Source organism: Sebastes umbrosus, chromosome 20 (genome assembly GCF_015220745.1).
Source record: "Sebastes umbrosus isolate fSebUmb1 chromosome 20, fSebUmb1.pri, whole genome shotgun sequence".
Lineage (NCBI taxonomy): Eukaryota > Metazoa > Chordata > Actinopteri > Perciformes > Sebastidae > Sebastes > Sebastes umbrosus.
In genome coordinates, this window is record NC_051288.1 from 12123068 (window position 1) to 12243407 (window position 120340).

A 120340-nucleotide genomic window follows, 5' to 3' on the forward strand; every position below is an offset into this window, starting at 1 on the left:
TTTAAAGGACAATGAGGAGGAGGAGGAGGAGGAGGAGGGAGGAAGAGGTGGAGAACAAGACTTGGCACGGCTAATTGGCTAGACCAAATGTTAACTATGTCAACATACCCCACAATTATCTTTTCGCTGCCTGTGAATTGTATCGTGCATTGTTTCTGTAACGTTTTAATTTGCAGGCTCTTAATAACTTGGCAAAGTTAAGAAATTACGAAATAATAACCAAGTAGAATCAATTTAGTTGGAAATTATAGTACAGGAATTGATAATGACAAGAATAAGCTATTGGTAGGGCTGAAAGTAATGATTATTTTCGATTGATTGATTTCGACGATTTCATTATCGACAAATCTGCCAATTATTTTCTAGATTAATCATTTGGTCTATAAAATGTCCATCCCAGTTTCTCAAAGTCCAGGGTGATGTCTTTAAATGTCTTGTTTTGTCAGTCCAAAACCCAAAGATATTCAGTTTAATATGGTTTAAAACAGAAAAGCAGCAAATCTCCATATTTGAGAGGCTGAAAACAGCATTTTTGCATGAAAAATTACTTTAAAGATTAATCAATTATCAAAATAGTTGGCGGTTATTTGTCTGGACTGATCGTTGCTCCAATAGTATAGCAGTAGTAGTAGTATAGTATGCCATACAAATGGGATTTAGTATGCCATAAATGTCATTGTATAGTATATCATAAAAAATCATACAAAATGTCAGAGTATTGTATGTCAGAAAAAATTAAAAAAGTAATAATATAGTTTGTCGAAAAAAGTTCATAGTATAGTATGACGAATAAAGTCACAGTATGGTAGGCAAAAAAAAAAGTCATAATATAGTATGTTGTAAAAAGTCATAGTAGTGTTGGAGCCATAATGAACTATGAGCTAGTATATGGTTAAAACTTGGGAGAAAGGTGATAAATGTATGAAAGTAAACGTGTATATGGTCCATGTGGGTTCAGCGCTGCTGCAGCAACAGGTTGTTTAATTAATTAATTAAGGCAGATTGATGACACCTGGTGTACACCTGATGAGACGAGGAGAGGAGCAGGAGACCGCAAAGTAAGAAAATATACCGCTGAAATATTAATTAGGTTAAGCTTTTGTTATGTTCAGTGATTCTAGTCAAAAGCTTTTGTTAATAAACTACCTATATTCACTTAATTGCTTATTTTTTTTGGATTGCGTGTCGTCAACCCAGCTCAAACTGTGACTTACTGCATCGGAGAAGAGAGACACAGCCGGACCGGACAGGTTGGACTGATCGTGAGTAAATTAACGAATTTTATACAATATTAATGGAGGGTCAGATGTTCGATGAAAAAAACCCAACTGGAATAATTAATGTTTAAAGAAAATGCAAAGTAAAGTTCTGGTGATCTGGGCTGAATGTGGAAGGAGTAGCCATAGTGTAAATGAATTTGTTTGTGCTGCAAAGGAAATGCAGTATGAGACGCAGATAAACAAACAACAACAAACATGACTGACAAACCTGAGACCTCTGCTGAGGCAGAAGCATGGAATATGTCGGAAAAAAGTAATGACAAAGCCACAGTATAGTGGCCTATGTCAAAAAAAAAGGAAGAGTCATTGTATAGTAGGCATGCTGTAGACACTATTAATAGGAATGTGGTCTACATGATGGCCTCTTGAAGTTCTACAACCTAAATGACACCCTTTTCCTGTGCTGCATTCCTGTTCGTACGTTTGTTAGAGTGCAATGCCTCTCACTTTAATTATCATAAAAAAAAAAAAGAAAAAGTCATAAAAAGGTCATAGTATAGTTTGTCGAAAAATGTCATGAAAAAAAATAAATAATATTATAGTATGTAGAGAAAAATGTCATGGAAAAAAAGTCATAGCATGTCGAAAAATGGCATGAAAAAAGGTCATAGCATGTCGAAAAACATAGTATGTTGTATTATGGGTTAATGGGTCACTGTTTTATGAGCTACTACAACCCTAACCCTAGCCTTTTTATGTCAGTTTAATTTTATTCTATTGTCATATTCTACTGAAATGGCCTGGAGTTTCCCCTCTTTGCTTCTATACTCTTTGAAAGGGATAATGTACAGCGAGCCGGTCATTGTTGTGAAAGAAACCCCGACAGAGCGATGCCGCGTGTCGTGCATCGCCCTGAAGGGGATTCTTTCCCAACAATGGCCAGCTTGCTGTACATTATCCCGCTTATTACAGGACTACTTACTTAAGAAATCAATAATTTGACACAAAAACGGTCCACCAGAGTCCGACATCAGAACTGCGCCCATAGCAACGGTCTGTTATACATAGCAACGATCAGCCTATAAAGAAATAACAGAACGTAGAACGCCGTGATTGACCAATCAGAAATAAGTATTCGACAAAGCCGTGTAATAAGGTTCACTAACACATGGATGTGTGGAAAAAAAGACTCCAAGATTTCCAAACACTTCATTTATTTGACGATATACATTCAAATGAAAATAAAAAATATTCATATATATTTCATATAGAGCTAGTGAGCAAGGTACAAGTTTAAAACAAAACACAGAAGTCTTCCGTGTGGCATATATATATATACAAGGCGTGGTTTGAATACTATACAGTGTGTATCCATAGCTGCACAGGTTTCATGGATGTTTATATTCTTCACTCAGTTGAGGCACGACTAGATTTTAGTGGGAGGTCAGGGATTGGGCCAAGTGCTTCAAGACTGCGGCTTACAGTAAAACATTTCAATCTCAACACCTAAACAGTAGGACTTGCAAAGCAAAGCTTATTAGTGTTAAGAGTTCCACACTAAAGCATAAAGTAGGAAAACGAGGCAACATGATCATTTTGCAATTCAAATGATACTGTACAGTCATGCAAAGTCCTAAATAGTTCCGTTTTTTTTCTGAGATGATATTCTCACACCAAAGTCAAAACTGAGCAAACACAAATCCAGGTTTTAGGAAACTTTAAAAAAAGAAAAAAGAAAATCCAGTATCACTAACAAGTCACGATTGTTCACTAAATTTGACAGAAGTCAGGATGTTTGGTAGCACTGCAATAATTGACTTGAAGTCACTACACCAATTTGAGACAAATAAAAAAAAAAGCTTCCTCAAGTAGTCAAGTGATAAGTGCAATCCCGCCCCTCTTTTCCCCCTTCACACACAGACACTCCATTTTATAAAACTCTCATACGTAAGCAAGTTAAGCATCACATTGTTTTCCACTATCAATCAAACCGTAGTTATAGTACAGCAGATGCCCCAACAATCAATAGCAAACCACACTCGTACATATATCCAGTAGTTATGTACAACAGAACTGGTGCGACAATAAACACATTAAAAATTATTAGATATAGAAACTGTAACAATAATAAAATACAGCAGATACTTAATTCATATTGGGAAATATATATTATTCATACTGTGTATTGCTGTCTGTTTTGGCATTTTGGAGGATCAATAAAAATGCTGTCGTGTATCCCTCTCGCAGTTTATTTGACACATCTCCATATTGGACAGATTATACATCTATGGATATTTTTTTTTTAAAGAAACCGTACACAGGATTGATTCAGTAAAATGTTTTTCCATTAATTAAAAAAGAAATTTAACAAAAATATGACAACTTATCTGAGGCATGGAAGCAGCAGGTCGGGGTTGAGAATTGACCTTGATAGATTTTTTTCCATTTCCTATAAGAGTCTTCAGCTGATGCTGGCACGGCCGTAGCAATCTGACCAAAACCCGTCGAAAGAGAAACTTCAGATTCTTGATATTCAAATCTTTTTGGAATCTTTTGCCTCAAAAAGCTTCATCCGCTCCTGCACAGTTAGTCCCTCTTTCAGGCTCTGTTAAAGAAAAAGAAAATCATTTATTGTTCGTAGATGATAAGGGTACATGTAGGCAGAGAAGAGTGTTAGAAAAGCAAAAACACACACATCACAAAACAGGAACAATTTGTCTCCTCTGGACGACAAGGTGAGATTTACAAGAAACATGGTTATGCTGGAATATGATCATGCCACATAAAGAGAACGTATGTGAGCGCACAGACAAATTAAAAACTCACAATCAGACAAAACATGACATTTACAGAAAGGGTTTTTACATCAACACAGCAAAACAATGTTGGAACATGTGAGATATGTTCCATTAAAAAAAAAAAAAGAGCGTTCTCATTCCGCTATGTAATGATCTGAGATCGTTCATGAGCAACACTGATATTTACAAGCTACTATTGCAGACCCAAACTACTTACAGTTCTGCATGTCAGCTTATTGTAAATTTGGGGGCCAATACATGGGTGACATTGTTAAAGGAACAGTGTGTAGCATTTTGGGGGATCTATTGGCAGAAATGGAATATAATATTAATAAGTTCTTTAGTGTTTTCGTTACCTTAGAACCTTCTACAGTAGCCCAGAACGGACAAACCAAACATCGGCTCTAGAAAGGGCAATTTGCATTTTCGCGTCGGCCACCGTAGTTCTCCAACGCGCTTGACACACGGGAGAAGTTTCAACTGGTTGCAATATGCAACCTTACTGCTAGATGCTGCCAAATCCTACACACTGCACCTTTAAATATTAAATATGAGTTCGCTGAAACATTACATCATTAGGTGTTTTTGAAGAACAGCAAGCACGGCTCTGTCCAAAGAAAACAAAGTCTGCCTACCTGCACCTCTAAAGCTCACTAATTAACACGTTCTTACACTTTGATAGATAACGTGTTAATTGGTGAGTTTTAGAGGGGCTGTTGGGCACATTTTTTTTTTTTACTTAGCCTGGCTACAGCTGCTTCCCTTTTTCCAGTATTTATGCTATGCTAAGCTAACCGCCTGCTAGCTGTAGCCTCATATTTACCGTACAGGTGTGAGAGTGGTATCAATTTCCTCATCTAAAACTTGGCAAAAATGTGAATACGTGTTGTTCCCAAAATGTCCAATGTACAGGGGAGGAATGAAACCAGAAAGGCTTTTAGACAAAGTTTGCAAATCATCGCTTCCAAGCACTGCTAATGTTCACGCCTGTGATATCTAACTGAGGGTTGGACACTACAATCAGCTTTGGTGGGATCATGCGAGGGTGTTAAGAGCATGCTTTGCTCTACATCATGCTATACCTACAGCACATCTTGGGGCGGGGGTTCGGGGGGGTAATCACCCCACAATGGGAGTGTCAGCTATCCCATGAGACCTGTTCAATGACAGACTGACGGACAGAACAGACAGATGACAAACTTACAGGACGATAGACCTTCAGTAAAAACGTCCCGACCGACCAACTGTGGAACACACTTCTACAGTATGTGATGGCTGAGTTGCAATGATTAACAGTGATAAAGTCTGTACGACAAAAACTTCCAACATCACATCACACGGCAAACTGAGATGGTAGCTTTAGAGTGCAGAGATTTTACTCCGTCTGTATGTTTGAATTTGAGACAAAATGCTGTAATTAGGGAAAGAAAAAATATTAAACTTGACACTCACCTTTGACCTTAGGCCTCTTGATAGCTTGGAGGTTGATGATCGTTCTTTTTTCAGGAAATCTGGATTACTTTTTGATTTCATTATATCTAAAAACACAATAAAGTTGTGCCATTATTATCATTATCCCAAAGTGGCATAATAGTTAAGTAGTAAAGTTAAAGATTTCTGATCCAGTAAACAATAGGGATGTACCGATCCCATACTGGCCAAAATCACTGAATCGGATAGGATGGAAGGAAGGGTAAGTAGTTAACCAACGTAGTATGATTTATAATACACAATACGTTTGTTTTCATCATAATTGTGGGTGCCGTTTTTTTTATTTTTACACATGACTTTACGTTACGGCATTGGTCCAAAACGAACTAAAACAGTAACTGACTCTTTTTACTATAGGTGAAAACTCGCAAAAACACTTTACAGAGAGAAAGACGGACAGACAGCAGCAGAGGATGGGGAGGTAAACAGTGCATGCACTAAACTGCATTAACTGTATCTGAAAATTGTGTGAGTGAAATGAAACCCTTTTAATATTTCAATAAACTAATGTTAACATACAGTGGTGGAAGAAGTACTCAAATCTCTACTTACTAAGTAAAAGTAGTAATACTACAGTGTAAAATACTGTCACAAGTAAAAGTCCTGCATTCAAAATATTACTCTAGTAAATGCACAAAAGTATAACTATCAACATATACTTAAAGTACCAAAAGTAAAAGTACTCGTTATGCAGAATGGCCCATTTCAGAATAATATATATTATATTAGTGGATTATAATAATTGATGCATTAATGTGTTCATCACTTTAATGTTGCAGCTGGTAAAGGTGGAGCTAATTTTAATTACTTTATATGCTGAGTTTAATCTATAATACATAATGTATTAGTTGATTATATTTTGTATTAATAATCTGAATCTGCAAAGTAACTAAAGTTATTACATTTATTAAACATTAAATATTTAAGAGATGAGCAAAGACGGTATCTGTATTAGACATGAAAAAGTGCTATCAAGCCAGCTCGAGCTGTTTGTAATATGTATATCATTGTAATTTACACTTTAAAAAGGGGTTTACATTTCCCGATCAACAGTGACAAAACTGGTTGTCATTACAGTGTATGACTCCTGACTGGCTTCATTACGTACAAAACTTTAGAGATGTTGGGTGTAAATAATGATTAAATGAACATCTACCGTATCCAGATGTGACCGATCCGTCGACCGTCCTCTCGCCTAAAGCTTCGGTTGCAATGAGCAGCTTCTCCTTCAGTTTGCCGATGTCGCAGTCGGCCTTCGCTTTTACAATGCTGAGCTCCGTATAGATGACCTTATATTTGTCTGTGGCATATTTCTTGTCCTGTTGAAATGAAATCAATGACTCTCAGTTTTTCAAATGTTGTTATAAGACGTTAAGAAATGTCTGTATGTATGTATGTAGGTTCAATAAATGGTTTGCAATTAATGAAGATTGGCTTTGCTTACCCTTAAAGCAGACTGCAGTTCATCTTTCAAAGAGTGGATTTCCTGTTTAAGATACTGGATCTCGGACTCCTTAATTCGTAGCAACACCTACAAGATGGGGTGAAACACTCGTAAAATTTAAGACCAAATGCTTAATGTGTGTGTGTGTGTGTGTGTGTGTGTTTGCTTGCACATACCTCCAGTTCATACACATCTTTGCCCTGCGTAAGAGGTGACAGCGCTGTTTCACCACTCCAACAGGAGCGCATCCGGGTGATCTCTGTAGTCAGTCGGTTATTTAATTCCTATTGGACAGAATAAAGTTATGTTTCAACCCGTGGAAAGAAATGTTTTTGTATGTACATGAGCATGTGTGTGTGTGCATTCAAACCTGGTTGTGAGCGTTCAGCTCCTGGTTCTCTCTCTGACACTGCCTGAGGGCCTGCCTCTCGGCCTCCAGTGCCTGAGCCAGGTGAGCGTTCTCCAGACATTTCTGAGAGTACTGCTCTGACAGCACCTCCAATTCCCTGTGGATGGACTGCAGCTCCTCCCTGGACAGTCAGATCACCACAATATCACCTTGAATTCTCATCTGATGTTTACTAAACCAGCCTAGAAGTGAGTGGAGCCTTTCATCATGCGATAGTGATTTTCCCAAAAAAGTTGCTCCAGTTAAATCAGCCACAGACGAGCTGACAAGACCGAGTTCTTACACTAGTCATTACTGCAACATAGAGTTAAATAGGGAGTCTCTGGTCATTCTATTAAATGACAAACATTTCCTCAACCTCAGGACTGGTAGTTAAAACCTTAATAGCATTTTCAGGGTTTGAGTGTCGAGCTTTACTTCTGCATGCTCCGACCTTTTAATTTAAAAAGAAAAAAAAACAGGAAATATTATGCTTCTCATTCGCAAAGTTTAAAACATACTCGTATTGTAAGCGAAGCTCATCAATGTCAGAGTTGAGTCCACTCAGTTGGGAACGATGGGTCTTCTCCAGATCCTCCTTGTGTGCATTCTTCATCGCCTCAATAGCTACATTTAAGATAGATCACACACACACACACATTTAATTACAGTATGTTGGTCTTGTGTTAAAGGATATACATTTTAGGTGGTAATATGGATTTCTTTACCAGCAATTGTGGCAGCAGTCTCCTCAGCCAATAGTCTCTCTCGCTCTTCCATAAGTTTGGAAATCTCCCTCTGGTGCTGCCTCTGGATGTCATGTACGACCTTTTGGTGTGTGTCTTCCATTGCTGCAAAGCCACGTTCACACGTGGCCTAGGGGAAAGAAAGAATCCAAAATTTGTTATCACAAAATTAAGTTTGCACTTAACCTATATTCTAATTTGTGACTATAGATTCAGTGTAATATCTAGTTCACTAGGCTACATGGAGTGTCATGCAAAAATCAGTGATAGAAGCCATGCAAGCTTATTATGATTTGTAGCCCAGCTATGTTAGAAAGAGAGCGAGTTAAAGCAGTAAAATTCTATTCAAGCAGAGTTGCATTTTTGTCATTAATAGACTGGACTTCCTTCTATTATTGAATATGGGAAATGGTGTGTCTGTTAATGCCCAAATGAAGAAGACATGTTGGTGGCAAGCGAGTCATCCTACACTTTGTTAGGATGTTCTCGAGTGATGACAACCTGTAACAGATTGCTTTGCTCGATTATGTAAAACCACTAGGAATGTCCCAACTTTATCCATATGATTGGCATTTTTTTTGGTATTGCCTATAACATTTCTGATTCATTTTCGATCTGTGTTTTCTCCGAGAATTCTGTGAACCACAGAGTGCACAGTAGCCTGCAGTTTCAAGTTGGTTTTGCAGGTATTTGGTCATAAAATAAGTAATAATATAATTCCAAATTCAAATTTTGACCTGAATGGTTCTAGATGAAAAATCCCCAAAGGTACTACAATTAATTTTGTCGGGAACATGAATGCGTGTACCAAATGTCACAGCAATCCATCCAATAGTTGGCAAGACTAGAGAATAATTCAGGGTCATAAGGATTCATGGCCTGGGAGCGATGAATGTCTGTGCCAAATTCCGTGCCAATCCATCTGGTAAAGGTGGATACATTTCACAAGATAATGATGGTACATTTGACTCGCTATAACTCGGCTGTAAATCTTAAGTCAGAATCATCGAAGGCAATCACCCAGTAGTTGTTGAGATATTTCAACCAAACTGGTGAAATCTAGGTTCATAAATTTACAAATAATCCCAAATCACACCATTTCCCAACTCCAAACTCTGTGCATATTAGTAGACTGATGAACAAAAGCAGCTTGTTATTAAACTATCTCACTATTTATCTAGTACTCTCACTTATTTAAAAAAATCACTAAGGTAAAATGAAAGAGCAAAAAACCTTAAGACTTTCAAAGTCTCTCTGGTATTTCTCTCTCAGGCTGGCCACATCTCCTTCTAGGTGCTTGTTCTCCAGTTCGTCCCTCATGGTGCTCATCTGAGCCTCCAGCTCCTGGATCCGGTCCTTCAGAACCACCATGGAGTCCAACTCCGACATGGCCTGTGCTTCCTCCCCCTTCCCCTGCTCCTCCTCTTCCATCGGTGTAGCGGCCTCATCACAAGGAGGCGAGTAGGAAACCTCGGGACCTCTTTTGTCCTGTTGGAGCTTTTGGATGGACTGAATGTTTTCCATATACTGAGAATGTAACTTTTCAATCTCCTGTTTGTGGATTTGCTCAAGCTCACAGATCTGCTGTTCAAACTGCTCCTCCAGTTTCCTCACGTGACCCTCGTGCCGCTCCTCCATCGTGTCCATGTCCACCAGCAGAACTTCTAGCTTCCGCTGACTGTCGGCCGTTGTATCCATGAGGGCCAGCTCGGTCGAGGCGCGGCCTTTCTCCGCTCGGCTCAGCTCTTGCTTGTGCCTCTGCTTCATCTCTTCGGTCTCCTTCTTGAAATGCTCCTCCAGGAGAGCCAGTTGCTCCTGCTGCTGGGAGAGCTGGTTCACACGTTTGCTGATCTCACTCTTTAACGTGTGGTTCTCCTTCTGGAGAGTGGACACTGTTTGTGTGAAGTTCAGCCGCTCGTCCTGTAAGGATGCTTCATATTTCTCTTGGATTGCACCGACATTGTGGGCGTGCTGCTGGACGAGAGCATGCATGTTCTGACCCGTCTGTTTACACCAGCCCAAGTCTTGTTCGTGCATGGCCCGTAACCTGCACGCCACATAAGCCACTTGGGCCTGGATTAGGGCTTCACGCATACAGAGAGAGGTACTTGTGAAATTATGTGACGTTTGGTGGCCCAGAAGAGCGTGGATCATTTGAGCCAGTCCAGGATTGTTTCCGCCACTTTCTATCTCTTGAGCATACTTATGGAGGACCGCTGCTTGTCTTTGAAGTTCATTTGCCAGGTTGTCATGTGCATTTTGCAGCGATTCAATAGAGTCGACACCACAAGAGGGCATTTCTCCAGCCAAGTGCTTGTCGACGATTTGCTCGGCCAAGCCTCTAGCCTCTTCCATTTCAATCTGCTCCATGTAGGGAGCAAGTTCAGAGGGGTGAACGTCTGCTAACTTTTGTTTACTAAATCCAAAGTTATTTTTGACTTCTTTTATTACATTTTTCAAATCAGGCCTTTTGGAAGCTTCAATAATTGCTTTCAGAGCCAGTTCCCTTTGATGCAGGTTATCATGGGCTTCAGTCAACTCCCTTTTCAGTGTTTTGAATTTGTCTTCATAGCAAAGTTTAAGGTTTTGAATAGAGTAGGTAAGCTCTGCTTTAATGACGGTATTAAAGATAACTGTGGCATCAACATCTACATCAGCCGAAACGCTGCCCTCTTTGGATTTAGCAACATCCGTCTCCGCTTTCTCCAATTCTTTCCAGAACGAACTCTCCAACATCAACTTCCTCGTCAAGACATCAGCATAAACTACAGCCATGCAATCTTTGTCACCCCTTTTAACGTTCTCCATGTCTTCCCATATCTCGGCAAGAGACTGCAGGAGGTCAGACTTTGAAGTCTGTATTAACAAAGCCATCTTGTTCAAAACGACTGCCTCAAACGATAACGTTTTGGCGAAGAGGTGCAAAGCCTCTTTATCTAGAGTGTCTGGGGTTTGATTTTGATGGACAACTGGTGAGTGCTCTTCCAGCGTCTTTTGTCCTTGTTGGATGTACAGCGACGCATTGAACAAATCGCTTTCTATCTCCGACAATGAGTGCAGCTGTGTATCAGGGGTCTCATGACAGCCACTGAGAATAGTCCTGACTTTCTCTCGACTGTTTTCCACGCACACCAGGGCCTTGGCATAATGCTTATTGGCAGCACTACTCTGTATCCCACTTCCACACTTCTCAGGGTTAGGCTTTGTTTCTGTCATCTTTAGATCAATCTTGGACATGTCTTCTGCTTGGACGGATCGCTGTTCTTCTAGATTCAGTGTGAGGTTTCTTAGTTTTCCCTCAGTGGCTAGCAGTTTAGTCTCTAGGGCATGAATAATAGAGATGAACTTCTCTGGGTCACTACTGTAAGAGAAGGGGTTATCAGAGATGTTTCCTTCACTTAGTTGGATGTCTTCGACTACGTCCTGGTTTACTTTTTGTGTCATGTCTGCAAAGGTAGTGCTCTCATGGCTAGTGTCCAGGCCCTCTAAATTCATGTATTTTTGGCACTGAATATTGGAAAAACGTATCCTTGGTCTCTTAGCTTGAGACTCCTTATCATCTGGGGAGTTCTCTGTTGTGGATGTATTGTTAAATGACAGTAAGTGTTCTGTGTTTGCTGCTAAGGAGGCCGATGTTTTAAGCCTCGCCTTCTTGCTCTGTTCTGGGATCTGCTGCCTTTCCATTCGTAGGTCAGCGTAGCCCAGCTGCAGGGCATTGAGATGCTGCTCTAGCTCCGCTATACGGTCCTCTGCAACCACGAGCTTGGCCTGCAGATCCTTCTCAGCACTACATGGCTCAACCTTATTTAAAATACTTTGACTCATTTGACAAAGAAGCTCCTCCTTAGCTTGCAACTTCTGCTCCGTTTCCTCCAAGCTGTTGCCAAGTGCAGCCATTTTAACGAGGGCCTCTTTCAAGTCCTCTTCTTTACGTTCCACCAGCCTCTCATACATCTCTTTAGTCTGCCGGATCTCCTCCTCTTTCTCTCTAAGGAACTGGCTCATTTTCTGAAACTCTTGGGTGGCCCTCTCGTACGAGTGCTCCAGGGTGTAGTAGTCAGCCTCTTCTGTTTCCAGACGGTTGCGGAGCTTATTCACCTCACGGTCTGCTTCTGCAATCTGGTTAAGAAGCTCCTGACAGCGGCAAGTGACATGGCCTTTCTCTTCTTCTAGCCTACGCACGCTCTCCCTCAGTGACTCTACCATGTCGGTCTTGTGGGCCAGCTCCTCTTGCAACTTCAACATTTCCTCCCTTTCCTTTCCTCCAGAGGCCTGCCTCCCTCTTAACAGAGCCTCCACCTGCTGCTCAGCCTCCAACACTCGGTTCTCCATCTCTTTCTGGGCAGTTTCAGCCTCAGCTAATCTTCTACACAGATTCTGTCTTTCCCTCTCATGACTCTCTTGCATGCTATGCTGCTCCATCCTCAGGCGCTCCTCCTTCAGGGCCTGACCCTCTTCAGTAGCGTCCAGCCGAGCAGTCACCTCTTGCAGCCTCTCCTGCAGCCTCTGTATCTCTCTCGCGTGGTCTCGCTGCAGGGCCTGCTGGCGCTCCAGGTGCCTGAGGGCCTGGTTTCTCTCTAAGAGGCTGGCCTCTATATCACGGAGTCTATCTTCACTGTCCTTTAGCTGGGCTCGTAGGGTGGCCTCACCGCGGCCATACTCCTCTTCTTGCTCTTTTGAACGCTCCTGCTCTAGCTTGAGCTCATTGCGCATTCTGGCCACAGCCTGTTCACTGGCCAAGATTTCAGCCATTGCAGATGCTAGTTTAGCCTGCAGAGCCTGAATGCCAGACTCATGGTGGTCTACAGCATCCTGGGCTTCTGTGTAGCTTCTCTTTAGTGTCCGAATCTGCTGCTGAGCAAGGTCCTGCTTGCGCTTTTGTGTCTCCAACTCGCCTTGCAAGTCTTCATTAAGCTCGTGCAGGCGTTGCAATGGCACTCTGTGCGGTGAGGAGGAAGGGGGTGTTGCATTCTTGAAAAAGATTGATGAGACAGTTTCATTAATGACATCACCTTACCGCCCCTACCATATACGGAGAACCACATCTCGGGGGTAACCAGGAAAATAAGTTTTCTCCTTTCTTGATATCAATCTCTCTTTTGACGTTTTTTTTTCCCCGAGCTTCCGCTGTGCTTTTTCAGAGGTGACTTGGAAGTTGAAAGGTGTAAATGAATACCAAAACAAAAAAACAATAACTTATTGTGATTTAAAAATAAAAATCAAACCAACTAATGACTTTTTGCAAAGTAAATATGATGTGATACAAAAAAAGACATTCTGGCTCTGTGATAAGTTCACGGTATGACTTAAAAAATGCACAATGTAAAAAAGCAATTAGTTAAAGTATGCAATTCTGAAACACCAAAAAGCATGCAGAAATCAAGCTTGGAAAGGGCACACAGAGAAAAGCACAAATGAACAGAGAGAAAAAGCACAGCGCAAGGCTTCTTGATCAAGTTTCTTACCTCGAGCATATCAGATCAAATCAATTATTTTCCCAGGAGATGTGAAACTCCGTAAAAACAGTTAGTGAAAACTCATGCTAAGAACACCACAACCATGCGTATCAGTTTCAGAGAATAAGCACCCACACCTGTTAGTAGAATCTTATACAAGTTACAGTAGCCACACATAAATCTGGTCCATCATGAGCGAGTAGACTGTATAACAAAAATACAATCTAGGTACAGTTGATAGCATTTACTGCACCACGTTTGACCAATACATGTATACTACCTTGCAAACCTTAAAACCATTATAAACATTTTAATGCTCAAGATTTCATGTTGCTATTTGTACATGTTGTCAATTTTAAAAACCCATACTAATCCTGCACGGTGGGTGGTGAGTGTAGTACCTGCAGTACATAGCCCTCTCTGGCACTTTGCTCCCTCCCTAGAGCATTTTCCAACTGTTCTTTTAAAGCGTTGTTTTGCTTCTGTAGTCGGTCCAGCTCCTGCTGCTTCTGTCCCAACTGAACAAAGAAAGAAAGAGAAGGAATAATAAATTGCACAAGATGCTCATATATATGTATATCTGGGGATGTCACAAGAACCGATACTTCCAAAAGATGCCAAAATTCTGAAAATGTGACAGTCTCATAGAAATACGAGTACCAACGGCGTTTAAAATCCGAAAAGACACAGTAAACTCACTATCAATGCGTCTTGAGGCCTGTACTATGAAGCAGGATTTGCGGTTAGCAATGTAACTTCAGGGTTAACCCTGGGTTTTCAGACCTATGACGGTGGTTCACTTCTTTCTGGGGTAGATCGCCAAGGTATCTTATGCTGGACACCTAACCTGATCCGCAGCAGGCTATGTTCAAGATAAGAGATCAACTCGTATAAAAGCACCGCCTACTGACCAATCAGAGCTCGGTGCGAAGATCGTATGATAATATTACACAAATACAAAAGAAGTTTAAAACATAATCCAGGCTAAAAGCAACACAGTTTAAACTCCCAACTACAGAAAGGACAGCTGGCTGTATGCTGTGGGTGCTTAACACTTTGAATCATGTTTTTATATTTATTTTTTTACTTGCTCTCAAGTCTGTTGCACACCACCGGAGTCGGGGACGCAGCTGACAGAAGGCTGAAATAGTTATACACGCCACATCTTTGTCAAAGGGCATAATGGAGTTTATTATTCTGAAAGCTTTTTATAATATTACTGCCCCATCTAGACGACTATATCTGACTTTTGAGTTTTTGACCGTGGTATTGAATTGGTATCGCGAATCGTGGAATTTCACTGGTATTGGTATTAACTACAAAATTTCTGATATGGTGACATCTCTATGTATATCACCACACTGAGGAAACGCACCTCTTTGTCTAGCAGTGCAGCAAGCTCATGTGCAGGCAATCTGTCAGAGTTTCTTGAAGCTGTGTTGATGGGCACTTGCTTCTCTTCTCTTAACGGTGTCGTCTCCACCTGATGCCATCGATGCTCAATCTCTTCTCGGACTTCTGAGGTTTTGTTGTCCTTCTTGTGTTCACTAGCAGGATGCGTGACTGTAGGGTGGTCTACTTCCATCCTTCCTTGCTCTTGGCATTCAGGTATCGACGGCTGTGCCGGTGGTGTGGTATGTAGCGTGGAGGTCATGGTAACAGTAACAGTATTTGGCATGTGGGTTGCACTGGTTGTGCTGTGTGGAGGGACACCCCTCCTAACACTCTCCTTTTCTGCTGTCACGGAAGGTGGGTGAGCACCTGACACAGAAGAGGTTTGGATGGAGGAGGTAGAGATGGGAGAGGACGCTAATGAGGAAGGGGACGAGGAGGGAGAGCAATATGAGGACGTCGTGGAGAATGACGAGCTGAGGTCGACTGTGTCCGCTCGTTCATTCGCGGGCTTTTCCGTTCGTTCCATTTTGAACTCAGACCAGTCAAAAGTCTTGGAGCGACCCTCTCGTCTGCGCTCGCGAACTCGGCTTTTGCGGGGCTCGGAGGCATTGTTGCCAGCTGACTGTATGTGGACGACAGACTTGGGGGCCTCAGGACCAGGGCTTGGCTCAGGGGCGGCCTGTGGACATGGCTCCAACATCACGTGGGCTTTTTCCTCGGGGAGGGATCTGAGTTAACAAAAACACAAAAAAAGAAAGATATGTAAGATGATTTTCACAGGATGCGATGATGAATTTTTACATTTACATCAGCTGAAGCTACAATACTATTACATAAAGCTGGACAAACAACAATGCATACATTTGTAGCAGAGCAGCATCATTAAACTGTGCAGTAAAAGCATGATAATCAGTGAAATGCATTCAAGTCAAAGCACATCAAAATGCTTATATGGCAGACTACATTAGGCTGAAAGCGGCTTTGCTGTCAACAGTCATGATCTGAGGTAAGCCTGATGGCAGACTCCTGCCTTTAGCTGCTATGTTGATGCTATTTGTATAGTGTAGTAGCTTCATGTGAAGAAACGTGTTTGATTGGCACTTGGCAGTGTTGAGGGGCAGAGCATTTTAAAAAGAGTGACCTGACGGAATAATCTATTTTCACCACGTTGTGTGTGGAGGTGTCAGGAGGTATGAGTAAGGGGAAAATGAGAAGGGACAGAGCTCGAGAATGAGAAAGGAGGTGTCTGTGAGGCGTCTTTGCAGAAATACCAAAAATATCACACATTCTCCCCTTGGAGAGAGCTGCCTTAGAGACACACTGGCAGAGTGTGTGACTCAGTCCATGCGGGTCAGAGCATGTGTACAATATCAGGCGTGATGACCCATCTGAAAGCAATACTCTTTTAAAAACACAAAAAAACTGTTGTTTTCGAACAGTTACAGCAAAAAAATAGATATTTATATTCCAGCTCTTCCCTCTATTCACTCAAAGTTTTTGTTCCATCTGTGCTGCAGTTTGTTGTTGTTCTGTGATCACTTCCAAAAGTTCCTGAGTGGACAGTCGCACTACTATGATCATTAAAATCACTCTCTGCTGTTGATCAACACAAGGTCGGGTAGGTTATTCTAGTATGTTGATGTGATTGCAGTGTGTGTCTCTACAGTGGCACAACTGACGAGGAGACATTACTCGACAATCACATGACATAGGGCGGGACAACAAACACGCTAGGGCTGACATCGCCGAGCCATTACATCACTGTCGGAGGAAGGGGGGACATATTCAACACACAAGCACTCCAACCTGGGCTTCAGAACGGATAGTTTCAGAGAGATGTTTTTCCTGGAAGCAGGTTGAAAAATACCGGATGAGGGAGGAAGAGAAAGAAGGAAAGCAGAGAGTGAGGAGGAGAGAGGGGATTAAAATAAAATATGTGAGAAAAAGCAGCTGTTATATCTGCCAGTGGTTAAAGTGTTAATCCTCTTTGGGTATTACCGCGTGACATCGGGGGCAATAGTGGGTCGCACATTCTTCATGATGGCCTGAATCCAGTTGCGACGGATTCCGGAGGTCATGGCTGACAGGGTGCACGCTCCATCTTTACACTGAAAACAGAAAGGCATTTCATTCACATGACTGACAGGGATGAGACAACATGTCGATTTAAATACCTTTTTGACACTTTAAGAAAACAAAGCACTTGTTTTTGTACGAGCCTAAAATAGAATTAAGATGTTCAGCAGTGGAATAACGCAGACAATGCAAGGCATTTCCTGTTTCAGTGGGCAGACTCATTTGTTGCTCTTCTTTCAATGACTGTAACCAGAGGTGTGTGGACAATTCATGTTTACTACATTCGATGCCCTTCAGTAACTTCTTTGAAATAATTGTATTTGTAAAAGTAGCTTTAATGCAGAATGCTTCTAACTCAAAGAGGAGTACATTTTGAGCAAAACAACTTTGCAGTTTTATCAGCAGTAGAATAATGGCTGAAAAAACTTTGAAATGAAAATGGGCTCACTTCTCCTTTGCTTTACTCTGCTGTTAAACTGCACTTAGCTCAAGCTTTGAAAGCTTTCTTAAAAGCAGAACAATAACGCATCACACTGACGCAAAGCTGAAGAGAAGATGTGTATTTTTAGGCTGCCACTACACCATTCAAGAAAAGTAACACAAGTAACAGAGGAGGTTTCCGTTTTATGTGCAATACATTCAACTTGACTGTGTAAACAAATCTATATAACACTCCGCTACTGTAGGTGTGATTTGCTAGATTTTGTCCTCTATGATTGCTGCTCCCCTTTTGCTACAAAGTAATAGCAAAATGCAGAGTTTTGACAGTCCAACAGAGGCAACCATTTACAAAAACCTTATGTCAAACCATTTATTTTATGTGTGTATTGCTGTTGTTGCCCTGAAGACCCATTGCACTAGACCCTGTTGCTTTGTCTTCTTAAAGCCCTAGATTGCAAAATATATACATTTTTGGAAAACTGTCTGAGCAGTAGAAATCTCCCTTTAAACAGAGGCATCCTGCGTTTAATGGCCTTGTAACTCAGCTTTACTGTGTGTGCAATATATTTAACTTAACTCGCCATATGTCTCTATTTATTGTAAGACTGATGGAATAAATGTTTTGGGACCATTTAGTAGTTAGGGTTAGGTTGGTTATTTTGTAGGGTCTTTGGTTTAGTCTTAGGTGTTTCGTAGGTTGTAAAATGTTACTGTATGATACATGCAATTTTTCCAAATCTAGACAATGTGTTAATATTTAATGTATGTTTACTATGCTTAGTGTCTGGTCCCATATTTTCAAGATTTAGATAGCTTATCAGGGTGTTTCAGTTCACATATCTCCATTATTATTATCATTATTATGATGATGTACTTGTATCTTTACTTTGTTTTGAATAAACTGAAACGTCATCCCACTGCTTTAACTGCAATGACAGAACAACAGCCGCTTACAGTCTGACCATGGAGCAGAGGGAGTAGACATAAATACTGGAGTTATTAATTTCTCGACATCAAACCCATGTTGTTCTCAGCCAAAGAGACAACGATCCCCTCGACTTCTCTATTTCTGACTTCCTCTAGAGAAAGTAGCTGTGGAAGCTGCATCAACCTAATGTAAACAAAAGAAATGACCTTGTAGCCCCCGCTCTCCTCGTATTGGAATATTATGGGAAGATTAAATCTATATGTAGCAGGAGCAAAACCCACACTGACATCAGATGGATTACGATTGAACTGGATTGCAACTATATGCGTCTGGTAAGTATTTTGCCGGCAACAAGTGCTAAAAATGTTTAATGGCCAAAGGATTATATGACGAAAGCATTCTGTCATTGGGTTCCCTGCAGGATTCATAGAAGTGCACAACAACTGTTGTGCAATTATGGTTCAGAGTTAAACTACCGTAAACATAATTGTTTTTAAAACGTGAGTGTCCTTGATTAAACGTGGACAAGGACAGGGCTTTTGAATGCAAGAGGTTACATGTAGGTAAACATATTGTGAAGGATGAGGGACAGATGGGTTCAGAGAGAAAAGGAGGGCTGGCGACGGCTGGAGCAGATTTAGAGCACGATGATGTCAGCTTCACGCAGAGAGATGACAAGTCAAGTGACATCCGTCATGACAGACAAAGAATCGTTCCAGAAAGACAAAACCTGATACCTAACGTTTCACCACATGGTGTGTAAGGCTGTTTATAGACTGTCAGGAGACAGCAGGGCTCAAGTGTGTGGACAATGAGATTCATCTTTGCTGGTGATTAACGACGCGGGACAATCAATGACATGAAGAATCAACACTCACCATGATTTGGAAGCCGTAATTCCTCTGGACCGGGAACTCTTTGACATCATAACATGTGGAGAGGTCAATCTCACCATCCACTTCTGAAGCCTGAAGAGTAAAAGAAAACAAACCAAAATAGAACGAACAACAAAAACGTCCTTGTTAATTGCCTATTCATTTAAATTAACTGTCAAAACCACACAGCGTTTTGAAGACAAGTTTTACCTCCTCTGCTATCGAGTCCTTGTAGTACCTCAAACTCTGATCTGTCAGGACAAACCAGTGTTTCTTCCACTAAAAGGGGAAAAAGACACCATTATTTAGATTTCACCAGTTCTCTAAGAGTATAATATGATTGTATTTAGTAGAAACAGATGTCATTTAATCCCACTAATAAAAGCAAATTACCATTCCATCTTCATACAGCTTTGTCATCCATCCTTTTTTGAAGTTCAGCAGATCTGGCTGCAATTAAAACAGATTAGAGCAATGTGATATTATATGATGCAATTAGATTAACTCATTAAAAATCAATAAAAGGAAATTCAGCTACCACTTAGAAGTGAAATTCAATTAAACATCGACCACATTAATAAAAACCAAAAAACAAATAATATTTTGCAGAAACATTTTGTGCTAATTTATCACTATATTAGACGTCCTACTACTAAACTGAGTGAGCATTCATCACTGATGTAATCAGAATATATAATTGACATCTCCCTAAACACTACTGCATTTATGTGCATTTGTTTACATTTAGGTCACTAGCTCAGCTCAGGAAGTATAAGTGCAGATACGTGGCTCCAGCTAAATAGACCGACTGGCGGGAGCTGGACTTTCCCTGTGAAACACAAACTGCTGCACATTGAAACCAAGCTCAAGTCTGTTTATAGACTCTAAAGTCAATCATCCGTCCAAAACCGGGCCTCTGCTCACTCAACAATACCTTGTTTTTGTTGAGCTTCATCAGGTGTGGTGTCACGGCCTGGCAGAGAGTCATTCTGATGGCTAACTGCCTTCACTTCATATGTTGACAATCTGTTTCTTTCCGTCTATCCCGGGGACATATACACGACTGCGGCTGCTTCTGTGCTGGCTATTTATAGTCATCAGTAGCGGTGGCGGCAGTGGTGTGTACATGAATGTGGGTGTGTGTTTGAGTGGGCGGGGGATCTGGCAGCTGCAGCTCGGCCAGAGAGACCAACCGCACTCTGACTGGATCACCCCTGCAGCTCTGAACGGACCTCGGATCAGTAGCAGTTTGTCAGACTGGTATGAGTCAGACGACAGGAAGATACCAGCGCAACCTTGAGCAACTTTAAGGCTACTTTAATCTCACTTGTGAAAGCTGAAGAAAACAAATGCTTATATAAGATTGTCTATGCGGCAGCATGTGGAGTCGTAATGGTGTTTGGGGGCATGCGTAATTGAAGTTCAATTATGCGCGCTGACCAGGGCATACTGTCATTCTCCTGAGCAGTGCACATTGCAAAAACAGTTGGTTCAAGTGGTGCAGAGGGAGAAAAAACTAACAATAAAACAAACCACCACTGCAGCATAATGGGTTCAATCTATGCTGCAGCGCTTCTGGAAGTGCTCTATTGATCACAATTGGCAGTTTTCATGGGTGGGAAGGTGGTGAGGGATCACACCCTTTTCTTTGCATCTCAATCTTGAATCACAAAGGCATTTAAATGGGACCTTGAAATTATTTTGTAGTAGTTATGGCCCCTATATTGTCATTACTCACAGTCATTGAGGACTCGGTGACTCTGCGGTCCAGTGACTTGGCTCTTCTTAAATTAGCGAAAGTGGAGCTGGACACATCAGGGACCGAACGGTCCTTTCCTGCATCCAGTGACATCTCCTATAAATATAAAATGAGTATTAGAAATTACAAGTAATCCCTTATCAAAGTTGGGAGATTAGGTCTAACTCTCATTGTACAGTATATTACATATAGCATTCAGTGAATTATTCCAGTAATTTTCACTTTTTTAGATTTAGTTGCTCAGGATTAACAAAGAGAATAACATACATGTTTGTTAGCCAGATAGCGCCTCTCGCTGCGGCCTTGTCTCTGGATTAGCGTGGTGTTAGCAGAGGGCTCAGTGGAGCTGCTTGTGTCCATGCGCTCTACAGGCTGACCCTCCTCATATCGGCCAATGATTTGAGAACGCCTGAGAGACACAAAAGACCGTTCTTTTCCGAGATGTACTCGATACACAGCACATATAGTATTTCACTCAATTTTAAATTCTTGTCTGACAATGAGTTAAATATCTTAACCATTCTTTACAAATGACATTTTGCAGCATACAAAAAAAAACTGCTCTTAAAAATGCAGCACATCATCCTCAAAAGGTGGCAGAATCGGAATAAAAACAAGCCCAAAGCATGATATGAAAGAAACTTTGAGCCAAAATACTTGTCCATAAAGAATACACAGTCGTTTCAGTTCAACATTTGCATAATACGTAGAAAGTTTGACTTAGGACATCATTCTAGACTCAAAGTCCCTTTCATAGCCAACAATGTGCAAGGTAGAGGTAATATCCCCGAAGAGAACAATACAGAGATACAAAGAATAAAGATTAGGTGTTATATGATGAAATTAATCTTTAGAAGAAAAGGAAAATGACTAGGATGGTGGATTAAACAAATTGCAGAAGTAGCAGCAATGGTAATATAGTCGGGGTTACCTTAAGGTTTGCACTTGTTAATATGTGTGTACAGTGTGTGTTTGTCTGCACGAGAAAGGAGGAGAGACCAAGCTGTATGTAAACCCACCATCAGTACCAACCACCAGTATGTATATACAGTAAATCAAGTATTTATGAAACAGTGTGTTTGTGTGTGCTCCCAGGCAGTGCAGAGATGAAATGATAGAAAGCAGGAATCAGCGGTGACCAGCAGGGAACAGCATTGGGACAGGGGTGGAAGGGTTGGTTGAGCATTAGCTCTGAGAAGCTCGGTTCAGTAGCACCCTGGAAAAGATTGAAACGACAAAACAAACTAGCAAAGTAGCAAGAGCAAAAAGGTAAGAGATCAATAGAAAAGAAAGTAAAACATGCATTTCAATCCCCCCCAAAATCAATACTGGCAAACCACTGGTAGGCTAGGGGAGGCAGCAATAACAAAAGATGCTTAAGATACAGGAGCGCCACAGGGTGGTGCTAAAAAGCTAAAATGCTGATGCTTTAAGCAATGCATGGGCTTCACATAATTGATTACTTGGCATGCTATCTATATGTTTTAAAGCTATGTCAAGGGCTAACAACCAGTGGCTCATTAATGATTATTAATCATGTTTGGCTGCCATTATAATCACAAGTGAATCTGAATGTATAATTCTGCTATGGAGACATGCGTCTTAAAATTCCAGTGTGCCGAGCATGACATTTATCCATAACCTCTTACCTGCGCTCCTCCCCAAACATCCGAGCCACCTCCTCTCTGCCGGGACTCCGTGTCCGTGCCCTCAGCTCTTGGCGCTTCTTTTCTGAGCGGAAGGCTTCGCGGTAATTCAGTCTGCGAGCCCGTGGAACATCAGACAGCGATGTGTACTCCCTGCCAGGCCGGCCCACTCTGCCTCCTCCACCCCCGAAACTACCGGTACTTCCTCCACCACTACCACCACCACCACCACCACCACCACCACTGCGTGCCTCCCAGGAGGGTGTAGTCCCGCTGGGCTCGGAGTCCAGCGAGCTCTGGGAGGAGCTGATGGTGGAGTAGCTGGGGGAAACAAGCGCACCTGGAGAAGGGAGGGGATCTTGGGAGGGTTGATAAGGGGAAGTTTGGGATTCGGACTCAGAGTTGTACCTGGGACTGAGAGCTCCTAAAGAGGACGAAGATGCTGAAGAGGACAGGGGCAGATGCTGGGGGGGCTGGGGTGGCTGAGACTGTGGAAAAGGCTCCGACTTGGTCTTCTCCAGGGAAAAGTAGCCACTCTCCACTCGTACCTTGCGTCCAGTGCTCATGGTGCCGCCATCTGAAGCGAGGATACAGTGCCACCGATATGAATCACACAAAACAGTCTGTTGCTAAAGTAGTGAACATACATTACATAGCTTGACTAAATGGTTAGCCAAGTCCCCAAACAGTTAAGGCTGTGGGCCAAGTGCCTGAACAATCTTATCCTTAAGCCTCAGATGAGGAAGTTAAATAAAAGTGAGATGTGCCATGTGACAGTGACTTTATGTTTTGTTGACATGGTTTTCCTTATCTAACAGTGAAACAATAGCATAAGTATATATACAAGATGTTGTGGAATTTGCATGGCATCGTTTTAGTCCTCACCATCTTGAGTAGTGATACTGGCGTCTGGTTGGCTCTGGCTCAGCTGGCTGAGACAGGAGGCACTGCGGCTGCAGGGGATGGTGGCCCTGCTCCAGCGGTTCTCCTCCTGCCACAGAGTGGCGCGGCTCATCGGGACACGCTCGGCACTGGCGATGCTGCTGGGCAGGCAGGGGATGCTTCCTCCGCTGCCGCTGCTGGTCACCGTCACCTTGGCAGGGCCTGGCTCCTGGGTGCGGGTTGGGGTTGGAAGGAGTGGATGGGAAGAGGAAATGACATAATGGGAGGTAAGGTCACAGAGAGGCTACAACAAGGAATACGAGAAGGAAAAGATGGAAGAACAATCAAATACTGAAAAGTAAATGTAAAAACTGTATGCCCACTCTCAACTACAGTGGTGTCCAATCATGAGCCAATCACGACTCGCACTACTGTATCATTAAACCAGGTTATCTCACTTATTAGCTGCTTGCGGCCCATTCAGAGTTGGGCTATTCAGTGGCTTTAGTTTGAAGAGATTTGGTGTTAAGTGGAACACGATTTCACATCATTGGTCTGTTTTTTTTTTTACTTCTTGGATTTTTATGTAATATTTAAATCCAATATCAAAGTGACAAAGCAAAAGAATACAGCCTTCATCATTGGTAAAATGAAAACAATTGGGAAGAGAGAAGGCGGATGTGTGGAAAGGGAAAGATTGACAGCTTGACAAAGAACAAAAACTTAATTCCTGGCACCTGTATTATTTAGATTTGATACAAAGAAAACTAAAAGGAAAAAACAAACTGAAAAAGACATTCTATAGAGGCTGAATATATTGCAATATAATTTATAGGATAGAAATAATATGGATCACCTTCATCTGATTAATACAAAGAGCAAAATCAATTAAGCACTCATTGCTGTTGTGTTCGGTAATCAGCAGACTCATTTGAGTTCATGAGAGGAGAAAGCAAGATTTCCAAAGCAAAGCGACTTTCAAAAATCAGCCTATTTTAATCACCACAAACATGCTGTTGTGCTAAGAATCACTCTTTCAGTACCGCACAGAGAAGCAAAAAGCATGTCTTTTTTTTTTCCACCCTTCACCTGGATTGATTGGGATTATAATAAAAAGAATTTATCAGGGGATTTTTTGAAGCCACTAAGGGTGGAGCAGGATAAAACGTTTGGCCGAGCTGAACTCACTGGGTGTCCATTCATGTCTTCAGTGGAAAAACACTGGCTTGCAGTTTCTCCACCCTGCCAATCACAAAAAAGCCTTTGATGTTAATGCTTTGCTATGTAGAGGTGATTTATAAACAACACAGGTAGACCCAAAAATCTGTCTCGATGATTTCATACTTTGTTTTATTTGAAGTGTGGTGTTTAGTTTTGTTCTTATTTAGGCCAAATTCATGCAAATTTATGACATACAGCACTATTATTACAAGTGTTTTAAGAGCCAACACAAGAATCTGAAAGTAAAAATTCCTTTCAGTTGCAATATGAGACACAAATAAGTTTCCTGTCATATATTTCTTTGTACTCAAGGTCAGCTGCTTCAATTTAAGGGCACTACCCAGAAGGCAAACATGTTACAGTGCTCAAATATTTACAGCAGTTTCCGTGCATACGTCTCCTCCAGTAAGAAAAGTCAAAGTGGGAGGAGAACTTTCAGGTGGAAATGTGAGCCTTAACACAACTGCGGATACTTATCTGTGACAATCTATATCACATTTCCAACCAAAACAGCTGAACAGCCCATGAGACAATTATAGAAACTGACATTAGACAAGCAGTGAAAGCGTAATCACCCTCACACATTATCAGCCTCAATTATGTCGCTTAGCCTTGACCGCTTGACTGTTATTTCAAGCGCTGCTCATTTCACACATGCAAGAAAAAAAAAATGTATTCCTGTTGTAGAGCATCAACCAGGTTCTGAGCTAGTATTATTGTTAAAAGCAGATATCAGGAACTTATTGAGATAAAATACAATCATAGTTTATAGCAGCTAAACTCATCTACACCAGAAAAGCAGGCATAAATGATGGAGGTCACATGATGGGACACCGTCAAGGTCATCACCGTGTCATCACTGTCCCTCTGCAAATGAGCCTTGTTAGTGTCAGCCTAGCAAGGTCACAGTCTGATTCGGGGCGCCGCCATTAGAGGAGCCAGACAATGAACTTCAGAGAGAATTTTGTGTGCACTCGCCACAAATTTGGCCTCACATCAAAACGGAGGTAGGGAAGGGGGAAAGCTGTATCCCACGGTGGGTGGGCTGTGCAATATTTTATGATTTGCGCCTGTATTTCATCTTGTTATTGAAACCATTATTATGGTAATAAAGCTTTACCTTGTCCTGTTATTATATTTCTACCTACCAGGGAGACATCTGACTGCACTGACATGAAAAGTTCTAATGGATGGCACACACAGCGCTCACCTTACTCTCAGACGTTGTTGTTTCCTAGTTGCTAAACTTTGTGTGGATATACTTGATTCTTTATAGATTCCTTCTAAACACATGGCTCTCCAAAGGGAAGTTTTCTTTCTGGGTTCCTCTACAGCGTGGTCAATGTGGAAAGTTAGCTAATGAGCAGCACGACAGGTCCCAAAGTCCACCTTTACAGACTCAGACTTTGACATGCATTGTACAGTACATAAGTCTGCAAGGGCTCAGGGCTATCAGAGTGTGAAATTAGAAAACATTTATAGGATCCTTCATGAACATTTTAAGGATTTTACTCACAATTCACAACACTATAATGTTAAAAACATTTGAAAATCAGAAAAAAATCTTCTATGAGGGTATGATGGTAGTAGAGTTGTCTCTGCTTCAGGTAACGTGATTTCACAAGATTTTGCCCTATTCCTCATGAGCATTTTGAGCTGTTGCACGCTCTTGCACTCCCATACTTTCATAGGGCACCATAGCTGTGTTAATTAAAATTTGTGATATTTCAGTTTTTAAGGTTTAGGGCAGGGATTTAGACTGTGTTGGTCAAGGATACTTTTACATAACATGAAGTCCTGAATCTGACTGAGCGTTAACTTGGAGAAAAAAAAAATCTGTTTTGACCAGGTGCACAAGGTTAATGACTGAACAGGCAAAAGCCTGGCAGGTGAGACAGCAGCTGCTGGACGGGACCATGAAACAGAGTGCAGCAGCATAACAAGCGAGAGGATCATGGTCACATTGCTGAATGTTATTTTAGCAGGCGGCTGTCATCATTATCCTTGATTGTTTGCTCAGGAATAATTTTGATAGCTCACTAATGTTTGATGTCCTTCTCACCAGGTGATACTATACATATATTAAAAGTGTGTCATCTGTTCTGCATCTGAACACAACTACATTGTTGGAAACATAATGCAAGCATGACTTGCAGAATAATAGCCCACAATGTGTAAAATTGTAATTTTTGGTCTTAATCAGTGACCACTGTAATCAATCTAGACCATAGACTGTGTATAAGAGGTGGACATCGTCAGCGTGACATCACCCATTGGTTTGTGGCGAGCCATTTTGATGCCTCGAGTTCGGCATTTTGGCCATCACCATCTTGGTATTTGGCCGTCACCATGTTGTTTCTTTGCAACCAGAAGTGACACGAGAGGGTGGAGCTAAGTACAACCGAACGCTGAATGAGACATTTTTAGGCGACCAAAAAGGTTAGAATTATCTTTCATGAACTGGAACACACTGTGAAAGGGTTAAAGTTGTAAGACGAAAACACAGACAACTCCCAGACCGGACAACGCCGTGGTAGCGACCTGTCAATCACAAGTTAGCCACGTCCTAAAACATACCCTGTTTTATGATCTATTTGACTCTAAATGGGACCATAATCGCTAGCTGTACATTATCACGCTTATTACACGGCTACTTCCTTAAGAAATCAATAATTTGACCAAAAAAAAAGGTCTGCCAGAGCATCAGAACTGCGCCCATAGCAACAGTCTGTTATACATAGCAACGGTCTGCTATAAAGAAATAACAGACTTTAGAACGCTGTGATTGACCAATCAGATTTGAGTATTCAACAAAGCCACGTAATAAGTATAAATAAATGTAGGAGTATGTGGCATGCAGTCTATTCACCTATTGAGACTGCCACATCATGTAACTCAAGAACGGAAATATGGATAGCATAAACTGTTCATCATGTTCCTGGCAGCCCGATGAAAAGCCTTCATACTGCATACTTCCACTGTACATGTTGTCCTTAAATATATGTTTGATCTTTCTCTGCGTAGCAACGGCACCATCGTCACATGCGAATCATTTATAATGCTCACCTTATCTCAAACATAAAAAGAATACTCATACTAGGAGCCAATCTGTCATTTGAAAATACTTCAGTTCTAACGCAGTTCAACGCAGATATAATAAACAAGATATGCCTCAGAATTGTTGCTGCGCTTGGTACAGATATGACCAAATTCATTTAATCACCTAAACCTAATTATCTCAATTTTTGTTCATCTGCGTTCTCCCTACAGTTGTAACATCATCCTCTCCTTATTCTCTGATATTCATGTGTGCACAGGAGTCCCCTGGTTTAAATGTGCCAGGATTACTAAGCATTCAAGAGCCCATCCCTACACAATAAAGACAAAGAAATCATCATCAAGCAAAACTATCACATGACCTTCATCTGAATTTGGTTGCTTAGCACTTGGCTATGGAGTGTGTGTGTGTGTGAATAGGTGCATTACCTGGTGAGTGGGTGGATCAACCTTGCGTTTTTTTCTTCTGGTTCTGCTTGTTGGTCCTGGGGTATACAGTCAGAGCCTCCTGCCACCTACGAACAGTGAAAATAGTCAAAGTGTTGTTCTTGGGACACTAAATGCAGACTATACAAACTCTGCACCCATGGTGGATCAATATATGACTGGGACAAAGTTCTCTGTAGCAAAATATAAACCATTATACTTGCCAGGACAAGCATGTGCATGACCTAATACCACTGACAGAGAGAAAAAGATACAACTATATTATAAATCAAACACCCTCTACTGTCTAAACAGTGAGCTAATGCAGCAAAAGGGAACCTTTAGTCACCGTCTAATCCTCTAGGTGGCAACACAAAGCATCTTAAAGCCTCAGCTTGGTATGTTATATTTTCCTTGATAATGTATGTTTGTTTGTTTTGCTCTGTGTGGGCTCTAAACTAAAGGCAATTCATGAGAACACTATCATCTAATTAGCCTGGGTGGATTTAGTTAAGTATTATGCCAGAAAAGCATAAATAGACTACATTATTTACTACACAGCACAAATAATACTCCCACACTTGGTTTGTTTCACAGAACCATCTGAGAGGCCGTGATTTGAAACTGTTTGGAAAAGGGCAGGCACTTTCAAAACATACTTGGCAGGTGATTGGATGAACTATCTGTCTAGCCTCAGGCTAACTTCAACCAATCAGATCAACGCACCATATGAAGGGAGAAGAGTGAAAACATCTTTTCCATCGAGAATAGCCTACAGTGACGTTCTTTGCTCTTCTTCCACTGAAGAAATACTCTCCAGTTCTTATATAGCTGTATCTATTGCAGCATCTATCTTAACCTCTTCAGGAGCCGCCATTGTTGTTTTGAACGAACAGTCGCCTCCGTGTCATCAAACACATCTAAACCGCGCCCTTATAGCTGCCAGTAGCTCCTCACAGGACGTTGATTGGCACTAATGCATTACATGAAGCCTGAAAAGATGAATTTTCGTGTGATCTCGTGATATCGCGAGAATCCAGCTGCCGTGCAAGGTAAGGTCTAAAACTAGACTAAAATGATCATGGTTTAAGACAAAGTGTCCCGAGTTTTAGTCTACTAAAAACTGACCAACTGTAAGAATGATGAAGTGGACAAAATATAACTAAACTCACCTGGACTTTTGATCTCAGGACTAACTAATAAAATCTGAAATTAGCCGTCAAGATTACCACTAATCCTCATGTAATTGTAAAATATACGACCTCATGCGTGCTTCATACTGAAACCACTGGCTCTTTTATGATGAGCATAATCAAGTCATCGACAATGGTACACAACACTCATGCATTATGAAATATTTTTCTATTCCACCCACTCTGTAAGGAGTGCTTTGGTGTGGAGTGTCATTTAACTGTCACACAATGTGACACAGTTATAAATGAATGAGTGCCCACACAGCCCTGTTTTTATACTGGAACATAATGAATCAAACATTTGTAAAGGAGCTTTACATAACCAGGAAAGACATGAAAAATAATACATATTTTCAAAAAACCCTGGTTGTTAAACCACTGCCAGGTAATGGCAACCTTTGCGTGGGCTAATAGGATTGTGTGACAGCCCAGAACCAACACATGGGAGCCAGATGATGGGTGAGTGGGAGGTGTACAGTGATAGCAGGTAGCATAACAGAGAGAGTAGGTGTTGTGAGTCACAGTTCCCTAAGAATAGCCATAATATGTATGCTACGGCCAAGGAGGGAGAGTGCGGTGCATAAAACAGACTTTGAATGTGCAGCATTGGAGGACAGGCACAAGAGGCAACTGAATTATGAGGCCTTAAAGCTTGTGTGTTGTGATCTGTGTCCAGGCATATGGGGGTGTTTGTGAGCACCGGGAGAGGGAACAGTTCAAGAATGTGCTCTGTCACTGCAGTGTGGATTGCAAGTCTCTGAAAAACACAGCCCAAAGGAGACAGCAGGGGGCAGAGCGGTTTTGGCAGCAAAGGCAGCTGCACACAGCTATTCTCCGTTGTGCAAGTCTCTGTCATCCCTAAACCACACAAACCAATATAGAGAGCAACACAAACAACACTGCCCACCTGAGGCAGTTATTCATCATACCTAATATATGAAAATATAATGGTAGATTGTCCATTCCTGGTTCTTATGTCTTACCCGTTGATGATTTCTTTACACTCTGCCCGTATGAAGTTCTCTTTCTCAGGTGTCAGGATGCACAGCGAGTTCTTCTGACCCGTTCTGGACTCCCCATCGATGACGTCGGAGCACTGGTTCATATTGATTGTCCCCTGGGGTAGAGTGCTGGGCTGGAGGACACAACGGAAACACATAGATAAAAAAAAAGTGTTAAGTGGGGAAGTGAACAGACGTGCCCACATATCCCTCCACATGGTGCGTCTTCTCACACAATCCGCCCCAGCATCAATTTTCCTGCCAAGCTTGGCAAACCACACACAATGATATAATCACAGTCTGTGCAAAGGAAAATGTTCCTGTTAGGGCTCGCTGTGATTTATTTGTTTCTTGCGATATGTATTGCAGCATTTAAAAGAGAGAGTAATTACATAATTGCATCATATATGCAGCATTTTACTTCACTAGCTCCATTTGTAAAAAGAAAGTATTGCTCTGGCAATAATTAGGGGGATTTTAGACAGGGACATTAGGTAACTCTGATTGACTTGGCATGACATTATTGTATTTGGTTGATAGTCGCCATTCAATCAAGGCTTAAGTCCATAATCAATACAGTAATAATGAGGCACTTTTTGTGACCCGGCTGCCCGGTTGAAAACAGTTGAGCCGAAACGAAGCACCGCCCGGAGCAAATTTTCTCATTTTACAGCTAAACAGTACACTAAAATATGTTTCTGAAAACATTTGAGGCGAGAAATAGGCATTACAGTAACATAATCTTGATTCATATTTGATCAGCGCTGCCTAGTGTGACAGTTTGATGGGAGTTGGTAAGTTTTGTGAGCTTGAAAGCTGCTCAGAGACTGCTAGGATCTGACTGGTTGTTTTCCTTTGGGTGCTGTGAAAAATGGCAAATGCCATTATGAGCACTAAAAGGAGGCAGAGGAGTTTTATAAAAAATAACTTTTATCATATTTGCTCAAAGTTACCAACTGCAGCTTTAAAATCAGACTAATTTACAGTATTTAGCAAATTAATTAGATGGTTTTACTTCAGGATTATTCCCATTGCATCCATTCCAATGTGAATATAGCCTGTGTACATCAGTGTTGGTAGTTCAGCCAAAACACACAGCCGTGTTGCATATTTTACCACTAGAAAGAGCCTGAAAGGACCTGTGAAAAGGACCCGTCTGTTCCATTTATAAACAGTGCAAGTTCATGGGTTCACTGAGCGGTTTTGAGTTTAATCTGTCTGATGCCTACTAGCTGTGAGGTGTAAACCCAAATATGCACACCAACATGGATGCCATCTGTCAGCCATAAATAACGTGACCGCAGGACTTCCACAATAATACTACTTTGTGTACATGACTTAGATGCAGGTTTATGCAAGCACACACAGTGGCTTTGTATGGAGGCACGGCTCATTTACAATGAATGGATAGCTCAACTTGGAACAGATAAGATATTCTATTTAGAGTTCATTGCACTGCATCGCTCCAAGTGAACCTGTTGTGGTAGTTGTACTGACTTTGTAAAATTGTGTTTTTCTACGTGCAAAGTATTTGTGCAGATGCATTCTTAGAAAGAACGTACATACAGAAGACAAACATTTGCAACATTACCACAAATATTACTAGTTAAGCAAATTGACTTCTGCTTAGTCTGACCTTCAAATGACTTACACGAGCAATGAAAGAAGCCTTGATAATCTCATGTTGACTGAGGGATTTATATTTGTTCACTGAAGTAAAGGAGTACTGCATAACTAAGCACACTGGGCATGGGTGGCTGTTTGAACAGCTTTCGGGCCCTACCTTCACTGCACTGAACATACGGGCAGAATTATAGACACCAAAATGCCACAGTGGTTCCGAGCTATAAGTACCAGGTAACCACAGATGATAAATTACAGCCCTCAGCGGATCGGAATATATTAGGAGATAGAGCTGGAAACAAAATTAAAAGGCATCAAATTCAAGTTTGCTGGTGACCAAATAAATCTGACTCAAGGACCCAATTTGTGCGGCATAACCATAGCCTGTCAGAGACAGAGCAATGGAAGCCTCTAATGTGGACGGAGAAGTCAATAGTTAACAGCTTGTGGTGATCCAACCCTGAGGGCAAATGAGAGGCTCTGTTTACTTCGTTACTGTTAAATGTCACTTTCATTCTCAGCTCTTTTACCACGGTCTATAGTGTAAGTGTAGCAGAGAGCACAGTCAAAATTTGGCACAGCAAACTGGAGCAAGGGGAGTAGGTTGGTTTTACTAGGCTAAGAGTAAGAGAAAAATAGGAGGCAGCATGTATCAGGTAGTATAACCTTTGCAATTTCTCACGGTAAAACGAGAGTGCCATAGAGGAAGTCGGCCATTATGTTTTGGTTCAACTTCTTATACTCGTGGCTTTAAGATCACAGAGGGCTCTTGACACTAAGGTGAGAGGCCAGGGCAACAGCCGGGAATGACAGAGAGACGAACAAATAGACGTCAGGACAGCTGGGCGAGGGCCTAGGCCTGCTTCAGACTGGACAGAGAGACTGGCGTCAGCTTGACCTGAGAGCCCTGTCACTCTCAGACATGGAAAGAGGAAGGAGGTTTGGGGACAGAGGGTGGAAAAAAAAGGGGAGATTAAGTCTCAAGCTGGTGGTCAAGGAGAACAGCAGTGCAGCAGAAAAAAAGGGGTTTTGTGGACTCTGACTTTGGAGTGCTGGGCCATCTGTCTGAGTAAACAAATCTAGAGTACGCCGCACATGTGGGCTTGTCCTTGAGCTGGAGTCAGAGGAGGATAAACAGCAAAATATTTCAAATTCTGGGAACAGTTGTACAAGCAGCTTAAGCCCCCAGTTTTATAATCACAGCATCAGATTCTCTGGGATGCAGAAAATAAATCATAGACTGACAACAGCTCTGATTAAAAACCTATTTCCATAAAGCTGCTCACCTCTGAGGGTGATTTGAGTGCTTACATAAAGCAGGTTGTGTAGGAGTACAGTATATGTATATAAGCAGCACGGGACTCCTCTCACACGTGTGCACCCTCCATGTCCCAGCGCTGTGTCAGCTGAGCACCAATACACGCCCCTACTGTGGGCCCGCCACCACGGCTCTAGCCCCCAGACCCAGGCCCCCCGAACCCACACCTCTCTGTCACCTAGCCTAGACCCGGTCCCCTCTTCCTGGGCCACCGCTCTCCACAAAGGGCCCTTTGTGAAGCAGCAGCAGTTCACACAATGTGGGATTGTCAGCCGCCACAGTCCACAGAGCCACTCCTCCCCTTAACCCTCAACAAGGAAATGACCGAGAGACAAGAGGACCGAACAAGTGTCCTTTTGTGATCAGAGCATGGAAATTATGAAGGCAGCATAAACTTATTCTTGTCTCTGAAGTTGTTCAGACAATAATATGAATGCTGTCTGGATGGGAGAGGGTGAGTCTCAAGGGGAGGCAAGGACAAATCAGAAAGAGATTTTGTTTCTCTAGGCCACTCTGTGATGAATGGAGGGAGCAGAAGGGCATTTCGCATCAGCATCAATATTTATTGGGATATGCGTCTGTGAAAAGATTAACTGAAAGCAACAGCCAGATGTGCAATTTTAGCTGTCATACAGTATTAGTCTTTACTAGAATACTGTGCTTCAATGGCAAACATCAAATCGAAATATTGTCAATCATTGCATCAAGTAAATACAGTATACTGTATGAGTATTTCATTGATTAATTATAAAACTTATTTATTAATTAATATAACATTTTTATTGTTTTGTTTTAGCCAACAGGTGTTAGGGGCTATGTCAACCAAAGCGTTTTTTTTTGTGTGTTTTTTAATGCTTTGCAATAGGAGCGCTGCATATTTATGCTATGTTAAAAACGCCAGCAGCGTCAAGAGTTCGAAAAATGTTAAACTTTGGGTAAGACACTACGCTCGTCACTGTCACTTTTTAACAGCCATCCAATCACAGTGAATGAGGGGCAGGACAAATAGCCTACCACAAAGACGTGATCAAATGTTATCATGAGTATGTTGTGGTCTTATTGTGTATGTTATGCTATCATTTTAAAATTTTTACTGTGGACTTTATGTTGTCCTCATGTCTGGAGCAGTGCACCAAACAAATTTCCCCATGTGGGATAAAAAAAAGTTGATCTGAATCTGAACCGAATAGTCGTACTCGCTGAGATGTTTCCTCGCCCACAAAATCTAATGAACCCACATAGAGCGGCGGGGCCGTTCTCTCTCCCTACGTGCTTCGGCTTTTCCTTCATCCAGAGGAAGCACTCTACCTTGTGCCCACATGTTTACTTCGGCGGGTATTCCGTATCATAGCAACCAGACGCAACCAAAGCGCCTCAGCTGAAAAAACGCTGCGCCCCCAAAGCACTCTCAAGTGCTCCCAGCTGAGTGTTTTCAGAGGAGCGCCTGGCGTTTTAAGCTGGGGAAAAAATGCTTTGGTGGACACGTCCTCAGGGTCGTACAATTGTAAATGGAAAAAAATCAAAACAGCAGCTCTAACACTACAAAACAGATCCACGAGAAGCTTCATATCTAAAACACTTTTTTTAAGCGCTCAAAGTAAAAAAAAAAAAAAATCTATGTTGCCGTGCAATACGAGTGAATGGAGACACTATTCCCAGATTACCCACTCAGGAACTACAGCTGATCTACTGCATATTTTAGGCCTCTCTTCTCTCTGTACCATATAGTATTCATACGTCTTGTGATCTCTGTCCAGATGGTGTGTATCATTCTAACAGTGTTCATTAGGAACCAACTCTCTGTTTAGAAAATGGTAATTAGCATGCCTTTGCACCCTTGGCTTCCTTCACTCTTGGCCATTCCGCAGCTTAGCAAAACATCCCATTCTCCCTTATGACACAGCGGGAGAAATATTTGCTTCTTTTGGCAGCTGGCTGATGGTCGACTCTCAATTTTGGTTGAGAAGCAAATTCCCTTCCTCTGCCAGCAACATTTTTGGGTTTGACAGACTCATTTCTAGTCATGGAAAGCAAAAGTGCAGTTAAACTGACTCATTTAAGAGGAGCATGAGGAAATGAAATGGCATTTAGTCATGTGACTGAGTCACATATTGCAACATCTTTTTTAAAAAATACTTTCACCTCATTTTCTCATCAGTATGAATGCAGCTAAAATATTGCTCAACGTCCGAGTTAGTGATGAACACCTGTAAGTTGATCAGAAACATCTGTTATTTGGTACTAGGTGCCAGGTTGTCTGCCAGCGTTGGTGGTGACAAATTCAAAAGCTACGTCACTCATTAAGTTACATTACTCTTCTTTGGACATGTAACAGCAAGATCCTCAAGTTCATCACCCTGCATCCAAAGCCATTTGACTTTGATCATTGAAGCCATGGGAGCCAAAGGAAAGCTGATGGCACTGCTTCATCCTGACTCATGGACATGGCCTAGAATCAGGTCTTTTCGGGGTCCAACATCCTCTGCTCATTACCGATAACAGCAATTATGCAATAAATCTTTCCTTAGCAACTTAGGACAACAGAGGTAAACACACATTTTTGATACCAGTGAGCAACAACCAGCTGCGGGGATATGTCCTCAGGTGCCAGACGGATGGAGTCACCTCTACTCTTGCTACAGAGGAACATCAAACCACTGTCTCTCGCTCTCCTTCTCAAGTCCACAATAATCATACAAACACAGATATACATTGCAATCAGGCCAGGAACTAGAGCTGACAGATTGGCCATGGACAAAATTACAATCATCACTGTTTTCAGAGTCCTCACTGTCCTATAATTCCCCCCCTATATTGAGACGTTAAACCGGTACAATCACACGTGGTATTTACCTTAGCTTCAGCTATAATACCAACCCCCTGCCTGTACTTTAGACAAACCTATAGTGCTATAAAATCAGACTGAACCATATGGTGGATATCTGACATCTCTGTTGTAGGGGCCAAGTACAGTCCTCCAGGCATTCTCAGATACACCTCACTCCACTGGTATGCATTCAAGACGTAGCATTCACGACTGCTACAGTATATATGCATCTGTCTTAAGCCTGGTTACACAGCAACAGCACCGTAGTGAAGGCTAACTGGGAGTTCACTGTATCGACACAATATTCGGAGGAAAATAAATCCAAACACCACGCATTTCACACATATTTGTACCAGGTATTTCAGAGAGGACTGTGGGTGGTAGCAGCTCTGCTCCTCTTATAGAGAACTGTGAGAGGATGTGGGTGGTTTAATGCTGTGTTAGGAGGCCAGCAGTCGACAAATGAAGAGGAGGAGGAAGACGAGGGAGAGAGTTGGAGGATGAAGACCATTTTCTCTGGCTAGTACAGCAGGATTCTTTTCAAATAGAAAATGCTAGGATCGGTCAATCAGTTGCAACTGTGCTGAAGCTACAGATCTTTGGCAACACACAGTGGTGGCAAGCCCAGCATAATCAAAAGCATGTGTGGGTGTGTGGGTACAAAAGAGAACAATTTCCATATGATACATTATTTTCTTATTCTACTACACACAGCATTGTAAATTAAACGTTATCAATCATGTAAAGTCGTAAAACACACTGGCAGAGTGTGAGAAATCAGTCAGTGTATGTCTGGGTGGTGACAGAGTAAATGGGCCGGGTGGAGAAACAGGTGCTGCGATCGAGTTGTGTCATGTTGCGCAGCGTTGGCTGTTCAGACTCAGACTAGTAGAATCATTGAGAGTGTGTGTGGTTTTCCAGACGGGTAACTTTTTCCTTTCTCTGCTATCCGACTCCATCTAATACTTGCCAAGCTGCTTCTTTCCTCTCTGCACACGTATGCATGTAGACTGTCCTCAATTTCATTACTGTGTTTTCATTTGTAAACATCTTTCTTCTAATTGGTGTTTTCTTCATACCTCATCTGTGATGAACGATACCCGTTATGTCTGCTTGCTCCACCTATCAGTTCAGTTTTTACCCTCGCTTAACGATACATCAAATTAATTCGATCAATTAATGTTTTTGCATGATGTGTAAAAAACAATTATTTCAATGTGTACGAAAAGGTTACTTTTAGTCAAAGAGTAATGTACATGATAGCTGGCTACATTACCTGTCTTGAGTCACAGAAGTCCCCTAAACTGTGACTTTACTGTGAGTTGTGAAGTGGGAGGAGAAGTGTCCCAAAATCTGTATTCCATATCAATTTTTCTCTAAATCTAAATATCCTCAGTGTTACTGAACATACAAACAACTCTCCCAGATGTCTCCATCCTACAGGTTTATGTTATGGCAACCAGTTTTAATTATTTCAACTTTGTTTCAGTAAAATTATGTTTTGTCCGTTATTTTGGCATGCTGGACAGCTATACATACTACAATCCCCATGAGCCTTGGCAACTGTTGCCATGGAGAAGCAGTCAGTCAGAGACGTGAATCGAAGCGGTAGCAAATTTAAAACACGTACATTGGATTTGTTAAGAAAACACTGCCCCATAATTCAACCAAAATTGACACAGAACCCATAGGGTGAAATGATTTAAGCTACAGATTGTGAAATCAGTTTTCTCAACAGTGAGCATATTTGTTGCTATTTGCCATCTCTAAATTAGGTGTTGTGAAACATTTTACTTTTGTCACACATCCCAGACAGGGTAGTGGACCATGGATGCAGGAAAGTGTGGGTTATGCATGTGCAAATGCATGTCAAACTGATGAAACAATTAGGTCCTAAATAAAACACCTCCATTAACAGCGTGCACTAACATAAGCTCATTGCAACAAGGCCAATAATGATTACTGGATAACCTGCGAGAGATGGACACCACTATTAACCAGCCATGTTCTTCAAGTCTATTAGTGTTCTCTCCAATAGAGTGCCATTCACTCACTGACGTGTAGAGCAGTAAATCCTAGAGTTGCAGCTCTAGGATCAGCGTTTTGTCTCCACTGCAAAAAACAGTTGTTCCAAGATCACAGTGTGCCCCAAAACAGCAGTGTCTGGATAACTGCAGCGTCCCATACGGTGCTCTGACACAGCACTATGGAAAGTAGGCCAAGGTGAATAGGCACCCATTATATGCTGTTGCTGTTGTAAAGTCGCAGGGTCCCAATGAAAACTATTCTTATCAAAATACAAGAGGCACAGAAATATCTTTCTCTCATTCAACACAGTTGACAAGAAGCCATTTTCTGCAACTCAGTCAGCACTGTGAAGAAATTACATAAGACCTGCAGTCAGGCTTCAACTACCTCTTTGATAATGACTGCAAATCTGCCAAAGCCTAAGTCAACGCAAATTAGCCCATCAGGCAGAAGAGAAGGGAAAATGGGGGAGGGATAGGAAAATGTTCCTTTGGGAATTCAGCTAATTCCTCGGTTTCTGGAGCTAGCTGGTTTTCCACAGGGCTGAAGAGCAGCTTCCTACAAGCCCAGGACTGGTGGTAAGCAGATAACCTGCACAAAACAGTGCTGACGGCAGATAACTTTAGAGGCTTGAAAATTCCTCAGGTAACAAAACAAATTTGTGGTTAAACCAGACATTATTTTATCAAACAACAATTAAACAAAACTAAGAAAATGACCAACCATTGGCACATGACAGGTTTTTTTTTTTTTTAATCAGTGCTACATACAATATTTGGTCAGCACTCAAGAAGTATTGAGGTTCAATACCAAGTTAAGTGATTATGAAAACAAACCATCTGATTCAACTGAGAATATTTACAGTATGTATTCTTGTTTGGGCATCTTAATATTTTAGCATATATCAGATAATCAGTTTGTCAAAGATGTCTAAGTATTAACTGAACACAATATGTTGAAAGGACAGCTCAAAGTTGATGAAAACAGACAAGATGGCCCATTTCATAATTTCTGCATTTATTTATGGTATTATAATAAAAATCTGTATTATATTGCAGTGTTGTTTTTGATTTTATTACATATCAATCTGTTTTCAGACGTTTTTTCATTCAGTAGTTGATATTTCAGAAGGACTGGAGTTTATTTATATAGCGGGGGCATTTTGGGTGCTTTCTCTTTAAAGCCGAGAGAAAGCACAGAGGAGAGAGCACTAAGCTGATTAGGTGCCGAGGCTGGAGGCACGCCAGTCCATGGCTGCTTGAGATGGGAATTTTGGGCCAGGTCCTGAGGAAGCTGGAGTGGGTTATTAACGAGCGAGTGGCTCACCCAACAACAATTAGCAACAAGCCAACATACTTACGTTGCAGGCTATGTGGATTTTACAAGCAAGACCTACGGATGAAACAATGCCCAGAAATGGTAGTAAGAGCTTTTACTCAAGAGATAGTTTCACCTGTATATCAAATATTTCCATCTAGATATGTCTACCAGACCAAACTCCAAGGCTGCACTTTCTTGCTTTCTTTTCTAAAAATATCTTGGCTGCAAAGCTCCGACCTCAACAGGTGGTTGGATTGGCAGGTCGTCAAGCTGAAGTGAAAGGTTAAAGGTCATCCAATGCACCTGCACCTGTTGCATCTCGGAAAGACATTCAACTGCAGCTGTGGCTACTGCAGGCCATCACAAGGCAGCAGTCTATTAGACACTCGGTCTGGGGCCAGTTTACGACTGGACTTCATCCAACTGAGACGTTGTACTGCAGTGATGTAACTCATCAACTCTTGTCATCCATCCACACAACCTAAAACACAGCTATAGCTTATGAGAAATTGTGTAGCCAGATGTTATTTAATCACAAATATGACCTCAATATACTGGTGGGTTACAGTGGTGTCCATCTGTGGGTTATTCACAATAGCAGTATTTTCACTTTCCAAGGTCCCTACACCCCCACCCATCGCATATGCAGACACCTACCCCACTGTTTTATTAGTGCCCGTCTCAGAGCTGGCTAACCTCTCACCCTGATGCTTTAAATGAAACCTTTTGTCAGTGTCCTGGTCTAGTGTTTAGAACAAACTGAGCGAGCAGTCAGTCAGGCCGTGTTTGGCTTTATAGACAAGGGAGGGTTTTGGGGGGGGGAGAAGTTGCACAATACTGCTGGCTGCTCTCTCCAACACAAATGATTTATTGGCCAGAGAGAGCTGGAATGAAAGACAGAGATGCGAGAGAGAGAGTGGCAGAATGAGAGAAAGTGAGGAGGTAAAAAGGACGGGAGAGTGAATCGGACTGAGTAATGGGAAAGTAAAAAGTGGGGACCGTGCGAGCGAGAGTGGACACTGGTTTAGCCAAAGCCTCCTGGAGCCAGCCTTTCTCTGGATAATGAATAGCTGGAAATCATTAAAAAGAACAAGAAAATGAAGGGGGTACAAAGAGGAGGATGGTAAAAAAGACATCCTGAAAAAAAAAGAGCCTTTAAGAACTTCTCACCATGGCACAACAGTGGACTGCCATCAAGCGTTTGGCTCAGCCCAACATGGCAATCATATTCACCAAGAAAAAGTTCACCATCAACTGGATCCCACATCAAAAGAAAACTGAAACCATTTGCTATGAGCAATATAGTACTATTTTACAATGGCGCTGATAGACCTAGTGCCCTGTGTTAAATGATCCTGTTGGCAGGCTCACGCAACAGTGAACACTAATATAATGATAGACCACAGAGTTGAACACAAGGACTGTCTCCACTTGCTTACAGCCTACCTTAGTTAAAGCTCAAAGTTTAAGTAGAACCTTATAACCAGTGGTTACATTATGAAAGTTTTCATTTATGATACGTTAAGAGAAGACAAACGCCGACTCATTGATGTGGTCTGAGTTTCACCAATTTGTCTTTGCATTTCCAGGTCAATACATGTCAATGAATTCGGTCCCATTTTCAATGGGAGCACTTTCTGCGCATCCAATCTAAGCGGGGCAGCTTAGCCCCCCATTTTCTGTGTGTTTGAGTGTGCATACTGGAGAACAATGCTGTTTTATTGAGTGTAATTTGAATTTAATAAGTAATTTGAAGCCATTATTTTTAGACTCATTAGGTCTTTTGGCTGTGGAACACACACGCACGCACGCGCACGCACGCACACACGCACACACACACACACATACACACACACACAAAATGTAGAACGGGAGTTGGTGAGGGGGAGGTCAGTTGGAAAGCATGAACCATTAGAACAACACCAAAACCACAATTATGTTTGGTTTCAAATCAGATGGGGTCTTGTTTCTGGGCAGTTCGCCATGTGTGTCTGTACGCTAATGACAGTAACAGCTTTAAATGACACTTTTAAAGATAAAGACAATAAAAGTGACCAAAGTGGTGCCATGTAGAATAGTGGCTCACATCCAGGCTAAATGCAGTTTAATGTTTAGAAAGCAGACTTGGTCCTGAGCCAGACAGGGTTACTGTACTTCTGACCTAAGAAGTTGAAGTATTCAAACAGGGAACAAGTGGAGGAGATAAGATTTTTATCTTGGCCACATCCGGAATGATGTAGTGGCTAAAGCCAAGGCAAAAACTAAAGAGCACAGATAAAAAGACTCTGGAAAATCAGACCAAAAGCCCAACAGAGAGCCAGATTGGTCATTTATCAAGTGAAAAGGCAACCTAGCCCATCGTCCATGAGACCTTTCATTGTATTCAGCTTAATCATACTCTCCTGGTAATGGTAAACTTTTGTCTCTTCAGAAAAGCAAAGCACTGAGTTGGAAAGTGGACAGGCATATTGGGTCACTTGGAGGACAGCAAGGCCCTTGATTAGCGATCAATGTGAGCTGGTGGTTAAGAACCTCTGCTTAAGCAGGGATGTACGATCCCTTCAGACTACCAAATTACTTCTGGTCTGATTTTTCTAGAAGCTGTAGTCAAGTTTGTTGGGTGCCGTGTCAGGTCGATCATTTCTCGTGAGATCAAACAGAGTAATGTGGACATCTTGGCTTGGATCTGACGGGGAGACTTATACATGGAGCTTGGTTTGTGTAGACAAGACTGTGCTATGTTGCCTTGACATCTAGAAAGAAAGACTAAATATAATCCTGTCTTAAGTAACTATAGTTGCTACAAAAGCTAAGGCATTGTGTTTTCTGATGACGCTTAGGATGACACCTCCACATTACAGTGCCTGTTTTCCTGAGGAAAGAATCCATTTTAAACAGGAAAGCATTGGGTGTGGTACAGTATCTTTAAAACTTGTTCACACTGGATTTTTTGTTGGCATGAGGGGGCATAGTGTATCATTGTACAGAGGATCAGTCCAGACAAGCGGTTTAAAAAGCATCACCAATGGCAAATTTTTGAGGATTTTCTTTCACTCATTTTATTCCCAATTCCCAATGCAAAGCAGTCCCAATCACTTGGTGGCCAAGGGGAGGATGTAGACTGCCACCCTGGTAGTCAGTGATATGGCGTAACATGTAGTGTGTTCACAGTGTTGCTACCTCTTCCAGTTTACCTTTTGTGTTGTGGTCTGGCACAATTACGCAAATAATTAAAGTTATGGAATTACACAGTCAATTAGAGCAAGAGTTTGGTTTGTTTGACCAAAATATTTATAATAATTTTGTTTCACAACAACGGTGTTTGCAGGTGGGAAAGCTGGTGAGGGTTCATGCATTTGTCGCTGAACTTTCGACTCTACTACTGGTTGGTCGTGATACCTGCACAGTGGTTGCTAAAACTGGAGTGGATAACGCCCTGTGTGTTGCACCCTCATTGCGGTCAGCCTCCCCCAGCCGACAGCTTGGGAATTCCTGGGATAAAACAGTGACGAGAATCCACAAAAAAATTCCCTATTTCTGTGAATGAAAACAAAAACAAGGGAATTTTATAAATATAGTAAAGTGGGCGATAGCTTTGGGATGTGGGGCTGAGTGGCAGTTACAGTGTTGTAGACCCTGATGATTACAAGCTGTGTGAATGGCTGTTCCCATGGTTTTGTGGCTTTTGTGCAATGGGAACAGTGACCCCACTGTAATCCATGGCTGTTTACATTCCAGCAGATCAGTTCCTACTGGAACCATGGGGAAGGAAGGGCAGGGGTTAAAGAAGACTCTCACGCACCATATCTCTATAAAACCAACACACGCCTCACCCAGGACACACACTTAGTAAACAACCCACAATGATCCAATATGGAGGGCTTACACTGTTATCAACACGAGCTGTGACCGACATCTCATTTATTCTTTACCCTTTTACCTCTAAATTGTCCGCTTCTCTCTCCAATCCTTCCTTCCATCTTGTACTGTAACACAAACTTGTGTACTCCAGGCAGCCTTTTTTTTCTCCCCTCTGTTTCCCCGAGGCTTGCTGTGAGTTGAAGACTGAAGCTCCACTATAAGTAGCCCTAATTTGATGGGGTGGGGTGGTCAGCCTCCACTTATTCCCGCATACAGTGCCTGAAGGCAACAACGCGGCTCAGAGGCCCTGCCCACTCATCCATTCCCTAGAAAACTCTCCTCATTCCCAAACCAACACAAGACAAAAGGTCCTCAAAATTGGTTTAAAATAGCCCTGAATTTCATGTTTCACTGGGCTAGAGAAGGGAGAGAGTTTATGCATGTTTCAACGTGTCAAAAGGTCTTAAAAGTCTGAGGGCACACATTGCTCACTGGTTGTATATGCTCATGTCTGGAAGATTCAGGAGAGAGGCAACTGAATAGTGTGCCTCAAGTTAAAAGAATGCACAAATGTGTGGGAAATGGAGGGAAGTTTTGTCAAAACCTTCTCGGTTCTTGGACTATGCTACGGGGCAGGGGTCCACTACTTCAATTCCAGTAAACACAGGAAAATTAATTGAGCTAAGATGAAATGAGAATGACTTCAACAACTGAAATGTCATGAGAACATCATGTTCTCCTTTGAATAACAAGGGATATGGCTGTGGTACAGACAGTCAACTGTAGTCAATACAGTCTAAAGGCAAATGCAATTCAAGCGTCTCTGAATGGGCCTTTTGTGCAGTGCAACTCAATAGGTAGCCTCGTTTTATTAACAGGTATACTGCGGTTGTTCAATCTACATTACATTGACAAGCAGGAGAACACACCGTCTTTTCCAGTGGCCTCAAAAATAAAGTGTGGAAATATTGTACACAACGGTCAACAGTAATAAAAAGAGTTTCAGGTAAATGAAACTGAGGCTGTGTGTGATTCAGTGTGAGCTCAGAGACCGCAACAGAGATTGAGGCATTGCACAAAAAATATTTCTAGATCATATGATGAGGGGTGTGCGAGTGTGTCAGCAAGAAAAGGTTGCAATTAGGTCAAGGCAAGGTCAATGGGAGGTAGGTGTTGTGTGGGGTATTTAGGACCGCATCGCAAAGCAGCTATTAGAGTGTGGGTGTTGATCATTTTAACTTGCACTGATGTCATTAAAGTGGCTTTGTTGAGCTGGAGAGTTCTTTACACCCACGTACCTGCCCTTCACCATGAGGCGATAATGGATTTTGGGTGTGTATGTGTGTTTCTCACATCACTTAAAAACCTGAACAGCTTATTCACACAGTTGTCTTTGGGAAGCCTCTGTTCATGTTGTTCATTACCTTACCTCTAAATGATTATACTACTATACTTGAAAGAAATATAAAAAAATTAAATAAAAAGCTGAGCAAAACTCAAAGGAGCGAATTGTCACTTAAAGGAGAATAGCTGGTCCACCTTAACAGCCCACCTTAAGTGAGTCTGAGCCGGTGTTGCAAGACACGGGAGCTTGGCTTGGGTCTGAGGAGTTGTAGCATTTATTCACCAACAAATAAAATGTACACACACTGCACTGCTACGTTCACAGCTATAACGCCACCGACAACCCCACACTCATCGCCGCCACACACACACACACACGGTCTGTCAGTAACCTGCTGACGTTACGCCGCGCTGACAGACTGTATGCGTGTGTGACAACGGCGAGCACGAAGCCACCAGCAACGCTACAGCTGCGACCGTAGCACAAACACACGTGCGGTCTGTTGGACACTCGCTATCGTGATGCCGATACACTACTGACAACTCGGGAGCTAACTCTAACGGTGTGGTGAACTGGGTACTCAGTTGTCCCTTTTGTGCATACACTGCAGCTGGCGATAAATGATGGATTTAACCTGTTTGTGCATCGGCTTATCATTGCAGCTGGGCGGCTTATAAAAATAGCACCACTGCATGCAACACACTAATCTTGTCAGTTAACAGTTAATAACCGGTTAACAAGGGTCAGTTATCTGTTAGAAAAAATAAATAAATTAGCATCCCTAGATTATACGACCACTTTCTCTCAACTGTGTTAATTCAAGACGGCTAAAGCTGAGGGTTTCTCAAACCTTGCAACACCTGTTCCTGACACAGCCTCTGCAGTAGAGCACCCCTCGGTCCCAGGTGCATTCAGCCACACACACACCAACATGTGCAGCTCAGCACAAACTATACCTCTGTCCGATCCAGCCTTGCACATTTGTTTCAATGCTGTGTCTGATGTTTTTTTTCTACAGCTACTTTAGAAAGCTCACAGCCTAGAGACGATCTAAGCCCACACACTCGTGCTTTGCTTCCAGACTGTTCTGTCCTGTATCCCTGTACAGTCAGGACAGAGACAGCCAGAGCTCTCCACAAAACAGAGAATAACTCTGTCCCATGTTACACATGCCGTGGTCAACGGTTGCTGGACAAAGGGACAAAACATGTTGCCTTGGCAACGCTCCCCTGAAATGACTGCGTTGGGTTGCTCTGGGAAAATCTAGCTTGTACATTCAGCAAATACTGGAGACTGAACTGACAGTGGACTTTGTGAATACAGTTATCTCATTTCCATGTTCACAACTCGTAAAATACACAGTGCTAAAATTCAGTGAGCTATCTTGGACGCAACAAGTTTCAACTCCCTTCTTCGGAGGCCTATGCCAAGAACGATCCACGAACACATTAGCCTTGCATGGCAGCACATGTTCTATGCAGGCCAACATTTTCAGCTATTCACTCTTCATCTTTCCAATCAGAAATGCTTTTTCTCTTACTCAAGCTACATTTTCTTCTTTTTACCACTTGTCTCTTGCACACAACGGCTCTTCAAAGCCACAGCTGCGTTTAGCATAAAATTATGACGGTGGTGCATCGTGTTGGGTGTTCACCGTAGGTGGGCAACCCCAAATCGATGGCTTCAAAAACTGTGATCTCTCCCAGGCCTCTGCTAACCCATTCCTTTCCCCCAGAGCCGTGCCACATCCTGCAGGTTGGGACCGCAGTCCATCTGGGTTTGGTTAAAGCCAAGACATAGGAGCCATAAAACTAGGCCGAGAGGAAAACAGAGGGGCACCTCCTCATCTACAACCCCAACCAGTGCTCTCAGATGGGGGCTCTGATGTGGTCTGGAGTAACGTAAGACTGGCGAAAGCTGCCAGTCTTTACATTTGACCCCGATGTCATTCACAATACAGCATTTAAACTGATCTTAATGTCGGTCTCTTTCTTGTGCTTAATGTTGATTGTAGCAATATGAAGCATTTTGCATTGAATATTTTAAGTTCATGTTATATGCATTCTACATAACTGTGTATAGTAGGTTCAAAACCATACCCATCACCCACAGTATGGGCAAATAACCAACTGCACATCATTGGTGCAATAACGTTTTGAATTTTGGCATCACTGCTCACACAAAATGTTGCAATAATAAAGTTGAAATCACTTTAAAAAAGGCAAAACAATACTGGCGACTAAACCAACCACTTTACAATGAGTCACACACTCAAACTGCTCCGGTGTTATTAATATTTATTGTACCTTCACACGATGTTTCAGCGCTAAATGTATTTTTCCTATACTGTCTATAAAAGTGAAAAAGGCATTAAACTGCAATTTATGAAATCCTATAATGCCACTCATAGATTCTAACCCTACTCTAACAGTCCAAATATTCAGCTTACCTCTTTGTCCACAGAAAACGAGTGCCGGATATGTATGCCAATTAGCCAAGTTTGTGCAGCTGTTTATTCAATACTAAACAATTATTCTAATGAGTTTGGTTTAACGAGTGAGGTTCTATATTTAGTGTCACTTGATATTTCAAGCTCCAGACCCCTGCTCCTTTTGATCCTGCATTCAGAGCGGAGATGAAAAGATGAAGAGTGACATCCAGAGAGAACGATGAATGGAAGGAGGACATGCGCCTCTTTCCTTTGTCTCTCTCTTACAGTAAACACATCATCCATCCTTCTTCTGGTGTCACCATTCTTCACCAGTGCCTCACGAATGCAATTTATTAGCTCCAGTTTGAAGAAGACATTTAGGCCAACATTTTTTGGCATGTTTGCTAAAATAAAAACCTTGGTTTTAAAAAAAAAAAACACACTATGCAAATATTAGCCTTTCCATTCAACATGTAACAGATTTCTATAGGGGGAATGAAATGACCCTGAAGGGCACAGTAAAGAAAAAAACAACAACACAGCATCCTAGCTCCTGCTGCTTCTATTACATAAACCCTCTCAGCATCTCTCTCCTCTGCCAGAGAATGCCACATATAGTATGAAAGGGTCAAAAGCAACAAAGCATGTGCTGCTTCAACTACTTCTGCTTTCACCTCATTTCAAAGCACATCCACGTTTAGAACAAACGATTGAGCGCTGCTTTGGGTCAATCAATATACAGCGTGCCCACGTGCTGCAGTGCATATATAAACTATAGTATTCAAACATGTGACCTACAAAAACATAAACTCAAAAGGACATACATATTCATTTTATAATAATTGATACATATTTGACTTTTGGCACCAATAAAGATCACTAAAGACATTCATCTTCTTGGCATTGAGTGTTTGTTTTTTTTCCAGTTTTTCTTTCAGAACAGGAAGTTATCATGTGGCTCTTGCACAATAAGTGTGTTAGCCACTTAAATAAACACACACAGCTCTGCACATGACTTTTATTATCAACACCACATGTGTCACGTCATTTCTTTCAACACCGCTGTGCTAGTTGGCTTAGTGTTTAACACATTCACTAAATACTCTGTTGTATGATAGAAAGCGCTAGTGTTAACAGGGAGGCGACGGACTGGTCAAGTGGCAGTGAGCCCATCACACCCTCTAGGTATTCCTCGGACAAACACCAAAGTGCTAGTGACGACATAACTACACTTCAACCTATACTATCAAACATTTTCAATGTTTAAAGTCTGTAAATTCATTATTTTCTCTTGTTTTCAATGCAACATGCTCATGTGAAAAGATTTCACTGAAAGCAACTTTTTTAATAAATTGGAAATGAAACAAAAAAGCAGAAATCAGCCTTTTTTTTTTTTTTAATTACTTAACGAGCCACTTTACTGTCACAGGATGTATTATATAGTAAATCAAGCAACAACAAAACCTGTTGTAAATGATCAAATAGTGGTCAGGGCCTTTATTTAACTCAACTGAAAAAGAGTGCCAGCCCTTTATTTGAGACACACTATCATTTAAATAAAAAGATCTAATTTCCCCTGTTTATTATTTCTTCATATTTCCGTATTAAGCCAGCCTATTTTTTTGATCTGTTCTTATTTGTGTGTTAACTTTCTGTTGCTGCTATACACTCACCGGCCACTTTATTAGGTACAAGATGTACCTAATAAAGTGGCCGGTGCTAGTACCGGGTGGTCTTCTGCTGCTGTAGCCCATCTGCTTCAAGGTTGGACGTGTTGTGCGTTCAGAGATGGTATTCTGCATACCTTGGTTGTAACGAGTGGTTATTTGAGTTACTGTTGCCTTTCTATCATCTCGAACCACTCTGCCCATTCTCCTCTGACCTCTGACATCACAACAAGGCATTTTTGTCCACACAACTGCTGCTCACTGGATATTTTCTCTTTTTCGGACCATTCTCTGTAAACCCTAGAGATGGTTGTGCGTGAAAATCCCAGTAGATCAGCAGTTTTTTGAAATACTCAGACCAGCCCGTCTGGTACCAACAACCATGCCACGTTCAAAGTCACTTAAATCCCCTTTCTTCCCCATTCTGATGCTCGGTTTGAACTTCAGCAAGTCGTCTTCACCACCTCTAGATGCCTAAATGCATTGAGTCACTGCCATGTGATTAGCTGATTAGCTATTTGTGTTAACAAGCAATTGAACAGGTGTGCCTAATAAAGTGGCCGGTGAGTGTATGTTGGTAATGCAAACTCAACACCTCCTCCATCAGTTTCACATTGAAACACTTCCAGGAGTTAAAGAGGCATACTTCACTTCCCTTTCATGGATCGATATTGTGCCGAGTGTCATTAATAGCAGATTAACACAGAGAAAGAAAAGCACATAGGAATCAATCATAAGTTTAGTGGGTGAATTTTTTTTTTTTTTTAAATCCTCAAGAGAGCTGTGTAAATGGACAGTACGTGATGCTGAATTTACCACGTGAGCCATCATTGCCATCATTTATTTACTCAAATAAACCGCGCCACCAGCTAGGATTTCATACCGGGCCATTTTTCAAATATCAGCCTTTGTTATCATATTTAGACATTTTTAGTCAAAGCAAACAAAACTCAGCAGCTGATAGGATGAAAGCTTTCACTCACCATTTCGTCCAGAGCGTAGCGAAGTAAGCCATGCTCGTAAAGGATGAAGAACCTCCTCTGCCATTTCTACATTTAAAAAAAAGGAGAAAAATTACTGAATTACTGACATGGTCACATCATAGATATCATAACAATCCCAACAATAAGCCACATGTGAAAATGTGCAAAGATTCAGCATGGGGTTGAAAGCTGTTGCTTATTATATTATTAGTCAATTTTAGCCATGAAAGTTTAACAAATACGGTTACAAGTATGGACAAATATTTAGTTTATGAAGCCAAATATGTTCATTGGATCAGTGAATTAATCTGTAAATGTTCCAATCAAAATTGGCCGCTACACTGGTGCACATACAAACAGTAATACAAACTGGCTAGCAAGCCTTTGGGAAACAGTTGCAGTGGCGTATCAGTTCTTGGCACGCTTTTTTACCACATCACAAGCTTTTCAAGCTAGCTGGAAACCACATTGTTTTTCTTTATAAATGCACGAGGAGAAAAAAAAAACAATAAACAGAACACTGAACAAAGATAGTAAAACCCTGTTTTTTTATGTCTCAGCTGAATGAGTCTGTCTTACAGGATATTAAATGCATTCAACCTTGAACGGATATCTGAAAGTATCATGTCAGTGTTTGCCCAAAACGCATTAAGTGTACGAGTTTAATGGATCTACCGGGGAAGATGAAGCCTATCATATTTTATTAACGGCAAGGTCAAATTTGATCTCTTGGTTAGAATGGTAATTCTGTCGATATTTGTGGAAATGATATGGTGACAGTTCCCATTGATCTCCTTCCTCATTGGCTTGATGAGCTCTTCGCTGCCCCCCTCTTATCTTAATGCACCGTTTTGTCTCAGTGTTAAATATCCTGGGCTCCGATTCCAACTGATTCATGAAATATTGAGAGGTGCTGCTTTGTAACCTAAAAGGCATCGCAAGGTCTCAATAGGGGTGCTGATAAGCTTCACAGGAGATGTTAGGAGGGACACTGCAGTCATATCCATTAAAAAAGGTGATAGATAAGTGGCTTGCAGTGTTGTTGTTGTTGTTACAGCCACAGACCCACAACCTGTCAGACTAAAGAGGTTCTAAAACATGACTCATCCAACAAGTAAGCGCTTTTTTTCCCTGTTGTTTGTTTGTTGGTCAGTGAAAACCTGACCAACCTGCTCACCTCAGCACTACAGGCCACTAATTATACATAAAACGCTGATTGTAAGAATAGGCAGAACACATTAGTGATGTCAGCGCTGCAGCAGCAGCCTGTTGACAGTAGTTGAGTTGAAGGATCCAGAGGTGCTTTTCCCCAAAAAACCCATATGGAAGCCATCAGTGTGGCTGTGAGAACTGGGACTTTTCCTTCTCCTCCCCCACATTCCCTCTACTCCTCTTTGGGATGCACCGCCACAGTATAATCTGGGAGCTGATAAAGGAAGCGGCGCTCCCATTACATGATGCTAGGGGAGAGCAGGACTCGTGAAATAAAGTCAATATTAGGCTCATTATTGCCTTCTTCTGATAGAGGGCCAGGCCTCCCACGGGATGCTGCCGAATCCATGAAACAGCTACAGGAGCCACAATAACCAGACCTCCTGTTTGGCAGATGTCAAATGAGTGGCAGAACGGATAACAAAATTAAAGGAAGGGCTAGGCAAATCAATTGCCTTTTCTCAACTTTCCTGGTCCTTAGAGCTGCCCCGATATACTAAACTTGCAAATAACGATTATTTTCACTGTCCATTAATCTGTCCATTACTTTCTCGATTAATTGATTAGTTGTTTGGTCGACAAAATGTCAGAAAATGGTGAAACATTTTGATCAGGGTTTCCCAAAGCCCTAGATGATGTCCTCAAACATCTGGTTTTGTCTACAACTCAAAAATATTCAGTTTACTGTCACAGAGGAGTAAAGAAACCAGAAGTTAAGAAGCTGGAATCAGAGAAGTTTAACTTTTTTTCTTAAAAAACTACTCAAAATAGTTGGCGATTAATTTAATAGTCAACTAACTGATTAATCGTTGCAGCTCTAAACTTTACCCATCTCACTCAAAGCTGTTTAACACAAAAATCGACCTATTGAACCTATTGACTCTCGGCATGAGCAGAAGCTACAGACAAAGGCTCAAATGAAGTTGTTCCCTTTAAACACTACCCTTTTGTTTTCATAAAGCTCCACCAAATGTTTATTAAAAGGAAGTCAAAAAGAGGTGAATAGGCCAAACTATGCTCTGTTCTGAACATAATCAGCTTCAAGTCCAGCAAAGGAACCACTTACTCGAGATCTGTGTAAGGGATTGTCAAAATTTGTTCCCTCTGGTGCCAGCAGCAGCCATCCTCCATATATCGGTTTTGCCTGGTGAGGAGAAAAACACAGTTATAGTCTTGAAAGCAAACAGGCACATTAACATATCGATTAACAGTTCAATTGTGCACATTTTAATTCACAACTGGAGGCTAGTCTCTTAAGGCCTCAAATTGCGCCCCAATATCAGACAGGATTAAACACACACACACACACACATTTTTGTTCAACTCTGGGAAGGTGTGTATTAGTCACTAGCTGCCTCGAGTTGACTGCAGGCTACATTCTCCATCTGGCTGTATTCCAGAGCACCATGCTGCCCTGGGAAAAAAAGGAAAGGCTAACACACACATGATTTTCCCTCTGATCCTCTAAGTGGGTGGACTAGTGGGTGGAGGGAGCAGCGAGAGGCAGAAGTTAGCAAGAAAAACAGTGGATGAGAAACAGGAGAGAGAAGCAGCACAGAGCCTGGGAGCTTTCATGGCCTCAGATTTGCAATTCAAACTGAGAAATGCAAGTTGGCCTGGCAGTCTTTCTTAAATCGTTCTGGTGCGTACTTGAACTCAAGCCATACTAGTAGTCAGCAATTGTTTGCCAGGCCAAGAAAAAAGCCCTGCATAACCACTGCAGGGTTGTACAGGAGCACACGTTTACTAAATATGTTTACACTCAAATCTTACCTACACCTAAAGAGATTAACAAATTAAGTACCTTACGTAATCCAACAGCAATCCCAAGTCTGCTCAACAACAGCCTACAAATCAAGTCGAAAAGCCCTGACATTTACAGCCGCCTGGCACCTCTATGTCCCTCTGTCAGTGGTTTTGGTTACAGTCATAACTTCATCCCATGTAAAGCCAAATATAATCCACCATGAAATCCGCTTTTCCATTTGATTATAGGTGGTACAGCATATTTCTCAGTTGAGTGATTTTGTAAACAAAATGACATAATAGGAATCATAAGTCCTAACTTTAACCTTGGACAGTCAGCCAAGAGTTTGTGCAGACATGAAAGAGAAACAACTTCCGACTTTTGAAAGACAACCTGAGAGGTGACACATAGGAAAAGCACTTTACAGATGAGACTAGGGGTGGGAAAAAAACTGATTCACCTACGTATCGCGATTTTTTTCCCCACAATTTTGAAATTGATTTTTTAATGCCAGAATTTATATATTTGCTTCATTTGAGTCTATACAGAAATAGACGCAAGTTATCGCTTTTATTGTTGTAGTTTGAGTAACATGACATCATATCCGTTCTGTATCCGTCACCAAAACAAACTGCAGCCGGCCACAGTGAGCCGAAACGACAAATTATGAAACGGTGGAGGTTCTGCGTGGCTTAGACCTCCACTCTCACATTTGAAATCCAACGTTGTAAACACTACACATACAGCAAAGTGTGGAAACACTTTGGGTTTCACACATTGCCAGGAACAGCAGAGCTACACATCGTGGCTAAAGCTGCATGCCAACTCTGTCATAAACAGGAAACGTTATCGTATTGCGGTAACGTGCGGTCAAGCCAGCTGTAACTCACGTCTCCGTGGTCAAATCGGCCGAGGCTACTGTAGAGCACCCATATACTGACATTTATGTGAAATACATACAGCCCCGATGGAGCTGACTATGGATGTTTAAAGAGAACGGAGCTAAAGGGGAGAGCTAGCGACGGACTTGGCAAAGTTAGCGGAAGTATACACACGTGTGACTACGTCCGGTTTTCAAAATAAAGTGTTAACAAAACTGTACATACAAAATACATATATGGAAATAAGATGGATGGATTATATTCACCAGTAGTTTAAAACAATACATGTTCCTTATAAATTAAAAAGAAAATACCCCTAATTTGTGAGGGAAATGTATTAATTAATAAATAATGCCTGACAATGACTGATATATTTGACTTCAGGACATCCGACTACATACATGCCGAAAATCAAACATTTTTACTGTATTCATTTTGATATTTTCTAAAATAAAAATCCCTAGAAATGTATGATTCAACTTTTTTCCATTCGTACGATCAAATCACAATACTTGTACAATCGCAATAGATATCGAATCGGCAACCAAGTATCGTGATAGTATCGATAGGTGTATCGTCCCAGCCCTAGATGAGACTAAGAGGCAAGTGTTGAGAGGGAAACGCACTAACACTGGGACACAAGCTTCCTCCTTGCCTTAGTCTAAAGCCCAGGGAGAAACGCTGAGACTGAGGGTCCCATCTCTCCTCACATGACCTGACAGCAGCAATGGCAAGTCCTCCCAAGAGAGAGAAGTAGACGAGATGAATCTAGGTCATGTTTTACCCTTCAATGGTTCAGTGGCTAAACGGATCCATTTGAGTGTGTATGCGTGTGTTCATTTCGCAATGCCCCCCCCCCAAAGTCTTACTACCCCACATCATAAATGACTACTGCAGTGGTAAATCGGTGGGGCGGCAAAAGGAATGACTAAAGTTCTGGATGGAAATATGCAGAGGATGAGATTCTCAGACCCTCAGTATCTTTCTTGTAGTAGGACTCAAACAATGAACATGGTCGGCCTGTCCCGGGTCTTCAGCTTCTGACCGCTGATGATAACCTTTCACTGGGTCATCAAAGGATGAGGTTGATAGCCAGCCGGTCAGAAATTCCACTGAGATGGACAAATAACCTCAAGACTATTTCTATCCCAACAAAGGAGCCATTGGTCACCATGATAGAGGAAATTACAGGAAATTGTGTATGAAGAAGACTCTTCCGTGTGGAGCTTGCATGTTTTCCCCATGTTAGCGTGGGTTTTCTCCGGATACTCCGGTTTCCTCCCACAGTCCAAAGACATGCCGGTTAGGTTAATTGTTGACTCTAAATTGCCCGTAGGTGTGAATGTGAGTGTGAATGGTTGTCTGTCTCTATGTGTCAGCCCTGTGATAGTCTGGCGACCTCGCGACCCCTAACGGGATAAGCGGATGCAGATGATGGATGATGATGGATGGTGTACGAAGAAGCATCAGACACAGAGGTGTCGTTCATATAAACAGCCTGGTGGTGACATTTAACCCGTCCTGTTAAACAGCTTACCAAAAGGAATGATCACGATACAGGCCAACCGAGTTCAGTGTTCACGATGGTGCCAATATCAACAAACAATCCAGTAGGAAGCATTGTTGGAATATCTTCATATGGTAATCGCAAAAAACAGTCTCCAATTCTTGTAGAAGTAAGCTTGACAACAGTGTGGCAAATAACAAAAGGAAGTGTGACATTATAGCAACTTAAAAAAAAAGATTTCACATTAATAACTAATCTAAATGTCTCACAACAAAAGCAGTTGATAGTGGGCTACTGTGCTGGAAGGCATGGGGCTGGTTGATAGATAGATAGATAGATAGATAGATAGATAGATGTTAGTAAAAAAAGTTAGTAGTGCAAAGTACAAAATAATATACCAGATATAAAAATAAAAGGAGATGAAGAAATCTGTTAAAACTGAATATAGGGCAGGGTAACAGCTGTGATACACGACTATTAAAAAAGTGAATATAGTGCAGAAGAGACTGTTCAAAATGAGTATAGTGCAGGGTAACTCCAGTAGCTTAGTCAATGAAAGTGCACTGTGTGCATTATTATCTGAGGCCTATATGTGCATGAATTGAGGTCAATATGTGCCATTGGGTTGGAAACTAATTATGTCCAATTAACCTTTGCACTTGCATGGTCTGGACATATGACAAACCGTTTGAAATGTGCACATCAAACAGAGAGATTTCACTTTCATGTAGGTTACCAAGACAATATCACATGAAATACAAACTCAGAAATTTGTGTTATTATTTCTCTGTTTTTTCAAGTGCAAAGTGTAAAATTGCCAATATGTCTTGTTTGTTTCTTGTTACTGATAGAGAGTTTAATCATCCAATCCACCAAACAACTCAAACAAGAGTCAATACCAACAGGAGAATACACTGTTTAGCATCTGCAGAGAATTTTGGCAAATAATCTACAAAACACAAATTTCCAAACTTTTATTTCTGAGTTTACAATGAATAAAAAAAAAAGCATGTGTTCACCTGATTTAAGTCCTCGTCGTTCAGCAGATGTGATTCTCTGGGCTTGAAGCAGTTCTGACATTTACTCTTGTTGAAAATGTTGGCTTGAAACTTCCTACAAGGGTTGTCTTTGAATGACATGGTTTGACTGGAGAAGGTGAAACTTTGATGAGGAAAAAAAAAAAAAAAATTCTTGCAACCAAAATGAAGTTGGTGAAATATATAACAGGACAACTTTCTAAAAAGCAGTCAGAAGAAAGAAAGTCCGTTAAATAGCGTTCACCTGTCCTGTGTGTGTTACCTGAGGCGGTGCATTAACCACCTCTCGTTAAGTGGTATCTATGACAGCCATGACGTCGACCTGCTAACTTTGTAACGTTAACTCGCTCAGAAGTTCTACTGCGGGCAGGTGTGCGCGGTTTTTTCTCCTTTAATTACGTCCAACGAGGTGTCGACGTCTCACAGGTGACTCTCCGGGCCTGTGAGCTCACTGCTAAAGGTCCCGTCAGCCTCCATGAAGGCGGACCGGAGCGGTACGGTACGGAGCGGAGCGGCTCTACCGTTGGAGGGAGTCCTCTTCGGCTCCTCTCTCAACGGCTCTCTGCCTAACAACCGCATTCATAACCGTTAACTCCGCTGTTCTCTAACGTCTCTCACACCGTTATCCAACTTTAACAAACGCCATATAGACTCCCGCTGTCACGCTGTTTGATCCATAACGTCCCGGTTCCGTCGTATAGCTCTGTTGGTCTCCGGTACGCAGTCTGCGGTGGATGTTTTCGTGAAAAATCCTCGTTTGGGCCGAGAGAGTGGTAGTAGGTGAGTGACAGCAGCCTCGACCAATCACAACACGCCTACTACTGACGCCCTGTGTGTTAACTGGCCAATAGGAAGCCTGGAAAATCTCCACTACTTTCGCTCAAGCTTGGTGGGATTTAAAGAGCCCATGATAACAAAAACAACTCTTCTATGTAAAAAAAAAAAAAAAAAAACTGTGATGTTATTATATATTAGCCTGAGCTAATATTTATCATTCCTAACTGAAAAGACAGACTACATTTATTCAGGTTACCCTCATTGTTAGTAGAGTTTTTTTCTTTAGCTGATATTTATTTTATTTTTGTGTGGTGTGCTAATCTTTAAAATCCACAACAACAGGACAGGAAGGCCAAAAACAAAATAACATTTTGTCAAAACATTTCTATTTTTTTCAACATTGAAAACTTGGTTGCTAAACAGTCAAAATTGTATTGCCTCAGATGAAAATAAGATAAGATAAGATAAGATAAGATATTCCTTTATTAGTCCCGCAGTGGGGAAAATTTCCAGTGTAAAGCAGCAAAGGGGATAGTGCAAAAAACAAGTTAAAAAAAAAGAGCTAAACAAAGTGTAATAAATTATGAACCATTTAAATAGAAGGAAGTATAAAAAAAAAATAGGAGCAGTATATACAGTATTGACAATAAACAGACTATTAACAAAATTGCACAAGTGGAAAATGATATTGCACAGTGAGAATGAAATGAAATTCCACCTGAAAATATCAGGTTATTGTCAGTTTTTTTGTGTGTAAGTGTAAGTGGTCTACTGGGAGCAGTGCTGGTTGTGGAGTCTGACAGCTGCAGGAAGGAAGGACCTGCGATAGAGCTCCTTCACACACTTTGGATGGAGCAGCCTGTCGCTGAAGGAGCTCTCGAGTGCTGAGATGGTGTCCTGCATGAGGTGGGAGTCATTCTACATCATGGATGACAGCTTAGCCATCATCCTTCTCTCTCCCACCACCTCCACTGTGTCGAGGGGGCATCCCAGGACAGAGCTGGCCTTCTTATAGATAATACTTATAGACATGATAACACTTTGATTATTTGACATTTCATGGTGTGTGTGTGTGTGTGCATGCAAAAGTCTCGAGCCATAAGTAGCTACTACACAGAGATGTTCCTCCATGATCTACTATTAAACAAGTGAGAGTAGGCTACAAAAGCACACTACAGCAATTTCATCATATATGTCAAATGTTATGTTAACATGACACCAAACTCTGTAACATTATACTCTTGGAAATTACACTTAAATAAAAATGTAATAAAGGTGAATGAATGTAATACACTTTATGATCATTTAATTTGCTCACATTAACCCATCTGTCTTGTTATTGGGGATGCTATAGTAAGTTACAAAGGAAGGGACTGTGATGGAGCCTATTTTTACACTACTACTACTACTACTACTGCATGACATTTTGATAGGTGCAGGTAAAGAAAAATAATGTCTCAGATATACTGTTCAGCCTGGCAAATGTTCATTTTAAACATGGAAAGCAATCCTGAAGTGGTGTTTTAATTCCAGGCTCCAGAGCACCATCTGTTGGTGTTAAATTTCCAATGGCTCTCTGGCACGTTTAGAGACGGAAAAGGAAAAAGAAAAACATGTTGCACAAATATGTCAGAGCCAAACCAAACAGGAATGTATGAGTGATAGATAGCAGGTGAAGTTAAGTCAGGGAATTTTGCAATTTTTCCACCATGTGGCTGGTTTTAGGAGTGAAAATATGAAGTATTGCTTAATGTTGTGATGTTATGAAAATGTAATGCTTTGCAGTGTGCTGGTACACCACCTGTTGCCTTCTCAAGTCACACTAAAAAACATAATTACTACGATTATTTCATAACAATAGGCGCCATCTTATTACATTATTAAGATTATGGAAATGTTGCAAGATGTTATCAATAGTCATAGAAGACTTGGGTGAGTGTGGAAATATTGATGTACTTTGGTTGTCTCTTGCTTGTGTTCTTCAATAAAGCAGTTTATCTTAAGCTGGGCCTTTTGTCTCTTGATTCTGACAGGTAGACAGGAAAGTTGGGCAGTAATTAGAATTTCAGCTACTTCATGGTAAAGATGATATTGTATTCATTACTGATTCTGACTGATATTTGCATGCTGAAGAAATGTGTACTGTACAGAGAGAGTCTCTACAGAGTATAGAAAACCAGATCAAGAATATCTGTTGTCATGGGCAGATTCATTGAAGTTTATTTTTTTTTAATTTTCCAAGTTGATGTAAGATTCTCTTGGGGAATGCACCAAAAAACTGAAATTATGCGGAAAAATATTGCCTCAAAACAGACACCTAGTCAAACATACACAACTTCAGCCATTCTGGCAATAATTCTTTGTAAATTGATTATTTATTATCTGGTATGATTATACCTGGTCTTAGTATTTAACCTTCATGTTGTCCTCGAGTCAAATTTGACCCGTTTCCAAACTTCATCATATCACAAATATGGGTTTCTTTCATCTGATTGCCCCAAAAAGTAATTCATAATTTCTGGGGGGGTGGGGGTTCATACTCAAAAAGGAGGTATAATTTCATGTAAATGAAGTTTATTGACCATAAATTACAGAAAAAAAGTGTGGTAATGAGTTAAAGTATAAGGTTAGCTAAAAAGGTGTCATTATGTGCTGCATTGAAAATGTTTTATACATAATAATATTTATAATATTCTGACTAAACTTTGACATATACCCACCTGTGATAATCCATCAATATTATGTTCCACTGATACTTACTATAGTCAAAATAATGAAAAATTTCAGCTTTTTTTACTCAAAAATTAGGTGTAATTTCATGGAAATAATGTTTATTAACCATAAATTCCCCCCAAAAAAGTGTAAAACTTGTGGTAATGAGTTGGAACGAAGTTGGCTAAAAAGGTGTAACACAGAATTAGGTGGTAATTTATAGTTTATGCTTTATAAACCGTCAAACCAGACCACAAGTTGCACGGTCGACGGGAAGACAATAGGAGGGTTAACTATTGTCTTTTATAACCTTTTATTATTTTAAAGAACTACTGGTTTTAGTATCAGAAACTATTGTCTTTCATTACTTTTTATTATTTTAAAGAACTACTGTCTCACACTCAACATGTGAATTTAAGCATGTTCATGCATGAGTGTATGTATGATCCATGTTTTATGTGTGTTTGTACATTGTGACTTTGGTATGTTGTGTGATGCAGTGGCCTAGAGCCCAAAACAAATTTCCCTGTGGGACAATAAAGTATATCTTATCTTATCCTAATAAAGAGACATTAATTAACTCTAACTTGTACAAAGTGCAAGATTTTATTTTGGGAACTTGAGGTGGTGTGCTGCGACAGCAGTGTCAAGGTGACATATACAGTGATAAGTAAGGGGAAAACAGAAAAACAAGTGTGAAATCATCTTAATTATTCCTTTAACAGTTAATTAAGCACATCGTGAGATGAAATAGTGACATAAAAATCTTTTCTTTTCAGTTTTGTGTTTAAACGTTTGTAAAACCAGGAGACAACAAAGTGAGAATCAACCAAATAACAAAAATATAATATAAGTAACAATGACAACATTGACGGACCATCATACAACCATACATCAGGTATCATGATCTATTATCCCGAAAGGGTAATAATAATGACCTTTTAATATAGAACAAGCTAACTTTACTGTAGCTTCACAACCATTTTAGACATGAATGTCTCTGACTTTAAACCCCATAAATACCCTAACCCCTCTCAATAATTCTTTCATTTTCAGAAGGCAAGCAGAAAAATACATTTTCTCATGCATTAAACCAAATGTGCCTAACCGTATCCATCTTGTAGTTGCCATTTGCAGAACATGAATTGTTGGTTTGAAACAGTCTGGTCTCTGACATCAAAGATGAACATGTTACGCTCTCTATACTTTTCACTTTTGGGCCCAAAAATGTCACATTACCTTTTGCATTTATGATGAGTGGAAATAAATTGTAAACAGCTGAATCGTCCAATATGAACATAATCTCTGGGGAGATGGTGCTAATAATAATGGCTATCTATAAGGGAATCCAAGACTATAGCGAGTTGAGTTCTCATGTTCATATCTGCTTTGAGGTATTTTACATTTAAACATTATTAATTACAATAGCCTACAGAAACTAACTGGGAAACACAATATGGTGTCCAAAAAAATGTGTGTCAAATGCAAAGAAATACACATAAGGTGCCATCAGAACTTGACATGTACTGCATTTTAACAATGAGTCAAAACGTGCATTTAGGCAGCATTTAGAAGAGATTTGCCCTCCTCTTCATGTCATTACGTTTCCACAGTGGAAGTATGTCAAACTCTTGAATATCCATGCCAAAGATCTCGTAGAATGAATCCCGGGACAGGTGACGCTGAAAAGGAAAGCAGGAAAGAATTAAAAAATAAAGACTGCGGAATATCTCCACAGATAATCTGTTTGGTGCATTTCTTATTCTAAAATAAAACTCACGCTGTAGGTTTGACTGAAACTAAATATGTCCTCGTCTTGTTTTTAAGGAAAACCTTTCATCAGATAATGCCACCAGTAAGGAATTTATCAACCAAGTAAGTTTTAGTCATGGTAAGTGTAGTATTTTAAGGACTAGCATTTATTTTATAAATAACATTTAAAGAGGACCTATTATGCTTTTTCCCTTTCCTTTATTGTGTTATATAGTTTTTTTGTGAGTTTAAAAGGTCTGCAAAGTTACAAAGCCCAAAGTCAACGCAAAAGGGAGTTACACATAAACGCTGCTCCTGAACTGCCTGAAACGGCTTGATTGAAGTCCCGCCTTTTTTCCCGTAACGTGGTGATGTCACCAAGTAACACATTTGCATAATACCTGCCTAGCGGCTAGTTTCGCACGCCCTCAAACAAAGCTAGCTAGAACCAAGCTGGAGCGGAGTCCGAAGAGTTTGGTTAGGTTGACCAATACCAACAGAGAGGGCCAGCTGACCAATCAGAACAGACTGGGCTTTTTTTGCGGAGGGGGGCAGGAGCGTTACAGAGGTTTTCAGGGTGAAAAAAGGTACTGTATGAAAAATAAAGCGCTTTTTGAACATTAAAGCATGTAAACATGTTCTAGTAGAAACCCAAAATACACGTTTGCACCTGAAAATTAGCATAATAGGTCCTCTTTAAAAGACATTTTGCACTAGAACTCTTGTCTTTTTGGCAAATTTCAGTGTGAAGTGAAGGTGTTGCGTTTTATTCAACAAATGGCAATTACAGACAAAAATAATGCAAAGCAGTCTGTTCAGCCGTGTAAATAATAATGCTTTTCTCACACGTTACTGTACCTCGAGTCGTGTCCTGTCAACATCATTGGGAAGCCTCCCGCGTCCTCTACTACTAACTGCGAGCAGTTGATACGGGTAGACCTGGACAAAACAACGACTGGTTGAGAATGATTATCGTACATGCTACACCTAAACACAAACTTTTGTACAAATATGCTATGAGATATTCAGATACGAGATGGAGTTAGATCATCACGTACCATGCAAATAAGCATCTTGTATAACCACTGCACAGTTGTCATGCATAGTATAGTAGTCTATAGTACCCGTGCCTAAGAGTATTCTCACATTTTGCTATTATAAAGAGAGGTTGATTTGCATGTATTATTGTAACATGACATGTCTTTGCAGTGAAAACTCTCCTCTACAGTACACATGAATATACAAACAATACTTGCTTTTGGATCAAACAAATTAGGCATAGACACTCCTCTGTCCATTCGTGTTAATGGATGTTGACCATCATGGAAGAGCTACAGAATGAAGCAAACACATGCAATGGGAAAATAACATGGCAGGATTAATCATTTCAAAGCCAAATTACTGCAAGTATATTTAGAAAATGTGCAGTTAAAGAGTCAGTTATGTAATGTGTGCAACATATATATTAAAGAAGAGATCTGCAAGCTGTATCTACCACTTTGAATTGAAACTGCATTTGAATGTAAACTTCCTAAAACATGCTCATGCAGACAGTGAGGCGAGGCCAGCGAGTGATTCAAGATCACATAAAGTTCTTCTCACATACCTTGAAGTCTGAAAGGAAAGGGAAAAGATAAAGAACAAGCAACACTAATTAATTTCTAAAGAATTATCCATCACATTGAAGTGATCAACAACATCCATGAAAGACAATAAAGATGTCTGCATACCTACCTCTGAATCTGTCAGTGCTGTAATGGGAGAAATCAGCTGACCGCGGCTTAATGAGAAGAAAAGGAAGGAAAACATTAATTCTATTCATTGAGTGCTGTAAGTTGTTCAACCTCATATAGTTTCTTTAGTGTTATTCTCGAGCTATCCTATAAAAAACATAAAGCAATAAAAAGCATGTGACTCTTTTGTAGTGTGTCATGAGTTGTGTCATAATCTACTTCAAAAAGATGTATATTTGCGCTAAATTCAGCTGACTGAATCAAAATAATGTCACTTAAAGGTGCAGTGTGTATCTGGCGGCATCTAGCAATGAGGTTGCACATTGCAACCAACTTAAACTTCTCCCGTGCGCCAAGCGTGTAGGAGAACTACGGTGTCCGATGCAAAAACGTGAATGGCTTTATCTAGAGCCAGTGTTTGGTTTGTCCGTTCTGGGCTACTGTAGAAACATGGCAGGCGTCTCCATGAAGAGTACCCGCTCCGTATGTAGATATAAACGGCTCATTCTAAGGCAACGAAAACATTGTATTTTCAGGTGATTATACACCTAAAGAAAACATACTTATCAATATTAAATTCCATTTCTGTGAATAGATCCCCCTAAATGTTACACACTGTTCCTTTAATAGCCTTACTCAATAATGCTATAGAGAGAATTAGGTATCAGTGATTTTGCTCTTACCGGATTGAGGCCATTGCGACCATATGCAGGCAAAGAGGATGTTTGGGATGTGGGGGAATTTGGATCTGTGTGAAAGTGAAACAGCAGACGGATTAGCTTATCATGAGGCGACTTACTGTACAGTCGGACGCAGCTCTTTGCCCAAATTAGATCAGACGTACTTTACTTAGCCTTTTGCTAATTGTTCCGTAAAACCGACTTCTCAGTACTGCTCTATTTTTAGATTTACGACAAAATTGCATAAGTAAGCATAGTTCAGTGAGAATGAATCAATGTAAATCAATACAAACACACAACTGAGATAACAGTCAGTAGAATATTTAACTGCTTCAAGCAGCGTTAAAATGAACTTTATAAAAGGTTGCTTGAAAGATGAAAAGGTCATATCGTACCTTGCGGTTTATAAATTGGAGGCCTCCTGTACATGTTGAAGCCTTCGTCTGCCGATAGAAAAGAATGCAGCGTCATCAGCAGAACCAAAATAATGTATTGTTAGTAATAACCTACTGTAGTGTCTCCTTTTTCCCTTTCAATGTTTTAAAGAGGACCTATTATGCTCATTTTCAGGTGCATACTTGGCCCACTCTGTTGTCATTGGTCAACCGAACCAAACTCTCAAGACCCCGCTCCAGCTCCGCTTTGTTTGACAGCGGGCCAAACTAGCCGCTAGGCAGGTATTATGCAATTGTGTTACTTGGTGACATCACCACGTTACGGAAGAAAAGGCGGGACTTCAAGCAAGGTGTTTCAGGCCGTTTAGGAGCAGTGTTTCTGTGAGGAAGAGTAACTCCCTTTGACGTGGACTTTGGGCTTTGTAACTTTGCAGACCTTTTACATGCACAAATATTACTCTATAACACACTGAAGGAAAGGGAAAAAGCACAAAAGCATAATAGGTCCTCTTCAAAATATTATTCATATGGAGTAACTTAATACCCTGTTTTTGCTGGAACTGTTGCACTTTACATTCAAAACATGCATTAAAATTGAATTATTTTCTTTTTGGTTATTTTCCCTGAAAAAAGACTGGGTTCGTGACGTGTACAATAATTGTAGTGAACCTCGCATCACTTATCAAAAATCAAACAGGCAAGCACTGAAAAAAGGTGATGCCACAGTTTACATTTGCAAAAGAAAAGCAAGTGTAGTAAATGTTTTCTGAAATACAGTATCATTTTGTGTAATTGCGGAGTTTCTGAGATGCTCATCGAGACCATTTTAAGAATCTTGAATTGAGTGAATATAAAGACTTTGACTAAATGAAGTAACGCACCGCTCGCTATACAGAAATCCGGGCTTTGTGGGTTGTTAGTGGGTTGTGAGAGATTTTCACTTCCCACCAAAAACACATGCCAGCGATTATCTGGTCAGAGCTTGTCACACACACATGATAAAACAGGCTTCAGAAGAAACACAGCACTGCTATAAATAGGCACGGCTGTAGAGGAATGTGTGAGTGAAGTTGGGATCAGGCACAGGATATATTTACTTATTTAATCAATCAAACCAGTTTTATAAATACCATACTTTGATGTAGATTTACACAAGAGATTATTTTTTTTCAGTGGGAGAATTTAGAGAGTGGTGGGTGAGGCGGAAGAACAAGAGGAAAGAAAAAGTGTAAATGTAAAATATGCAAAATGGGAATAGAAAGGAGAAGATCAATGGATTATGTGAAGGAAGAAGCTTACTGGTACATGGTGTGTGTTTTCTGTTTGGGGAACAAACTGTACGATACGATATGATATGAAAAGAGTCTGTGTGGGCGACTGACAGCCTCTGAACTTTGACCACTAGATGGCTCAGTGTTTCTAACTATAAAGTGAGTCACATCTCTGTACCATCTAAATGACAACTCTGACCCTTAAACCAGTTTGTTTTTAGTGATGTGGGTGTTGAAATTCTTATTTTACCATTGCACTCACCACAGTCCCTAGTAGTGTAGAACATAAAACGGTGGGTTTGCTATTAAATATTAATGTTTGTTAGGAAATATAAAAGATAACAGCAGGTAAGGCACTACCAGGAGGGAGGGGGGGAGGGATGCAGAAAAGGGATGCAAAAGAGCAGGGGTTCTTACCTTTGGCGTGAGGGAGAGAGTGGTGACATAAAGGGGAAGTGGGGCATGTGTCTTTGTTGTCAGAGAATAAAGAGGGAGAAAGCATCAACCCTGTTTGTTATTCCACGAAAGAAGTGGGAGGAGGAGTAGCGGAGGTAGAGGAGATAAGGGAAGGTGGTAAAACAGAGAAAAGGTGAGCAGAGGGAGGTTCATATCTTTACAAAGGTGATAAGACGATTGAGATCATTTTAACTTTTGTGCGTTTTTCTCACCTGGCCGGTGGAAGTGCTGCGGCGATCTGGACACATTTGGAGTGTAGCTGTGACGAGTGTACTTTGTGTGAACTCCAAAAGATCCGTGGCTCGTAGATTTTGGTATGCACTTTCTGTCATCAAAACCCTCCTTGAAAGAAGAAAGACACAAAACCTGTCTATGAGTAATATGATTTTAATTGGGATTTGGCACATATTGTATGTTACATGTAGTAAGTATAGTGTGTAGTAAGTAGTAAGTGCTCTACCTAAACTAAGTAAAGTTAATAAAACTAATATTTACCTCTGTGGATTCAGATACGTTTCCTGGGGACTATAAATCAAAACGACAGAAGAAGAAATATAAATGTATGAACCAGAAAGAAACACAACATACACCGTAGACACTTCACGTGAAAACTTTCTATCTCCAAACTTGTCTGATATGGATAAAGAAAAACAACTTTATCCTAACCTCTATGCATCATGTAAAATGTTTTATAAGAGGAAGACGTACAATAGTCTCAACTCTGTCATCCTTCAGCTGAATTTGAAAAATCATTAAACCTGGAGTTATGAAGTTTTCACATGAAGACAGGCGTGTGAAAAGGATTTTATTATAAAGGAACTTTCAGCCAATTATTCTAAGCAGCCTGGCACAGATCATTAATGAATGCTCGATGACAGTAAATATCAACTAACCATTTTTAGTTTATAGCAATTGACTCAATATTAAGTATGCAAACATTCAATGATTAAATTGTGAGTTGCTCTGCTTAAGACAATTGGCCAAATTCTTAAAAACATAAGTAGAGAGTAAGTATCCTGTATGCCTGCCTAGATCTTGACTTAGATATTTAAAGGGACAGTGTGTAGGATTTAGTGGCATCTAGTGGTGAGGTTGCAGATTGCAACCAACTGAATACCCCTCCGCTCACTCCTCCCTTTCCAAGTGTGTTAGAGAACTACGGTGGCCTTCAGGTAACGTAAAAACATGAAATGCTCTCTCTAGAGTTTGGTTTGTCCGTTCTGGGCTACTGTAGACCTGCTCCCTATGTAGATATGAAGGGCTCATTCTAAGCTAACAAAAAACACAATGATTCTTAGTTTGAGGTGATTATACACTAATGAAAACATAGTTATGAATATTATATTCCATTTCTGCCAATAGGTCCGCCTAAATCCTACATACTGGTCCTTTAAAGTGTTTTATTAATGAAGAAGCTGCTCCAAAACACACTTAAAGACACATCTGACCATTTTTTCAAAATAAATGTCTTTGCATTTTTGGGCCAAACACAATCAAATATATAATATATATTTGACACAGTCAAATATCAGAAGAACAAGACACTTGGTTTGACTCATAAATCAAACCAAGGAAAAAAACACCTAAACAATGATACACAAACATGTCGCCGGATAGAACTCGGAGCGTTGAATGCAGTTACCTCTGCAGGGCTTTGCCTGTCCTGTCTGTTGCCTTTGTTGTCCAAAGTAGAGGAGTTGTCGTTCACACACTTATAAGATATCATATCAGGATGCTCTATATCGTATATAGCCTTGACTCTGGGAATCGCCGCTAAGTCTCGGTAATCAATGATCTCGTTATCTACTTTTGCCTGGGACCAGGACAGGGAGGAGAGGGGAGAGGAGGGACAAAGAGGAGGGAAGGAGCAGACAGTACGGGTTACGTCACGTCAAAGGTCAAAGGTCACTTATTACATGACTTCAGGGAGGACGAATGAATCTTTAATCCCACAACACCACAATGGTCTGACTTTGGCACATAAAGTGGACAGATTAACATTATAATCTGTGTCTTTTTCACTATATAAATTATTTCTTTCAAGTATGAAAAGGTAAATAGTTTTTGGCTCATATTTTGAGGTGTTTTGATGGGGGTAAAGCTTATTTCACACAATAAACCAACAGTCTATTGATCATAACAGACTGGATGGAGGAAACAAAAGGACACCGAAAGCACCAAGTTGTTTTTATAATCAAATTCAATCTGAATTGCCAATGAATTCAAATTGATTAAGCAAATAAATCTAAATTCCTGTTCAATGTGTGGTTGATTTGAGAAAATGTATCATTCAGCCACACACACAAGATAAAATCTAATTCCGATCAGTCAAGGTAAAGTTGAAAATATATACGTTTACAGGAAAATGTAATTAAGATTCTTTAATGTTTTTTCCACATTGGCTATTTTCCTAAAATGTTTGTCTTCATTTACAAAAAGAAAGATCTCGCTTGAGAGACACTTTGTCCATGCGACTCCCCTGCACAAATAAAGGATAAACGAAATTTAAAACAAGCCACGGTGAATTGTGCACCATGGAAGGTGTTGAGCAGACGTCGTCACCAGAACTTACACAGATGGTTCGACTGGGACTCCCCGGTGTGCATGAGCCCGGCCTGGAGCAGGAGCTCTCAGATGATGATCTAGTGGGCTAAAGAAAAAAAAAATACAGCTGTTAGTTTGACTCATATGATGGTGAGAAACGTCCAGATGTTGGTAGACAGCTTCCATTGTTTTCTTTCAATGCTTCATCACTACACACACACAATTTGGGTCCTCATATCTGGTCCCTGCCAATCATGTGGGTAAAAGCAAGCACTATGGAAATCAAAAAGCAGTAGTGTACAGTATGTGTTCCATATTTGTACCTAGCAATGATATCAGTCAGACTTTGTGTATATTACTGTAAAATGTACGGGCACTAGTGGATGACAGAACACAACCAAGCATGCATCCTGGTCAACAATACTGTATAGGTGCTCTACAAATGAAAAGCTCCTCTTAATCATTCTCTGATGCAAATATCAAACTTCTAAGACAGAATCTTATTCTATGTAGCAAAAGTGTTTTCTTTTTGCCTCTGTGAATAAGCACATGAGATCTAATTGGCCAGCCTGGTGAGCAAAGTGTCGCAAGCAAGCGAGTGCGGTTAATCTCAAAACATGAGATTACAGCCTGCTCACTCTAGAAAGCCATCAATGGAAAACAGCACGCCCGCTCACAATATTAACCTTCAGTTTATGTCGGGGATAAAAGAAATCAAGAGTTGGTGTTTTTGGTCTGCTGACCTGGGAAGGAAGATATATTTTTACACAGATATCACACTCGCATCCTCCTTGTAACAGCAATTACACCAGCTGGATATAAAAGGGATAGTTCGGGTGTTTTTGAAGTGGGGTTGTATGAGGTACTTATCTATAGTCAGTGTATTACCTACAGTAGATGACGGTCGACACGCCCCCAGTTTGGAGAAGCAGACAGGAGTTACCGCACAGAACCAAAGCAATGTACTGCTTTTTTTAGGTAGGCCTTTATTTTAGGTGCTAAAATACATTTTGCTCCCGGCCCCGTTCACAGCAGTACATTGCTTTGCTTCCGTGCAGTAACTCCTGTCTGTTTCTCCAAACTGGGGGCGTGCTGACCGTCATCTACTGTAGGTAATACACTGACTATGGTTAAGTATACAACCTCACTTCAAAAACACCTAAACTATCCCTTTAACTAAGTATTTTGAGAAGTTATATATATCATATTGTGTCATGTCATGCCTTGATAGAAATCTAAGTTTGCATACTGCCTCTAACACATTGAATTGCATGTCACACAAGTTGAGTGTTAAGTTAAGGAGGTCTTACCATGTAACTGTCCTCAGCTCTGCTGTTGTCTCTGCAGTCCGGGTGCCAAACTGTTGATCCTGTGAAGGCAGCGACATTATTATGGCATGTCAAAAGAATAGCAAAGTTTACACAGTGAACATTTCATTTTCAATGTATGTATTCATCCAAGTCTAAATCTCACACTGACCTTGCAGATACATGTCTTCACCTTCTGTGAACATTTTGTCACATCGGCTGCATCTTGCACAGCTGGGGTGATAATGTTTCTCCCCTGCCTACAGCAGATGAGAGAGGCAAAAGCATCAGAGTTAGACTTTATTACCTAGAACAAAAGTGAACATTTAATACTACTTACTACTAACTCTCAACCTTTTTGGATGTGGGGGACCTGCTTCAAAAGATCTCCTCAAATCATGTTTTAAGACATAACAAAATAATCTTAATCTTAATCTTAAATAATCTTATTATACTATGCTTGTAAACTGCAGAGATTTAAAAACTTTCCCTGTTTAGCAGATGAATGTGAAAACAAACTCTGCATGGTGAAGCTCAAACATCCAAGTGAAGTTAGAATAAGAAGAGTACTGGAGAGGAACAACAAACACATTCAGTCATGATAAATTGTCGAAATCTAAAATAGAATAATTAGATTCATGTTTTTGCACCTGTCATGAGAAATGTGTCAGATCCAGTGACCGTCAAGTCATATTATTATCAATTTTGAGGGGAAAAAACTTTTAAGAAAAGGCATGTTACAAAATGTATTTAAATTACAAGTCAGGCCAATACAGATACAACCAGGAGCTTACTCTTCACTGATTTCTCACCTCTAGGACTTTTCCAGTTATAAACTTCTGACATGCTTCACATTGTATCCCAAACTGAATCTGGTAGTCCCTCTCACAATAGGGAACGCCGTCCCTGAAAGATCAGACATTAAAACACATATTCATTTCTGTGTATTAGTTTTGATGCAGGGTGCTAACATCATTTCTAATTCTAACCTTTTCTTGTTAGGAAAAATACACTCAATTGAGGGGAGGTAGAGAAAGAAAGAATTATGAATTTGTATTTACTTGCTGATATATTCTCCGCTCAGCACTTTCCGGCAGGCTTTACACTTGAAGCAGCCGAGGTGCCACTGGCCGCCCAGTGCTACCAGAGCCTGGCCGTTCTTGATGTCTCGACCGCAGCCAGAGCAGTCTGGGAACACACACACACAAACACACATATACATATTCATTAAGAGTTACCATTGAACATCTGAATAGGCTCTATATTCACATTTTTTAATTCATATTACACAAAATGTGTTGGGCCCAGTTGCTCTGGTGATAGATCAATTCCAGTACCTCCGTTCTTCTTACTTATTTCTGGATATACATGTATAAACTGATTTGAGTTGCTGTATTCCTGTGGATTCTTTTTTTAAACCAGCCCCTTTCTGTACAGTCTTAAAGAGAGACTCTTAACTCCAGAGGCTTTGTGAGTCTGGATCCTCTATTGATCCCTGTCCTATCTATAGTTGTCAGGTGGATAAGGTCACGTTGAGATGGAAAGTTGAGTTCTGCTGTATCTCTTAGTCCGAACTGAGTCATTGAGCTGGCAGGATCCCAGGAGGATAACTGGATTTTAAAGGTAATGTCAACTCAGTGTTGTGACCACAGCTGCACAATGTTCAAAGCATAATCCACTGTCTGATTATGTCTGCATGGGATCAAAGTCTTGGGTCTATTTTTAAAGCTTCGTTAATTCATATTTTTGATGTGAACACCGGGTTAGATGTCCAGAGTAAATCATACAAGAGTACACTTACTGCTGGAACGGCGGATATCTTTGGGAGTAGGAGACACGGGTCGGATACAGCGCTGACAGAGGCAGTTCTTTCCACTGAAGGTGACCCGATCCCCAGCAGGAAAGGGCTGTCTGAGAGAGAGAGAGGAAGAGACAGAGGTATACCACACAATTCTTTGAAAAAAATATATATTCTGCCTCCAAACTCCCAATTCTTTTTTCACAATTACTTGCAAACGGCGCACACAAAGCAGGCCGGGTGGTAGGTCTTCCCCAAGACTGTGACCACCTCCCCCTCCACAAACTCCCCACAGTTGTTGCAGACTGTGCCGTGAAGCCTCTGGAAGTCCAGCGGGCAGAGGTAGTCGCCGTTCTTCATGAAGAAGCCACTCTGAGCCAGGTCACATCCGCACACTATAGTGCACACAGACACACAGGGTGAGACAGATGACAACAGAAAACATTAAAGCTGCAATAATCTATTTTCTTTTTTTAAATTATCTTTAGATCAATGGACTGAAGTGTAATGTGTTGCTTGTCACTCATCAACAGCTCTGATAGACCCACTGTATGCTTTGACTGACTATAGCTAGTGAGCTAATACAGCTAGACTAGACTACATCATGTTTGGTTAAACTTGTTTGTCATAACTTTATAGGGTGGCAAAATGTGTGTTTTCAGCTTGTTCCTGGCCAAGTAACCAAAGATCTCAATTAAAGGAACAGTGTGTAACATTTCAGGGGATCTATTAGCAGAAATGGAATATAATATTCATAACTATGTTTTCATTAGTGTATAATCACCTGAAACTAAGAATTGTTGTGTTTTCGTAAGCTTAGGATGAACCCTTCATATCTACATAGGGAGCGGGTCTTCTTCATGGAGTCTGCCATGTTGCTCCGCCATGTTTCTACAGTAGCCCATAACGGACAAACCAAACACCGGCTCTAGAGAGAGTTTTTACATTACCTGACTTGTGAAACTGTGGTAACGTGAGCCGTGGAGTGCAAAACCGTGGTACCGCCAGCCGCCGTCTGACTTCCGTTGCTCCTAAAGTAGTGTTATTATGGTAAAGATGGCCTCTGAGCAAGGCAGACGACATTACCACAGTTTTGCACTCCGCGGCTCACGTTACCGCAGTCTTGGAAACGGAAGAGTGAGCGGTGGGGTACTCAGTTGGTTGCAATCTGCAACCACACCACTAGATGCTGCCAAATCCTACACACTGTACCTTTAAATCACCTTTATGAAACAAACACACGGCAATTTACTCAAATTTGCTCACCTAAATACTTCCATTCTGCACTTAACAAGGTATGACACTACTGTTTTCCTGTCTCATTCAATAGCCCTGCTCTCAATTCTTACGTTACCTTATATTTGTGTTGACTGACCATTTGACCCTATAATAGCCAGAATTCATCTTTTGTCTTTATGTGTATTGGTTTGTTTACGTTGCCTTTTGACCGACATTACATTTTTTGTGTTCTTTTATTATTTTGTAAAGAGCTTTGGGACAAGGTATTTGTAACTTTATCTGTTATGTATAAATTAAATTTTGATTTGTTTTGTATTTTGGTCAATAACTATGAACTTACAGTTTAAATTGTCACCTTTTTTTATTATCAGTAGTAAGTTAACAGCAACTACGTAATCCATCAAAGACATGAGATAAATGCTATTTGGGCTGTCTGACTTCACGGTGCTGCCAGGGTTTCTGAAGTGTTTATGTGACGGACACGTTACTGACAGGGAGGCAGTGTTTTCTCCAAGCTTGTTCGGAGTCATTTGATACCGCGGCACAAGCCGTTTCCGACACTGTCCCTCTGAACCGGCCAAGGACATGAGATTTATGTTGCTCTATTCCTGTCCTGCTGTGCCTCACTCACAACGTATGTGTGTTATGTTTTTTAAAAAGTACTATTTTTAAGAGTTTTATGTGTCTTCATTCCTCTGAGAAATTACATACATAATAACTAATGATGAATCTTTGTCTTCTGATGTTCGTAAATGCATAAAGTGACTGTCTCAGATACTGTGACAATTGTTATTCTCCTTCTTTCTGTAACATAAAGTTTAATTTACTTTGATAAAACATTTATGGATCACTAAAACAAATAAGACTGATTTTAATTCACATTCATAGTGAAACCTTTTGAGGTAAATTCTGATTCAGAGAATCCAGGTCTTCCCACTGTTAAAGCACTGCAGGCTTCTCTGCTCTGAGAGTCTCTTTGTCTCCTCTGCGTTATAAACACCGTCACAATGTGATGAAAGGGCAACAATGCGAGAAGCTTGTCGGTTTCCATTAGTTGGGGACAATAGTGCGATGAGGAAATATGTTTTCCACGAAGCAAAGTAATTCCGGTGAATGACTGTCGAGACACAACAGCCCATTGATGCAGAATATTTTGTAATAAATTGAATTTGATGGCACCAGCAGACCGACTAATGAATGACCAGCAAATTCTGCTCAATTTAAAACTAACCTACTGAAAATAATGTGTTTTAATGCAACCTAAAGGGTCAAATGTTACTTGCGTTACTGCTTGTATGGAAATTGTTTTAACTGGAAATCACAAAATTACATAATTTAAAATCAAACCCCACCACAGTACTCTAGTCTTAGTGAGCAGTGCCAGTAAACAAATGCATTATTAAGCCTCCGATGCCATTATTTCAAGAAGTGATTTGGAGCAAAAGTCAGGAATTGAGTCAGAACATGTGTTCAAGGCAGCCACCAATTCATCTCCACTGCACATTAAATTCATTGGATTGCTCTCAAGTTTACCAATTGTCCAAATTTAGACACCTACAAGGAGTCTACCATTGAGCTTGCCTCATTACATAAAATTCTGACTGAGGTGTGATTTGCAGGATAGACCAAAAGTGCGTTTATTGATGGTACTACTCACCCTTGCAGGTAAAGCACTTTATGTGGAAGTGGCTGGCCTGGACTCGCAGCACCTCTCCCTTGCATGGGCCCCCACACCTAAAGCACTGGATGACCCGCCTCCCCCCCGGAGAACACGGGTAGGAGCCATCGTGATTATGCATCACTACAGGAGAGAGAGGAATAAATGAATCAGGTAAGTCTTGTTTTCTTGTCAGCAGGTCATAAAATGTTATTCTACAGTGCCTGAAAATGCCAAGTCTTGGTCTTTACTATCTTCTTGCCTCTGTTTATTAGGCTTTAATCAAGTAGGCCTAACAGTCACGTAACCCCTTGTAATTGTCTGCAAGTCATTTCTACACTCTTATGTTTGCATACAGAAAGTACTGTCAGTTTATACTGTATATCTGCTAGTTTTAAAGGTCCCATATTGTAGAAAGTGAGATTTCCATGAGTTTTTGGATTATAAAGAAGGTATAGGTGCTATATAAATTCTGTGAAAATATCAAAACGATCAATCCACAGAGAAATGAACACAGCCGTATTCTGAAATTGTGCTAAACGAGCCGTCAGGACTTCAGTAAGGTTGTGATGTCACAACTGTACAGTAGCGACAGCGCGGTCGTGTCTAGAAGGTAACTCACAAGTTGCCAAACTCTCGCGAGATGGTTGAGGTTAGGCATTGAGCGGTTAAGATCAGGATAGGTCATCTGGCACCACGTTTTCACAACTTGTGGGTTACCTTCTAAACACAACCTGACAGCACAAAGGCAGAATGCTGACCAATCAGAGCAGACTGGGCTTTTTCGGGAGTGGGGGAAAAAAAGAGACAGGTGCAAACAGAGGGTGAATACAGGTATATTCAGACAGACAGTATGAGAAAAATTAAGTGTTTTGTTGAACATTAAAGCATGCACACATGTTCTAGTAGAAAACCAGAAATACAAGTAGGCTTATGAACCTGAAAATGAGCATGACATGTCCCCTTTAATATTTTATCATGCCAGGAGAGTTGGAAAGCTCTGGTCGATTTAGCAAAGAGGTCTGTTACAAGTGTGTTGGCATGCTAAAACTTTAGGAATAAACAAAATAAAGCCTAGGCTGATTAGAATGACATTAGTTTTGCCGGTATTTGGTCACAAATTCATTTTCCAATACTTCCAAAAGATCCTTTTCTGCCTGAACAGTTCATTACAACACAATAGTCCCTCAGCATTGTCCTGTCAGTGCTTACATAAGTGAACGTGATGTACAGACACGCTTTGCTTTGGCACAGAAACACACAAAGTCATAATCTGCCTCACAGAGACAGACAAGAGCTCAAGAAGAAGCCATTATTTCTCACATTATTTCTCATAAAAACACCAGTAAGAGTATTCTGCATGAGCGTTGCTGGCTTGTGCGCCTGTCTCATACTGTAGCGAGAACCTCATTCCTTCTCCTCCTGTCTCTTTCGTGTTTATATGGCAGCAGAAGCAGCGGATGCCTGCCTGTACAATCTAATCACGGCCCAGTTGAGAGGTCTTGAATGTGATTAGCAGAGGAGAGAGGGGGAAAGAATGTGGCACGGTGAGAGCGCTGTGTGGACACTCAGCATACAAATAGATAAACAGACACATGAGCTTCACCTTCTCTGTTTTTCATATACAGTTCCGTCACACAGAGAAGTCATAACAAATTCACGTATTAACCAGTATTAACTCAGTTAACGTCAGCTGCACTGACATGTACGAGTTGTGTCTTAACTTATTTGACCCAAACAGAAAGATTTCCTCACACTCACAGCTGGAAAAGGGATTTTTTTTCTAAACTGTTCCCAACTCAGCCTTGTGAATACTAAGAAAATTGAGTCAAGCACCATCGGTATGTGGCCGCAAATCTGCCCCCCACAACAGGAGAGATTTGTCACTATGGCAACAAGCATGAAGTAACGAACTAGATTAAGAGACCAAAAGGTTAATATGAAGCTCACTGTGACTGATTGTACAGTTGTGCAATGCTGCTGTGATGGTTATTAACTTCCAGTATAGGCCAGCTGCTGTAATACAGACTATTGGTGATGAAAGATTAGTAATCATTACTTAACATCCTGGATCAGTCTAATAAATAAATAAATTAATATACATGCAAACAGCTACAACTTTAGCTTTAGAGCAGGCTTCTGATTTTTGCAAGCAACACATTTCACTGTAACTTTTCATAAAAGCAAAAAAAGCACTTTGGGTCATACAGAAAGGATTTGATTAGTCATCCTTTACACATTTTTTTGTTAGGATTTTAGATTATTCCTGCCAACAGAAGAGCAGTAGGAGGACGATGTGTGATAGCAATTATGTAAAATCTGATCTCAAAAAACCTTGTGAAAAATAGGTGTTATCTCTGCCAAATCCTAGTGGGAATATAACCATGGCACTCCAACAATGACTGAAAACTGAGCCAAACTGGCCTTTGTCCTAGATCGCCTGAGATATTTGTTAATGACAGAGCTGTGATGCCAACACAACAACATCACACAAACTCTCCCACTGTTTAGAAATGTTTGAACATTTTGTTTTGCTGTAAATTGACTGATGGAGAAAGACAGGCTATACTACATAGTATTGTGTGTTTATACAGTAACACAATATAACCTACAGTATGTGTGTGGTATTATCCAGTATATATAATGTATACCCTTTGTGGTGAAACTCATGTGTGGAGTCAGCAGATGGAAATATTTCAAGAGTCCAGCATGTCTTCCGCTCTTTCTTGGTCTCTCGCAGAATGTGAAGCTGATATGGTGTCAAGTATTAGCAAATGGTAGATTTAGAAAGACGGCAAATGGAGAGAAACCTGAGACGGGCAGCTAATCACACAACACAACCCGCTATCTCGAACCTGCGTCTGTGTGTGTGTTCAAGGAGTGAGGGAGTTTCTATTTCAAGTGTTCAGATTCTTTTCTGTAGATGTTTAAATATACCTCATTCTAATTTTATTTAAAGCACAAAGTAATTAAATCTTAGCTATGCTTAATATACAATAGGACTTTAATTTTAGCCATACAATGAGGTCAAAAAAATTACTTTTTGAATGATATTAGTGTGTGTTATATGGACTACAAGCTGTATTTGGTTATGTATTTGTGTTAAAAATCGTCTTTAAAGGTTTCAGCGGCCTTGAATTTTGGGGGGGTACAAAGATTTTTAGTGAAAATACATAATTACGATACGATACGATACAGTACGATACGATACGATACGATACGATACGATACGATACGATACGATACGATACGATACGATACGATACGATACGATACGATACGATACGATACACTTTATTGTCCCTCTTGTGGAAATTTGTCTTGGACTCAAGTGCTGCACACCATCATAAATAATACATAAATAAAAACATTAAAAACAAACAACAATCCACATGTAAACAGAGAAACACATACCAATGTAAACCGCAAACAACATATATTGCACATTACCCATACTGTATGAGATCATGCACAAGATCTGCATAAAACAGCATAAATAATAAAGAAATATACTTGCACTTGCACCCCAAGTTTGCCAGGAACATAATATAGAATATCAGTGAACATGTCAGGCTCTTTTTCCTACACTAAAAATTATCCTGCGACACATCTAGAAAGCATGTGACTTGATTTTAGATATTTTGGAATAGCACCTACAGTGACTAAGGCGTGTGTACATGCTATGATTCAGAATTACTACTTAAAAAATGATTTGTATAAACTACTTCCATTCAGCATACGTGGATCGACTTCAGGAGTTTCTTGAGGACAGCAGACTACAGTATCAGGAGGCTATCGTTATTATCTCAACAGCCACTAGTTTAGTAAACTTTACTCTGACAGAGTAAAGAGTCACTACAGCAGTTTAGGCACAGTATAATATCTGTCTGTTCCTTGTGGCTGCAAAATAAAATAATCAGAATAATTCAGAAGTATTGCTGAAATCACATGCTGGTCTTATCCCACCACGATGCTCTACCATCTGCTGTAACAGCTATGCTTGCACTTTTCCCTACTTGGCAACCACTGTTTTATCTCTACATTCAGTTTGTAGATTTGGGAAACGTTTCAGAATCATTACTGTTTGGTAATCTTAACAAGTCAAACATTTAAAAAGTAGAGTGTAAATCCATGTCAGAATTCAAAACACCAGAGCTTTCACACAGCCAAATATCAGCCAAGCTTTACCAGATTACTAACAGCATGCAGTTTGAACAAGATTTGTAATACCACTGCACAATATAAGACAATGTATAACACAACAATATTATAAAAGTTAACACATAGAGCAGCCAAGACAAAGTCATAAGCAGAAATTGTTTTGACCTTTAAAACAATCAAATGCCATCTCAAGATTACAAGCACAAACTCAATAGACAATAATAAAGTCAGCATAATAATGTGTCACACTGATAATTTTCTTGAACGGAAATGTCATCATGGATGACGCTCCGAGACTTTTTGACTAGATAAAAAATGTTATACTTACTATCAAGTTGAAAACAAATCATAAGTATGTAAAGACAAACATAACACACAAGCAGACACACACCTTTTCTTTCTCATCCTCTAACATACACACACAAGCTATACCTTTCTCTTTCATGACAGCTGGTTTCTGCTGGTCTGTGGGAGCTGTGGCTCACTGCAGAGTGAGGAGAGGAACTAACTGGACTGCTGGTTCAAGGGAAAGGGGGTGGTCCAAAACACAGAGGGCACGCAGGAGTGTGTGTGTGTGTGTGAGTGTTCTCAAAGAGGACAGTAGGAGTGGCATTATACTGTTGTGCTTCTGAACAAGAGTGATGTAATCCCAGATATCTAATGCTGACATAGTTATGTATTTTTTTGATATAATTTAGTTTTTTTAGGTAAATTAATAGGGGTGTAAGAAAATATTGATACGTTGGAGTATCGCAATATTATGTTTTGTGATACTGTATTGATTCTCAAAAACAATATTGATATTTAATTAACAGTTTCCATGCAAAGATTCGTGGCAGACTGACTCAGATTGCTCAAGAAATAGTGCTATGATGTTGGATGTTAGAGGGACTGTGATAAATGCTGATCCCGTTGTTCTGAAGGCATAAAAAATGTAAACTTTTAAACTCAGATTTTATGAATATGGCGCTGTGTTCTTTATTCTTTTCCTAAAATTTGATTTGAACAAATCACAACATATTGCCTTAGTTACAGTATCGCAATATATTGAATCGTAACCCCTGTATCGTGATACGTATCGTGTCGCCAGGTTCTTGCCAATACACGGCCCTGTAAATCCCAATAACTTGTCAAGCTTTTAAACTCCTTCAGATATGGCGATGAGATGACATTCACTTATAATAACCAGCCCATTGATGACACATTTAAAATGAATGGCTACAGATTCTCTGTTCCTTTGCAGAAAATTGCAGTAATATTTGTGTATCTGTGATGTGACTGTTGCTCATACAGATGATTCGGTGATTACATTACCTGCTGTTGATATTTCTAGCTTTCAAATATTGCTCTCTTGCATTTTGTGACTCCTCTTCTTTTGGAACTAACAAACTGAATAAACAAGTTGCCTCCTTATACACACAGGCTTCTTTCGTCCGCGTAGTCTGAAGTCTTTTAACCTGATAAATGAGGCACAATATTGTATAATAAGTTCTATGATAAGTTTGTGTAGAGGCAGCAGTCAAATGAGACAATGTCAAAGGGCTGAGAGCATACTGTAGTCTGACAGACCAAAAACCTTCCATATTTAATGAAATGAAGAACTGTGGTGATGAATAGCAAAGCCAGTTGACTAGAAGACATAATATTATGTGTGTGCAACGTTATGGTTTGTTTAATAGCTTCATTTCTCGTTATTGAATAAAAATAAAGCAGACTGTACATTATTAAATATAGGGCTGTGTATTGGCAATAATCTGGCGATACGATACGTATCATGATACAGGGGGTAACGATTCAATATTTCACGATATATTGCGATACTGTAATACTGATTTATAAAAATAACATTTTTGGAAAACTGTCATAGTATAAAAAAATGTACCACCATATGCATAAAATCGGAGTAAAAAACATTGACTTTTTATGCAGTGGGATCTAGATTTGCATTTATCACAAAATCAATACACAGTCACAAAACATAATATCGCGATACTCGATATTTTTTTACACCCCTAATTAAATGCTGCATAATTATTTGTTTTAACTAGGGGTGTAAGAAAATATTGAGTATCGCGATACAGTATCACAAAACATAGTATCGCGTTACTCAATATTTTCTTACACCCCTAGTTAAATCAAATCATTATGAAGCATTTTCCCTGTTGGAAATTAATGTGATATGGTACATACTAAATATAAAACATTTCATGGCTAAATTCTAGACTGTAACAACTTATCACCCGTGGCAACCACATAAGGTAGTAAACAATAATCCATTACCTGACAACTCTGCAGGTATGCTGGCCAGCTTCTCACACAGGATGTAGTCGTTGGGGTTGAGGAAAGGCAGCTGCTCCACCATGGACTGTTTGGGAATAAGGTAGAGAACCTCGGCAAGTTCACCATCTTCAATAATCGACATGCGCCTGACAGAGTTCTTCCTCTTGACCCGGTCCAACACCACCATTTCATTGCTGTGGCTGGACCCGCAGAGCTTGCCCAGGCTGCTGAGGTTGAGAAGGCCCGACATGTTCGCGTCGTCGAGGCTGTCGGCCGCACAGTTCAAGCTGCAGATTGACATCAAGTGAGAAACCATGAAAGCAAATCTCAAGATGTCAAAGCCCTCTGTTGAATGTCAGGTATTAAGTTGCTCTCTAAGACTTTGTGACTGACTCAGCGTGTGTGTGTGTGTGTGTGTGTGTGTGTGTGTGTGTTGTCAATCAGGCTGTCAAAGACTTACTCCAAACACACTCCCCTTAAGAAGATTAAGAAAGGTGTATTTTTAGGGTTTATCTTCATGGTAAACAGAGGATCTGAGCTCTCAAGGAAGTCTCTCCATCAGGTTAACCTTTTCGCCTCCATTCCAGTGACTTTAACTCGTCATCACATGAGTTGCATCATTCTAATAATCTAGTGATTGGGGCACTCGTTTAAGAAGATTATGAGCTGTATTGTATCGTCCAGCTAGAATCATATGATTTAAATCTTCATGTCTGTCTGATCTTTGGCTGGATTATAACCGAATAAAAGGACACATAATAATTAAATTTCCGGAACCTTTCATAACCCTCCCACTGCAAATACATGTGATTTGATTGCACATGTGATCAGTAATCTAGTGTGTCTTTTGAACGCTTAGCTTTAGAGCAGGGAGTTCTCCACCTTTATCCTGGCACAGAGTCCGGGACAGGAGGTTTGGCACCTAAAGTATTTGTGGACTGCAGTGTTATTCAAAGGCAGACGAGTCTGTCAAGAACCCTTTAGGCACTCTCTAATCTGCATTTAATCAAATTTCAACAACAAAAACTACTCCGATGTTACAGTTTGTTGATTATTATGTAAAAATGGGCTGAAGTTGATGGAAAGCACAAGCTCTAACAGCTAACATTTTTCTTTAAAAACACTCAAATACAGCAAATAGGGCTGTCACGATATTAGATTTTGACGACTGAAATGAATTCCAGAAAACGGTATTATCGCGATACCTATTGAATATTTAGGGGAAAAAACAATGATGCAATCAGTCAAATTCTTCGTTAAATTAAACGTTTCGTCTCTTTTTTGGCAAATGAAAAATATGAGTGTAGGGAGGTGGAGAGAGAGTCTGTAACCATAACTATACAGTATGTATATGTATATATATATATATATATATATAATTAAGAGGCACTGGATTATTTACACAATATTATCACATGTGTATTATTAACATTTTATCAATATTACATTTTTTAAATATCATAGTTATCATTAATTATCAATTAAAGTTATCAAACCTGTCCTTCCAACTTTCTTGCGCTAATGAAAGTACACATTTTCACCTGTAGGAAGTGTGAAATGAAATTTAAGATAGACTCACCAACATTGTGCCGGTCTGTATCATCTTGGAGGATGAGTATGTTCTTCTGCAATTTACTTACTAGCAGCTGATGTATTTATTTTCAGATATAAAGATATAGCAATTAATGGTAAAATTACTAAAACAGCAATATAAATGGGCACAAATGATCCAGCAAGGAATGTGGAAATGAGGAAAGTTAACCTAAAACATGTTACACTTACTTGTGGTGCTGCCATATTTGCCTGTAGCTATTTAAAAGTAACCTACATTCTTGCAGATGTTGACAATATGATGGATGTGATATGAAGCACTCTTATCACTACTAGCTCCCCCGAAATACCCACCCTGACTTACAAAACGGTTCTGATAAGTAATAAACTATTACTAAGAATTCCAGTAACTAAAATTGGAGGTTGAATATGGGACCTGGAGTAAAAGTCAATTGGGACAAACACAATCTTTACAATACCATGCTTAGTACATGAACTGTTTATCCATTGCAAGCAAATGTGTAAAGATCTCCACCTAGTGGCTGTGATGTGCTACAAATGTCATGAGTATTAAAAAGGAAATTACACTGTTAAACAAGATCATAGGGAAATATTTTGCTCTTTAGCTGCTCCACTATGCTCACCAGCAAATCGCTAACTCTCTCCGTCTGTCGTTTGGTGCTGAGCAGGTAGTGTAGAGTGGATTTTTATATTTTTTTCACTGAAAACAACGCTATCTGAGCAGTGAGAGTGAACCAAAACAGTACATTTGCGGGCCGGAAAGCTAAACAGTGAGCTGAAGCTGGTTATAAAACTACGTAAAGCCGAGGGGAGATGCAGATTGTACCAAGAAAACGTGTAGGTATCAAGCTTTTTTGTTTGTCTTTGTTTTTTGTGTACATGTAGCACAGATTGCACTGTCAAAAAAGGTTAACGGCATTTTATTTTTGCTGTTTTGGCAATGTGAAATAGATCAAATTCCCTTTTTCAAGTACATAGTGAAATCCCGAACAATGAACATACAGATAGGAGGTACAAATATGTAACTGTTGCATTAGAAAATCATTTAAAAAACAGACATTTTTGTGACATGCAATACACGCATGTTAACATGACATTAAAATGATTTAGTGACCTCAGTAAGATTCTCACACTCTGTCATGGCAGCACACTTGATAGCTTGAGGTTAAAAAGAGAGTTTTTACTTATCTGTATTACTGAAAAACAGCAATACCTGGTTCACATTTAAAACACTGTATTTATAGTATTTGGGTGTAAAAACTGTTTAAACTGCTTCGTTATCCGCAGTAGCAACCACAGACACAGTATGGAGAAGTGGTTTTCATTGAGGTGTGCAATAAACCATGTCTAATTTTAAAACGGATGCATACAAAAAATATATAAAAAGAGAAATTGAATAAAGTGTTAAAAACTTAGGAGTTGATAGCACGAGATCTAACCCCCTCGTCCTCCTCCTCCTCCGCCTCCTCCTCCTCATTTTGTTCTTCCTCTCCCGGGTTGAGCGGCTCTCTGTCGGAGTCTCTCTCGGCCTGCCCCGACCTTTTGGTTGTCTTGTTCAGGGTCCCGCCCTGCAGAAAAACAAACATTATATAACTGAACACACTGGATCCTGTTCTGACGTCAGCTGACGGCAGACACACGTATATAAAATGGTACACAAGCAGTCTGAGAGATGTCTGACCTGTCTGTGGTCGACAACGTTGAGCAGCACCGAGGTGACGATGCAGCTGATGGTGTTGGCCAACATGAAGATCATCATCTGCTGCCAACGCCACAGCGGAATTTTAGTCTCACTGGTCAGGAAATGGAGAAAACGGAGAAGGTAAGTAAAAGATCTAACATGCAGCAAGTGCACTGCAATGAGATCCTGGTCTGAAGTATTCCCTACCTTGACTTGGTGCCCAAAATCTGCCCGACGACCAGATTTGACACCCCAATCCCAATCATCTGTATGGAGGTGGCCAGACCCATGGCCGTTCCCAGAGTCGCCTGAGGCACCACGAGGGGAATAGACGGCCACATGCTCGCCTGGAATACAGCACGGATAGTTTAAGATACAACACACATGCTTTTCACTATTAAAATCCCCAGCCCAAAGTATTATAAATGAGAAAGAAAAAGACATATCAAGCACATATAAACTGGCTTAGACTTCACTCACAGCAGCAAAGGAGTAGGTGACTCCCAGCCATATGGTGGAGACGAGAGGAGGGACAAAGGTGAAGGCCAGGAGTCCAAACACAGGCAGCGTGAGGACGGCACAGGCCAGCGCAAAAACGCCCCGCAGACCCACATAGTCCTGGAATTAACCCAAGAGGAATGTTGCATGTTACACCAACTTACCTACTTATTCTATATTGCTTCGTACCACAGACTTTTAAACGGATTAGAAACAGGTTTAGGTTATGGATACGTACTATGAGAATGCCCACGCTGGCTGAGAGGACCAGTGAGCTGTCGTAAACCGCCCCGGCGATGTAGGCCGCCTCCTTTTGACTGTAGCCATCGTACTTATCCTGAATGAACTTACTGGACAGGAAAAAATACAGCATTATGTTAAAACTTTATTATTCTTTCGATGGTTTATGTACTAGGGTCATATCAATACAACGATTTTATGATGCATAAACATCCCAAAGTCTATCCTAAAATGAACACTTAATACTGGCCTTCAAACCCATTTTAAACCTAAGAAATATGCATGTGTTGTGTAGATAGCTCTACCTGGCATCTGCGATGAACGGGAATATGCCGTTGTAGAAGAACATGATGGTGAGAACCAGCAGCCAGTATCTTACGGACAGAAGCTTCACATCCTGAATCCTCTATACATACACACAGAGAAACACATAATGTAGTCGTTAAAGGGATGGTTTGGGTGTTTTGAAGTGGGGTTGTAGGAGGTACTTTCAGTACCTTCAGTTTGGAGAAGCAGACAGGAGTTACCACACAGAAACAAAGCAATGTACTGCTGCGGACGGGGCCAGCAGCAAAACATATTTTAGCCACCTAAAAGAAAGGCCCACCTAAAAATATCAATATCAGATTAAGTGTACGCTATATTTAGAATATTATTATATATTTTCGCTGGTTTACCTTGCTGTGAGACAGCTATATAGTCTATGTTTCCGACGGGGAACTGAAGCTGTTATCTATGCTCTCGCCAAAGCAACCAGACTCCATTGAAGAAAATAGTAATTTTACCTCGCAGAACACGGGAGTTGCTGTTCTACGACTGCCTCGATCGGTTAGTTTGTTTGTGTTATTGTGTGACTTTGGTTAGTTCGGATTCACCAACGTTTTTTTAATGGAGTCTGGTGGCTTTGGCGAGAGCATAGATGTATACAACGGCTTCAGTTCCCCGTCGGAAAGGGCTGTCTTTTTAGGTGAGCCTTTCTTTAAGGTGGCTAAAAATACGTTTTACTGTGTGCCCTATCCACAGCAGTACATTGATTTGCTTCCGTGTGGTAACTCCTGTCTGTTTCTCCAAACTGGCGGCGTGACAACCGTCATCTACTGTAGGTAACACACTGACGATGGTTACCTCATAAAACCCCACTTCAAAGACCCAAACTATCCCTTTAATGAACTTGTAAACAAAAGAACTGAGATCAGATACTCCATCTGCAGCATCTTTGCACTATATACAGTATATGGAATGCAGGTTATCATTAAAAGATACTGTTCGTACCACTTTTCTGGACTGCTCTTGGATGGCGCCATCAAGACCCAGCTGCTTCATTCCGATCTTGTCCAGGGCACTGACAATAACGGCAGATACGAAGCCCAGCACACACAGTAGAGTACCTAGAAAGCATCATGTGAAAATGACTAAAACCTTATTTTTGTTATCATTCAGTCAGATTTCCATCCCTTTTATTTATCACGTACCACCCCAGAGTGTCCACTGCATGCCATATGTTTCTTCAAAGTTCTGGGTGAGGAAGAAGTTCAGGACTGAACCCAGGCGAGAGAACGCCAGGGTCACACCGAACGCCAAGGCCAGCTCCTTCCCTTTGAACCAGAAGGCCGTGATGCGGTTCTGAACAACTGATAAGGAGGGAAATGAGAAGAGCGGTTTAGGAACATCCCTCACCGCAAAGAGTATGTATGTGACTTTTGAAAGGTGGCCTCACTGGTCAGAGATCCATTGCCCGATCCAAAGAGTAATCGGCCTGTGAGCATAAGTGGCAGCAGATAGGGAGTTCCTTTGAAGTGGGAGCCTAGAGCAAACAGCGACGAGCCCAAAACACACAGGAAAGAGAAGAGAAATACTCCAACTGCAGGGCAGAGGAGGAAAGGGACATTTACCACAAGTTATCAAGAGTCAGTTGTTTGATTTGCAGATGAGATATTGGTAAACTTACAGCGGTTTCCTAATTTGTCAATCATGAAGCCAGCCATGATCACCACTACTGCATTCCTGTTGATAGGAGAGAAGAGAAACAACTGAAGCTGTTTTCTGCTAAGACATTTATCAATAGTAGAGTCAATGTGTACTTACGTCCAAGCATAGATGGCGTAAAGAAGATTGTACTGCTGAGGGTTCATTCCCAGTCCTTCCACACAATCCACTGTCCCATTGATCACTGTTGCATTGGAACATGTCAGGTTCTGTCAGGTGAGGGGAAGCCAGTGATTTATTATTGAACTAGACACAAACTGAGGACAGACTGCAAAAGATCCTGTTGAGTTAATGCGGGGAAATCATATGATACTGACGGTAACTTTAACATGGTTCTTACCCCCTGGAACTGATCCTGCAAAACACTGGGGATGTCGAAGCAGAAGTAGGAGCCAAACGTCAGCAGGCAGTTGAAGAACAGCACCACAAAGCGGTAATACGCTGTAAAACAAAAATAAATAACAAAGAATAAATCATTGATTTCTCCTGGAGTCTAACTTTCATTTAAGACAAGACTAACGTCACTTTATTTATTTCAAACATGTAACAAATAAGTCAAAACAAAAATAACAACTCTTAATATACAAATGATCATAAACAATATAAATAAACAATGTAAATAAATATTACATGTAACTTCACTATGAAAGTCAGTCTAAAACATGGAAATGGAAGAGATACCGATACCACTAAATGCATCAACAGTATTTCACAACAGCAATACATTTTCATTTTAAAGCTCAATTGAATTGAATATCTGCAGAATATATTCCAACCAGAACATATGTGAGCACCTGATGGACATCCTTATCCATTTAATTATTGGCCTTAGCACAATGCTTTTGAAAAGATGAAATCACTGTAAAGCTTTGAGACATAAAATATTCTGCTAATAAGTGTCAGATATACAGTGCCTTCAGAAAGTGTTCAGACCCCTTTACTTTTCACATATTGTTATGTTGTAGCCTTATGCTAGAATCGATAAAACTATTTTTTTCCCTCATCAATCTACACTCAATGCACCATAATGACAAAGCGGAAACAGAATTTTAGAAAGTTTTGCAAATTTAATAAAAAGGAAAAACTGAAATATCACATTGACATAAGTATTCAGACCCTTTACTGTGACACTTGAAATTTAGCTCAGATGCCTCACATTTCCCTCGACACAATCCTGTCTCTGAGCTCTTCAGGCAGTTCCTTTGACCCCATGGCTTAGTTTGTGCTCTGATATGCATTGTCAGCTGTGAGACCTTATATAAACAAGTGTGTACCTTTCCAAATCATTTCCAATCAATTGAATTTACCACAGGTGGACTCCAGTCAAGGTGGAGAAACATCTCAAAGATGATCAAGGGAAATGGGAGGCACCTGAGCTAAATTTCAAGTGTCATAGTAAAGGGTCTGAATACTTATGTCAATGTTTCCTTTTTAATAAATTTGCAAAAATTTCTAAAATTCTATTTCTACTTTGTCATTATGGTGTATTGAGTGTAGATTGGTGAGGGGAAAACATAATTTAATCGATTTTATCATAAGGCTGCAACATAACAAAATGTGAAAAAGTGAAGGGGTCTGAATACTTTCTGAAGGCACTGTATATCTCCCATAAAAAAAATCTCATTCTGCACAGTGAAGGTTAAACAATCATGTGAACTAACAATAAAAAAAAAACACATTTTTGAGTCAGCTCAGCTGATTTTGTACATTTCCTTTAACTCATCCCAATGGGGGAATATCGTGTTTACCTCTCTGGGAAAACAAAGATTATCTTAATTTTGCATTATCTTATCTTTTTTTTCAGAATTAATTCATGAATAAGGAGATAGCAAACAGTTTACTACTAACATCAAGGTTTTTTGCAACTTCCCATTTAGTCACATGAGCTCTTTTAAGGACACTTGAAGCATAAACTGCTGAGTTGGTCTTTCAGTGGCCCAGTCAGACAGAGGTCTGGTCTACTGATATATACTATATACTATATACTAAGTAAAACTACAGTCAGACGTACCTTTCTCTGCCGGCTGCGTCATAGTGAGCAAAAAAAGGACAGTAACTATAAAAGAAAACTTCCCAATCCCTTTATTCAGTGTTGTTTACATGAACAGGCTGGTTAGGAGGCTGCGTTGAGGTCTGCTATAACTCTGCTGCTGCTGCTGGCTGCTGGCTGCAGACCGCAGATCTATAAACTACATGGATGGAGCACTTCCGGTCTGAGGCCGCAGCGGATTGTTTGCAGATCTGCGCACGCAGCGACACTGAAGCCGTTTTTGTTTTTAACCCGGAAGCTTTACTGAGGAACATTTCTCAGATCACATTATTGTCTATAGTAAACATTCAAGAAAAAGCAAAAGTATAATAATAATAATAATAATAATAATAATAATAATAATGATAATAATAATAATGAAAATAACAATGATAGTAATAATAATAATAATGATAATAATAATAATGATAATGATAGTATTAATAATAATAATGAAAATAATGATAGTAATAATAATAATAATGATAATAATAATAATGATAATAATATAAATAATAATGTTAATAATGATAATAATAATAATGATAATAATGATGATGATGATGATGATAATAATAATAATGATGATAATAATAATGATAATAATAACAATGATAATAATAATAATAATGATGATAATAATAATAATGATAATAGTAATAATAATAATAATAATAATAATAATAATATAATAATAATAATAATGTCGATTTATTTTTAATATAATTTTATTTTTTTTGTATTTTTATATATGTATATATGTATACATATATACGTATACATATATACTTATATATATATATATACATATATATATATATATATATACATATATACATATATATATATACATACATATATACATATATATACACGTATATACTGTATATATATATATACATATATACACATATATATACATGTATATATGTATATATATATACATATATACTGTATATATACATATATATATATATATATACACAGACATACATACACCGCACATTGCACTACATGCACACACTGCATACCACATATACATATATAGACATACAGACATATATACAATACACAGCATCCGACCATGCATACATTATTCTTATACCCAAAATCAAATATCCACAAATTTTCATTATTCTTTACAGAAAAAATAGGAAGATAGACTAAGACAGAGTAAATATTAAAGGGACTGTTTGTTTCTGATTCTTACAAACAGACCAATACATACATAAACAGTGTGTTATCATTGTGGCCTGTGATTAAATCCAATAAAACCAATAGATGTGTCAGCCTTAGATAGTCAGCTGCATCTAATCTACTGTTTTGTCTCCTTTGTAAAAGTGCAGTGCATGGTTAGTGGGGTTAAGGGGTAAATGCGCGTTTCTCCTCTTTTGTCCCTCGGCGGACACCATCGAGATGATAATAAACAAAGCTGCTCCGATGCGTTCACGGACTTTCGGAGGTTTGAGATGATGTTTTAAACCTATGAAATGTCTGTGTTGCGCAGAGCTAAAACATGGGAAATATCTGAATCTGAGGGAAGCGACGCTGAGACCAAACAAATAGTAACCGTCAGCACAGACTTAACAGAGGATCAGAGTTCAGACCACAAGTGCAAAACCCTTCCATCATCCTCTCCCACCAAAACAGAGACCTGTCTAACTTCTGCTGCTTTGTCTCCACGGCCACCAGATGGAGGCTGCACGCCGAGCCCTGCGAGAAAACGCCGCACCAAGGAGGAGGTAGAGGCGGACAGACAGGCGAACAGGGAGAGGAAGGAGGCGAGGGAGAGGCAGAGAGCAGCCAGAGCCCGGGAGAAGGAGGAGAGGAGACGGGAGCAACAGGAGAGGAGAGAGGCTGCGGAGAAGCTGAAGAGTCTCCGGCCAGAGAGCTGCCTCAGGTGTCTGACTGTCTGCATTGATGCAGGTACACCATGGTGCCTTCAAGTGCTGTCGGAAATTCTTCTTTCCATCGACTACAGCTTGTCAACAGCTAGGAAAAAATTGATAGTTTTTTTGTAATTGATGCTGCAAAATACACATTGCAATACTATAAACACAAATGCATATTGGTTCAAATTATAAATTTTTTTTCATTAGATATATTTTTAATTTGAAGAAATATTAAAGGTGCTATTGATAACATTCAGCCACTAGATGTCGCACCTTGTTAGAAGCCTTGTTAGAAGTGGGAACTGAACTTCAGTTATCTTCCACAGATATAAACAAAACATTAATTTTGGACCGCCAAATATTTTTAAATGATTGATTCACAATTATAATGATTGTTTTTAGGAAAAGTCATATTTTTATTTGGCTCCTTTCTTTATTTTCATTTTGTTTTTTACCTGATTTGGTTTTACTCAGACATTTACATAAACATACTTAATTAGATACAAATATGAAGTGAACCAACATTTCCACTTTTTACAATGAAATTATAGAACACACAAATAAAAACATGTGGTGCTTTTCATGTGAAATAAGATAAAATAAATAATAATATATTTGGTTCCTTTCTAAAAGTTCTGTGGCTGTATTATTTATTCAAAATTATTCGTCTATATAAAAATGTTATCATTAAGACCTTGAAAATGCTAGTATTTTTTAAATTTTTTATTTTGACAAAGAAGTACCAAAAATGCTGGTTTTAAATGTATATTAAATGTATTGGTTATTTCTGGTGTTATATTTGTATCCTAATTAAATAAAGTGCTTTTGTTTATTTATAGTTTTAGTCTAGTTTTAGAAGTTGTCTGTGAGTACTGTTCAGCCTCTCTAAATATTGTTACAATGGCGTAACATAGACTCATATACAAGGATTTTAGCAAGTATAGTATAACTATTGGCTAATAAATCAATCAAAACTTTAGGCAATGAACATTGCATGCATGACAATTTGTATTTACAACCTACTTCAACCAATGTTTCAACGCACCAACAAGGACCACTTAAAAGGCATCATCTGACTTCCTCAAAGAGCACAATAGGCTGAAATGCAGCATGCATATGTTTGTTCATCTGTAAACTTATGTGTGTGCTTTTCTCCAGCTCTTCTGCAACATGATGGCTCAGACATCTTGCTGGCCACCCTGGCTTCCTTTGAGTTGAGGTTCAGCATTGAGAGCCAGCAGCTCCCACACAGCATCACCTGGACCAGAGATTTACCTCAGGTAGGCACCTCACGCTTCTCCTAACATAATAAACATTAGAATTAAATGTGATATTTTGGCTGCATTATTAATTATTGTATTTTTACTTTTATATTTCTTTAGCAAGGAGAAGATGGCAAGGGCTCGGTGGAGGAGGAGCAAGTGGTTCTGGTGCTGGGTCTGACCGACTTTATGGACATGGTGATCTCTGTGAAGAAAGTAAGCAACTTTTTAAAGTTGTAATAACTTTGATTGCAGCCTACATGATGGCCTTCCTCCATGTTATATTGTTGCCACTGCAGATGCTAGACAGTGACGGGGAGGATACAGGGATGGGGTCTTTCCTCAGTCCAGTTTTGGAGCGTCTCAACCGGGATGCCAAGAAGGTCACTCTCCTAGTCACAGACTCGCTGCCAGATTACAGGTAAGTGGTGAGACAACACATGTATTATGTGTTATAGCTTTCTTGTACACACTCTGACCTGACTTACTGGTTTCTTACCAACAGGACCGACGGTTGTGGTGTGCATTTGCCAGATGAGACGCTACAATCCAAATTGGGGATGGAGAACCTGGACACGGAGGAGGTCAGATTACTTTGAATCTGGAAGGATTAGTCGATGTTGCGTGTTCTATTTGTAGATGTTTTGCCACTCAACTGTACGTTTCAGAAAGTAACAGATAGCTAAAGACTGTACATACTTTACCTACACATTCCTGCACACGTTATGAGCTGAGCTTTAAGTTTTAAAGTACAGAAGATGATGAGTTTCTTTCTTTCAGGTTCTTGTTTACCTGCAGCTCTGCAAGAATATCTCACTGGTCTTCCTGGATGGCTGGCAAGAGGTCACTAACCACGTGTGTGCCGTCACCAAGTCCTTATCAAAACGCCCTTTCAAGTATGCAGCCGTTGTCACAATAACAGACAATGAAAATTTACCTGACAAATCCTACCTCACTTAGACCTACCATGTCTTTCCAGACTGCTGACAGAGCGAGAGGAGCTGCCCTTCTGTGTGGATGGTTCCTGGGCCAGCGGGGTTCGGGTGGAGAGGGACGGCTCTGGGCTGATCCAGGTCTGGAGCAGGCAGATCCAGCAGCTGAACAGAGTCAGCCCGGCTGTGGCCTCCACTGTGACTGCAGCCTACCCGTCTCCTCAGCTGCTGCTGCAGGTACACCTGAGTGTACAGTCTTGTGCCACCCACTGTGTGCAACTGAGGCATTTTGGGATAAATCGAGTGCTATTTATTACTTTAAAAACGTATTAAAAAACCTTCCAGGAGGTATAAAAAACAATTTCTCATGTTGTTTTTTTAGGCGTACCAGAGCCTGGGGTCAGAGGAGGACAGGAAGGGGCTGCTGGCTGGTCTCTTGGTGAAGAGTGGAGGTAAAGAGAGACGCGTAGGACCGGAGATATCAGCCAGAGTTTACCGCTGCTTCACATCCCAGAACCCCCAGCTGGTGCTGGACTGATGCTGTCCACTTGAGAACCAGATGCACGGATGTCAGCGAGGCTTAATCTGGTCTCTAATGACACTTCGTCACCACTTGGCTGCTAATGTGTTAATGTTGATGTTTACAAGCTAAAAATATGCCTCAGCTATCATGTTCACCTTCCAGCGAAGCACTATTTATTTATACTCATCTGAACTTCACAGATTCGAGGAAGATAATGTATTTAGTAAAATAAGGAATTATGGAATAATTAAGGAATTTCCTGTTTATGTATAAATGCGAGATTTATTGTCAGAGGGACCTACATGATATATTTTGTTTACATGTGAAGTAGCCTATAAAAATGAGGTGCAACAGAAATTTCTGTCATTTTTGTTTTATTTTAGAGAATTTCTTGAGTAAGAAAGTTAATAAACAAACTGTGAATAGAAAAACAAATCCTCTTGTAAAGCAAGAACACAACCACTGTTGAAATTCAAGCCGAATTCTGATTACAAAACACATTTACAAAAAGTCCACAGTATCAAAAAAGCAACTCCTTTTTCCCCCTGGAGTCTGTCCCTGAGAATAACAAGTGTACAAGATTTCCATTGTGTTTTTTTTGTCAGAGTCTAATCTGGCAAACATTAGGCCTTTCAAAGACAGTGACTGGCATATTATTTTATATTACCATTATTAATAACCCCATAAATTGGCTAAAATGTGAATGAATGACCCAGATGTAACTCTAAAATCTCGTTAAATGTCTCACTCAGTACACACTCGCTCCCTTCTCCCCATTCACCGACGAAGCTAAATAAAAAAAGAAATGTAACAATCCACTCAAAATGTAGATTAAGAAATATTGGCTGAAGGATGCTCTTACTGTATCTCCATGATTTCCAACAGGAGATATTGATGGCAATGGTAGAATAGCTGTCTGCTAAAATACGTTTTTGACTACGAGGTCAAGTCCAGCGGCATCTTTTGCATTGGTAATCCTCCGGCTCGGAGCAGCAGCTGTCGTAGTCGCTGCCTGGAGGAGTTGGGGGCCTGTGGCAAGTGCAGGGTTGAGTTTGTGGTGACGTTTGACAGGGGCACTGGTACGGGACTGTGTCGAGAAACGGGCTGGTGCAGGGGCTCGGGGAGGCGCAGGCACTCAGGGTGGAGACCAGGCTGGGGACGGGGCTGTGGACGGGGCTGGAAGGCAGGCTCATCTCCTCCGGGAAGTCCTCAAGCAAGTCCTCGTTCTGCTCCGAGGCTTCAGGGCTGCTGCTGAGGGTGAAGACCCAGCCCAGCTGTACGTGGAGGAGGGTGCGCAGGCCTGGGGGCAGCTCTATTGCATTAAGTACATCGGGGCATTCGGGCAACATTTGGCGGAGCCGGGCACAGCAGAGGTACTGCAGGGAGGTGGGTGTGTAGCAGGCACGGATCACCTTCATGCTGCTTTTAGCTGCTGTGGAGCACACCATGGGGTAGAGCTTCTTGTTCTGCAGCCGAGTGGAAGCAACACCTGTTGTGGCAGGAGAGGTGATGGGATGAAAACACAAGCAGTCATGACTAAAATGCAGTTTTAACCTTGTCTTTCATGTAGCTAACAAGATCTGCTGGAATTACGGAGAAACACGCACCTATACAGTGGCGATTCTTGTAGAAGGTCAGGGTGCCGTGCCAGGTGTCCAGGTGCACTCCTATGATGGAGCCCTGGCCGAACCGAGAGGAGAACTTCACTTTGTCCCCTTTGTGCTGGAAGAAACCTTTAAAAAGACATGTATCAAAATTAGTAGTAGTATTGGTATTCATACTGAAACCACTGCGAGTGATATATTATCATATATTACATCATTAGATTGTATGCATTATGCATAAGTAGCATTTTACTGGTGGTAATTGGTCATGGTGGAGCTAGTTGTTGGTTCCCAATCTCTAATTTTGCCTCTTTTGACCTTGAACAGTTATCTAAATGAAACCATGTGAAAATTTTAGAGGGGAAAAGTGCTAACAACTCATACACATCTGAAATGTGACTAGGGCATAGATGGATTACTGAACAGGCCCACCAGGCACAGGCCCAGGGGCCCAACGTGTCAGGTGCCCCCCTGGCCTTCACCTACAAAATGTCACTCAGAGAGACACTATAACCACAAAGAGACTAAAAATGATCACAAAAAGACATAAAAGAATTTCAAAGAGACATAAAATGACTAAAAGGGACCAAAAGAACTACAAAGAGACACAGACCAAACAGGAAGAAACTCAAAATGACCACAAAGAGACATAACATGACTAAAAGGGACCAAAAGAACTACAAAAAGAAACAAAACAATCACAAAGAGACACATACCAAACAGGAAGAGACTCAAAATGACCACAAAGAGACATAAAATGACCACAAAAAGATGCATAAGGACTACAAAGAGACACAAAACAACAACAAAAAGAGGCAAAAGCATTACAGAAGTCTGTGTCTTGCTCCTATATAGGAGAGGTGGTGGGGCATTTTGCATGTCTGTGCCCAGGGGCCCGTTGTCTCATAATCTGCCCATGGACATGGACACTACTCTGAAATACTCAAGTGAAGCACAAGCACCTCAAAATGGTTCTTAAGCACAGTACTTGAATAAATGTACTCTGGAGAAAGTCTCCATCCAGTTTCACAGATCACTCTGATAATTCATGGTACAATCTGACCCTCGGACCTGTGTAGGAGAGCCCCCAACTGTCCTCGTCGTGGCCCAGCAGGCTGCCGAAGCTGAATTTGAACTTCTCCAGGTTCACCTCTGAAGTCCCAATTCCCACCATCTACACCGACGAAACAGGAAAAACAGGATCAAAACAGGTAAAGTCATAGACGATATGATTGCAAATGATCCTCAACATCCAAACAGAGATTTAGAAACATCTCCAGGCCACCGATTATATAACTTCAGTATAACTCAAGGGACTGCTTTACCCACCATATCAGTTCCATAGACGGGAGAGGTCATCTTGACTTCCCAGAAGTGTTGTCCGTCTGCGAGCTCCTTGGTGCCGCGGATGGCAGCTGTGCCGCAGCTGTAGTCCGAGTGAAAGCTCACCTTCCTGTTGTCACAGCTGAGGAAGGCTCCGGAGGACTTGAAGTGCTCGTCCCACTCCCAGTCAAAACCTGGGAACACGAGCACACGGACGAAGCTGGATGGTTAAGATTTCATGTTTTGTTAACTGGAATATCTGAACAACTATTGGATGGATTGGAATATGTAGGTATATGCTCACAAGGCCAATTTGTAATACACTGTGAAAGCCTTATGTTGTTATATTAGTCTGCCCAGCTTCAACACTACACTTGTGCCAATTTACAGCGTGCCCTGCTGTGTTCATATGGTGTATCACTGTATTCATCAGCTTTTTGCTCACCCTCATCCTCCTCCCCACAGAGACAATCGCTGGTGACGCCGAACCCCGGGCTGAGCTCCTCCTGTCGCTCACACTGGCAGAAAGACTCCCCTATCACCGGTGCTGTGTTGGGCGAGGCCGCCACCTCAGACGAGGCTTGAGAACCCTCCAGGTATTCCACCTCTGACTCCACGTCGCTGATCTGGTTGACACAAACAGCACAAACAGCATCTTGTGAGTTTGTAGATGTGGCCATGGTCCAGGGATGTTGGCTTGGTAGCAGGGAAGGAATTAGATCCAATGGAGGGATTGTATTTCACGTTTTTCTCTGATGCCTTTTTTGTATAGAATAACCTTTTGGTAGCAGCAAGGATGGAAAAAATCACAATCTTGCTATCTCGTCCTCGACAATCCAAAGAGACAAATGTGAGACACGTTTCAAAGACTCAATAAGATAACCTTTTCCCTAATGGTTCCTATTGGTCACAGAAGTCATGTGCACTAGTAAGTAAAATTAGACCCCGTCCAAAAATACTGAGCCTCCTTTTCCTTGACCTGACCATGTCTTACACACATTTCAGACAGTGGAAAACTACTGGGACTCAGGTAGGGGTGTAGAGATAATCGGAAATATTGAGTATCGCGATATTATGTTTTGTGATACTGTATCGAATCTCAAAAACATTGTATTGATTTTTAAATCTACATGCAAAGATGAATTCAGTCAATAATTTATTTCATTTGCAAAGAGATGCACCCTCTGAGTGCATGTGCCCACTGAAAGTAGTAGGGTGACCAGTTGTCCCACTTTACGTGGGACAACTGGTCACAGCATTTTTATCCGCCTTTTTCCTCTGGGATAAGCGGTTACAGATAATGGATGGACATTATATCAACATTTTAGACTACCTCTCTGCATTGGTTATGTGTCCCACATTGTCCCACACAAACTTACTCTTTGTCCCACATTTGGTTTGTTGGGATCTGGCCACCCTACAAAGTAGTGCTATGATGCTGGATGTTACAGCGACTGTGATAAATGCAAATGCAGATCACACTGTTCCGATTGCATAATTTTTTTAACATTTTTTTACTAAAATTGTATGCATATGATGGTGCGTTCTTTATACTAAAATTTGATTTTTTAAAAATGCAATATATTGCAATTTATTGAATCATAACCCCTGTATCATGATACGTATCGTACCGGCAGATTCTTGCCAATACGCAGCCCTATACTGAGGGAGAAATATTATCTGCATCTTAATTATCTCTAACATCAAACAAGAGATGCTTTTAAGTGTCTCTTTATCCAGTCATACCAAAAATAAATGTCATCTTTATTTCCTGGTCCACACTTTGCTCCACTTTTCTTATGTTTCCACCCCACAAACCCCAAATGTGTCACCTGCGTCGTCGTCGTATGGCCCTCCCATTCCTCCCTGTCCGCCGTCAGGATCACTGCCATGGCATCTGTCTCTTGCCGCGTCCCACTCCACGCCAAATGCCGAGCCCGGCCGTTCCTGCCCCGTCTCAGCATGGCAGCTCTGTGGACAGCAGACCCAACACCTTTTACAACAAGCTGGCATGCGTACAGTCGGCTGTGTACTACTTTTTAATTCATGTCAAGTAAGGTCAGTGTTGAACTTCTGGTTCACGGCGTATTTGTTCATTGAGGTCAGATTATTTTTGGACACATACATATCTACTTACACATTTTCTAAACCTAGCACGTTGTGTTCAAGGAAAAGAGACAGAAATAACTCCAGATTGGAGAGGGCTTTCTGAGATTTAACAGCAGACAGATTCAGCTGAGTTTAACTGCAAAATGAAGTCTCGAACAAATCAACAAATATCCTAAAACCAATGATGAGACTGTATCTTCTTAAGTTGGTTGCATTACTTCAACATTTGGAGATGGTAGCTTCTGTGGTTTGACTGATAAATTGTAGAGTGGGATGTGTTTTTGTCTGAGGTTGCGCAAAAAAGGGCGTGAGCAATCTGTGATTCACAGCATGTTGCCTCACAAACTCGTTGGACAACTGAAATTAGGTCATCTAGAATCGTGAGGAGTTAACATTCACTCTAGGCTTCTCAACAGTGTGTTGTTCACTAACCTTTACTCTCTTTACAGTCAGTGTGAAGCTGCAAAATATGAACAAACACGTCTAGACACATGCACACTGGTCTTTGTGCGATATAGCTCGCCTATTTCTATCTGTACCATATGCTGCATGTTGGCAGCGGGAAGTGTTTCCATGCACTTGTTTAACCTTTGAACCCAACGCTCTGCTTCGCCTCTGTGTGGCAGCATGTCCGTTCATCTACAGATAGACACAGATAAAGTCACCTGGCTTGGTGACTACAATGTGTACCAATCATAAATCACAGATTCTAATATATGTGTGTGTGTGTTTACACCTCTGCTAATATTGACTACATGATTATGTGGCACTTTAATTCACTACACGACAAAAAAGTCAAACTTGGATTTACAGATTCTGTAAGAAAAATTACATTTTGAGGAAACTTTAGGATCAATTTAAGTCAAAGTATGATCCAGTGTGACACAGGGAACTATTACAGTATAACAGAATAAACATGGGAAAACTGCACGTGCACTAACAATCAGTGAAACTGATGCAATAACAAAACATTACTGGTATGCTGCCTCTATCCGGTTTGTATTCATACAGTATGCAAAGACACAAGCATGATTCTTAGTTAGATCTTTTTGGTAACTTCACCCTTTATGCTTCCAGATTTATTGACCAAAAACTGAACTGACTAATATGTTTGCTTTTTTTTTTAAAATCGTATCTGTGTTGTGTCTGTTTAACACTTTCACAGCCACTAATCATTACAATCAATCTCCTCAATTGCAGTGTTTTTGTTTTTCTGAAATGTATCCCTGTTTACTTCTAATCACTTGTATAAATACAATTATTTAAATATTATTACATACAATTATAATACACTATTTTACTCTATATTAAAAGTATTATAGATGTGCTCTATATTATGATAACATATGGTTGACACAAGAGTCTTTATTTACTAAATGCTGATAGCATGTCTTGGTTAATGCCACTGCTGATCACAGCAGCTGGTTGACTGCTTTGCAAGCAGGTGCAGGAGAGAGCTGCCAATAATTTAGATTAGTTAGTCTGGAGCTAGTCTCACTTTAATTGGGCCTTACCCTACTTACTGCTAAATGCATCATCTGGACGATCAAGTCAACACAAACTCCAGTAGCTTTGTCAGCCAGTGTTCTGACTGATATGATATGAATACAGTCGCAGTAGGACAGTGACAGTAAATGTCTCAGATATTCAATAACTGAAAATAACACCACTGTCCATGTCCTGCCCAGACTTTCTAGTCAAATGCACCATTGTGATCCACTTGAGAAAGACTGTTCACTACACAAGTCAGTGCACTAAGAGAATCTATAATTCTCACTGAATAATAGCATCAGCTGAATGTTTAAATGTCAGCACATACTGTATGTATATTCAGTAACACTACAGCCAATGTTTTGCTGTGTTGTTGTACCTTTATCTTAACTCAATCAGTAACTAAACTCAGTCAACCACAGTACAGCATGGATATCTCAATTTTTAGCAGCAGTTGTGCTCTTACCTGACAGTAGTCGTCCTATAAACTGTCTTGCAGTGGCTCAGTGACAGGTGCAGTTTACTCTGCCCCACTTCTCAGCAAGCGAGACGTAAACATTACTGCTCCACGCCCTTAACGCCTGCTCATTGGATAAGACTCGTGAGGGGGGAGGGGTTTATGTTAATTTATTTGGTTACCTTTTCCTAAGTAACTAATCTAATAACTGTGGCATTTGTGCAAATGATGAGGAGACATCATGTGTGCGCTGCTGATAAAACAAGGAGGGGAATGTCCATCATGTTCTTAAAAGCAAAAGTAAGAAAGAAAAAAAAAAGAAAGACAGAAAAGCATTGTTCAGATAAAAAAAATTAAAAAGGTGAATTATCTTAGCATATATCAATATTTATTTATTTATTTTATTTATTTATTTGCACATAAATAAAACTGCACAAAATCCAGTCAATGAAAAAACAAACAAGAAATGTGTTTACAGGCTTATAAAAAGGACCTCCCCCCCAACCCCAGGAGGAAAAAAAACAATAACAAAAAAGGAAGAAAGATCTAAACTAACATAATTTTAAAAATACAACAAAAGTTAAACAACAACAAGAAGTACACAAAATGTGCAGAAAAACCTAACCAAAACAGTGGAAAACAATCCAATAAAAACAAAGAACTACATACAAAAAGCAGTACAGAAAAACATGAAAATATATCTCAGCCTATCAAAAGATAATTAGACATCATGAATTAAATGTGATGATAATTTCATTTTCAATTTTAAGATTTTGGGACAATGAAGCAAACAAAATAATGCTTTATGTATCGATATATAAAGACTTATGTCTGGAGCCAGATGTTTGTCTTTAGCACTGGTCGTTTGCCATCTGAAGAATCACACATTTAAAATATTTCACTAACAGAAACACAAAAATCCTGTTTTGCCATCAATTGTGAGCGTCTGTGGTGCTAGTGAATGCACCACGGTGCGCACCGGCAGCCTATTGGTGGAAATGACAGAGAGGCGGGACTTAAGTGAAACATGCAACTGTGTGATTGGCTAGGTGGCGCATGACGACAAACGGAAGTTATTGAGCCCTGTGTGCTGTGTGCTGTGTACATGCGTCAAATACAAACATGGAACAAACTAAAGGTACGTTACCGATCAACAAAGTTTAGTTTAGGAGGTTACTTACGTCCATATTTGTAGCTCGTCAATTCGTACACGAACTGTATCCTCGTTCTTTACCGCTGTCTCTGTTAGAAACTGCTGCGTGTTTGATAAGATACCTGTTTACAGCTAATGGCTAACTGGATATCATTCAGCTCCATCAGCAGCTACATCAGACAAAATAAGAGCTTAACAAAAGGCTTTTCTATCCTCGTTGAAGCTATTGTTTATATGAAAAGCTATTATATTGTGTGATGTTAAAAACAATATTTTAAACTCTAGTTATGTTGAACTTGTGGTGAACTCGGGTGATGAAACTACCTCTTATCTAACTGCAACATCTCTCTCTGAGCCTGATCACTTTGACACTTTAAACTACCAACTCTCGTGACAGAAATTGTATAAATAGCCGTTCATGTTGAACTGACCTATTTTTTTAAATTTATTTTTTATTTATATATTTTTTAAATAAAATTCTCTATTTTTTTTATCCATATTTCATTTTATTTTATTTTGTTATGAGGAAAAGAGAGAAAAGAAAAAAAAAAAAACTCCTCAACTGGCTGGGCATGGGCCATGCTGCCTCAACACCAACTGGGCTTCTCCTCCATCTCCTTTCTCCTCTCTCCTCCCTCCAATGATTGCCTATCTATGGATAGAAAAGGGCATACTGACCTATTTCCTTTCTCCTTTTCATATGAGACTCTAGCAGCATGTCCCAGGTCCGGCGTGTTGTGCTGGTCCTGTCTGGGAAGGGAGGTGTGGGTAAGAGCACCATCACCACAGAGCTAGCTCTGGCTTTCAGGCATGCTGGGATGAAGGTGAGTTCAAAGACCAGAATACAGGGTGTCAGTATATGCTGACATGTTGTTGTCCTATTTAGAACATATAGAGGAGCTATTCAAGAGACTGTATATGTGGTTATGATGCATACATATGTTGCTCACCATCAGTAAGTTGACTGACATAACTTATCAGGTTGGCATCCTGGACGTTGACCTGTGTGGGCCCAGTATCCCCCGCATGCTGAGTGTGGGCCGGCCTGATGTGCACCAGTGTGACGCAGGATGGGTGCCGGTCTACACTGATGCCGAGAAGAGCCTCGCCCTGATGTCCATCGGTTTCCTGCTGGAGGACCCGGATGAAGCAGTGGTGTGGAGGGGGCCCAAGAAAACAGGTGAACTATTCTCCAGTTGGACTGGTCCACTACTGGACTGACACACTTTAACATGATAGTTTTTTTTGAAGGAAACACACACTAATAATCAAATACTATCATTGTCTGCTTTAACATCTATGCCTCAACACTGCCGTGTGCTGCATGTTTTGCACTTGAACTCACCTTCTTCCTCTGTCTTCCTTCGTCCTGTCCCACAGCAATGATTGCCCAGTTTGTGTCAGACGTAGCATGGGGAGAGCTGGATGTGCTGCTGGTGGACACACCGCCAGGGACGTCCGATGAGCATATTTCCATAGTGGAGAACCTTAAAAAACACAGAGTGGATGGAGCCGTTTTGGTCACGACACCACAGGTACCCCACTAGTCTGGAGAGACCCTACTGTCCATAATAGGAGCAAGAAGACTAACTTACATTGAGGGCTGCAACTAACGATTATTTACATCGTCGATTATTGTGTTGATTATTTCCTCGATTAATCGATTAGTTGTTTGGTCTATAAAATGTCAGAAAATGGTGAAAAATGTCAATCAGTGTTTCACAAAGACCAAGATGACATCCTCAAATATATTCAGTTTGCTGTCATAGAGCAGTAAAGAAACCAGAAAATATTCACATACACACGTAGGCAAAATCGTTGGTACCCTTCCGTTAAAGAGAGAAAAACCCACAATGGTCACTGAAATAACTTGAAACTGACAAAAGTAATAATAAATAAAAATTCGCTGAAAATGAACTAATGAAAATCAGCTATTGTTTTTGAATTGTGGTTCAACAGAATCATTTTAAAAAACAAACTAATGAAACTGGCCTGGACAAAAATGATGGTAGCCCTAGAAAAGATGTAAAATAATGTGACCATAGGGACATGTTAAACTAAGGTGTGTCCTGTATTATTATTATGTATGATTTTCATTAGTTCATTTTCAGTGAAATTTTATTTATTATTACTTTTGTCAGTTTCAAGTTATTTCAGTGACCATTGTGGGTTTTTCTTTCTTTAACGGAAAGGTACCAACAATTTTGCCTACGTGTGTATAAGAAGCTAGAATCAGAGAATTTTTAGCTTTATTTCTTACTCTGATTTTTGCCGATTAATTTAATGGTTGACATTTACTCGATCGATTTTCTTTCTGGTCTTGTGTTGGCTACAGGCGGTATCCACGGGGGATGTGAGGAGAGAGATCACCTTCTGCAAGAAGACAGGTGTCCGGATCCTGGGCATCGTCGAGAACATGAGTGGATTTGTTTGTCCGCACTGCTCAGTATGTAAACTTTCATACAATTCAGATGTGAATACCAATACTTTCTAATGAAATTGTAGTCACAGTAATGTGCATCCAAGTCTGACAGACTATGAAGGATATAAAGGTCCTGTGCAAATCAATTGCTCTAGTACTCATTTTAAATATGTATTTAATTAGATCTCAACCAAAATATGTACGTGATTTTTTTTCTCTTTTCAGGAGTGCAGCAATATATTCTCAAAGGGTGGCGGTGAAGACTTAGCCAAGCTGACTGGATGCCCATTCCTAGGTGAGATCAATATGGTTGAATTACATGTAATGTTAGCTTCCGGCCACAAGGTGTCACAACACACCATGACCGCACATCACTCCTCACCCACCATTCATGATTTAGGAGGCATTTTGCATCACTGCCACACTGCTAAAATGGTCGATCCAGATTTCAGTGCAGCAGGTTTTAAAATGACCTCAGTGAGGGCACGATACATAAATTATCAATAATTCTTGATCACATTTAAAGATCATTTAATGGTTGCCCTCAGCAGTTATCAGCTCTGTGTGCAGATCAATCTCTTGAGTAATGATGCAGCTAATTCAGTTACCCTGTGGCAGTTGTATCTGACAGCGCTGCGTGGCTTTAGCCATGCAAGTATTTGATAAGTCAATGCCCCTTTAACGTCCACTCATTTCTCACTATTGATCATCATCAATTAAGTCGCTGTGTCTGCTCCATTTCCAGGTTCTGTGCCCTTGGATCCTCTGCTCAGCAGCTGTATAGAGGAGGGCAAAGACTTCATAAAGTCGTTTCCCGACAGCGCCACCTTCAGTGCCATCAGCAGCATTTCTCAGACTCTGCTCAGCAGCCTCCAAACAGCTTGAGTCACAAGTCTGTATTGTGTTTACATGTTAGCACATAGGCTCAGAAATGTAAGTCATTGTGCAGATTGTAATGATTTCTATGTTGCATTTTTGTCCTGTACAGTTAAACACTATGGAAAATAAAATTATTTACTGATTATCTTGTTTTATACCTTATTTCAAATCTGCCATTAGTACAATACAGGCTCTGTTGGGTGCAGTTATCTTTCTTGCTGCAGTTGCAGTTCTTGAGGCGTTAACAAGTGTGAAGATTACCAGCGTTCACCACAGAGTGAAACAGGAAGACATGAATACAGTAAAAAAAGCAGCTCAGCTAATCTGTTTTACTGCAAACCTAGAGACCTCATTTTGTACTAAAAATGCCAAGTCATGCTTCCTGTGTTAAGACTGTCACCTCAAAATATACAGTACTGAAAACACTCCATTTCGTGTGCTTGAAGCCAGTCAAATCTAAGTTGGAATCTTCTTTAATTCGATTGTGACACACATGTCGACACATCAGGATAACTTCAATATCAGTGGTAATACAGGATTGTAGATTGGCGCTTCAGTAAAATGCGTCAGCAGCAGCTCCATTTTCAGAAAACAAACTCCAGATCAAATTGGACCAGTCCTTGCGTGAAACTAGGCCAAACTTGAACACTAATCTCACTGGATTCCTGCCGCATGCTACAAAGTATTCTTGTCATTTAAACTTGATTTTTTTTTTTTTTGTGGAGGAAGCACACATCATTTAACTCTTTGATCTGGATTAAATCTTCTGAAACTAGCCTGCTCTTCCGCTTCATTTCCAACAGCAACAAAACACTGAAACCCATGCAGGATCTGAATGGCTGGAATGTGGAAGAGATGACGTACAGCCACAGATGAGAAGGGGAGAGGGGGGGGGGGTGAATAAGATGGAGAGAGGAGATGAAATTTGGAAATTACACTTGTGAGACCCAACAACGGGGCACACACACCTTTTTAATGCAAACAGCAGTACTACAGGAAAAACACTGAAGTTTTGAGAATGTTTGCGTAATGATTAGAATACAGCTACACACAAAAACTCCCACTTCACCAGCAACATACTAAAGGCAATCTTAATTATTAAACCAAGAATTACATCCAGAGGAATTCCAACCACTTATCACAATTAACCCACAGTGCATTAAATCTATCTATGTAGATATTTATATGTCTGTATATATGTATAATATATCCTGGGGAATTAAAGACTGTTGCTGCATTAAACAGTTCAATGAACAATTTCTTATAAATAAAATCAGTGGAAAAAAATCGTAAGTCCATATACATTTCTCTTTACAAATAGATCCTCAAGATTAATGCAGAAATTGTGTCAACTCCCAAGTCGATACGGGAGGAGAAAAAGCTGTGCGGCCCTTTGGTCAGCTCTCTAAGACCAGAGGCCAAGCTGCCTCGGCTGGCCTCGAGGCCCGAAATAAGTGGAGGGAAAAAAAAGGAATCTTCATCATACAATTTTGAAACACACACACACACGCACACAAGACAGACAAATCACTACATTGCGCATTTACAAGTCAACTATCAAATTGGGACAACTGTACACATTGTTGAGATAAGACCATATTTATGGAGCCATTTTAATTCATTTTTTCCCCCGCCTTCACTTCTTTCATCTCGAGTGGCAGACATTTTTACAATTTTTTCCCCGTTTTACACTTTTTCTCCAGCAGCAACATAAAGGACAGATCTTGTAGTGGAGATGTTTTGGGCGTTTTATTTCGTGGAGAGGATGAGGGCGACGATGAGCCCGTAGAGACCCAAGACCTCGGCGAAAATCAAGATGAGGATCATGCCCACAAAAAGCCTCGGCTGTTGAGCTGTGCCCCTCACGCCCGCGTCGCCCACGATGCCAATTGCGAAGCCTGCCGCCAACCCACTGAGGCCCACGCTCAGCCCAGCTCCCAGATGGAGGAAACTCCTAAACACACACACAGATAAAGTGTTCGTCAGCACAAGGGATGTAGAGGATCTGGGTTAACAATTTAAGCGATTGAGAACATTTTAAGTAAACATGCCTGTAATGCATGCGTGGAGCCAATGGTTTGTCATACAACAGGGCTGAAGGGTGAAAGCTGTTCAGTTGATGAGGCGTTGAAGGTTTGAGTCAATCTGCTTCCTACAGCTTTTCATTTAACCAAATCCCACTATGGTTTTTGCCCATTTTACTGTTTCTACCTTGGAAGATTTTAAACTGATCCAACAAACCCCGAGTAATGTCTCTTTGTACACAATATATTCTCAAAAAAGGAATTACAGTGAACAGTGTGCAGACACACAACTCATTGTAGATATGTTCATATTCTGAAATTAAATACCAGTAACATTTAAAAGGATAAAGGCCTTTACACACCAGGGGTGTGACGAATAAAGGGCATGAAAATGTGAAAGACTCGCCTGCAAATATTATATGTCAAGGGCTTTTGTTGTGAAAGGTAAGAACAGGAGTGGATCTGGTCTTTATTTTTTATTCAGAGCCCCATTAGCTGCCACCAGGGTAGCAGCTACTCTGCGCAGGTCTGCGCTGCATTTGTTTGCCGTCCTGGTTCCAGGTTCGGACTACAGAGCCTCTATGTTGTTGTTTCATAAATATAGGTGCAACTCAACCTGTTCCGCACAAAATGATTGGTTGATGACTTTATTCACGGTGAAAGCTCTGAAAATCAACCTCATTATGGGAAAAAATACGTCCCTTTTTTGCTGCGTAATATGTACGTTCTGTGTAAAAGTATTCATGACAAAAACATATTGGCGTGTGAATTAATTGCACGAAAAAAAGGTTGCCGTTGTGTAAAGGCTTTAAGGCTAGTATTATTGTATTTTTATTATGCCTCTGTGTCCTAAAACTACGGCTGTATTGGGAGACAAATTCCATCATTAGGATGAAACAACAAATTTACCTCTGTCCGTGTTAACATGGGAACTATGTCGCAAGCTTGTGCAGTGATGTGACAAGATTGAAATTGTAGTCAGTCGTTTAACTACACTGACTGTGCTCATTATACTGAAGGAATATGTCATTCAATGTAACAGTTTGGCTTTTATGTGTTTAATATGATTAAACCTGCAGGAGGCAGAATGTTTTTGGCATCATTGGGCAAAAAATCCATAATAACCTTTCAGCATATTGTAATTCAAGTTATCTGAGAGATAACTAGACTTCTGCACCTCCTTCTTGGCCAATTGCAGGTCATTTCAGAGAGAGCGTTCCTATTGGCTGTGCTCTGGGTGGTGGGTGGTGCTTGGTATTTCTTCAATAGATCTCAACATGGCTGCCGGGTCACAAACTTTCTCAATTTACAGCTAAACAGTACACTACAAGATGTTCATGAAAACATTTGAGGTGAGAAATAGGCAATACAGTAACAGATTATTGATTAATATTTGATCAGCTCTGCCTAGTTTGACCAGAGTTCACGAGTGATGACAGCTGCTCAGAGACGGCAAGGCTCCAGCTCGGCTCTGATTGGTTGTTTTCCTCCGGTCTTGCAGATGCCATTAGGAGCACCGGAGGACACCGGAGGAACATGTTTTTTTTCAGATTACCGGTCTCATGCACTACTGTCAGGATATTGTGACTTTTTCTGTTTTATAAAATATTTTTTTTTTAAAATCATATTTGCTCCATTTCTACCCACTGCTGCTTTAATGGATCTAGTAGATAGTGGAGTTACAATAGGGCCACAGCTACACATATTAATTTTATTAATTAATTTTAGTTTAGTAGGACAAAGTATTTGTTGATTTTGGTCTCTTTGGGGGCTTGACTGATAATAAAATTACAAAGCAACACCAGCGTCATGTCATGGCTTAAAACAAGCCTGACAAATGACGTCCCTACTGCCTTAGAACCAAGTAAATGAGCCTTTCCTACTCAGTGTTATCTCAGAATAAAAAAAACTTGTCATGTGAGATGGGTTGACAAAAAGATTAAAAAGGAAATGCAGACAACACAAATGTCTGAAAATATGACTGGTCAACTGAACTCACTTGTAGAGGGTGACCTTCTCTGAGATGTTGTTGGCAATCAGCACTGCTACTACCAGGCCGTAGATGGCTATGATACCCGCCATGACCACTGGGATGATGGACTTCATGATGAGCTCCGGCCTCATCACTGACATGGCGGCGATCCCCGTACCGCTCTTGGCTGTGCCATAGGCTGCTCCCAAGGCTGGTGGGGAAGAGAGAGAAAATCATTTTAGTTAAATAAACAAGATAGCACACACACTACAATGTAAGAAAGCTAGTAGACTGACGACAGAAACCAGAAGGCACAGCTGAATAATGAAGCGGAAGTGAAATAAGAGATGAATCAAAAACTGTTCAGTTTCTGTTCCCCTTAAAAATCCAACATGGCTCCATCTGGGGATTTCTGCTCGGGTTCAAAAGGGAAATAACTGGCCCTGCTCTTTTTTACTGAGGCAGATACTCTGCAACCAAAAATCAGCTTTGTCGTCTCATCTCCTCAAACGGCTTCAGCCCTTGTAATTTCAGAATGGACCGCTGCAGAGTTGTAAATCACTCTCTGAATGAAAAAGGCTCATTAGGCTTAAGCACACAGGGAGCTGCTGCTGCAGGATAGCACATCTTCAGAGACGGCATCCGTACAGGATGGGCACCAGAGGGGACCAGCAGTACGCACATCTGCTGTGTGCGATCTCCAGACCACACTAGTCTCTGGCTCGCATCACTGTAATGTGACGGGGAAGGAGGAGAACAAAAAGCTTCATCAGCACGTTAGCTCCGTCAGCCTGTGACGCTGAGGAGAAAGCATAGTGCCATCTACGTCACACACACACCCAAGTCTGACCGCAGGAGGAGAGTTAAGGAGAAAATCAACAATCAACCTGCTCTAAAAATAGAAACCGTATAGAACCAACTATAGAACAGCAACCATCTATTAAGAACTGGGTATAATATATCAAAAACAAAGAAATGAATAGCTTCCAGGTAGGGCTGCACGATAATGGCCAAAATGATTATCACGATTATTTTGATCAACATTGAGATCACAATTATTTATAGATTAGGGACAATATTTTTACCGCAATTTCACTTCCATGTTGTGCTATATTAAACCATCAAAAACTCTAAATGTTATCCTTTTACTTAGTGTTATTGTCATCTATAGTGGTTATTTGTATAAAAACACACAATTCAATTGATTCAAATTATTGTATTTTTAATTAAATATTTGCTTTGTAAGTTTTTTTATAAGCTGCTTTGAGCTAGTGTTATGAAGTTAAACGGGTCATATTTCTCTCGCTAATATCTATTTTATATTGCTGTGAAACTTCTCCGTCAAACAACTGGATTTAAGTTATTAGTTAATATATACTGTAAATTACTCACCAACATTTTACAAGATTACATTTGAACGCATCATGATAGCGTTATAATAAATGTATTTTATCCATTGTCCATAAGGTAACTCAATGGCAGTGGCTGCTGATTGATGGAGCATCTCTAGCTGTTAGTTTAGGAAGCGCTTGATTTTTGCAGCAGAGTTTTATATGAGCGGAGCATTTTAAACGTCAATATCGCAGTCGATCATATTCATTTAATTGTTGGAAGCCCAAATCGTGATCGCGATTAATATTAGATTAATTGTGCAGCCCTACTTCCAGGGGAGATGAATGAGAGTTAATCATATTCATATAGCAATATATCACAAATTAGCCTCAAGGGGCTTTACAATCTGTACAGCATACGACACCCTCTATCCTTAGACCCTCGATTCGGATAAGGAAAAACTCAGAAAGAGAGCAACAGAAGCCCAGGATGGACACTCATGAAATAGATGTGCTTGTGTACAGAATAGACCAACAAGAGTCTTTTGCAATATCCAACAAACGCCTGTCAGTGTGCTATGAATCAGACACAGGCTGGTTTGACAAGCTTCACCTACGTCAAAGGTAAATATGGAAGTGTTTATTTGCTCATCGACAGCAAAAGCAAGATAAAGCGAAAGCTCAGAGACAGCACTGACCTCCACATAGCATCTAATATATTGGTCCATACATGCAGTTGCAGTTCTTCCATCTTCCAGGAGTATTAAACATATTTTCATGTAATTTATTCTAGAACAGATGGAGACATTTTTCACAGATTTATAGATGCTGCTTTGATGCCAAATATAGCCTCTGTGGGTTCTCTATAGCATTGACAAAACAGGTCAAAGCTAGTTGTTGCTTGTATGCAACTTGTATACACGTGTCTAAATGGCTGCATAACAGTCAGTAAATCTTATGTAACTCAGTAAAACATCAATTATGTCACAAGGCAATATCATAAAAAAGTGAGCAAAGATGCATCCTTCAATTAATGTGCTGATCTTGTCATACCATGGTGTATAAACAAGGACCTGGCACAGTACATTTCTTGCCTCTTCATACTAGCCAACATACTGATGATGATTAAATGTGAAAAGTCCCTTCAGATATAATCTTGGCCCTGGCCTTGTGCATACAGCCCGAGGTGCCCTGCCCTTTTTTCTCATTTCTTGGGACAACAATGTGTTAAACTAGCCTGGAGACAGTTCTGGTTAACTCAAAGACTAGCTGTGAGGCTTCCTGGCAAATGGATCTAGAGGCAGACAGGAAGATGACGCAGGCCCAATCTTCAAATGTGCACATGGCAGCCAGCCACTACTTATATTGATTCATCACTAGACTGATGCTATCGATACAATGTTAAATCACTACTGCCTATCTACAGAGATGTGTTTGAACTGGGCACTGCTTTGGCAAGGCCCGACAATTTTTTTTAAAATTTTGACTTTGTGGAAGTGCCAAACTAAATTCTTTAAAACCAACACCAATTATATGGTACATCACATCAAACAAACTGACTTACACCAGCATGAGGAAGTACACAAAACAAACCTCAGCTGTTCAATATAAAAACTCACCAAGATTGCAGATCTAGTTAAAAAAAAAAATCCAAAACAAACCTTGTAATTTAGCCATACAAAACACCTTAAGGACAATATTCTGGAAACACCCCAGCCATCCTCTGAACAGCTGATTCTTTAGCTATTCAGCCATCCATTAACAACCAGCGTAATATGTTACCGTCAGTAACGTTATCCTCCGACTCCATTCTTTCTTGGTAAACTTGGCCTCACTGAGGTGTGACAGGTGATGGTTTGATAGAGAAACACTGGAAACCTCAAACATTTCCATTCTGTCCTGACGGTTAAAAGGTTTGATGTGTGGTAGGGCGGCTACTGCAGCGGTGTGGAGGCACAACCTCTGGGTTTTAATCCTAATCCCCCCCCAGCTTAGGTAAAGAGCTTTTCACCCCCCCCCCATTTCTTTTTTCCTTCCTGCAGAATATTTGATGTATGGGATGCCCTTGTGACGTCTTGTGATGTCAGAGCAGGAGGTGCCTCTAGCTAGGGATGATCTTGCATGCAATATGCCCACGCAGTACACTGCAGCTTGGTCTGCTCTGAATAGTGGGTGAATGGGGAAGCTCTCTGAATTACAAAACAGGGAAGTTCATAGTTGTAGAAACAGTTTCCTGTCTTGGAAAACTGTGGCGCACACTGTAAAAATACGAGGCTGCAATGCAGAAGTTATGAGACTTGCTGACAAATCTATTGCATCAGAAGCTAAGGGAAGAGGAGCTCTAGAGCATATATGCTACCGTCACCAAGAGTGTGTTCAAAAGAGAGAGAAGGATAATGTGAATTTAAAGGACAAGCAACTGAAAGCATAAATATAACTTCCTTGGTGACAAATGATGTGTTGTACAGGAAATTGGAAAAGGAAGATGCTGCAGAGTAAGAGACAGATGTATAGCATCTTAAATTGTTGTCAGTGGAAATGGAAAATATGGACTATTAGATAAGAAAGTAATGGAGGGGTGGGGAAACACAGAACAACTCTAGCACAGTTATGATGGAAGTGGTGGTTTTAGTCATCATGGATGATTACACCTTGTGAGTGTCAGCTGTTGTGAGCCAGAAACCACTAAAAGAAGTATCCATCACAAGACTACTAAAACAAGGAAACATCACCTGACACCAGATCACAGCAACTTAGAGCCTATTCTAGAAAATGTATAATTACAGCAAAAGAAGTTCCTTTTGAATATGCGCATGAGTTTGTCATTTTCTATTTTCTACAGACTGAATGATGGATCAAACCCTTAAAATATGACAGACCTTAATTGCAGCTATAGTCCTTCAGCTTGTGTACACTAAAGTGACATTGCTGAAACACGAGCTACAATTTTCTACCAATGACTCCACAACACACAAAGATCCTTAACGCTGAAGTCTGAATCATCAAGTGTCCTCATCCATCCCACCACTACTGCATCCCGTCTTTGTACCAGCATGATCCCCTCCCTGCTAGCTAATTCCCCAGCTGTCACTCCTTTACCGACACAGACTAGTACTACTGCTAGCCTCAGGAGCCGCCACCACCATGCTGCCCTTGCCTATCACCATACATTAAACCTGAACTATGATGGGCTCAGGGTTGGCTTCTTTGGCATCCAGCTGTTTCTCATTTCCTGGTAGGGCTCAACAAAATAAAGTCATATAGTTCTTGTAGTTGTTTCTGTAAATAAATAAAATATATTTTTTTCTTCTCTCTGTACAGGCTTCCATGTTTGTTTTAAGGTTAAAATCTAGGAGTATTTTTTCCATTGATGATGTACATAAATTACTTGATTCTGTGTCATTTCTTCATGATATTTTGTAATATTTTGTAGTATTATGGTGATAATGTGATTGCCTCCCATTGGTTAGCGATACCATGTAGGTGAGGACACATTTGCTTTGTTGAATGCCCTGACGAGGACCTACAGTGAAAAAAATGTTGGCTTTTTTGTATTATTATTTAGCCACTACAATAAAGGCTTTTAAATATAATTATTCTCTGATATTCATCTTATATATTATTATATTCACTTAGTCCCATATGCATATAGCTCTATGCACAAAACCTCTGTGTATAGATATAATTCCACCTGTATATGTAATTTATTCTTTATAGTACTCTTATACAACATTTTCTATACAATATTTCATCACTATGCAACTTATACTTAACTCTTACTCATCAGAATATAATATATGTCTATCCTTTGCACCTTAACTGCAATCTGTATATATGTACTGTATATACACCACATATATCCTCATTTGTATATATTGTCTTAATCAGCACTTTACTAGTTTACAGCCTGGTTAAATGCAAAACTGCATTTTGTTGTACTTGTACTATGTGTAATGACAATAAAGTTGAATCTCATCTAATCTCCTTTCTCATTGCCACTTGTTTTAGTATTATGGAGTGCCTGGATTGCCTTCCTGTCTATCACAGTTGTATAATGGGACTTTTTAAAATATTATTAATTGTGATGCCTTCTTGTGCTGCCAACGTTAACACTTCACTGCCTGAAATACTCTAAATCTATGAAAATGACATCTGAGATTTGTCATTACCATACAGCCCAATGTGATTTGTTAAAAAAAACATGTTCTTTCACTGACTATTAAATAAGCGTGTTTGATGTATAAATCAGTGCGAAGACAAACGAAAAGGTGGGAACAGAATGCAAGATTAAAATCTGGTCGGGAAAAGGCTCTTTCCAAATAGATTTAAAGATCTTAAACTATAGGCATTCACTGGTGATGTCCCACAATGAAAAACGATGTACCATTTACCACCTTAAATGAACCAGTTTTGCTAAAAGGACTCGAGCTACAGCGGGTCATGCCCTCTTCAACATGGTCAATTAGTAGCTTGTTGATTTCCAATTGGAGCTGCACCCATCCCACCAGTCACCCTAGTCACATGCAGGCCTTTACTGTGATACAGCATATTACTGGCATATGATGTAGCTCGTCTTAGATTAACGAAAGCCAAACAATAAAACTAGGAAAAGATCCATAAAACCAGTACGATCAATAATAAAACAAGACAGTATCAAAGTTCACTTTCTGTGCCACTTGAACGGTTGCTATCCAAAACCACTGATAAATGGTTTCACACCTTTTGTAAACTTTTGTTAAAATTAGCCATATTTTCTTTTGAACAGGTTCACTGCTGACTTGTTAACTTTTTAGCCTATATAGTAACATTTCACAAGCTCGATAGACACACAGATGGCAGTTCCAAGTCATCAGTCTCATCATGTGATTATCATGTGACTTTGTGTCATTCCTTTGAGAGCAATAAGGAAGTTAACCAGCTGATCTGGCTTTCCAGTGGTTATTTAAGTTAAGAAAAAGCAGTTTTCAGATAAAAATAACTTGCATTAAATTAGATGCAGACACCACCTACTTAACCTAACTGTAGCAGAATAGCAAATTCTGTAGTCATTTCTTTATAATAATCTTGTCTCTAGGTGGAGGCTTCAGATAAGCCCAGTGGGTTTTTGTTTTGCCTCTTCCTGCATTGTATATTATTAATTTATTTTTTTTGTTATGCTGTATAATCTTAAATTGTGCAAAACAAATAAACCTAAATACTTTACTGCAGAACAACGTCAATTCGACTATTTCACATCACTACCATTGGTTAAATATGTCTCTTCTTTCAAGCTACATTAAATATCACATATTGCTTTTTTTAACACCCTTACATCCTTGCATGCAGTAGCCCAACATCTGGCAGACAAAACGTGGGATTTAACCTAAAAACACCTTCTGCTAAAGTGCAGAAAGCTAACAAGCTGCATTAGGGATACATTAAATGCATGTTGACACCTTTTGTAATGACTGTTAACTAATAATCCCTGCTTTAATAAAGATATAAGTCCTTGATTTGTTAGTGTCATCAAATAAATCTACTAGTAAGCCAACACGTCAAAGCTAACATATGTAGTCGTCATCAGTTAACGAAGCTAACTAGTCTTGACTACTGTCTGGTCGTTGAAGCAGAACAGCTAATTACATTAACTAATTACTACCAACTAAACATTGGCAGGTTAAGAATAAACCAAATAGTCACTTGTCTGTCACCAGATATCTTAAAGTCTGATAACTGACAGCGCGAGATTAACGTTGCGACGTTAGCAACGGTAGCTAGGCTACCTTCAAGAAGCCTGTTGGGAAGGATATACTTAACAAAAAGGGGGTTAGCTGTAAATACACACATTGACATGTTGTATCCAACAAACAGCTTAAATATAATAGCGTTATAAATGATGTTATGGTGTGATAATTACCGCTGAAGACCATGGCAGCAGAGGCGCCCATCACTGCGAAGAACGGAGAATACTCAGGACTTTCGGCCCCCGACATTCTTCTTCCTCTCAAACAGTCTATCAAAATACACCTAAATATACTAAATTAAGTATTAATATCGACTCTATCGAAGGCCACAGGCTTTGAGATGAGAAACCCGAGTTATATATGTATATATATATATAGGAGGAACCGTCTGAGATAACTAACTAAGCAGAGTAAACGAGAGTAGTCACGACTCTTCTGATAAATACCCGGCGCAGCGCAGCAGCACAAAATGGCGAAGCGGAAAATGTCACCTGACTTGGGCCGTACGGGTAAAACCATCATCATCGTGGGGGGGAGCAGTAAAAACAAAGTTCGTTAATGATAATACTATACCTTTATAAAACAAATATATGTGGATTTTAAAAAACTTTAATGTCTTATTCCGTACAAATTAAACAAAATTGATAAATTTTATATTTTTTGGGTTCTTTTTCAGTTTTGTTTTTGAAAGGTCACCCCTATCAAAGGCGTCACTTTGGTGTGCTCCGCTGCAGGCTTCCCCTTTGATATCTACGCATTCACCCTTCAAAAAGCAAAGAGGATGAAAATGATGGGGAGAAGAAGCAAGAGGGTGTGGAGACACTGCTAGGCTAATGGAAAATTGGGTTATCCTACATATATATATATATATGTATATATATAATAATAATAATATTTCTTCATATATAATGTTATAAACCATAATATGAATGTCATGCTCCAAGAGAACCCCACATATATATGTATATATATATATATACATATATATACATATATATGTACATATATATAAATATATATATATACATATATATATATAAATATACATATATATGTACATATATATAAATATATATATATACATATATATATACATATATATGTACATATATAAATATATATATATATATATATGTATATATATATATATATATATATATATATATATGGAAAGAAGCAAGAGGGTGTGGAGACACTGCTAGGCTAATGAAAAATTGTGTTATATCCTACCTATCAATTAAAGAAAATATTTGAAATTTCTTCATACATAATGTTACAAACCATAATATGAATGTCATGCTCCAAGAGAACCCCACAGTTGATTAAAGTGACCCCTCCAAATACTTAAATGTTGCACATGTTCAAACACATTTCTGCTAGGCTAATAAAAAAATTGTGTTCTATCCTACCTATCAATTAAAGATTGAAATTTCTTCATACATAATGCTATAAACCATAATATGCTGTCAGACTCCACATCCAGCACTGCTCCCAGTAGACCACTTACACACACACCAAAAAAAACTGACAATAACCTGATATTTTCAGGTGGAATTTCATTCAGTCATTCATTCATTCATTCATTCATTCATTGTCACTGCGCAATATCATTTTCCACCTGTGCAATTTTGTTAATAGTCTGTTTATTGTCAATACTGTATATACTGCTCCTATTTTTATACTTCCTTCTATTTAAATGGATCATGCTGCTGTACACTGCAAATTTCCCCACTGCGGGACTAATAAAGGAATATCTTATATTATCTTATCTGATGAATGTCATGCTCCAAGAAAACCCCACAGTTGATTAAAGTGACCCCCTCCAAATACTTAAATGTTGACATGTTCCATCACATTTCTGCATTTTGCACCAGGACTCTACCATGCAGCAGCAGCAGGGTGGTTTCACAGTCAGCTGTGATATGCAGCAACGTGGAGCGTGTGAGAGTGAGAGAATTTGAGGTTGTATGGTTGTATGTGATGGGGGGGAGGGAGGGAGGGAGCTGAGAATCCCCCATTCCATTGTATAGCTCCTAGCAAGAGCAGAGGCTCAGAGATCCAGAAAGAGGAGGGGTCGAGAGAGCTAGGACACCATGGGAGTGATGAAGTGTGTGCGTGTGTGAGTCACAGAGAGCTTGTGCAGTCCCCATCCCTCCTCCTCCTCTTCCTCCATCCATCCCTCCATCCTGCTCCCTCTCTGCATCGCCTTGTCTAGTCAGCAACCAGAGAAGAACCCCTCCCCCTGTATCACTGTATAGCTCCTTCTCTCCTCATGATGCAATTTCTACACTTTACTCGGCGAGCATCTTACTCCAGCTGCCAAACGCAAGGTTGCATTATTATGCAATGAGAATAGATCATTTTGAGGCATGGGTGATGTGTGTGTGTGTGTGTGTGTGTGTGTGCAGTGATGCATAAATAACAAAAAGGTCACGATGAATGACAGGATTTTCACTTGGTTTTCTCTTTAACTGACCGAACACTCATTGATGCAGGACTTTGAGGTGGATGGGGGGATGTGTTGGTCTTTCTGTTGAGGTTGGATTATGATGTTCGTGTCTGGGATACATGCTCAGTGGACAACCAGCTCATTTGACAGCATGCAACAATATGATAGCCCGTGTACCTACACATTGCTGCTTGTTTTGGATGGGTGGATACAAGGATTAGGTGGATGCTTTTGTCCTTTAGTGGCACTGATCAATAGGTTGTAAGAGGAGAGTATAAGAAGATGGCAAAGATGATCTATGAGATCCTGTTTTAAGGAAGGGAAACGGGGAACTGTGTGAGAAATTCTCACGAGGGGCATGATTCAAGATACTATTCAAGATGCACCGCAAAGCATTTGCTTTGCCATTATACTGTCAGTCTAGATCTAAAACCTTTCATCTTTTTCATCTGTTCTGCTACTTTAATATTTGATCAGAGTAAGGATGCAATTCTACAGAGTTCAACTCTGGGTTAGATTTACCCCAGGATCTAAATTAAGGAAGTCACTGAGCTAAGCTATTCTCAGGGTTTGGCTTGTTTCCCGTATGGGCTGGTTCAGCATGTGATCAAAACTCTTTCATTCTTACTGGGATGAAGAACTCCATCATTTCCCAATCATTTTAAAAATGCTAATGCGGTGGAAATGGAAAGCTTTAATCCTGCATTAATAATAATAAAAAATCTTTGCTTTCCTGTGACATTAAAGAAATAATTGAAATGATTAATATTGAAGGACAGATGTACAGTCCATAAGGCATCTAATCAGTGGAAGCAGAGACCTCCCTCCCTTCTAATAACCACGTTGCAATATTCAGTCTGTGAAACAAGACAATATTCAGTCTGGGACCTCCTTAGTCTGCCTCTTAATCCCCCGTCCACAGCCCCCTTGTTTTCCGAGAGGCGGGGGGGGGGTGGTCAAGGAGAGACCCGTCTCAGTGTAGGGTTAAATACTTAAGCATCTTACTCCTTGTGGCTGGAAAGCACGGTTTTCAGGAGATGCGCCAGACCAACACCCAAAGGAGTGGCTAAATATAGAAGTGCATGTGCGATTAGCAGAGTGTGAATCCTGAATGAACAGCAAAGCCTTGGCAGGATGGAGTCAATGCCACTTAACTGTAAAGAAGGAATTACTCCACCGCTTTGTCATCTAAGACTACTATTTCTCCAGATGCATTATGGGGCCACACCCACAAATGAATTAGCTATTCATTTTAATACAACTTTAATGTACAGTAGTGACATGGATTAGAGGATATCAGTTGCTAAATGTGTACTGTGTATAGAAAATAGGTCAGATTCTCTATTAAGTTTGGTTGAAATTTAACAGTTGAGTTCATTGAACTGAATTCTGCATTACAGCTGACTATAAAAGGAGGATTTTATAGATATATTTGTAGGTATATCTGACTCATCTCTGCTAAATGTTTTCCAGTCATGCAGTTCATTGTCAGCTTCCACAAAGCAGAGACATCCAAACAAAAATAGACATTAAGAAGTGTGTATGAGTGATTTAGGAGTCACAGTCTTTTAGACCCAGATCTATTTACTGTAGATATGTCAATTGCAACAATGTCATTTCATGTATTTACTCAAAAAAATATGTTTTCCCTACCACTTTAATGTTGCAGCTGTATGCAACTTATATTTTGAGAAAGGATCTTTCAAAATGTAATTTTAAAATTGGAAACATACAGTTTACATTAGTTTTGGGTTTTAAAATGTGCACAGAAAACACAAATTTAATAAAACTACTAT

The 120340-nt window shown here is 40.3% G+C and overlaps 8 protein-coding genes across 17 annotated transcripts in view; 3 read left to right on the plus strand and 5 right to left on the minus strand.

Annotated features, from left to right (window-relative positions):
* The window catches only part of LOC119479875 (toll-like receptor 13), a 4212-nt gene extending 3776 nt beyond the window's left edge, over positions 1-436 (plus strand). The window contains exon 6 of the mRNA XM_037755850.1: positions 1-436. This exon is cut by the window's left edge and continues 674 nt beyond it. Within this exon, the coding sequence (XP_037611778.1) occupies positions 1-82 (82 nt within the window). The 3' untranslated portion in view covers positions 83-436.
* Positions 437-2417: 1981 nt separating this feature from the next.
* si:ch73-103b11.2 (early endosome antigen 1) lies at positions 2418-57004 on the minus strand. The gene is given in 26 exon segments (XM_037755849.1): positions 2418-3825; positions 5471-5556; positions 6666-6828; positions 6954-7040; positions 7130-7237; positions 7324-7483; positions 7863-7968; positions 8070-8217; positions 9321-13058; positions 13945-14061; positions 14919-15666; positions 16745-16783; positions 16937-17046; positions 19262-19351; positions 19469-19537; positions 19652-19708; positions 20997-21113; positions 21285-21426; positions 22667-23240; positions 23549-23774; positions 28253-28285; positions 28287-28338; positions 30426-30577; positions 49847-49912; positions 52125-52202; positions 56213-57004. Coding segments are annotated over 26 exon segments (7458 nt in total). The 5' UTR covers positions 56333-57004; the 3' UTR covers positions 2418-3753.
* Positions 57005-60302: 3298 nt separating this feature from the next.
* LOC119479978 (actin-binding LIM protein 1-like) lies at positions 60303-81293 on the minus strand. 5 transcript variants are annotated; one of them, XM_037756018.1, is made up of 21 exons: positions 80993-81289; positions 74552-74695; positions 71867-72050; positions 71659-71768; positions 70919-71045; positions 70670-70763; positions 70030-70117; positions 69861-69919; positions 69237-69293; positions 68579-68656; positions 67649-67819; positions 66502-66531; positions 66219-66348; positions 65968-66057; positions 64280-64327; positions 63888-63952; positions 63206-63251; positions 63078-63085; positions 62728-62802; positions 62330-62410; positions 60303-61401 (listed from the first exon to the last, which is right to left on the minus strand). In XM_037756018.1, the coding sequence occupies exons 1-21, from the start codon at positions 81240-81242 to the stop codon at positions 61288-61290; spliced, it is 2049 nt and encodes a 682-aa protein (XP_037611946.1). In that variant the 5' UTR covers positions 81243-81289; the 3' UTR covers positions 60303-61287. The 5 variants fall into 5 exon arrangements, with proteins under 5 accessions (XP_037611946.1, XP_037611949.1, XP_037611948.1 ...); XM_037756021.1 differs by lacking the exon at positions 80993-81289 and adding an exon at positions 79145-79254; XM_037756020.1 differs by lacking the exon at positions 65968-66057 and having other exon boundaries at positions 80993-81293.
* Positions 81294-83468: 2175 nt separating this feature from the next.
* On the minus strand, positions 83469-89189 carry mfsd1l (major facilitator superfamily domain containing 1-like). 2 transcript variants are annotated; one of them, XM_037755992.1, is made up of 13 exons: positions 88981-89189; positions 87310-87410; positions 87069-87178; positions 86932-86987; positions 86701-86844; positions 86456-86614; positions 86256-86371; positions 85289-85389; positions 84982-85093; positions 84726-84863; positions 84453-84592; positions 84246-84357; positions 83469-84132 (listed from the first exon to the last, which is right to left on the minus strand). In XM_037755992.1, the coding sequence occupies exons 1-13, from the start codon at positions 89000-89002 to the stop codon at positions 83977-83979; spliced, it is 1467 nt and encodes a 488-aa protein (XP_037611920.1). In that variant the 5' UTR covers positions 89003-89189; the 3' UTR covers positions 83469-83976. The 2 variants fall into 2 exon arrangements, with proteins under 2 accessions (XP_037611920.1, XP_037611921.1); XM_037755993.1 differs by lacking the exon at positions 88981-89189 and adding an exon at positions 88086-88213 and having other exon boundaries at positions 83870-84132.
* Positions 89190-90488: 1299 nt separating this feature from the next.
* LOC119479756 (probable crossover junction endonuclease EME2) lies at positions 90489-93964 on the plus strand. Its single transcript, XM_037755683.1, has 8 exons — positions 90489-90924; positions 92049-92170; positions 92273-92368; positions 92452-92573; positions 92658-92736; positions 92933-93048; positions 93132-93321; positions 93467-93964. Exons 1-8 carry the CDS (start codon positions 90489-90491, stop codon positions 93620-93622), a joined length of 1317 nt encoding a protein of 438 aa, XP_037611611.1. The 3' UTR covers positions 93623-93964.
* Positions 93965-93968: 4 nt separating this feature from the next.
* spsb3b (splA/ryanodine receptor domain and SOCS box containing 3b) lies at positions 93969-102555 on the minus strand. 5 transcript variants are annotated; one of them, XM_037755678.1, is made up of 7 exons: positions 100601-100636; positions 98367-98505; positions 96980-97160; positions 96541-96728; positions 96283-96385; positions 95215-95340; positions 93969-95096 (listed from the first exon to the last, which is right to left on the minus strand). In XM_037755678.1, exons 2-7 carry the CDS (start codon positions 98496-98498, stop codon positions 94552-94554), a joined length of 1275 nt encoding a protein of 424 aa, XP_037611606.1. In that variant the 5' UTR covers positions 98499-98505; positions 100601-100636; the 3' UTR covers positions 93969-94551. The 5 variants fall into 5 exon arrangements, with proteins under 5 accessions (XP_037611606.1, XP_037611605.1, XP_037611608.1 ...); XM_037755677.1 differs by lacking the exon at positions 100601-100636 and adding an exon at positions 99232-99288; XM_037755680.1 differs by lacking the exon at positions 100601-100636 and adding an exon at positions 99076-99223.
* Positions 101594-105190, plus strand: nubp2 (nucleotide binding protein 2 (MinD homolog, E. coli)). The gene is made up of 7 exons (XM_037755684.1): positions 101594-101729; positions 102450-102568; positions 102726-102924; positions 103125-103279; positions 104080-104190; positions 104392-104461; positions 104912-105190. Exons 1-7 carry the CDS (start codon positions 101714-101716, stop codon positions 105049-105051), a joined length of 810 nt encoding a protein of 269 aa, XP_037611612.1. The 5' UTR covers positions 101594-101713; the 3' UTR covers positions 105052-105190.
* A 312-nt stretch (positions 105191-105502) lies between these two features.
* atp6v0cb (ATPase H+ transporting V0 subunit cb) lies at positions 105503-116548 on the minus strand. Its single transcript, XM_037755685.1, has 3 exons — positions 116269-116548; positions 109069-109252; positions 105503-106999 (listed from the first exon to the last, which is right to left on the minus strand). The coding sequence occupies exons 1-3, from the start codon at positions 116342-116344 to the stop codon at positions 106795-106797; spliced, it is 465 nt and encodes a 154-aa protein (XP_037611613.1). The 5' UTR covers positions 116345-116548; the 3' UTR covers positions 105503-106794.
* Positions 116549-120340: the final 3792 nt, after the last annotated feature.

Coding starts and splice junctions, on each gene's coding strand:
- LOC119479978 (XM_037756018.1), bottom strand. CDS start 81,242: ATGTCGGGCCTTCTCAACCTCAGCAGCCTGGGCAAGCTCTGCGGGTCC. Junction 70,118..70,669: donor TAACTGGAAAAGTCCTAGAG/GTGAGAAATCAG, acceptor CATCTGCTGTAG/GCAGGGGAGAAACATTATCA. Junction 64,328..65,967: donor CTCTCTCCCTCACGCCAAAG/GTAAGAACCCCT, acceptor TTCTATCGGCAG/ACGAAGGCTTCAACATGTAC.
- mfsd1l (XM_037755992.1), bottom strand. CDS start 89,002: ATGACGCAGCCGGCAGAGAAAG. Junction 85,094..85,288: donor CCGTTCATCGCAGATGCCAG/GTAGAGCTATCT, acceptor TTTCCTGTCCAG/TAAGTTCATTCAGGATAAGT. Junction 84,864..84,981: donor CCAGCGTGGGCATTCTCATA/GTACGTATCCAT, acceptor GGTTAATTCCAG/GACTATGTGGGTCTGCGGGG.
- LOC119479756 (XM_037755683.1), top strand. CDS start 90,489: ATGTCTGTGTTGCGCAGAGCTAAAACATGGGAAATATCTGAATCTGAG. Junction 90,925..92,048: donor GACTGTCTGCATTGATGCAG/GTACACCATGGT, acceptor GCTTTTCTCCAG/CTCTTCTGCAACATGATGGC. Junction 92,737..92,932: donor AGAACCTGGACACGGAGGAG/GTCAGATTACTT, acceptor TCTTTCTTTCAG/GTTCTTGTTTACCTGCAGCT.
- spsb3b (XM_037755677.1), bottom strand. CDS start 99,272: ATGCTGCCACACAGAGGCGAAGCAGAGCGTTGGGTTCAAAG. Junction 98,506..99,231: donor GCAGAGCGTTGGGTTCAAAG/GTTAAACAAGTG, acceptor TGCTGTCCACAG/AGCTGCCATGCTGAGACGGG. Junction 95,341..96,282: donor TTGGGGGCTCTCCTACACAG/GTCCGAGGGTCA, acceptor GTCTTTTTAAAG/GTTTCTTCCAGCACAAAGGG.
- nubp2 (XM_037755684.1), top strand. Junction 102,569..102,725: donor TCAGGCATGCTGGGATGAAG/GTGAGTTCAAAG, acceptor ATAACTTATCAG/GTTGGCATCCTGGACGTTGA. Junction 104,462..104,911: donor GACTGGATGCCCATTCCTAG/GTGAGATCAATA, acceptor CTCCATTTCCAG/GTTCTGTGCCCTTGGATCCT.
- atp6v0cb (XM_037755685.1), bottom strand. CDS start 116,344: ATGTCGGGGGCCGAAAGTCCTGAGTATTCTCCGTTCTTCGCAGTGATG. Junction 109,253..116,268: donor TGCTGCCATGGTCTTCAGCG/GTAATTATCACA, acceptor CTTCCCCACCAG/CCTTGGGAGCAGCCTATGGC. Junction 107,000..109,068: donor GAGAAGGTCACCCTCTACAA/GTGAGTTCAGTT, acceptor GTGTGTGTTTAG/GAGTTTCCTCCATCTGGGAG.